The following is a 144,179-nucleotide window of genomic DNA, read 5'->3' as shown; positions in this document are numbered from 1 at the left end:
TGTAGAAGCTACCACATATTTATGATATGTATTGGCATGGAAGGCTCGTCAGCAAAATGTTGAAGCAAGCCTGGAAATAGTTGTGTGCACTTTTCATGCCCTTTTAAAACAGATCCTATATGGCAAGGGCAAAAGTAGTGAGGTATTAGTTTTTTACAGGAATATTGTTGACATTAGGCCATCAGGATTTTTACAGAAAGGAGTTAGGAATGTGCCCTGTAGCAAACCCATTATGATTATGGATCTCCTTTTTCACCAAAACCAAAATAAAAAAAAAAAAAAAAAAAAAGAAACCCACAAAACCCCCAAAAATACAACAAACCAACCAACCAAACAAAAACAACAAACAAACAAAAACACACACACAAAGAAAAACGTATATGTGAAACATGCTGAAATTTCTGCAGGTCCACATGCATCTTGAGCTATTTACCAGCTGGAGAGGATTGTATCCTTTAAATCAATTGCTATTTCTAAAGAGCTGGTCACCTAGATGAAGTGCACCAAACACTGGAACCTTTGTCCACCCAGAAGTATGGGGTACAGTTACCTGAACCAACAGCTTATTAACAGGGGTAAGAGATGCACACTGGCCCAGTCTCCCCAAAGTGTTAATGACTTTCTGACAGATGTTCAATAACATTTGCACAATTCAAAAGAGGTGTTCAACATCTCACAGGAGCAAGCAGCAGGAATCCAGTCTTGATCCTCAGAAAGTAAAATGGAAATTTCCCTCTGGTTTGAATACAATCTGAAATTGTTATAGAAAATAAGGAAGTGCTGGAACTAACCCTTCCAAAGAAAGCCAGTTAATTTAGCCCTATAAATATGAACTGAACCCAAGCTAGCTGCACCTGCATAGTCCTCACAAGAGGGAATTCAGAACAATGCTGCTCTTGCAGCTGATCAAACTTCCTGAGTCCCTATCCCGATGTGAAATATAGAGGAAATTTATTATGCCCTACAGGCCATGCTCTCAATTAAGCTAATGTCAGTTTGTAACCAGTCCCATAGTTATCAATGACCTCAGTCTGAATTTTCAAAGATGAGACTGTGAGCAGAGTGGGACTCACACCTGAGGAAGTCTTATGAACTTATTGGTTTGTGCTGTCTAATGTCAAGAATGACAGAAGAAGATTCCTGGAATTATAGGCACCTTGTTTGAAAAAGAGGAAGGTGATTAAAAAAATTGAAGTCTTTGTATGTGTCTCATTACAGCATGCATAAAGAGAATCAGCTGTACCACTACACCACACTTTTGCATCTACAAGCATCCCTAATTTTGCAACCCTAGCTCTCTTTTCCTGATTACTTACCAATAATAAAAATAAAATGTTTAGCTACATTTTTTTAACTTTCTATCAAATAGATCAATTAACTCTCTGGTTTCTGTGCTAAAGGACTACAGAAGTCTTGCAGTTGCATGATACTGAAACTCAAGCATATGGTAATTATTACAATGCAATCATGGACGAGAAACCTTACGAAAATGCCTGACCCCTAACATACCACAGTCTCTCTTTTAGCAGCTCATATTCTCACATTCACTGTACAAAACACGTGGAATCATTCTGAAGAGCAGTTTTACTCTGATGGGCCTAGAGAAAGCTTTCTCACAACAATGAAGTTTTCCTAAACAAAATAGGAAAGGAAATCAGGCCTTGTGCTGCAGCTCATAATTTCAGTATGAAAATAGAATAGAAGAGAGTTGGCTTACTTATATAAGCTTATTGCTGCAATTTTCTTAAATCTGATTAGGATCATTTAGGCTTTTTTAATTTCAACAATCTCTGAAAGCCATGTTCAATACCTATTTACCTAGGAGCTTTCCTCTCTCCTTTTTTCTCCACACGCAGTAAAAAATTATTTGTATGGCTGAAAAAGGCAGAGACATATCTCACATCTATAAGAAATGTCAGTATAAGTTTGGTTACAGAACTGTGAAGGCAATGTGCTGACAGCTTTCAGACCAGCATCCTAAATGGTATTTCAGAGAAGGCAAGACTCTCATTTATCCCAAGTCTCAGTCTCAGTGGGATCAAATGACAGTGATGCCATCAGAGCTAACCCAAGGCCTTTTGAATACTAGAGTTTCTCATGTTTTGCTCAGACTTTGCATATTGGAGCTTTATATGCTTTTGCCACAGGATAAGATGATTCTTGTTGCATTACTTTGCTTTTATAATGTGTTCCTAAAACAGCAGTTTCCTGACGTAGTTTCATTTCACCTCTGGCTTCAGGAGGATCATTCTGTTCTGTTGTCAGGACCCAGGCATGATAAAAACATGAAGCTCCCAAAATCTTTTCCTTCTTTAGGCTTACAAGTGTTAAAGATACATAAGCAGCTTGGCACAGGAAGTAGGTACATAACTTTGGTAGAGGTTTCACTGAGAAACAGTGAAATCCCATGTAAGGACAAAGATAGAATACACCTTTCCCATAAATCTGGTTATAATTAAAGGATGGCTTAGCCTTCCAGCAAGAAAGGGTCGATTCTGTGTTCTTCTTTTCTTCTCTCACCCGGGCTGGGGAATTGAATGAGAAATTCACTACTTAAGCATATGAAATATTTTTTACAAAACTGTACTATGCTACCCTATGGATCAAAAATAAAATGTGTTTTGAAAGCATGATTCAACACTCATCCCTCTCAATCAACACTGAATTGCTGTCCCAGCTTGGAACTGGTATTATTTCTGAGAAGAAGAATGTTACAGCTGGGACCATTTCTCTAGCAACTATTTAGGTCTAGGCTACTCACTGCAGTTAAAATGCTACTAAAATACAATCACAAGCTGTTCCCAGTAAATGCTTTATAAATATCAAAAAATCTGTCTGTTCAATCTTAAAAGGCATGGGGTGTTTTTGTTTTGAGTTTTGGGCTGGGGTTTTTTTGAGGTCTCTTGAGGTTTGTTGGGTTTTACAGAAAAAAAAAAAAAAGTAGAAAACACTTGGAAATTTAATAGCTATTTTGTACACATAATGTCATCCATCAGAGGCATAGTCTCTGCCACTCTTTATTGAACTGAGGTATCTGACCTAGGTCAATCAGCTGGCTGAGGTGACTGATACTGGTGGTAAGTTTGGTGATACAGGTGATTCTGTCTTATTACTTGCTCACCAAGTCACAGGGAGAAGCTGGGCATAATCACCATGATCAGTCACAGGTATGGAGTAAGATGTCAAGAAATTAAAGGACCAGGATGAGTTTGGCTCATGCTGCTTTTTCACCATGGAGTGAAAGATGTAATAGGATAAAGTCCAAGCATTGTAAATCTCCACTAGTGATGTCTGAGAGCCTGAACAGGGCAGGAGAGTGATGAAGCTCAGGTGCTTCTGTGCTTCACCACTGGGGCCAGCCAGAGAAAGCAGATTTGGGTGCACCAGGACCAGTCACGTTATTTCTTCCCCTGTATACCAGGCAGGGTTGGTTTTCCAGTCAGGATAAAAGAGGTTTTCTATTCTCTAATGACTGATACTTGCTGAGAAATCAATGGCTATGGTGTCATTTGATAAAAGAAAGCCTTTCTCTTTACAGTGCTGCAGTAAGTCAGATGCAACTCCTTTGTCATATCATAGCAGTCCCTATGTAGACACACTTCTCAGTGCACAAGGAAAGGCTGGAATCCCTGCATCTGCTGGCAGAAAGTGAGAAAACTAATAAATATACCGCCTTAACACTGCATGTCTCATGAAAGCATGGAAGGAGGTTGTATTCACAACAGAAAGTTCAGCTTATATTCCTTGTTGCTGAGAAATTTGTGACCCAGATTTCCAAGAGGTTTAGCATGAGAAATGTTTTCGTGAATTACTGTCTGTAACAGGCAGCCTCTGTGTGGCCAAGGGCTAGTGGCATAATTTGGGTAACACTTCTTTCTTCTCTGTTTTTACCATTCATGTCTAGAAATTGCTGAAAAGTCTATTTCCAGCAAAATCAGGTATCTCTTAAGTTTTATTATTATAATTATTATGGGGTATACTCATTCTTACTGAGTATCTTTTCTAATATTCAAATTTGAAGATTTATTCAGGGTTCTTTCAGTCCTATCATCACCCTCATTGCAAGCTTTTGCTTTCTGAATTTAATTTGTTTAAAACGTTAAGTTAAAATATTATTCTGTAATGAGTCATTTTACTTTCCTTGCTGCTTTCTGAAATTTAGAGGTCAGCAAGGACAAGGAATCTGTAAATACAAGTAACACCAGTATGAAAGTGAGTCAGACATTCCCTTTGTTAAAATAATCTAATGATAACAATATGTTCCTTTCTTACCACAAGGCAGAAAACTCCAAATTTATAATGAACTCCTTGGTGGCTGTGTGAACTCTGGCAGTGGATGTGCTCCTTGGCTAGGAATCAGATCTTTGCAGTGGGGTATGACCATGTATTCTCAAAGACAAAAGACTTCACAGGATAAGATATGATCCTTACACCTAGATAAGTAACACAATTTAAGCCTGCCTTTGATGTTGCAGCTTTGGCTACATCCCTTTAACCACTTCAGGAGATGATCCTGCTTCCTCTAGATTGTATTGGACAAAGGTTTTGGACCTAACATTTGGACACCAAACTTGTATATAATCTGGAAGATATTAGGCACCACTCTTTATTGCAGCACTAAAGAAAGGCTGTGTCCAAGAAAGCTTTCCTGTAAAGTTCCTGTAACAGACAATCCGTACAAGGAGTTCTGAGAGTGTTCAAATTTGTGTACAAATTCAAACTACATTTCTGTAGTACATCTCAAAGGTTCACCTTTTCTCAGAAATACCCGTCTACAGCTAGGCACACTGACTTATAAATAATCTTGTTGATGTTGATTCACCAACACCCTTATCTGTTATGAATCCTAGACTTTCTTTCCCTAGCAGAGTGAGACACAGAGATCAACACATTTAAGATGTCATATCTTCTGTCAAAAATTTCTGGACTTGGTGGCAGCCATATTAAGATTTGCTGTACTTTTTGGTTCCTGCTCCAACTGAAGTTTGGATCATCAGAGATCATGCTGGATCATATCCAGCTGAAATATATTTTCAGCTGAATTTTAGTAAATTTGATAGGAACTTCCATTTTATGAAAGCTGTAAAGAAAATAATAATTTTTTTTGATTTTCAGTTCTCAGCTTTTGGATATTTCTAGTTGTTTCCTTATAAAGTATTTCAAAGCTATCCATTTTCTCAAGTCAAATCCCAATCTAGGAAGCAGTTACAATTTGTGTATTTGTGGCTGGGTCAACTGATGAACTTCCAGTAATTTCTGTACCATTATACTGATGTGCTCCACTTGAAACACCAACACAAGTTTGGAGACTTCACAGACAAAACTACATATTAAATAGAAATAAAATAAATCCAAACCATAAAGTTTGATGTCTCCTATTGTTGCAACCTCCTTAAAATATAATGTGTTTGTACTTTGAAACTTAGCCAAAACTATCATGTAACTGTGCTCCAGCAGCCAACCTCACATCTGTACTTCTGCTGCATTCACAAGTTGTAGCTCTAGAATTTGGCTCCATCTTTCAATTTCAATGCTTCTGTGTGCTCAGGTTACATGGTGAGCAGCAGTCATATAAAAAAATCTGTGAAAATCCTGATCCATTTGACTGCAACCTCCATGTATTTTAAAGCATTTTGGGAATGATTTTTTTCTCTTTCATCCTAGTTATACATTGATGCTATTCTCTTAAATCCTGTATAATTCTTTTGGGGTCACATTAGTGTAAGTGATAGGATAAGAAGACTTTACTTAGCTGCATACCTTCCCAAAGGACAATTTTAAGTTTAAGCACGTATCCTTCTTTGTATTTTTTTTCCCTTTAATCCTTACCAAAGCTCAAAACATCTGAGAAGGATGAACAGAGAAAGTTTTTGTAATGGGTGATCTCTCATAAGATAACTTATCACCAAGACAGTGGGAGTTTTTTATTCTTTCCACCCTGTCAGTAGATATTGGCTCCAAGATACAGGAGATTAGCTGAGCTTTAATGACAAAGAAACACAAAAAATTAATTAAAAGAAAACAAGAGCAGAAAACAGGACTCTTTATCCAGATCACACTGATGATAATTTCCTAGTTTCTTCAATTTTGTTACAAAAAAATCTTTTGAAAGCCCATATTAAAGAGGCTGTTAAGTGAATCTAACCTATTATACAGTTTTGAAATCTCTTTGCAATATTTGCTACCTTTTCTTTAGCTTCTCAAAAGCCATTTAAAAACTACCTGGTTTCTTCATAGCTAAAACAAGATGTCAGAGATATGTTGCTGTTTTTCCCTTTCGTTTTTTTCAAGGTCAATACATGAGGTAGCAACTGTGGACTGCACCTAGTTGTTTATAGGTTATTTTGTAAAGTTCCTGTATGTGTTAAAATTTCCAGTTATTGCTCAGTTAATCAGGCCATCACTTTAGTATTGTAGTAAGGTAGTGCTTCTGACTAATGCATGATTTAAATAAGTGGAACATCCTAAAACAAAGCATCTAGAAATGCATCAGAGCAGATGCTTGTCTGCCTCATTAAACAGCAATTCAACAGAAAGAAGTCAGAAGGATCCTGGTAGGCAATGATGGCTCTGTATAACCACAGAACTTGAGCTCAAAACCCCTCCAGAAACATTATCAAATTAAGAGTAATAATTCACCTTAGATTTTCAATGAGTGCCTTTTTCTTTGATTGTTTCAAATATGCTACTGAATTGTTTGGAGGGAATTCTGGTGATGCCAATAATTTCTCTGTGGAAATTTCTCTGATACTTGAGCTGCTAAGCAAAACTGACTACATCAATTTAAATACCATTGTCCAATCATGGAGCAGAGACATAATGTACAACATGATCTCTTCCAAAAAAACCCCAAAAATGCTGACAAACATATATTAGATTTTAAGCATTGAAGAATCATTAGCAGCAGCTTGTAAATCACAAGACAAAGAATCATCCACAGGACTTACTGGGCAAGTATTATGAAATAATTAATAATTTTAAATACTCAAAATGCACGTGATTGGTTTAATTGTTCACTAGTCTACTTAGTATTTGATGGCTGTTGCATACACCATTCTTCCTCACAAAAAAATCCTTCCCAGTCATCACCCAGGTCAGAAAGGGCTTAGAGGCCAGATGCCCTATACAGGACCACACAGTTGAGGATAGCTGTGAAATGGCCTTTCCAGGCTGGATACTAGCTTTCCCACACTCCTCATGGAGGCAGCCTTTCCACAGCATGCATCTAGCACCCAGGGTTTTGAGACCATTTGCACAGCCCCAAGGCCAGCAGCACTCAAGTCATGAAAATATCCTTTTGTTATTAGCAGAACTGATTCCCTTTTGTATCTGGCAAAACCTACATAGTCCATTTTAGGGGTGACTAATGGAGAGGGTTAACTGCTAAACCTTGAAACAGGTAGCAGAAGGGCTTAGTGCCTGTTCCGCTCTCACCAGTGCACACCTGCGCCATTGCACCAACTATCCTTTGAGGTCATGCTCTCCCTGCAAGCCGTCTCAAGAGATTGCAAGAGTACCCATGGAGAGGCAAGGGTCTGAGCAGGGCCACTGGTGGAGCCCCAAGGCTGTAAGCTCAACACGGATAAATTGCCATCCCAAGAGAAGAAGAGACCAGCCCTGTGCGTTGGTGGGATAAATGGTGCCCTGAAGGCGCAGCTCATGGTCTCTTCTAGTGGCACCTCCCACTGAGGCCCTGTTGTGGCATTTGAAGGACACAGATCTTTGGCCTGAGGCATGGCCAAGAGTCTGGCTTATGACTGAGGCCACCAAATCTGGCCAGGAATGTTGCAACCAAACTTCTGAACCCAGGTAATGGCTACTCTGGAGCTGAGAGCTAAAATTTTCTTTACAGATGCACTGGCAGAGAAGACCCAAAATTTACTGCTGCTTTTAATATGTCTTTTGTATTAGCCAAGGGATGCCAGAAACAAAACAATGTAAAAGCATCTTCTGGACCACCTTGGAGCATACCTGAAAACGTAACAGCTTTGCTGCTAGAGCCAAGGACTGCCTCATTGTGATGGTGTGAGATCATCATCAGCCCATAGCAGGAAGGGGACCAGCATGACAGCCTAGTGTCTCACAGGGACAGCTTGGTATCACAGTTTACAGGAGCCAGCTAGCCCCTCTGAGCTGAGTTCCATAAACCACAAGCAGGAATACATTGTGACAGCCTTGAAGAACACAGGATTTCACTTTCACAAGCTCATTTAAGATTTTTTCTTCCCCCATGCCTGCTAATGCGTATCCCAGCCATCAAGGAAGCTTACAAGTCAATTTTGAGTGTAAGAAAGTACTATAATTAGATGCAAAGATCCAAACACTCAATGGATATAAACCACTGTTCATTCCAGGAACATTTTAGCAACTGTTGACTGGTAGAAAGTAAACAGATTTCAAAATGTGTCAGCTTGCCATACCACTGCATGCCATTCCAAGATGAACATTGTTCCTAAATATATTTCCTGTGAGAGAAAGAGGAAAACAAATCTGATTTTAAAGAAATAAAATCAAACCAGATGTGCACAAGAATATGTTTAGACTTTTTTTTCTTAACAAAGATTTTTCCTTACTTAGAGGTACCAAGTCAATAAATGTGACCTGAGAGTTGGTATGGCATTTGTTACGACCCTATTTAGCACTCCTGTTATCCTTTAAAGCTGCACTCATTTCCCAGTTTCTCAGAACATGTAAACGTGGGAACACAGCAAATACTAAAAACTGATGAAGGCATTTTAGATTTATCAAAACCACTTGTGATTTTATGTTTGTGAAAGGTGCGATGTCAAGCTTTGGCATATTATGAAAAATAGCTGACGGTACATGAAACTAATTAGACTATTGCCAAAAAACATTCACTAAATGATCTTTGCATTGAAGGCCCTTTGTCTATTCAGTTCACTGCTCATAGAGACTTCTGGAGGGATTTTACCTGCAATTAAAACTCCTGATTGACAGATCTTCCATTTACTAATGGTCAATGTCATTTTACATAGTAATCTACCACATCCAGTATAGAGATATGAGTGACTCTAAGACAGAAAGTAGTATTGCTAGTTGCTGACTGAAACACAAAGACTTCTTTTAGCCAGGATATAGCTTTAGCTAAATGTGAATGCTTGCTTAAATTCTTTTTTTTTTCCCCCACAGGTGTGAACAAGCATGTCAGTTCTTGAAAGTTGTCTTCTTTGTCACTACTCACTTCCTTGACACTGAAACTTTGGGGGTAGGGTACAGTGATGCCGAAGGTTCTCATCCCAAAGGAGATTTTAATTGACTTTCAAATGCCAAAAGCTGGTCAAATCAAACCACATGACATGCAGAGGGAATTTCCAGGCAATAGAATGGAAACAGGTATGTCTAGAAATGAAAGGCCACCAAAGGAAAAGGAAATCCAAAGTAATTTCCTTTATTACTTTCTCGTAAGAGTTATACAATATTTTTCTGGTTTGGATTCTGCCTTCCTTCTCACAAGACAGGTCATTGTAATTGAGACATACATCTCAATGCAGATAATGTGCACAAATACACGTGCAGGTACACACACACACACACACACACACACACAGAGTTACTGTTACCATGACCATTCACCTAGTATTTGAAATTGCCCATATAAATGACTGTTGGCACTAAAAAGCTAACTGTGAATTGTAATTTTGTACACATTTATGTAATTACCTGCAAATTTTAGAAATGCATGTTTTTGAAGTTTTGACTCTCTGTACATCTATCTAGGTTAGAGATCAGATTCTGAGAGTGGAAATCAGACTCTTTTTTAAAAACACTAAAGAATAGTAAATACATTGATATGCAAATATAGTAAATAAATAGTCTGCAATAACTAGCAACAGCTAGCAGATAAAGAAAAAAATGCTTCAGATGGTGTTATAACTATGTTCTGATTAATGTTATACCAGAAAGAGAGACAGGAAATTTGTTTCCATTATAGCACTGAAGCAGACTGAGATGGGAATGCCAGAAAAATGAACTCTGGTATCACGAGTCTTTAATTTCTTTAAAGTGAGGAAAGTACTTCCTAATAAAACACATGGCAACCATAAAGCTGCTGATACCATGTTGCTTTTGTCATTAAACAAAAGGTCAAGAATCCATTAGCAGTGACCACTGCAACAAAAGCTGTAAGACCAGTAGCTGAGTGACACAGCAGACCTAGAGAGCCCCGCAGGTGACACAGGACATCTGATAAGAATCAGGCTTTGCAAATTCTAGTCCCATATCTCATGATGGGAATACAACCTTGCTATTGATTAACGTTTCCCAGGGCTTGACTCATGTCAGGTGGCAATGGATCAAGAGCTTTCTAGCTTTTAATAAGCAGCCAAGCTCCTCATCGAGATTTGCACGTACAGCCACTAGAAATTAGTTTTTGTTCCAGTGCTCTTATGTTACTCCTTTTGATGAATATGCTACCAAGTCCTGACCTTCACTATGTCTTCAATTAGAAGTGGCAGGATACAATTCCTTTTTCTTAGACAGCCAGCATACTGCAGCTTTTTAATTATCACTTTGCCATGCCCAAGCTGTTCTCTCTAGCACACAATAAGTACCTATACTGAGCTAGAAACTCATTTCTATTTTCCCCTTTCCTCTCCTACCTACCAGCAGAATCTGCAGCTCAAAATGAGGTAGCAAGCTGGTATCCCTGCATGAACAAACAAATAAATCTTAATACCACAACTACAGATGATGGGAGGTGCTGGATCCTGGCAATTTACTTCACCGGTGTAGCAAATAAGCAACTGAAATGTCAACGCCTTTCTTAAAAGGAAAACTATACAAAGTGCTAATAAAGAGTTAAGCAAATTTGCATTACTGTACCCATGTGCAAGCCTAGTGTGACTGCAGGCTGCCCCCAAGTTGTGCTTGGGTGGTCCTCTACAAATTCGTATGCAGCAATTTATCAGTGGTATCTAACAGTGATTTATGCAGCTGTCAAGCTGCCTTCATCAGTACAAGTGAATTGTGGGCACCATCAGCTAATGTGGACTCCTTCACAGTGTCTAAAGTAAATGAGGGCCAAATTAAAAGAAAAACAGCCCAAGGTACCACCCACTCATCTTCTCAGTTCTTTAATGACAAGTTCCCTCTACAGAAAAAACATACAGCTGCTCATATGAGACCACACTTACAGAGACCCCACTGTCTAATCACAGACAGCCTGTGAAAGTCAGCTTTCAGGGCCTTGGTTAGAGCAAGGAGAACAGGCAAAGTTGGCAGGGTTCCATCAAAAACTAAAACAGTATTGATGGCAAATAAAATTGACACAGAACCAAATCAGTTAGTTTTCATAATAAATAATGATGCATTATTTTTTAAGGGACTAATATGAACCATCCAATGATGACATAACACATCTATGTAGCATATGCCTGCATCTCTGTTTTAAATAGAACCAGTGCTGTAGTGGATCTTGCTCCAGCTACATGCAATATTCTGAGCTAGTGCCTGATCCAGACCAACAAACTCTGGTGCACAAACACATTGGTGCTTTGTAAAGGGGCAGAGCAGCATCCTTGAGTCATGTGTGAGTGACAGGTCAGTTATTTTTGACTAACTAATATGCAAATAGAGTGAGAACTATTTCTTTATTAAAATACTATCACTTAACAAATGGATAAGAAAAGCAGGCATAATCACACATGTACTCTCACACTCTTTTGGAAAATATGCTTATATGTCCCTCTCATATGAGAAGCTGTTTCCAACAAGACCAGAAACTTGACCACTCTGAGGCATAATTAATCATCACTGATTTTGACATAACAGAAAATAATTTTTTCTGCATAAAATTACATAATTATACATGAACTTTCCAAGAGTTATTTGCACTTTCTTGAGCCAGTGGAAAAGGAGCTTGTGAAAAATAGGGTACACTTATTCAGCTTTACAGAGAACATATTTAATATAGCACTTTTCAAGAAGGCAGAATGAAGGAATCACTTGTGGCCATTAGCAGGGTAAAAAGCCATCCCTGAGCACAATGTGTATTAACAGCTCAATTCTGCACAAAACTATCTAAGCCTAAATCTGGCTAAAGACTAACCAGTGATTCCAGCTGGTAACACCTCCCAAACACAGTCCCTTTAGAAGAAGCCACTCACCTAGAATTCAAACAGATGCTGATCTTGCCCTCAATCTTTTTAACAATCTGCTCCAAGGTCTAGATGAGGGTTGATGTGCCATGGTGCTTTGTCGCAACCTCCTGAGGAAGTTGCCATTCAAGGACCAGCACAGGACACTGAAATCAAGAAAGTGGTGCTTCAAACAAAGTCCTGTGGTAGATGGATAGAGACAGTTGATTTTACAATCATTTTGCCAGCACTGAACTACCTGTGCTGTCAAAGGCAGGAAGAAGACTGGGCTTAAGAATTCCTAAATTAAGGATTTAAGAATTCCTTGGCTGTTTTAATAGTCATGCCATGATTACAAGAATACTGTTTCAACCACATTCAGAATCTAAGATTTGCCGCCAAGTACAAATGTATTTAAGTGTCTTTGCCCTGTGCTAATACCATGTTCTTCAGGACATTTACTTTATCTCTGTTACTGAACATGGTATGAACAACTGCAGGGGCTGTTACAGTGATTGTAGCCAAATGTCTCTTTTGTGAACTCTTCTCTTTTTTCATTACTGTTTAGTCCTGAATTAGTGAACTTTGTCCTTGCCTGAAAATTGCAAGTATTTCTCTTCTGTCCCTGACAGATCTTGATTGTAAGAGAACAAAAGAAATATGCAAGCCATCTTAATTTTAGAAGGCAGTCATTTACTGGACACTTCCCCAGTGACCAGCCACAGAAAACAAAAAAGGAGCACTTAGTGGTGTTTTGAAGCACGCAGAAGCAATGAAGGGTCCCATCATTGTGTATTTAGTTCAGTGCTAGAGAGGATAGAGGAGTGAGGAATGTGCAAACACCATTGACCAAAGCATTCCATGATTACTTGTCCTCATAACTGAAATTATGTGAAAGATAAGCAATGGCAAAGGGCATTTTTTGCCATCATATTTAAGAATCAAAAAATTTCTTCCAGACTCCTTGTTTTGTTTAACTTATCATCAGATATGTTAATTATGACACATGAACTGAAAATGGCATTCACACAATGAAGATGCCCTCAGGGTTGACCAGATGTTGACAGTTTCAACACCAACAAGGAAGTGAGGGTATCTGCGAGCTAGGTCTTACAGAATGGTAAAAGCTGTCTCTAGACTGCAATTAAATACTGTAGAGCATAACCCTTTTACTAGGTGGTGTTGGCTGGTAGTAATAGAGACTACGACTTGTCAGTTAAGATGGATTCTTATTAAAATTGGTGTCTCATACTTCTGTCCAGAAATGCAGAAGAAGTGAGACCCTGTAAGAGGGAGTCTCTCTTATAAGCAGAATATTAGAACATATTGTTATATGAAGAACAAATTAAAATAGTAACACATTCTTCCCCTTTGGCAAAAGTTGATTAACTTCATTCTTGGTGCGCCAGAGTAGAGAGTAACCAAATGTTTTTCTACCACAGCATTTGCACATTCTCCAACCATTACTGAATTTGTAAAAGATTAGTAAATCAAATTTCAAGAAGAGGAATTTTACTAAAGCCAGCCTGACTGGTGACTAACCATTGCAGAAGTCAACACAAGCAACAGTGCCCACAGGATCCTACTGTGACTTGAGGGATATATTCTGGGCAGCACCTTTCCACTGCCAGTGTTTCCAGCCATTGTAAATAAAAATAAGGTTCTCATTAACACCAACACGTGGGTCTTACTGCTGTATCCTGGTGCATCCACAAATGTTCTTTGCTGTAAGAGATGAACAAATGTAAGTTATATGGCTCCCACAGTGCCCCATATATGTCATGGAATGTAAAATTTAAGAATACACCCAACAATATGTTACACTCCATGGAACATAAAGTAATATATTAACTTCATTTTGTATTAATTGGAGAGTAATATTACTTGTCATTATTGTATTTTATTCAGGTGTTCATTAGTCTCCATTGAAAGAGAAACATTTGACTGCTGTGGATGTCACAAGTGCTATAAATTGCAATTTGGTTAATTTTAAGCATGTTCTTAGCCATCTTGCCAAGTCAGGATTTTGAAAAACATAGATTCAATTTTTAATGACAATGTAAATCTCCCTGTGAATGAAGTGTGAAATGTGTGCATCTGCATGTTTGTCTTGGTGTGACAAGGGTTCTGGGAGCTCAGGAGCATGTTCACATTGCACCGCAGAGATCAGCACAGAGGGCCCTGTGGCTCCACCAAGGGCAATACAGCCCAGACCCAGGAACAGAATAGCTGAATGGAGTCAATCTTGGGTGTCTTGGCCTTTTATAAGTCTATTTAGGGTGGATGTCCAACTGTGTTAATATGGCAGTACTGCCTGCAAAAAAAAAAAGAAAAAAAGTACAAAATAGTAACTCATTTGGAAGAGATTCAGAGGTCTGTTCTGTGACTCTGCCCTGGGGGGTGTGATGGTTTGGGCAAGGTAGATGACTCATTCAGAGCAGCGTGAATGAATGTGTCCTAACCAAGAGAGTCCATGTTAGAGCACAGAAAGAAAAGAATAATTAGTAGAGATAGACTGAAGACCTGGGATCCCTTTAAATCTCATCTGGAGCATGAAATGGTACCAATGGTGCTGAATCAGGTACAGTTAGGGATAATGCAGTTACCAAAAGTAGATGACTGTAAGCAGGAGCTACACTGCAAGGACTTTAAACAGATGGAGGTCCCCCCCAAAAAAAAAAACTTCCAAGAACTTTATTGTGCTAAATAAAGGCAAATGATTTTGAGCACAGTAGGAAACACCTTACTCTTGGAAAGAAGAAAATACTTTGGCGGCCAAAGCAGATATAATGGCTGAAATCTAATTCACCATGTTGAAAAGATCAAACTCAGAAGCAGCAAAAGGAAAGGAGAAATAAAGAGAACTGAATTCAGCATGGAGTATATTTTCAGGGGACAGAAAAAAATGCCTAATGAAAAAAGTAAGGCCAGAAAAGCTTGTCAAAGTTTCCATACCAAACAATTTGTTCAGCCAGCAGAACTGTAAATCAGAGACTATTTTATTTTTGGCACAGATATAAATGAAACCTTCTAGTCAGGAAAATATTTTTCATTGTGTGCTGTGTAACCTTCTCTTCGTAGAGACTTGTTATATCTAAAAATGTGTCTAGAATGTTCTGTAAATCAGTATAGCTTTACCCACAATCTCATTGCAGCTCTATAGGTATCTCAACTTTCACAGCTTCTCTTCTTCATGTTTCTTTTCCACAACATCATATGCAAACCAGAGAAGAAGTTCTGGCAGCTTTCCAGCAAATTATCTCAATAAAAACATATTTTGCACAATTTCAAAATGGTTTGCACTGTCTCACTACAAGAAGACACACAGCTGATTTAATCTGTCAAAGGGGCAGAAATAAAGTTGGATTTGTAAACTTACATCTGAATACAGAGCTCTTTTTTCTAAGAACTAATTGTACCTCAAAAGGCAAATAAAATGAGAAGAGACTCCTATGAAACTATTTTATGAGTGGATTCCAAAGCAGCAGCAGGATGAGAATACCAAAAATAGTCAGGACTCCAAGTACTTGTTAAGCAGCATTTTAGGTCTTCAATACATGTATTATTTACACCATACCACCCTCTCATAAAAAGAAAAAACAGACAACTCCTAATTTAAAACATTTTCTTATTGGAACAGCTACAGCAGCTCTCATCTGTGTAAATACATGCAATTATTTTTCTCCATCAGCCCTACTGACTAGAGATGCTATCCTATTTGACAAACAAATCAGATTTAGGTTCCTCTTCACATTTCTCCCTACTGTCACAATGCTACCATTACCACAATTCATCGGGGCTTAGTCCTAGACTATGGCCTGTGTATACCTGTCATCCTGAACACAAGGTAGATAGAGCCAGCCTCTGCTTCAGATTGCTTTTTGACCCAATACAGGCACTTTCAGGCAATCGCAGCACAACCCTTATCTCACAAATGCTGCCTAGCAGGAGTTCAATCCCCTAACAAGACTGTGTATATGTAGCCTCAACACCATTCTCATATGCCAAGGGTCTTAGGATCAAGCAAATGGGAAAGTTGAAATGCAGATGCTTATGGGAGTGGGTTTTCATTTCTGTTTCAGCTCCTCATTGCTCATATCAGGATACACCTCTTACCTTTCTCCCCAAAACGCAAACGTCGCATCCCTCAGGTGTTTCTGTGATGCCCTTCAGCTCTCCCACATAGCTCCAGGGGCACAGGACTATTTAGTGCCACAGACATCCCAATAACAGCCTGAAATATTACCTGCAGGCAAGCTGTATTGCTGTAACTTACCTTAAACAATCAATTTGGCATGAAAACTTGCCTCTCTGTAACTTTACTTTTTCAACAGTGCAACTACTCCCTCAGTTCTGGGCAGATACCAAAGTGCCTGAAAAAATACTGTCAATATTGGTCTAAAAATTCAACCAAAATGCAAAACCAATATGAGCACCTTTCAATAAGATAATTTTTCCCTGCTGGAAGTCAGTTTAAGCAATGAAAGAAAATATCTGCTACTACAATTGCAATGTCTGCCTTGGCACATTTGGATGTCTTACTATGCTGGAGAAGACCTGTCAGAAGACTCAGGACATAAAGGAGAAAACTGCTGAGTCTCTGGGTGAAGAAATGTATTTTGTTAAATCTGGAGCAACTCAGAAAAGTACTGACTTGATCCAAAAAGTCACTGATACCTTTTAATTTGAGGAGATTATTTCAGCCCTTCTGCTAGTTTAGAACACTTGCAAAAGTTATTTTGTCCAAAATACAACTGAGAAGACCAAGGTGCTAGGAGATATCGCAGTTAAAACAACATTTTATCTTACATGGATGTATTTATCTTTATAGAGTATATCCTCTCCATCTCCAAGCAGGAGCTATATGGTCAGCCTGAACAGTTGAAGGGACTGATTCACTCAGCCACTAACAGGCCTTCCCTAGCCCCTTGTTATGATCCAAAGAAGAAATTTTTTCAAAGTCAAACTTTTCATTTCTTCTCAGCTCTTAGACATGAAAACAGAAGTCAAAACAGTCCATATAGGAAAACAAAAATATTAATTGTGCAACAGCACCTGGCTGTGACTTAGGTTACACAAGGCAGGAGAAGGAATCATATTTACATTTGCCTGGTAGAAGGCTGGTTTTAATATTGGTAGATTATTCTATTTGTAGATTATTGGTAGATTATTCTATTGGTAGATTATTCTATTTGTCCTTTTAAAATGAATTTCATTATCAAAATCTTGAAATAGAAGTTTTCTACTAAACTTTTAGTGTGAGTAACTATAGGACTGGTGAGTGACAGTGAAATACAGTGAAATTTGAGACTGTTGGGAATCAAGAATTGCCTTTCTAGCCAGGTCTCCAGCTCCATGTTGGGTTGGTGAGATGCTCCTCTGTCCTAGCAGAGGCTAATGTCTTGGCTGAGTGCCCATGGGCAGCTCATTGCTTCCAGGTCAGTCTCACACCCCTGTGGCTAGGAGGTAAAAAGCTCCAGAACAAAGAGGCAAATTTGGAATTTGGTGGCTAAAGACATTTGGTTTGCTTTCTTGAGCTGGAGGAGAGATGACTGCACACTCACAAGCTACTATTAAAACCTGATGATCAGTCTTGACATTCTGTGGAACTTGGAAGGAGACAAGAATCAAAAAGGTATGTTAAACTCCATAACCCCATTTTGCTATGTGGAAATGGTACAGTACTGGATCATCAAAGTTTGCTTCTCTAAGATGCTATGGATAAGATGTGGATTGTTTTGTGTGAACAAAACAATATTTACTACTATCAATTTAAAACCAAGATTTTTTTTTTTATCCCACTGTACAGTCTTATTTTTCCCAGGCTGAACAGTCCCAAATCCCTCAGCTTCTCCTAGTTCTTTAACCATCTCCATTGCTCTTTACTGGACTTGCTCCAGTAGCTCCACATCTCCCTTGTGCTGAGGAGCCCAGAACTGGCCCCAGCACTCCAGGTGTGGCCTTGCCAGGTCTCAGTAGAGGGGAAGGATCTCCTCTCTTTACCTGCTGTGAACATTTCTACAGGAGCTGTTGGTTGCTGGAAGGGGACATTGCTGGTTCAATAATTAGTTTGCTATCTACCCCTTAGCTCTTCTCTGCAGAACTGCTTTCCAGGTGGTAGGCTTCTGATGTGTGTCTGGAGTTGTTCCTCTTCAGGGAAAGGACCTTGCATTTCCCTTTGCTGAATTTCATGAGATGCTTTTGAAACCATTTCTTAATCAGCCCAGGTCTCTCTGAATGGCAGCATAGGCTTCCAGTTTGTCAATCACTTCTTCCTATTGTGTTTAATTTACAAACTTGATGAGTGTACAGTCTGTACCAGTAATTTAGCAAAGGTGTTAATCAGCATTGGTTCCTTGATTGACACTTGATGTATACCACTAGGAACTGGCCTACAGCTGGACTTCATGACATCAACCAAAATATTTTTAGCTCAATGTTTAGTCAGATTTCAATCCATCTCAGCAGTCACTTACCTAAAACATATTTCAGCAACTAGTCTATTAGAATGCTATTGGAGAAAGCATCAAAAGCCTCCCTGACATCACAATAAAAAACAACCACTATTCCCACATCCATTGAGCCAGTCATTTCATCACAGAAAGCTATCTAGTTGGTCAGGAATGTCTTCCCCTTCCTACACCTATGTTAACTACTCCCAGTCATCTTTTGTTCCTAAATGGTTAGTAGTTAGATATCTGATATTAACTGAAAATTAACCAAAAACTTAAGAAATCAAGAGTGTCAAAGAACTATGTCCTAGGCCTCATAATTTTTACTACATTATATGCCAAATCAATATTATACAGCTTTTTCAATTCATTTTCTATAGCTGATCATGCATTTCATTCTTGCCTCCATTCCCTGTGCTTCTTACATATTTTCTCTTCTGGCTTATTATGTCTAATTGCTCAACTACAGTTAAAAGACTGAAGAGTATTTCTGTAGTATTTCAGCCTGCAGTGAATAAGCAAAGAAATTTGTCTTTACTAACATATTTTAAAAACCCTCAGGAAGAAAATGGTGTTTGGTTCAAAGACTTTTAACTCCTGAAAAATGATCCAGAGATGCTGTTATTTACAAGGCAATGACCACCATACAGAACTATTCTAATAGAAAATAATGTCAGCCACTCTTGTTATTCCCATTCTGGAAGGACAGGTATTTTCTGCAGATGCCTTATTTCATGTACCTTCACATGCCTTTGGTTTAATAGCATATGGGTGGTCTTTGCTGTTTAGACTGCAATTTATCTATCTCTATCATATCTAAAACATCCATGAACATTCACCAATACATGCTGATATGAGGTATGGGCATTATAACAGCATCAAGGGTAGAGGATTTCTGGGCATCTATATGTATGCTGCAGGTGGAGGAAGTTTCAGAGTCTTGGGTTTGGAAGCAGCACCTCAGTTCTAATCTAGGCAGCAGAATCCATTTGGATATATTGCCACCAGCTTGGAGACACACTGGGATGTAAATATAAACTTGAATAGGCTGTGCTTCTTCATTTCATTTACCAAAAGCCTTTTTTTTCTCCCATGCGTAATGCATCGACCAAATGACTGTTTTAAAAAAATAAAGTCACAGCACACAAAGCCTTGCTCTTGAAACAAAAGGCAATGCATGCTGCTAGAGGTCCTTCCATGTGTCTCAAAGTAACTGGCCCTGTCTCTAAATACAATATTGGTCATGTCATGTACAAGAAAGTCATTCTCTTCATGCTGCTTGTTCTCTAACTGTAACAAGGGAAGTTAATGCTCTGTTTCTTATCAGAGTGCTGGTATCTGTTCCTCCTTTCTAAGAGTTCATGCAGCTGGTTTATGGCTCTCACAGCTCAGCTAAGAGGGTGGGGGAAGGGGATTAGCCCAACAGTTACAGTACATTACACACATTCATCAACCCCTTGACTTCTATACTGAAGTTCTTGCCTTTTATGGCAGATGTAGGGAAAATGATATAATGGTATGCCATACTACATGTACATAGAGAGCTGGGGATGTATTTAATAGATCTTTCCAAGTCTTGTTTTGCAAACTTTTCTTAGGGAATTTGGAATTTACAGCCTGATAAGCAACTTCACTACAAAGGATAACTGAATCCCTATCAGCAGCTACATGATCTGTTGGAGCAAGAAAAAAAGACAGAAAATGAGAGAAAATCATATAATTATAGGAAGAATGAAGGAGGGAAGGAGGGAAGGAGGGAAGGAGGGAAGGAGGGAAGGAAGGAGGGAAGGAAGGAGGGAAGGAAGGAGGGAAGGAAGGAAGGAGGGAAGGAAGGAAGGAAGGAAGGAAGGAAGGAAGGAAGGAAGGAAGGAAGGAAGGAAGGAAGGAAGGAAGGAAGGAAGGAAGGAAGGAAGGAAGGAAGGAAGGAAGGAAGGAAGGAAGGAAGGAAGGAAGGAAGGAAGGAAGGAAGGAAGGAAGGAAGGAAGGAAGGAAGGAAGGAAGGAAGGAAGGAAGGAAGGAAGGAAGGAAGGAAGGAAGGAAGGAAGGAAGGAAGGAAGGAAGGAAGGAAGGAAGGAAGGAAGGAAGGAAGGAAGGAAGGAAGGAAGGAAGGAAGATTGCATTCATTATGTAAGAGTATATGCACAGTCCATTAAATTCTGCTTTTTATGTCAATAGCAAAATTACCCTTAAAGCTGGGATTTTAGTCTAGGTCTGTGCTAGAAAATGAATTTGCATAGCAATTGTTGTTTCATGGAGGAAAAATAAAAAACAAGTTTTGAATAAAATGATACTAGAAAGACACCATTGTCTTTATATCGAGTGGGCTATTGTGAAAGAAACGTATTAAATTAAGCACTGTTTTTGCTCAGGATTTAATCCTTCACTGTTTGTGAGGGATGGGAGATTTCTCTTGATACATTTTGAGTGCTGTTTTGTGTTATGAAATTCTGATCATCTGCCTTTCTCCATAGGACTTCAGTGGAACATGGAGTTAGCCAAATAAAGCTGCATGGAACAACAAAATGAGGATTATCACACTGTGTGGGCATTTGGGATTTCATCCAAATTAATCTAAAGACAAAGATGTAAAGTCCTGATTCTCACGTCACACATTTTTTATCATAAAGTTTTTATGTTATAAATCAGAAATTATTAATTTTCCTGCTAAATGTTTTGCATATCTACTATAAACTGAATGCAATAACCACTACCATTTAATGCATGTTATATTGAGGGAGCACTAACTTTCAGTACCACACCCTTAAAACAGTTTTTTCAGGAAAAATAGAAGTAATGCCAAGATTATCCATACACTTCGTTGTGCCCTTGATATGTGAGTAGGCTTTAACTCTATAGAGCAGTTTAAGTGGATGGAAAAGGAACATATTTAGGTTGCCTGACTGCTATCAATAAATGCAGAAGTGCCAAGCTATGTAACGTAAGACTCTTGAGAAAGTGTTAATGAGGTACAACTGGTAAGTTACCAACTGCTTTCACCATGCCAGTCATCCAAACACAGTATAAGCAGCTTTATCTTATGAAAATAATGAACAGGAATTTTTAGGTGAAATTATTAGTTCTCTAAAGTCTTTCCCACCATCATCTTCCATGACCCTTCTCCTTCAAACTACACTATTCATTACTGGATTTATCTTTATGTAAGTTGAAGCAACCCATCTATACTCATTCTGAATCTTGCCTTGGATTCACAACAGGATTTGGGTGAGAGAAAGCTATGTTTGTTCAAATCCTTACATTTCTACACTGCAAATCCTGCAAATTTTCTGATACAAAGCTGGTAAACCTGTTCTGAGTAAAAACAAGGATGTCTCACACAGCTCTGTCACACAACCTTGCTTTTTCAATGCAGTAAATAAAATTTTCTTTGTCTCTTCTGCACTCTTGTTCTGTTTCAGGGCAAATTTGGGAATGGACATGTCAAACATACTCCAGAAGGCTGCAGAGAGAATAGTTGTAAGCATCAACTCTAGAGAGCAAAAATGAAAATAAAACTATTTCATGTATGTGAATTAATCTATGTAATAAACTACAGTTACTGGATCAGCAGAAAAACAGGCCTCCTTAAAGAGTTATATCCTGCATAAATAATTTACTGTTCTTTTGGAAGAAATTACCTAACCCAGCACAGGACAGCAAGAGTGAACAAGCTGCCCACACAACTTGGCAGAAATCTCGGAATGAAAAATAGTAGAAAACACGCCCTTGGCCCTTTTTCCTTCAAAGAATCAGTTTCATCTGATTAAGGAATCCTGAAGAGTAGTGAAGAATGCTCTGTCTGGAAATCTGGAATTGTGATAGGTGGCAGCTGAAGGATTGTAGCTTCCCTGTGAAAGCTGTCCTTGGAGATGGTTGGTACTGCAGTGCAGGTTGGTATGTGCTGGTCAGACACGTCACCCTTCAGCAAGGACCAGCAACACCCTAAAGGGGCAAAAAATACACAGCACTCTGAAGGATCAAAAATGTCAGTCTTTCCAGAGAAGGCAACAGAATGGCAATCAGCAGAGCTGCACTGAACTACCTTGGACCCCAGCAGTTCTCTCCTGCCTCTTCACCCTAAGATATTTTACCTTCAGCAGCTGCTCCAGGTAGCCTTTGTGTGACCTCTGACTAGTCCAAATCATCTATCTCTCCATCCTTCCAAGCATGACGCAGAATTGACTTGAATAAAGCTAATCCTCTCCTACCAGAAAAAAAGCAGGGTTGTGAGGGGCAGCTGGGGACAACTATGGTGTCTGGTGAAAAGGAAAAAGCATCGCCAATGTCACCTTCAGGTGGTAACTAACTGCATGCAGAATTAGTTTTATCTAAATCATTCATAGGTTGCTTTGTGGATGTTTTAGTGATAAAGGACTGGTGTAGATCACCAGATAGAGCAAAATGGAAGAAAAAATTAGCGATTTGCAGAGAACTGCAAATTGGTAATGAAATCAGAGCTCTGAATCCACAACCATCTAACTTTTACTTTTTTTTTTTTTTTGTTCCATGTGTTTGTACCTAATGAATACATACATCAGTACATAGCCTTGCAGAGTATGTTCTTGTCTGTACCCTAAAAGTGCTCAGAGCGCTCTGTATGTGTATTTAGCTTCTCAGGATTAGCAGTGAGTTATGTTGAGGTGTCTTGAATTCAAGAATGTTAGAGATGGTTGGGAGCTCCTGTGAGTCAAGGATGTTAAAGCACATAGTTCATGCATGAAGCAGTTTTGTTTGAGGGCAGCAACAGGACAAATGGCTTTTCATACATGCTGAGTCGTTGGAAACACGATTACATGTGGGTAGAGTAGCCTACGTAACTGATGTTAGGGTCATATCTTGTTTCTGATGTGTTTCAGCTGGTCCTGTTCTGTAAATATAGAGCAGCTGTTTTTCTGAGCTTCATAGAATGCTGTATCGCCAATACAGATGGAATTCTAGAATAACTTTACCTAGAAGGTCCTTTAAGCATAACAATTCACCATAGATCCTCTTTAGCTATGTTACTTCCACATTCACATGGCCACCAGGAAGAGCCAGGCATCCAAATGGAGCATTACAGTCATATAGTCTTCCCTTCTATAAGCTAAGAAAACCTTGCTCAATAACTTCTACACCAAGATCTGTTTCTTTTTTCATCTGCTTGTCTCAGTCCAGCTTTCAGCCACTTGATCTCAATATGAATTTTTTCTGTTAGATCTGCCACGATTTGAAGTAGTTTTCCATGTAAACATTTCTAGTCTGGAATTAATTTGCTTCCAAATTTTATTTTGGATAAATAAAATAGACTCATTTGGTTAAGTCTTAATGTGTCAGGTATATTTTATAGACTGTTGTGCTTATAAACTTACAAACTTTTTCTGAACTTTTTCCTTTTTTTTTCTTTTTCCAATTTCTCAGTGTCTTTTTTGAAGTGAGGACACAAGGTTTCTACTTTGGTTATGCTCTTTTTCATGTTGGAGACAGAGATAATAGGCCTTTTCCTATTCTGATTGCCTATTGCTTCTGCAATAAAGGATAGCATTCACAAACTTAATTGCTATGTTGTCACAAGACCACCTGCTTCATGGGCTGCCTAATATGATTTTAATGTGTTTTTCAGTTTGATCTACAGGTAAATTTCCATAACCAGTACTGACATATTGCTCTATTTACTAACTGACTCATATGAGTACATATGTATAATGTAACCAACAAAATTATTTAGAAATCCCTCTTCTAGTATTCTTTCCTGCTTTCACTAGCACTGGTTTTGTAAGTCCTTTTTATAGTTCAAAAGTCATTGAGCATTGTTTGGTCAAAATTAGAACTCTAGCATACTGGGAACAGTCTTCTAGCATACTGGATTCACATTTTCAATTATTTTCAAACCACTTTCAATAAATGCCTATTATAATCTCTGTTTTTAATATACTCCTAAGTCTGGAATGTGTTTCTTTTATCTGCACACCAAATCAGACCCACTCAATACTCTGTTGTTTCTCTTTACTATCCATGAAACCATAAAAATAAAAATCTCATGTGGATTCTACAACATCTTAAGTGTGCTTATTGACTACAGGACACAAATGTACCAGATCCAGCTTCACAGGACTTTGGCCAGTCTGCTGGCAGCTACTGTTTTCTGCACTAAAAAATAGTAGATCTTAAACTGGCTGATATGCTACCAAACTGTTTAAATGGTTATTGCCAGTTCCCACACATTTTACTTATGGATGTCATGGTAGCTCAAAACAAACCCTAGGGCTGTTTTGGGCAATGCTGGTGAAAAATTATCATGATAATGATGATGATAAGCTAGCAGTATTCTTATCTCTCACAAAGATCAAATTTCATCAGAACAGTAAGATTAGGTCATGAGGCCTGTTATCAAAACTATCATAAATTATTTACCACAATAACCCTTCTGCAGCTTCACTCAACACCTACAACCAATTATATATCTACAGTCATTATTCAATTTTAATTTACAAATATTAGCATCAAATCAAAATTTTCAGTCCTCTGCTACTGATAAAATAAAAATTTTCAGTCCTCTGCTACTTAGAAACCAACTCTCTTCAGGATTCATTTACAAGAAAATCAGCATTAGCAGGGTAGAAAAGCTTCTTCCACCTAGAGAATGTTGTATTAATTTCTTCCATTTTGTATGTCCTATGTGATCATTTCACTGTGCGATTTTTTTAGAATTCCTCCCTTTACCCAACCATGTTTATCAGAAATGTTTTAAACCAATACTTTCAGCAAGGTTTGGTGTGTCAACTCCTGTATGTCACAGAGGCCCTGCATCAGAGAGTGGGGGCCCTGGCACAGGGCTGTGGGTGTATTGTGTCACTCACTCACTCACTCACTCACTCACTCACTCACTCACTCACTCACTCACTCACATCTCTTCCTGCAAGCTCCACTGGCATCAGATGCTCCAGTTTCTTGCCTGTCATAGTCTAAGCTCCAGGGCATCACTTGATTTGGGTAAACACCCTGTGATCCAAGTGCTTACCTAACCCAGCTCACATGAAATTGTACCCCTGCCCTGCGCTGAAGGTATAGTGGGCCACAGATCCATACACTCTCTAGCCATGTGAGAATAGATACCAAAAAGAGGTGCCAGACCTCCTGTTCCTGTGACTGGGTAGAAAATGTCAGCAGTGACAGGAGAACCTCGAAAACAAGGGAAGGCATAAGTGCAGTCCCTATGTGGCATAAATTCATTCTGTGCAAGTCACAGAATTGCTTATTTCTACATGTTTAGATTCTTCTGGTGTTTTGCTTAATCCCACTGAGAATTAAGGACAAGCTATGCATTTAAACCATAGCCTCAGTTGATTCCTATGAGCCATTGTCCTGAATAAGCTTTGAATGGAAATGCAACATACCTAATGCACAGTTCTAGTGAACCATATTGTAAAAGAGCACAATTTTATGAGTCAATATGCTGATCCTTTAGCCAGACACTGTCAAATTCCATCTAAGATGATAGATCTAAAAGATGGAGGGTTCAGCAAAGTGAAGGTTAACCACACCTCTAAAATGCTTTGATAATACATTAATTGCTTTGTTTAGTTTTTCCAAAGGAGATTATTTTACATAAACTCAATTAAAAATACACAGATACATTATTTTGAGAACAGTACAAATATTTGAGAAGTTATCAAATAGTTTTGTGTCATTAGGTTATGCATATTACACTAATAATTCAGAGCAACATTTAAGAGGTTTTTTTCAATTAGAGGCATCAGATTAATTTAAAGATGTAAAATAACAAAGACAGAGACCACTATTTCAACTCTATGGTACATTTAGTTAAAACCACATATATGGTGATCACACCTCTTCTTACACTGACAAAATTACAGTTATTGATAAGAATGCGTTATTTTTTAAGTTTTGTAAAGAATGTGAATACATCTTTTCCATCTCAAGCTAATACCCTGGGATAGTTCAGGTACAGAGTGTGAGTTCATGATAACTCTCTGAGCACATTACCCTGGGTCATGACATAAGAATCATGTTTTCCTATATGATGCATTTTGGAAGGGGAATATGCTCTGGATGATGAGTTTAACTTGCCAGATTAAAGAAAGGCTTCTTGTAAGAATCCAGGAGAATAAAGCAATATAATTGGTTGCCATTTTATTAAGCAAAACAAGCTACCTTGTTTTTAAGGCAATAACTTCCCTTTTTTTTTTTTCCCCCAAATACCAACCTGGTTGCAGGATTTTACAAACTTTGAACAGACCTAAAAATCTGAAGTTTCTCTTGGGAAAACTTACATGAAAAATTTTAGTGTGTTGAACCAGGGAGAAACAATTCATTTGGAAGCAGTTTGACAACACACTGTGGCCAGACTCTGTGGCTTTCAGAAAACTGTGTTTTAGTTATGTGACCCATCTGCTCCCACAAAATAACTGTATGGTTGTGCTACATTACCTATCACACACTGTAATCTGACTGGTCCCTCATGGCATATCACAGAGGGATATCCATTATGCATCCCACCAAAATGTACTGGCAGATGGGAGAGGATATGTGGCAGCTGAACCACAGTTTCCATGAAGCATAACAGCAATGCAGAAAGTTTTTAATGCTGGATGGAGCAAAAAGGTTATGTTTCCCATAGGGAATGTAGAAAAAATTCCTTTTGATTAAAAGTGTTTTGATACTTCCAAACTGAAAGAACTGAGCCAGACCTCATCCCAACCTCCCAGGCTCAAATTTTCACTTTTGGTACAAAATGTTTGCTGAGAGTTACTTCTTGATATATTTTGAATAACTTCATCAGCTTCTTTATTAAAAATGGTTCAATGGCTGAAAATCTTAGCTCTAGGTTAGAACTCTCCTCTCAAGGCTCAATCTACATTTTTTAAAAAATTAAATTGAAATATGTCAATATAGTTTACTGCTCAGTGTGGGCTAATGTTTTGGCCCCATTAATGCTGGCCAGTTCAGCCACTTTAAAACTGTTTTATCCTGAATTAGTGCTAAATTACAGTTTCAGTAATACAGGTTTTGGCCTAGTAAGGATATTGGTTAATAGTTTTGTGGTGATGTAAAAGCCCAAAGCTATGCTCAATATGTACACCAGTGGAATGCTAACATTAAAAATGGATAATCTATCCCTTTAATGTAAAAAAAAAAAACTATCAAAAAATGCCATTTTCCCAGTTCTCATGGAGATGTGAGAATCGTTGAAATTTTGACAAGCACCACAGTAGCCACACTAGAAGATTTTGTTGCAAGGCATCCATGTGGAGTTTTTTTAGATCTGCTGGGAAAGGAAAAAGAGTCTTCTTCTTCTGACATAGCATCTCCAGACCAGGTCTGGATCAGGGTCTGCATCAAAGGGTACTTGTCCATAGCCATGTCCATAGCCTGGTGATATGAATCTCCCCAGGGATGGAGAAGCAGCCCTTGCCTGCAGCCTGCTAAAATGTCTCTCCTTAGCCAAAGAGCCTCAGTCTAGAGATGGGACACATTCAGGCCCTGAATGACCTCCACTCACAAGGCACCTTCACTGGTCGAGAGGGCTCCTCCAATTTTTGTCAGTGTTGTTACACTGTGCATAGCGGAGATGGGGAGAGAACAACTTGAATGCTGGGTGCTTTATTTCATGTATCACTATAGCAAGCAGCTGTGTAAATTCCTACAGGGAATATATGGTAGGCTGATTTGGTCAATGCAGCTGCATTTCAGTTTGCTACGCCTGACCTGGTGTTGTTTGCTGGCTTGAAATGTAACCAGAATGATTATGCACAGAGACAGCCTGCCAGAAGCAGATACTGAAGTTGCTTTGCCAAAAAGGTAAAATATCAATTCTTTGAAGAAGCTCAGAACATTAGAGGAATACACTGCAAAATTACATCTATCAATAAAATGCGTGAGGTAGAGGGGGAAACTATCTGCTCTAGCAATCACTGAGAACTAAATACATCAGAGTCAAAGGTGCTGAATCAAGCTTGTTCCTTCTATCTCACAACTCCTCTCTAGGAGTTTTCTACATCAAGATCTCAGCTGTTTGCCTCTAGAGCCAGCAGAGAACTTCCAACTGGCTTTAACGTGAGCTGAATCAGAGCAAAGGGAGCAGCACTGTCAGAAGCCACATAAACATGATCTATATAGAAGTGCACCAACCATCAACACCCTTTCTTTTTTCTCCAAAGTAAAAATGAGAGATTTCAGAAGTTATTATCTTGCACCATGTTAATCATCCAGCAAGAGGGCATTAATACTACACTGTTAAATCTTGTTTATATTTGTTTCAACACAGTCAATCAAAACTGCTATCTATCCACTCAACCTATAGGTTCACTCAGATTATGTGAACAACCACATAATTCTGCACCAAAATTAGGCTCAAGACAGAATCATCAGTTATCCATTCATGAACTTTGTCAGTTGTCTTTTTCATTCTCTTCAGTACATATTTTTTATGCTAAATTGGATCCTCCAAATATGTAAATGGGAAATGTGAGGTATATTTAGCCTACTTTAAGATTTTTAAAACAACAAGAATTCCTTATTGACAAGAAAGGAGGCTGCAAAGGCTTATCATTTCCTTGTAAAAGGCCATTATTTTTACTCATATAAAAGCAGAAAAAAATACAGAGCAGGACTTCTCTCTGTTAAAGTAAACAGGCCTAAGTTTACAAAAAAGAAGATCAACAAGGGGTTTAATCCTCCCCCCAAACTATGTGACTTATTTTAGTGTAATTCTATAAGGCAATGAAATGCCCGCTGTGGGAGCATGGACAGTTTATGCAATACCCCATTTCTCCTCCTTGCATAGGTGCACCTTCCTTCCAAAAACCTGGGGTAAGTCTAGAGTGTTTCAGAGTGCATGTGTGTCTCTGAGCATGTGTGTGCACGTCCTGTGTCAGGCATGCATGTGTCTGTCCTAACACATGGCCCATCCTGCAGGGCATGCCACACTGTGTACTGCTGATTTCCATTCATCTCTGTCTTTGCAATAAGGAACTGACAGATAAACAAATCAATCCAACATTTCTATTTAAATGACAGTACAGTGCCAATAGGATCTATTCAATCACTCCTTCACTATTGCAAAGTGCTTTTTTGGAACAAGATGTATACAAAGGATTGATGAGAATACGAAGTATATCATGTTAAGGTAAAACACTACAAACAAAATATTCCTAAAATGACTGGTTGTTAAATTATCACTTTTAAAATATGACACTGTGATAGAAGCTGGTCTGAGGCAAAGTCCTGCATGAGAATCAAGACCATTTGAAATAGTGTTGCAAGTGTTTCATACTTAGTGATGAGTACAGAGGAAAGCAGAGAGACACCTCTCTGATAGATGGACACAAAAATCAATGTGCAAGCTCTTCTACTAATCAGAGCTGACAGGAGTGTTATGTCCTGAGCCATTTCTAGTGTAAGAACAGCAGGTATAGTAACTGCATTTTGGTGATTCCAAAATTAAGACTTTAAGTTTTGCTTCAGTTTTAGTTTTATTTAATAACACCATAATTTTTAAAAGAGGGGTTGAAAGAAGCATCTCATTCCACAAATAAACCATATATACATTTTCACCTGCCCACCTTCATGACAGTCTTTGGAATTGACAGAGAATATTTTTTCTGGTTCTACTGCTGCATGTTAGTCACAATCACAAAATGGGTAAGGCTGGGATGGACCACAGGAGATCACATAGTACAACCTCTCTGTGCAGTGAGGGTCATTCTAGAGATTGTTACTCATACTTGTGTTCAGATGGTTTTTGAATATCTGCAGTGAAGAAGTCTCCACAGCTGCTCTGGGAAATCTGTTCCAGTGCTCACTCACACTCAAAGTTCTTCTCATATTCAGACATGTTCCAGTTTCACAAATCATGCAGCAAACTTAGTGCAAGACATACATCAGTAAAAGGCATCACTAGACAAGTAGAAAGGACAATTTTTTAGAGCTTGAATGAGCAAACTGCATATTTTGAGTGAGAAAGGTGTCAGAGTGCATAATAAAGTACCATGCAAAGACACCCAGGGTTGATGCTAAGGAAGCACAAAGGGTAAGTGAAGGAGAGCTGGAGTGAGTAGAGGATGGAATATAAGAGATGACTGAGCAGTTATGACTATACTGCTCCCAGTCCCCAAACCAGTCCATTAAGAGCCAGTCTGGACACTGAGATGTGCAGAAACCCAAGTCAGACCCATGGTGACATGAGGAGAGGATCAATGGTGATTTAGAGGATGTCAGCAAAAACACTTAAAGATAGATGTTATGTGAGGAGAGTGGCAGGAAAGGAGGAGAAACATAGCATCTCCAGCAACCTGTGCCTAGGGATCTCTGCCTGTGTGGAGACAAGGAGGCAGCAGGCAGCACAGCAGGAGCCAGGGAAGGCCCTGACAACTGCTTTGGCTGAGAAGAGAATAAAGAGAAAGAGTGTGAAGGAAGATTCAGAGGCTGAGGTACTAATCCCAGGGGCTACAAGACGAAAGTAAGACTAAATACAGAACAGAAGATGGAACCAAGATATTATTCAAGTCACAAACTTCTGTGGCAAAGAAATGGTGGTGACATTATTAATGGTAGAACAGAGAGGAAAAGTAATAGCATGAGATCTCTGTGCGGATGGTATGACCCATCACTGTACCTTGTCCAGTGACAGGGAAACTACTCCACGCTAACAGTCAAAGGCCAGAGGAAACATAAACTATTGACAGTAATTGGGGCAGGAATGTGCATGCAGTCCTCTCCTAACAGCTGCCTATCAGTTAATCCTGCAATTTAGCATGGGCCCCACAAAACTGAGAAGTTATCTGGGTATAAAAAATGCTCTTTAGAGCATTTCTATGTGACAAAACCCTCATCTTAAAAATACATCCATTTCCATGCCATTTTTTTATCTAAAACAATAGTGACACTTCCAAGAGATTTAACTTCCTGTAAAAGAAAGATAAAATTATTCTTGGTATTTGCAGCCCATCACTAAGGTAGCAAGAAAAAGATACACAGCCTTACCAGAACTGTTGGGTGTCTGGCTGTCCTGGGCAGGCCCAGAAATGCATATGTAAGTGGGTAATGCTCAGACATGTGTGTTACCCCAGTAACAAGTTACACAGAATTATTATGAAGTCCTGGAGACTTGCCATGTTGAATATGTAAAAACTGAAAAGGCATATTTTCTCAAAGTTTACATTTGCGTATTTTCAAACTTAGGTAAAGTATGCCAGCTAGTATGTGTATGGGTTTGACACCATCGTCTGCAGTAAGATTGAAAGTTTGCTAGGTTGGAAAATACATGTTTCTTTGTCTTCATTCCAGCTTTTCACATCATTCTTCTTCTAATAGTCTCCTTCCACCAAAATTCTGACAGCAAATTTTCCAAATATTTCAGTCCAAAATATCTTCAGAGCAGTATTTTGCACAGCTCTAGCCAAAATGTACATTTCCCAAGAAAATTCTATATCTTTAAGTTCCTTGGTTAGTCATCTAAACACGAAGGAGTTAACTCCAGACCCATTTCTGTTTCTTAATTCCATTTCAGAGAAAATGCTAATCCTTTAATTATATAGCATGTTCAACTGACAAAATCACTTTCCTATTGTTGAAAAGTTCCCTGTTATATTGAAGGCTTTTGATAAAACTTAGCAATGGGAAAAAAATATAAATTTGCCATTGACATGATTTTTATATAAAAATTCAAAGAAACATGTAATATTTTAAGGGGATTATTATGTAGCCACAGTGGGAAACCACTGTGTATAGCTGACTTCCTCCCTACCCAGAACCTGAAAGCCTCATGGTAGGCAAGCTCTGCTATCAGATTTGGCGATTTTCAGTCATGAAATGGGGAATTTTCAATTAAATTGAAGGAATTTAGTCTTCTGTCCTTAGTCCACCTCTTTGAAAATGGTGTCCTTTATCATGATGGTAAGGCTAAAAGGACATTTCATCAGAGGAATAGGTCCTTCTGAGGATGGATTGCTGGGAAGCACATGAAAGACACCATTGGATTCAATGTGCTGAAACCACACTCTAGGGTTTCAGGAATAGTTCACAGAGGGTTTGGTTTTCTGGGAAGTTGTTTTGGTTTTGGTTTTGGTTGGGGGGTTTTGTTGTGGGTGGTTTTGTTTTTTGGTGTTTGTTTTTTGTTTCATTTGGGGGGGGGAGTGACTGGGTTTTTTTGGTTGGTTTTATTTGGTTGGGGTTTTTTTGTGGGTTTTTTGTTTTGTTTTGTTTTGTTTTTCTTTGGTTTGGTTGTTGTTAGTTCTGGGATTTTTTTGGTTGATGGATTTTGTTTGATTTTTTTAAGGCATTTTCTGGGGTTTTGTTTTGTTCATTACAAAGGGATACAGATAAGAAGAATTGGCAACATGGAACACTATCTCCAACAAAAACTAAAGTTACCTGCCCATCATTTCTTAATCCTGTATGCAGGGTAATCAGATCAAACCTCTCAGATCTCAGGACCTTACCGAGTCTTGTTCACTAATGTTGTCCAACCATTTGACACCCATTTATCCTCTTAAATTAAAGAGCTTATATCTGGGTGGAGCAGCACAAAAATGTAAGATTTATTTGCAAGTAGTGTCTTTTGTGAAAAATAATAGTGAGTTTTGTACTGTTCACAAACATGTAATCACTTTCCAGACTCCTAGCTCTTATCTTGTTTTCTAAATGGGGGAAAAATTGTTAAAAATTAGCACTGGTTTAAGCTCCTACTGTCTAATCTTATTACATAGGGCTGATTGTGTTTCACACTAATAAGCTAAGAGGTTAGGACATTAATCTACTGTAAACTAAATGCTCCAATGAAATGTGAGAGAAGGGATGGTAAAGAGCTTGCTGTGCAGCTGACTTGTATTGCATGCTGTGCTTCTTAGTGACAAACTTACAGTTCATGTTATCTGTGCTTTAAAACTGTTACTCAAACTTTTGGGGTTTTCCTTCAAAATGCGGGGACTTACCCTGAGAATACTAACAGTGTATACTAACAAAAAAATTAACCTGCAACATCTTTTTGTTATTTGCAAACTCATGACCTATCAGAGGGACATCTAGATCAATGACAGACAGACAAAAAATTAAAGGTGACAAAACAGAGAAAGTTGCATGTGGTTTGGGGGCTCGATTCTTGAAGCATGAATGTCTGATTATTGTTGAGTTATGCATCAAACCTGAAACTGCATTAGGTCTGAATTCACAAGTTGCACACTGATGTGCATTGTGGAAACACAAGCATAGCTTCCCCCTCCAACTCAAAACCAGCACCTTTTATTTTAGGCTGTTTGAGACGAATAGGTGATTGCTGCATGGGTCAAGAGTGAAGGTAAACTGAGCAGGATCATTAGCATTCTGTTCTTTGAAGACTTGAGAACAACTTAAAAACTGGGATTAGCTCATTTAGACATTGCTTGGTACAGTGCTGCCAAAACAATGCTGGGAAAAGCTCTTTGAGCTCTTTTTATTGATGATCACTGATGGTGCATAATATTACCATTGATCATTTGAAATTATTTTAATAACTACAAATCCCTATGATATCACTTTGAAGAATAATCATGGGATTTAAATTGGAAGTGCTAGGAAAACAGTAATTTTCTAGCTAAGCAGAACAAGTAGTATTTATTGTCCTTAAGTTTCTGTGATGTTTCACTCATCAAGAAGATATTTTCTTATCAATACATAACTTACCAAAGCAACCTGTGCCATCAGTAAAAAAAAAAACAATTCCTCTTTCCTTATAAATGAGCTAGACGTATGCTGGACATGATTCAAATTGAATGAGATCACAGAAAATCTTGAAATTAGAATAGTACTTCTTGTTCTTAAAAACAAAAATTCCCCATGTGGATGTTAAATATGGTCCCAAGAAATTAGCCAAAAATTAATCTCCAGATGTCACTACAGTACATTGCATAACTTGGTGCACAAAAATATCCAGAGCCAAAGTCACAGGCTTTCTGAGATCCCCTTCACCATGCTCCAGAGGGATTTAAGCTGATGGTCAAGGGACCTTTCCAGCAGAAAAATAAAGCAGATAAAGCAGAGTTCCTCGGCAGTGCATACCTTTCCATCAGCTGCTTGTCTTAAAGACAAGGAGTTGTTGGGGGACCTCAGGCTGAGACCAGATGCAGAGCAGCCAGGGAAGTGACATATCCTGGGAAAGACACTCTTCTAGTGGACGCAGAACAGACAGGACAGAAAAAGACCCTGTGAGAGCAAAGGATTTGTGTAAACTCCTGTCCAGGTGATGGGTTAGTGGGGGTATAAGCACATCCTTGCCTTCCCCTCTGGCCTTAGTTGAAGGATGAACCAGATCACGCTGGTATATACTCAGTATAGTTACTTACATACTTCAACACTCTCCAAACTACTGCTCAGGCTGTTTGAAGGACATATTGTGGTGTTTGTCAGTAACATGAACTGAGATAAGGAAAAATAAAGAATTCACAGCCAGGGGAAAGATCCGATAATAACTTAAGACTTAAAATCAAATCCACCCAAACTCATACCAACACCATTTTAGCACGCCAGTGGAGCAGGCAGAGAGATTTCAATAGCTATATGTGGTACACATCATATCTGCCTCCTACTGCCTCATTTTATTGCTTCAAAGGCATGTAAACCTCTTCTTGCTAGATAGGTAAGCAAACCTGGGATGGCATTACCCAGGGTGATGGGAAAGGAATGACTTAGTGGCTAACCTTACCACAAAACCAAAAGCCTGTGGTACAATGCAAACAAGTTCCAAAGTTAGGGCCTGTCAGTCAGATAGCTGGTGGACAAGCAACTCTTAAGATGCAATCCCTACCTCAGAATAACCCTCACCTATACCCTTTAAAGTTCATAAACTCCTGCAGCCAGCGAGCTGCAGTGAGCAATGCCCCAGTAGCAGGTGTGTGCTCCCTGCCACCTAGAGGAAACCCAGAAGGTTCCCGATGGCTGGAAAATTCGTGGTGCTGGAATTTCCTCCTCCCAAAGGGCACCTCAGTGGCCGCTTCTGCCACTGCCAGCCTCAGACTCCCAGGGGACTGCAGACTGCTGAGCAGAAGCTTTCTAGGCACAAAAGAATTTCTGTGACCTCAACACCAGTGCCAGGAAATAGACTAATCCCTGGCAATTAAGTTTACAAGAAATACACAGCCCATGGGGGGATGTTTAAGTGTGGCCAGCAAGCTTTGCATGGAGATTGGTTATTGCTCCTCCCTGCCCCAGTCCCTCAGAGATTCACAATACAAAAAGAGCTATAGACCTTCTAAACCTGGACACCAGGTTGAATGTATCTCCCATTTTTCTGTGCCCCTCAAGACTAAATTGGCTGTTCACAAAATATAAGAAAATCAGAATTGTTTTCACAAGGTACCAAGACAGGTTTCTGGGAAGGAACCCCAGCTCATGGTTCATGTTTGGCAGGAGTGATACAAAAAGCTGGGTAGGGGAGCTGGGGTGTAGATTTCCCATGAGTTAATAGGGCTATTAGCTTGAGGGCATCTGCAGTATTCTTCTGACATGCACCCAGATCTGCATGTAAATCTGCTGTGGCGGAAGACATGTCAGGGCCTCCTCCCTCCTAGTTAGATGGTGATGACAAAAGGATTTAAAACCATCTATCATTGCTTGCAGAAAGCAGAACTTCTACAGAAAGGGTGTGCTCATCTGCAATTAAAATGGCCAGCTGTAATTCATTGCTGCAAATGTTTAAAATGCCAGCTGAGACCTGGCATATGAAGTTCAGGGGTGTTTCAAATGCAAAAACCAGGTGACACCTGGCAATGATGCTGCAAGCCAGAGTGGGAGGTAAGTGGTGTTTGGCTGTGTGGGTTGTGACAGGACACAGCCACAGGCCTTGAGCAGTGAGGGAACTCAGTAAGGCATTGGGGGTCTGGAGCTAGAGCTATGCAGGCATGAAGACTGGGCACAAGGACTTAGGGAAAACAGAGTGGGGTGTGGGCTGGACCAGGAGGCTGTGGTAAGATTGCAATATAACAGAGGGCAATGGAAGAAAATTCAGGAAAATATAGCAAAACTTAACTCATGGATGAGGGGAAAGCCCTTCTCAGGGAGCCTCCCTTCCCACAACAGCTCATCCCACTAGCCACTCCAGCTCCAGATGACAGGAATTTCAGCTTCTGCTGCTGAACTTCCTTTGCTGGCAAATCTGCTGGAGAGAGGGTGAGCAGTGTGAAGCCAGGGGGAAATACACAGCTGTGAGAGGGATGGCATGTTTGCTTCAAACACCAAAATCCCCACATCTTGTCCCATCATTTCTCGTCTCTCTGCTAGGTCCATCTTACTTCAGCATGGGCTCCACACAGGGAGAAAAATCTGCAACTGCCATCAGTTCCTTCATTAGAAAAACTGGCAGTGGTTTTTAAGCACTTTGGGACATAACCTTTTTAACTAGATGTAGCTTTTCAGCTTTGATACAGAGTGCCATGTTACAATTTCCCCAAATATCTGCAAAGGTAAGCATCTGATTTCTCAACACCTGAAGTACAATTCAGGTTCTGAAGCAGAAGGTGCATCTAATTTTGAATTAGTCTTAAGTAACATAGAGGAGCTATTTCACCTAGACAAGGACTCAGGCCGCAACTAGCAACAGCTGTTACATTTAGGTTTGACACCCAGGAAAGGAACTGTAAAGAAGCAATATTTTATAAAGGGAAGGCTTCACTAAAACTCAAGGGTAGTTACAAAAGACTGATCGCTTACAGGGAGTAAAACCCCTAAAAGTAGTTTAAATGTGAAAGATGACTAATAGGACTCAGAAAATGCATGTAAAACCAACTAAGAAAGGAAACCAGACAGGAATAAGTATTCCAATTTTATGAAAGCAGTAGGGTTCTTTGAAGAGAAGATAAAGTCTTCATGATTTATAAATCTGACACAGATGAAGTCAATAAACAAGAATATAAATTAGAGGAGGAACTATGAAAGAAAATGGTTAAACTGGATTTTCCATGGCAAATAGCATTAAGCCCTAAAAGAAACACTAGCAGATCATTTAGGTGTACCTGACTCAGCAAACCCACAGAAGAAATGGGAGATGTCTGATGCCTATTGATGAGGAGACGTGCAACTTCTTGCAATAATCCTTACTGCTTCAATAATGTCAATGAAATATCTGCTAAACCAGAGGTGTCAGAATAAAAAATGGAATTAAATTTGTCATCTGAATAGTTCTGGATGACCTACATCAGAGGTTTATGACAATGATCAAGAATAAAGGTAATGAAAAAGGTAAGAGAGGTAACAAAAATAGCAGTTACAGTCCAGTAGGTTGAAGAGTATATAATGTATCTGTATTTAGGCCATAAATAATAAAATATGTTTACCCTAGCCATAACCACTTGCATTATATCACCGCTAGCACAGCTAGAAATAGTTTGCTTCTTTTTGAATGCATTTAGATACCTGTATCTGTATCTAGATTCCTTCTCGATGTAAGAATGATCTTGATTTATAAGAATGATGTGACAGCTTTACAGAGGTGAGAAGAACCTTCCTCAGGTTGAATATTCCTAGAGCCCATCATCCTCTTTGGGACACTGATGGAGACCCAACTTTTGAGGTCCCTTTTCTTCCTACTGAAAGAAAAGGCATTCTACCTTAAAATTGCGAGAAAATTTGTAAAAGAGTGTCTTATATTGATTAGGATTCCATTATTTTTGTGTTTTATCTCCTCTCACCATTCATTTTTTCTTTAAGTCCTAGTCCTTTATTACTTACTTGGTTTATTTTCAATATTTTAATTGTATTGTCTCTGCTTTCCTCTTTCTGCCTTTCTTTCTCTCCCCTAACAGCCTCTTTCCATAACTAAGAAATGCCTTTCTTTGCAAAGTCTGGTATAGTAATGAACAAATAATTGATGAAATATCCCACTCTTACTATCTGTCCCTGGACTCTTGAAGTGCTCCAGCATGACCCTCATTTGAGTAGTGATCTGTGGCATCATGCTCCACCCTTCCTTGCTCTCTGCTGCACGATGCTTCCCAGAACAACCTTCCAAGCTGAGATCTCAGACTTTTAATCCCCACATCTCACCCAGATTCCTGGCTTGCTTTCTTCTCAGCTAAACTATTACATGTCCATCTAGCATTGCAATCTCCCTGCTGTCCCCATCTCTCAGGCTAATTCTGCTGTCAGTAGGGCTCATTTGAAACAAACCCCCCTGGACGAGCACTTTGAAGTAGTTTGGAGCCAATTTTTGTTTATACTACAGCTCAGTGTAAGCCAGAAGCAGCTTGCTTTTGTGCAAGCAGTAATGCAGTTGTGCAGATACAAGCTGTGCTGATGTGCTTATCTGTGTGGGCCTCGCACATCCCATGGGAGACTCAGCTGGGCAGCAGCCAACAATGGCAGCAGAACTGGATGCAGGCAGGGATGCAGCAGTGGGAGGGGACTGATGTACTTCTCCCTCTGCATTTACTTTCGGTGCGACCAGCTAGGGGACCCTGGGCACAGTTTAATCCTTCCAGTACATATGAGGGCTTGATCTCCATTTCCCTGCCGTCATATTTCTGAGGAGTTATCCTTCTCTGGTATCAGGCATTGAAACCCACGACTTGGTTCTGCAGGCTTTAGGGGAATATGTCATCACACCCACATAAAATCCCAAAATGTCAGAGGAACAAAAGGACACAAACAGCAAGAGCATTCTCATGCCTCCATTCCAAGCATGCAGTTCTCATTCACAGCTTTGGATCTGAAAGCTCCCTGGCAAGCATCCTTTTCACATTTTGCACCCACAGATTATGGGTGTGGGCGTGTGTGTGTGTGTGTGTTATTTCAAATACCCAGAGACAGCCCATTTTTTTTGTATGAGAGAAGCCTTCTGAACTGATATTTTGGAAGCCATCATGTGCTGATAGCCAAATGCTAACATTATTCCATTTCGCCCACATACTGCTGGAAGCCAGAAAATGAGGCAGCTGCCTGCTGCTGCTGTAAGTTTGCCAGGCTGGCACTGTGTCACTCGCAGCCTGCCATCAGCTCCAACCAGCTCACAGGTAGCAACAGGCACACATAATTCACATCTGTGTCTCAAGAACAAATTGAGCTCAGCAGTTGTGAGGCTATCAGCAAAATTCCCATACGGCCTTTTGTTTATTTGCTGAACTAGAAAAACACTTGTAGAAAGAGCATCAACTTAGGATGAAAAGTGTACATATTTCAGGATGAAAGACTCTTATTAAAACTGAAATATCAGTAAGTAGGATGACCTCCCTCTTTACCAAATAAAATTTTAATATATGTTTCTTTTCTACTTTTAGTCTAGCCAGGTATGTTTTGGGCTGTCAAGATTACATGGGATTTAGTGCCCTTGAGACAGCCATATTTCCAAAATGAGCAATTTACTAGGAGCATCTAGAGATTCCAGCTATTTTTTTTTTTTATTCTTCCCTAAAAAATGTTTGAATAACAAAGAAATAAAGCCATTTCCCCACTATTGCTGATGCATGTGGCTCACCTGGTATTTAGATTTCTGACATAATTCTATTGTTGTGCCTCTTCTGGGGAGGATATTTTCAGAAATTAGACAACAGGAAGCAATCTAGTGAGGTTTCTCCCAAGAGCTCAAAGACTGGAACACAGCTTTTTAATGACTTTGAAAACAGAATTTCTAGATATCAATCATGATGACAGTTCTTTCTGCCAGAGTTTTAATAGTCCATAAGGTTCCAATTTGTCATTATTTTTTTTATCCTTCTTTAAAAAACAAACTTAGTCATTTTGGAAATAGTTGTGGGTAGTACTAAAAAATATTTCCAAGACAACATCTTACCTAAGAAAACCAACCAAAAATGTGAACAGAAGGGGAAATAACTTCAGTCTTTAGTTCCTTAATAGCACATTTTGGAAAGCAAGAAAGCATAAACTGCTATCACTACTGAAAGGAGTAAGAAACAGCTGAACAGCATATTTTGAGACAGAATTTTCTGCACACGTTTGCAACCATGGGCCAAGCTCTGAGCAGACAGAATCAACTAGAGCCTCCATTCCTATAAATCAGCCTAGTTGCAGACAAATCACCAGAACTGTCCCATGACACACAAGAAGAGGTCTGGAGCCTCAGTATCTCATAAACATGTATTTCAAGTGGGAGATTATTGTGTGCTCTGAAATCTGAAGGACAGGGATGAGTATTTTTGGGGATGACAGAAGGAAGAAATGATTGTAAAATAGAATAGTAATATCTTCCAAATTCTCAGATTCAATAGTCTTTCACTCCGGTTAGACTTCCACCTCCTGAGTCTGTCCCATGCAACTGCAGTGAAGGTTAACTGTCTGTGCTCCTTCCTTAGAAACCTTCTGGGGCCACTTGACTGCCTCTGCATGATGAATTACAGAAATAGGCTAGCTGTTCCCTACAGCGCTGTCCTGTAGTAACAGCAACATAAATCCACTGACTTACAAAAGAGCCACACAACCCTATGGTGGCAGTGAGTGAAAGATTCAACGAGTGGTTTATTTTATTTAAATTCACCCTCTTCTGTACTGAGACAGTGCTCCAGATAAGGTGTCTTCAAACATCATCAAGCCTTTCTTCATGAAGAGACGCGTAGGACATGCAGCTTGGAAGCAGGGGGGAAGCAAAAGAAGCACCCTCCAAAAGGAAATATCCTCAGACACAAGCACACAGATCTAAACCTGAGGACTGTGCTTCTCTCCTGTGCACTGCAGCCAGAAGCTGAAGGAGCACAGTGGCCTTCCAGATTTGCTCCCAGCAATTTAAAAATCAAGGTGAAACCTAGCAATTTAATTTCTTGTTGTAAGTGCCAAAAGCTTTTTCACTCTTTTCCTTTACCAAAATCGGTTCTTAAGCCGTTTTTACATTTTCATTTAGATATGGATCTATCGTATTCTCAAGACCTTGGAAAGATTTCTCTTGGCTTGACTAAGGGTTACATCATGCCTTTAATAAATGCATCAGTGAGAAAAAATTCAGGGGGAAAGAAAGTAGAGACATACAGACAGTATTTTCACATTTTGCTCAGTTTTGAATTTAAGAAAAATATATATTTTTAAGAGCAGATAGCTTTCCAGAAGATTCCCTTTTCAAAGAGGGCTTGGCACAATCTTGTAGAAGGGAGCACAGGGGGATGACAATCACAATACTCATGCCATAGGTGGTGCTGCATTTCAAGATCCCTCTCCAGATGACAGGACACCTAAGAACACTCCTGTATTCCTTGTTTGGGCAGCTATTGATAAAAACAGGGTATTGTGATTGGACAGTCATTCACTGAGTTATGGAATCACAGAACCATCTAGACTGGAAAATATCCTTAAGATCATTGAGTTCCAACTGTAAACCTAACACTGCCAAGTGCACACTAAACCATATCCCCAAGTGCCATATCTACACATGTTTTAAATACATGCAGGGATGGTGAATAAACCACTTCCTCGGTCCAATGCTCAATCACCTTTTCAGTGAAGAAATTTTACCTAATATCTGACAGAAACCTCCATTGGCGCAACTTGAAACTGTGCATATACATATATACAATTTCAATTCTCATTGACAACTAAAAACTGGTAATGATGAAGGGCTGGAAGATGGTGTTCACCTGTCTACACTATTCCTACACCACTCATGCTTAGTAGGGCACATTCTCCATTGATAACAAAATCAACAGAAGTTTGAGGAGGACTTGCTTTCTTTTTCCAGTATAGGCAAAATTTATAACTTTGTGTACCCTTAATCCCCACACCTCAAAGCAATGGGATACTCTGGAGCAAGTTAGCTGCTTAAGCTTCCCATTTTCTGGACAGTGGTGTAAAGGCATCATGGGATTTTAGATGGATGCAAATACCACGTGCAGCCTTGATAAAAGAAAACATGACAGGCAGTCATATGGACACCAGCCTCAGAGAAGCTATAGTAATTCAGAGTTTACAAAACTATTTCTATTTACAGGATTAACAAAAGGCCTGAGTGTCTTTGTGTGATTTACTGGTTAAATAACACCTGTTAAATACCTGTTTGCTAGGGTAAGTAGCCAGTGTGAGCCTCAAAAACTAAAGTGCCCTAATTATAAAACTCTGAAAAGTAGCCACATTTATACTATTTTTAGTACAAGAAATGCCATTATGTCTAAATCCACTTAACTACTAAGTAATATTCTTGGACTTGAAAATCTAATTCATTTTACACTTAAATAGGTAGATGCAGTGAAAAATTCAGACATAGAAGCAGACATGGCATTTGTAGCTAATTAAGGAAAGCTGGATTGAGCCCAGATGTGGATTATGCAAAGTGATTACTGGTGTTCTTTAGAAGTTGATAATTTTGAAAGCATTTCCTTGTGTTTGTTCACTTTTTCCAGTAAACCAAGATAAAAAAGATTCTGAAGGGAGGAAAATAGGTTTCCACAGAGTAAAACTGTCAGTGGCAATTATTTCCATCATTTCAAATTGACATCTATGGTAGTTAACGATTGGGTCACAGCCATTCCTTCAATCAAAACTTGTTGTTTAGCTGTAATACAAAGTAAGAACTGCATATAGCTTTCAAGCAGGGAGTGACATTAAATGTGGAAGTCCACACAATAATTCCCACTGGAAAGGTCTGTGAAATAGTAATATTTCTTTTGTGTTGGGAAAAAACAGGCAGGTTAGACTGTACTATGTTTAATTCCAATAAACTGCTGAAATGAGTGAAGATGTCTGTCAAGTAAGAAGCCAGCCAACCTAAGGGAAAGAGACAGAAACAGAATTCCTAAAAGAAAGAGTACCAGTGATGTGCCAGGACCTTTGATACAGCATTAAGAAATACAAAAAATGTGTTGCACTAATTAGACTAATAAGCAGCAAAATACTTGTAAATCTCCTTTTGAAAGAGAATTTATTATAATATTTTCTGATGGCTTATCAAATTGTCATCAGAATATTGGGGTGGAAACAGCAAAAGAAAAAAATTTAAGTAATTTTGGATATCAATTTATGTTTATTTTGTGGTGGGAAATTTGCCCATATTCTTTATTTTACAAAGCTGAGAAGTGGTTTGGCAGTATCCATAGTAGCTTCTGCTTTTTTTCTTTTTCTCTCTGTTTTTAAGGTCTACTGATCTTATTGTTAAATACTAGGAATTTGGCATAACTGAGCCATAGAATTGAGTAAGATAGTTTCCAAAGATAAAAACTGTCATTCTGCAATGCAATCATTACAAATTAACATTAGTTTTAAAACCTTCTGGATTTTTGCAGTCATCGGTTTAATTACTCTCCTCTATTTGTTGTAATGTTGACAAATATTGCAGCATAAGTATGAAATATATTTTGATTACAAAACAGATGGAATTTTCCATTTCCATTTTGCCATGGTGAACTAAACTGGACTCTTGTATTTTCTGTTTCTGTTCCTAAAGACATTTAAGATGATTATTGTTCTATAAACAGAAGTTTTAATGCTGCTCAAATTTCTCAGGCTACTGCCCCTGGTAGCAGAAAATAATTTGCAATTCTCATTCCCACGAGTCACCTCCACCCTGTTAACACCCCAGGACACCCTTGTAGCACTTTGCCCACATTGTATCTGAGACCCTGATAAAAGATGGCATAACCAGATATGAACCCGGTGCATGCCAAGTATAGAACCAGCCCTATGGGCCTGGGCAGCATAAAGACAAGCAAGACAGGGGAGCAGAAATCCATGAGCCAGTAGATGCTCCTTCCCACTGCAGTGGGAAAAGCAACCTCTGAGTTTGCAGCCAAGGAAAGAGGTTAGAAGCGGATGCAGACAGTTTGTGGGTGCAGTGCAGCAAAAGCTCACTAGTAGTCTCAATATCCCAGAGCTCAACTGCAGTCTGCTCCTTGGAGAAACTACAGAAAAAGATGGTTTTAAAGAAAACAAGTCTTTTTGGGGAGTGTTTCCCACAAGTTCTTTCTGAACAAGAGAAGAGCATCATGACAAAAACCACAAAGGCACTTGTTTGCCCCTTAGGGAAGTGATGAAAACCCAGTCATGTGGGGGATTTTCAGCTAGTTCTGGACATGATGAATGTAAGGGCAATTGTGTCTTGGGGAAGCAGGTTGGTGGATGGCAGTGCCTACTTTCTTTGGTATTGAGGAACATGAATTATGAAAAGTTGCACACTGTGGACATTTGTTAAGATTCAGAGCAGAACTGTAGTACACTAAAAGACTTGTTAGCAAAAGAGACTTTATCATGTTATATAAAAACAAAACACAGACATCTGGGAAAAAAAAAGACATAGTGACAGGGTAATAAATAATTATCTCACACAGGATTGACCTATGCTTAATCAAAGTGAGTGTGGATGGAAGAACTGAAGCTTTAACGAGCAATATTTCATTTGTGAGCATAACTATTGTCCTCACAGTGCTGGATTCACAGAACTGCACATATAAATTACCATTAGGGAAAACAGGAAAACTATACTCTATACTCATTAGTCTGATATAGAGCTCTTTCCTTATTCAGAGACATATGATGTTTTTCTATGTACTCATAAACCATCTGCTCTGTTCTTTGCTTAAATTTTGGCCTCAGCACAAAACAGCTTTTATTTTCACTGTTAAATATTCCCATACACAGCAATATATGCAGGAGAATGCATTGGTAGCTGTGTATGGTATCTGTTTATGAGATCAAGAAATAAACTTGTCTGTATAGATAATATTGCATTTTAATCATATTATTAAAACATTGACTATAAATTTCCTAGCCTATTTTCACTTCTTGGATGGACAGAAATTTTAAAAGTGATATCAGGAGAAAAAGTTAAAAGTAAGGTTGATTTAAAAGCCTCACAGTTTCAATAATTTACAGTAGCATTAGTATCAGATAAAGATGTTTCTAGGAATGCACAAGAAAAAATCTGCCCTTATATCTATCCTTGCAATACCAGAATTTAGCTCATAACTTTTACCTTGATAACATCTTAGAGACTGAGGCTGCAGCATCAACTAATGACGCATTCCTATACAGAGCTCTTTAAAAAGTGCATAGTTTCATCATAGGTGCCAAGTATTTCTTCACAGTCTTTCATTTGCTTAGTCAGAGAGATTTCTGTAAGTAAAATAAAGGTGTGTTTTTGATGTGGATGCAGTGATAGCCACATAAATCCTACAGAATGCAGTGTAATGATGAACACAGTCCCAAAGTATTTGGGGTCCCCTAATCTTTATCCTGGGAGCACATGAGAAGGCGCAGCAACGTGTCCTTTGAGGGGTGTGCACGATATCTCCAGGATCTCCTACCCTGGATGTAAGCCACATGACTTTTGCACAACCATTCTTGACTACATTTCTCTGCCCCAGGAGACCCATCAATGCCGTGTTTCCTCAGCCCCAAAGCCCCTGACTCACTCGCCTCACTCCCCCAGCTGAGACCTGACATCCCCCCCCCATCAACAGCAAGTTCTCCTTGAAGCATCAGTGAGATCAGGCCTCAAGACTTCTGAAAACTTGCCAAATGCCAAATTTCAGACGATTTCAACTCAAAACCAGAAATCTGACCAGATTTTCTTGAAAACAGGCCCAATTTCATTTAAAACGTGTTACAGACTTCAACAGAGTCTGGGTTTTGACTTTCTTGTGAAACTTGAAACCACATGTGTTCCGCATGGTTTAGGTTTTTGTTGTGAATATCTTACACAGCTCTATGGGAATAGCCTTTTCTTGTGGGCTTTTAGCATTTCCTATCCCAGCCAGAACCATAAAAAGCAAAGGCTGGAAAATATGAAAACTTCAATTATGTGGAAAAAAATGGGGACTTAACTTTTTAAACCTCAGACAATGTTTGTGTTCATTTAGAGTGGAGAGTGAAGTTTTGAATTAATTCATGTTTTATTTTAGCTGTTAGCCTTAATTAGGTGCATTCAGGAGAAATCACTTCCCCTCTAATATAAAATAATGGAGCCTGTGACACATGGAAATTATAAACACTTTGAGTGACTTGGGAGATGGGTGTTGGCTTTGCAGCAGCCGAAGAGCAAATATTTACAGTACATTATGCTTTGCTTCACTTCTAAATTTTTATCTTCCCCTTTGGAATAATGAATTTGCCAAAGACAGATTTCTACTAATGTTAGTGCCCTCTTCATCCCTTTTTGTTACAGACAATTATTTTTCCCACATTTATATATTGAAATTTCATGCCCTTGTTCTCTGCAGAGTCAAATGAAAACTGAGGAAATTCTTAATTTGTCATCTCTTTTCTTCCTGAACCACACCATGTCTTCTGACAAACTGTCCCACTTCTGTGAGTCTGTCTTTCTTTTTTCATAATAAAAATACAAATACTTAATTTCCCAACAGAGATAATAATTAATTCACCTCCACAATGGCATTTTAAAATAAAAAAATTATATGTAATGTTAATCAGTGGTATCATAATTACTTATTCCAAAAGCCCAAAGAAGCTGTTACTTCACACATTACTTAAATTAATGCTAAAATCTTCCCATCTTTGATCTCACAGGGTTCACTTATGGGAAGTTAAATATAAGAAAAGTAATACTATGACATAAAAGAGAAGAAATAATTACATATGCCGTTTTTATTCCCCTGATATAACTTCAGCAGAGCATGATGTGCTATTAGGCTTTGCAATAAAAGTGCAGCAAGCTGGCTTTGCGTTTACAATAGCTAAAACCATCTGCGTATGTGTAAAACCTTTGCTGGCAGGTTTCCATATGCGGTTCATGCATTCCTTTGCCTATGCAATTTGAAGCTGTCAAAAACTAATTAAATAATTATGTGGTTGTTACTGCAGCTGTGTGTATTCTTCATTACGTTATAAGGCTGCGGTTTGAGGCACTCTCCGGCTCTAGGTTTCAAAATATTAGTAATGGAAGGTGTGTTGTCACTGCATGTTCAGCTGCTGCCAGAAAAAGCAGAGAGGGAAGGGAACAGCCTTTCATGTCAGTCTATCATTACACTTCATACTGTATGTTCCCTTCATACAGCACAGAGGTGAAAATACAAATTGACTTCTTGCAGTCCGTTCTTGTTGGTCAGAATTTGGCATGGCCTGTCCTGAGCAGAAGACAGAGAAAAGCCCTTGCAGTACTTCCACAGTGGGTGGGTGCATATCTGGAGCCTGTATGCTGTTCTGTAGTGCCTCTCAGCCTGGCAAGGTGATCTGGAGGCTGACAGCAGAAGGAGAGGAGAAAGGCTGTGAAGACCACTTCATCACCTCCTTGGCTAAGGACACTGCTATCAGTCATGCCCTTGACTCGCTCTCTGACCCCAAGGAAATAATTTCCTGGGCCCAACTGCCCTAACAGTAAATCATGGATAACTTTGTACTACCTCCTCCAAGAACACATGAGCAGAGATTGTTAATGACAGGGATTCAACTTCTTCTCAGACTGAGGGTGCTACCTAGATTGTCTAACAATATTCTGTCATGTCAATAATGCTAGATTACCACATCACCACTCAATAGCACTAAATTTTTAGCTGAAGAACTAGGAACTGTCTCTGCAATAAAATAATCACCAGTCATTCTCCATACCCTTCTGTTGGAAATTATTCTTGTACACAGAAAAACATGGCTGCTGTTTACATTGAAAAGAATAGGGTGTATGAGTACTGGGAGCCAGCCCTGCATCCTGTCTCCTGCCCACAGAGAGAAAGGAGTAGCAGTCTCAGTGAAGAAGACATCTGAGATCTCTTCACAGAGGAAAACATTTCTCAAGACTGCTTAATGAGTCCACTGAGGCAGCTAAATCCTGATATGGCTGCTCTTTCCAGACCAAACCAGCCTGTATCACAGATGTTTTCTACTGCTACAAAAGATATGCCCTGTTTGTGCATGCAGTGTACAATTTACATTCGTCTTTTGGACGAACAGTGGGTTACTGCAGCAGCAAAACTGCATAATACAGAATGTCTCCAATTTATCGTATTTTTGGAACTACTTTACTTTTGATAAGCTTTTCCCCTAATTTATGGAAAGGTCTCATCATCTGCAGTTGTCTGCTTGGCTGAATTAATAATCAAAATCCTAATAAAGGAAAAAAATCCAGATGCTAATTATCTCAGTATTATACCTGCAGTATAATACATGAGTGCAGATCCCTTCCTTCTAATGTCTTCAGACAATTTATCACTATCATTCTAGATGCCACACTGCCTTCCCCAATGCATTTGGCAGCCATGACAAAGTAGTTTAAAATCACCTGTTACCTCTAGCAGCCTTTTTTCTAGAGCCTTTCTCAGACTTTCCTTCAGAAAGCTTATAGGTGAGTCATAGCAAAATTCCTGAAAGCTGAAGTTAAAAGAAAATAAGCTACTTTTCTGAAAACCCAAGCTGGAAGCTAATGACCCTTCCAGTTTCCAGGGGATACTAGGCAGCAATGCATGTATTTGGGTCCCTCTTGTGGTCTGGCAGAAACGAGCTGCCATCATCAATATACCCTTGCATGATCCCAAACCACAGACACGAGGCTCCCAGACACATGGCCAGATCCAGCAGAGACAAAGTAGGGGAAAAGTGTCAGTAATCCGCAGTCCATGTCCATTTATTATCGTTACCAAAACTATTGAAATTCCAGGGAAATACTATGTACTACAGAGCTACTCCATTTTCTTGTTGAAGCCTTCTTGATTCATAAATAATAATCATTATTTATTAAACTATTGTAGATTGCAACACAATATGCACAAGGGTATCAGGACATGACTGTTTCACATAACTTCTAGATATACATTCAAGATAGTATATTTGAGATTTTGAATAAATGTATACTTAAGATTTTGTGCATTCAAGATTTGTAAATGGTATATTTCTATATTCAAGATTTTTAATGCACTCTTCTTCTGAAGCATAGCCTTTGAGATTACTACAAAGAAAAGTCTGTTTGGGGCAATATCAATTTAGTTTTGGGAGCATCTTTTAAACTATTAAAATATGAAAAATAACCTTACCCACTCTTTCTGAGTTCAGTCTGTTGATAGGATAACAACCTCAGAACTTTAGATATCTAGGCTATAGCTTGAGATCACAAACTTGGGAAAGACAAGAGAAAGATGGAGTGAGAAAACTTTCTTTAACATGGGTGGCCCTAGCCAAAGCAGCAACCTCTTTTGGGTGGCTGTCTCCATCCAAGCACCAAGAGGCAACCAAGTACCAAGAAAGGCATATATTATCAGGTCCTGGGGACAAGGTGCTCTGGAGGAGCCTCAGTAGTGTTGGCTCCTCCCTTCACCTGCTCCTGCTATTATTGTAGATCCTCAGAAGGCATAAAAGGGTCAAGGAGATATGAAACAAGAGCTGGGCAAAGAAACTAGTGCAACATCTGAAGTCATAAAGAACAGCAGCAAGTGGGATCAAAGGAACATGTGCTAATGGAGGAGGCTCATCCCAGACAAAAGGCTGTTTGTTGCACCCCTGTTTTCTCCATCATCCAGCTGCCCGCACTGGCCATATCCCTGATCAATCTTGCTAACTAATGGGAAAAGTGACAACCTCACATCCTTTTTACTGCCCAAGTACCTGTCACTGCAGGGCCTCAGAGGTCTTCCACCCCTCCCAGATAAAAGTGTGCAGCTTTGCCCATGTTCCTAAAAAAAAAAAAAAATTATATGCCACTCATTCCTCCTTGCCTCTGAGCAGCTCACCAGAACAGCCAGAGACACCTCTGACCCCCTTCTAACTCCAACTGACTCCTCCCAGATTTCTTCACTTACCTGCACCATCAGGTCTAACACTACTACAAAGCCACACATGCCTGCCCGCAAAGAGTTATCTTGCTTTCACACACAGGGAAGCAAAATTCAATTTTGCCTGTGCTACACAGAAGCCTTAAATTACTTGGAGTTTATTTGTAATGTTGGCTCACTGTTACTTGCCACAAAGGAACTGTTAAAGGAAGAGCTGATTTTCACCAGACTAAGGGCAAATGCACTAGTACATATATCAAACATCCATCAGTGTACCATGGAACTACTTGCATCTCTGATTTTGGCAACTGAATTCCCTTCACACTTTCTTGGGAACTATAAACAGCAATATACATCAATATGTTCAGACAAAACCTCATTGTTTCTTTCCAAATCCTCTAATCCCATTGTTTCTTTCCAATGCTCTAATCCATATATCTAGTGACTCAACATTAGAAAGAAAATCTTAAAGTTTTTGGTTTAAGACTGCTCACTAACCTAGCTTTCCCATTTCAGAAATATTTACATCTTCTTATAGTCCTCATATATTCAAGGGGCTTTTTAAACTTGCCTAAATACAAATAACTTGATGCATGTGAAAAGATAATACAATATATTTCTAACAGTGGACAGTCCATAACACTGGACAATGCATATTTTGAAAGGTATTTTTAAAAAGTAGATTATTTTTTATTGTATTATTGTTGTTCTGCTTCCTTTTAGAGGAAAAGCAGACTTTTCCCATATAAAGATAACGTGCGTCCACTGCTTGGAAAACCATGCCATAACAATGCTAACAATTCCTTAAATGCCAGAATTATGTAGTTAAGGCTGACTGGAACTGAACCTGCATTTCCTTATGTCCACTGCCCTCTTAAGAATACATATGCTTGCAAGGGGAAACTAGTCCAAAAATATTACCTTGTTCTCTTTATTCTTTGACCTACTGCTTGTTAAGAGAGTGGATCTCATAAGTGAAGTGATGATTGGCAATCACCTTGACAACAGACACCACAAAGTGATTGAGTTTAAAATCCCTGTTGACAGGACAAAGAATGCCAGCAAGCCCTTAACTCTGGACACAAGGAGAGCAGACTTCAGGCTGCTCAAGCAATTAGTAATCAGGTTCCAGGGGAAAATGTTTTTGAAGTCTTGACATCCATTAGTACTGGTCACTCCTTAAACATCACCTTTTTTAAGAGCCATTCCCAACTGTCACTGGTCAAGCTGGAGAGGCAGAAAACCAGCTTGGCTGAGCAAAAATGTTCTCTTGGAAATAAGGCAAAAGAGGAAGGTGTGTGCCCAGTGGAAGCAAGGTCAAGTGACGTAGGAAGAGCAGGGATATGTTGTTTGCCACTGCAACGAGAAAATTCATGCCATTCTCTGCTGGGGTAGGAAGTCTTTGCCCAGCTTGGTGGGGAGATGGTTGTGGTTCTGGGTGCTTGACTGCTCCTGCTCAGGGACTCGGTGCTGCTGCAGAATTCTTCGTGCTGCCTGCTCATGAGCCCACTGCTTGCAGGAGCTGCTAGTTGACTGGGACTTTCCAGCACCCACCATTGCCAGGAAATGCTCACCATCAGTGTGAATGTTTCAGGGGAAGACTGGCCCCCTCCTCTCTCTATCCAGAGAGAGGGTCCCTGCCACTGGTTGACTGGAACGTCAGCGGCTGCCTTTTCTAGGATACCCACACTGTACACGTGGGAATTTCTTTTATTGCTTAGTTCTTTTTGCTTGCTCTGTCTTCTTACATACATACATACGTATTTTCTAGTAAAGAGCTGTTATTCCTTTTCCCATATTTTTACCTGGAAGCCCCATAATTTTGAAATTATGATAATAATTTGGAGGGAGGGGATAATCTTTCCATTCCAAGATGGAATTGAAAGATTCCTGCCTTCTTTGGCAGACACCTGTCATTTAAACCAAGACACAGACTAAGGGGGATCTCAGGGCCCTGAGATGGAGGACCATAACTTCAAGAATGATGAACACCCAGTAAATCCTGAAATTGTTCAGGATGTCCTGCTCCAGCTAGATCCCAAACAAATCTATAGGGCCTGTTGAAATTCATCCAAGAGTTCTCAAAGAGCTGACTGATGCAATTGCAAAACCTCTCTGGATGATTTTTGAGGGGTCTTGGGAAACCAGAGAGGTCCCAAATGACTGGAAGTTGGAGAACACTGCCCTGATTTTCAAAAAGGGCAAGGAGGACCCAGAAATGACAGGCCTGTCAGTCTCACTCCAGTGCCTGATAAAGTTATGGAGAAGTTTATTCTGGGGGTACTGAAAAATGCCTGAAAGACAGTATAGACATTGGTTACTTGGTTTCCTTTCATGACTAGGTAACCCACCCAGCTGACCAAGGGAAGCCAGTAAAGTTTTTGATAGAGTCTCTCACAGGATCCTTCTGGACCTAATGTGCAGCCCACAGCTGGATAAACACATCATGGGATGGGTGAGCAGCTGGGTCATGGGTCAGGCACAAAGGGTCACAGTGAATGGGGTGACATCAGACTGGGGACCTGTCACTGGAGGGGCTCCACAGGGCCCCATCCTCGGCCCTCTGCTCTTTAACATCCTCATAAATGACCTGGACACAGAACTGCAAGGGACACTGAGCAAGTTCACAGCTGATAAAAAACTGGGAGGAGCTGCTGCCTCCCTCCAGGGCAGGGAGAGGCCCTGCAGAGAGACCTCCACAAATCAGGGGTCTGGGCAATCACCAACCACATGAAATTCAGCAGGAGAAAGTGCTGGATCCTGCATCTGGGATGGGGCAGCCCTGGATGTCTGGACAGACTGGGAATGAGATGCTGTAAGCAGTGCCATGGAAAGGGACCTGGGGGTCCTGGCAAGTTGGACATGGATCAGCAGTGCCCTGGCAGCCAGGACAGCCAACCCTGTCCTGGGGTGCATCAGGCACAGATCAGCAGCCAGGCAAGGGAGGGGATTGTCCTGCTCTGCTCTGAGCTGGGGCGGCCTCACCTCCAGGGCTGGGGGCTGGTTTGGGCAACACAAGACAGATAGTAAACTATTAGAGAGTGTCCAAAGGAGGGCAACAAAGATAGCGGAAGGCTTTGAAAGGAAGCCAAGGCTGCTTGATCTGCTGAGCCTGGAGGAGACTGAGGACAGATCTCATTGCAGTTATAACTTCCTCTGTAAGTTTCCTTCAGGAAGGAAAGAGGAGGGGCAGGCACTGATCTCTCCTCTGTGTTGACCAGTGACAGGACCCAAAAGAGTGGCCTGAACACCTATCTTTACGTTGGATATTAGAAAACAGATTCTTCACCCATGGTTGGGCACTGGAACAGGCCCTGGGGAAGAGGTCAGAAGACCAGCCTGACAGAGTTCAAGAAGGGTTCAGAAAATATTACCAGGCACATGGTGTGACTCTTGGGGATGGTGCTGTGCAAGGCCAGGAGTTGGACCTGATGATTCTTGTGAGACCCTTACAGTTCAGCAAATTCTGTGATTCTGTGGCCTCCAAAACAGGCTTTCTTCAATTTTCTTAGCTATGTCCTCTTGCCCAACCTGAATACTTTCAGGGCAGAACTGGGGGACTTCGGATATTTACATTAGATTTTCATCTAATGCATCCAACAGCCTCAGCAGAAAGTAGTGCTTGTTCACACTGGGCACTACTGAAAACCCTCTACATTCCACTCAGGCACAAGGAGGACATCCATGCTCCAAGAGGTCTGCAGCAAAAACCCCATCTTTCCCTGTTTATCCAGACTGGCCAGAGATAGAGGCTACAGCTGTAGGGGCTGTCCCACCACAGAGACTGAGTGCTACAGGACAAAGCACAGGTCCTTCTGTGATCCCACAGTCACCACTTCCAACACAGCTCTGTTCATATACACCTGCACTGTGCACCAACACAAGATATTAAAGATACTGGCCAGAACTGAGTCATTTGCTGGGTCTTATCCTACCGTGTAATTGTTATTGTCAGTGCTTCAAAAGTGACTTTCGGAGGTAAAACATGGGAAACCTTCCCCCAGAAAGAACAATATTACAAAGCCATATTCTCTCTGAGCTGCCTATAGCTTTTCACTTTTAACAACTCATATTACAAAAGTACAACTATAACAAGTTTACCTTAAAACTTAAGCAAACATTTTCAGTGTAAATATGTAAAAATAACACTTGGGTCTGAAGATAACACATAGGCAGCCTGATTTTAGAGAAACTAAGGACCATCATTGAATCCCAGAAATACTGAATTGAAGGGAAGGTCAATATTTCTGACTACACAGAGTCCACAGCTTTGACTTTTACTGCCCAGTTGTTACAGGAGAGCAACTTGAGAAAATATAGGTGTAAAAGGGACTTTGACTTATGCTGTATGCTGAATCATGGTTGTTTTCTAGTTTTGAAGTCAATAGAAACAAATCAGTTCAAAGCACTGAGTATCTGGCTCCTCATGTTTACATATATATATTCATATATGTATACACATATATGTAAGTACACTTACATAGGCTATATTTACTGAAAGAATTTAATTCGTTTTACAAAGTAATGCTTCTTATAAACAGTAAATTATAGAAGCCAAAACTATCTATACAACAAGAAATTTGCACAATGAGCAACTTGTTACGTTCTGTACCTGTAATTTATTATAATATTCAAAAAATCCATTAACCTGGGAACTAAAAAACATGTGGATGTTGTAAAACTATCTACTTAAATAAAAGACTTACAATGTTTTTAGTGAACTGAGGAGCTGTGATTTAGGTTGATGGAAAGGATTATTGCTTAATATTTTCCATAATGTCAGCAATCTTGTCAAAATCCCCTGGTTGCTGAGAGTAGGAGACATCGTTTTACGGGGTGAGCAGACTTATCCTGGAATGTCTGTCATCAGCGAGCATCACAAACAGGCTTCATTATCTCTTCACGTGTTGAACCTGGTGTACACTTCACAGAGGCATGGAAAAATCACATAGTCTGCTTATGCCAGCAGAAGCTTTGTTGTAGACACAGTCTTACAGATTACAAAATCCCCTTGCCAGCATCCTTTAACTCATATAGTGAAAAATTGCAGGCTGTACCAGCACGTGAACCAGTTTGCCTTTTCCACTGCACCACAGGTCTGGCAAGTAACTTCCATCAGGAGGATTTGCCTGTATAGCTGTCTCTCCTTGTAGCTTGAAGGTTGTGATCAGTGGTGCAGTCCAGTTAGAGGTTATTTCCTGGCAGGTCCTATGGTTTCATACTGGAGCCACTACTGTTTGATATTGTCACAGATGACTGGGACACTGGTACAGAGGGTGCCCTCACCAAGTCTGCAGACAGTACAAAACTGTGAGGAGAGGTTGATATGCCAGAAGATCCTGGACAGCCTGGAGCAACTGGATCACAGGAACCTCATGAAGTCCAACAAAAAAAGTTCAAACTCTTAACCCTGGGGAGAAACAACATCGGGGGCAGGTACATGCTGGGTTCTAAAGTGGCTGAAAACCAGCTCTGCATAGAAGTGACTGGTGGTCTTATGCACACCAAATTGACTACAAACCAACAATCTGAAGCAAAACATGAGAGCAGCTTCTGGAAAGAACTTTATATGCAGGCTGAGGGATGTGATCCTTTCCCTCTACTCAGGTTCAGTGAGATATATCGAGGCTCAGCTCAGTTCTGGGCTCCTCAAAACAAAAAGAAGCACGAGCAGATTGAAGCCAGTCCTACAGAGGAACATAAAGATGATTAAGGGATTGCAGCATCTTTCATACAGGAAGAGGGTGAGAGAGCTGGCTTCTTCATCTGTGGAAGACTCAAGGGTATTTTATCAATGTACACAAGTACACAATGTGAAAGTGCCAGGCTCTACTCAGTGATGTCCACCAAGAGGACAAGTAAACATGAGCACAAATTAAAATACTGATTTCCATCTCAAAATACTTTTTACTGTGAAGGCAGTTAAAGTCTGACATGGATTGCCCAGAGGGGCCACAGCATCTCAATACTTTGAGATACTCAAAATTCAACTGGATGTGTTCCTCCGTAACTTGCTCCAAGTTATTCTGCTTGACAGAGATTTATAGACTAGGGAATCTCAAGATGTACCCTCCAAACTCAGCCCTTCTGCAATTCTGTGACAGTAGTTTTGACAAACCATTGGAACTACACTGAAGTTTACAGATCTATGTTCCTTGCTAGATACGTCTTGTAACTCTACCTACATGAACAGAAGGTGTTACCCTTTCAACTTATGAGATTTTTCATCAGGACTTTTATTTCTCAAATTCTTAATTTTCTAACAGATATAGGCATTTTTTCTGTCTAAGTGACTCACTTCTGAGGAAAAGATCAGTTACAGAGGTCTTCTAGAGCTTTTTAAGATCATGATAGTTAGCTAAATATTTTTCACCTGCCTCTCATACAGTCTCTGTACTTCAGAGTAAAGAAATTATTCAGGTGAAACACCATTAGAATTAGAAAGTCTTTCACAGAATGGGAAACTATTCTAATATATTCTCTTGGATTCTACTGACACAGAGCTCTTGGATGTGGCACATGCTAGCTGTAATCTAGTGATCCAGAGGAATGGCAGAAATCTCAGCCTGGGAGGGCAGACAAAGCAGAGAGCGTACAGAAATTGTGGCAAAAGATTCTACTTAATGGACTAGTGTGAAGCCTGTGCTCCCATTTCCCCCTGACCTTGTCCTTATCCAGACCAGCTAAGTTTTTAACCATGTTTCATTATTGCACTTTCATTTCACTGCAAAAGCATGTCTTTACATCATGTATTCATGGGTGGTTTTAGCTGTAGTTTTTCAGCAATGTTTTTGAATCTGCTGCCATCTAGTGAGCAGATGTCCATTTGAAATGTGTGGGTTTTGCAGACAGCAGTGGTTTTAACTTCTAGGACAGGCAGGATTTTGTTCTGCTCTCCCTCCATATTAAGGTGTATTTTGACCACCCTGATCTCCTTCTATGAAGAGATGATGCACTAAGGATGAGGGAAGAGTTGTGGCTATCTCTGGACTTTATTAAAGACTTTAACACCATTTCCCAAGGTATTCTGGCTGATGTCTTACGTAGGTGCACTGTTCACACCATTAAAAACGGGCTGGGCTCACAGGTTATTTGTGAGTAAAGTCACATCCAGCTGGCATCCTGTCACTATTGGGCTCCCCAGGGCTCAGTGTCAGGGTCAGTCCTATTTAATGTCTTAGTCAGTTATTTGGATGAAGAGATTAGGTGCACCCTCAGTCAGTTCCCAGATGATACCAAGCTGGGTGGGACAGTTGACCTGCCGAAGGGCTGGAAGGCTCTACAGAAGGATCTGGACAGGCTGGATCATGGGCTGAGGTAAACTGCATGAGGTTCAATAACACAAAGTGCCAGGTCCTGCCCTTGGGTCACAACAACCATATTCACTGCTACAGGCTTGGGGCAGAAAGGCTGGAAAGCTGCCTGGTGGAAAAGAATCTGGGGCTCCTGGTCAACAGCCGGCTAAACATGAGCGAGCCCATGCCCAGGTGGCCAAGAAGGCCAATGGCACCATGGCTTGCATCAGAAATAGTGTGGCCTGCAAGACCAAGGCAGTGATTGTCCCTCTGTACTGGCACTGGCGGTGCTGCACCTCAAGTACTGTGTTTAGTTTTGGGCCCCTCACTGCAAGAAAGACAGTGAGGTGCTGGAGCTTGTCCAGAGGAGGGCAAAGGAACTGGTGGAGGGTCCAGAGCACCAGTCCTGTGAGGACTTGAGCAGCTGAGGGAACTGGGGGTCTTTAGCCTTGAGAAAAGGAGGGTTGTGTTAGAACTTATGACTTTCTACAGCTGCCTGAAAGGAGAGTAGGACAAGAGGAAATGGCCTCACATTGCACCAGGAAAGGTTTAGATTGGACAGCAGGAAAAATTGCTTCACTGAAAGGGTAGCCATGCATTGGAATGGGCTGCCCAGGTCAGTGGTGGAGTGACCATCGCCAGAAGTATTTAAAATATATGTAGATGTGACATGATTTAGTGGTAAGCACAGTGGTATGGATTAATAATTAGGCTTGATGATCTGAAAGGTCTTTGCCAAATACAAGGATTCTATGGATTCTGAAATTCTTTTCTTTTTCAAGGGAGATGGTACCAGCGTACTCACACCACCATGCAACCCTGTAGTTCTTCCTGCATAGTAAAGAAAGAGAACATGTGGAAGTAGGACACTAAACCTACTTGGAGACTAGGGATACTGAAAGGAAAAGCAACAGCTAAAAAGCATTCACCCAGAACAATTACTGTACCTGTGTCTGTTGAGCCAAGTAGAAGGGTTGATTGTACTTTTGGTACTTTTGACCCTTATTAAGGGACTTCCATTTTGCAGTTCCAAAAATAAAGCAATAAAGACCCCAACCAGGAACAGAAGGGCCTTGCCTTCAGCCAGGCAGAGGGTAACTGGTTTTACTGAACTGTATGCATTCGATGGCCTGTAACATCAGCCCCACAGGAGTCTAAAGCTCTACTGGACACTGGTGCACAGTATACAGCAAAACCACCAGTTACAAAGAGGCACTATCTGTCTCTGCTCCTGGAGTGATGCAAGGATCCCAAGAACTGTCCATGTTGGAGGCTGAGGCAACCCTATCTTACAAGCAGCAATTGTGACCAGCCCAGAGATCAATGTGTCCTTGCCATAGAATACCTCAGGAGAGAAAAAGGACCCAAAAGGGTACCAGTGAGCTTTTGGTATACCTGCCTTGAATACAGAGAAGATTAAAGAGCTGTCTACTTTGCCTGGTAATTCAGAGGATCTTTTGTGGGGTTGCTTCAGGTTAGAGAACAGCAGGTGTTAGGACTGCTGCTACAGCTACAGTACTGAACCAATTCCGTGGTTCCCATGCATAACCCAATCCATTGACCAGAGTGTCAAGGAGTCATCAGTAAGACTCATTCACATTTTAGTAAGTTCCTTTAGGTCAGAGCAAAAATGTAACAGAAAGTAGAGGCTAACAGTGGACTGCCACGTCGTGAATGATGCCACACTGCCACTGTGTGGTGCCCTATCAGACATACTAGAGCTCCAATGGGAACTGAGCCAAAGGCAGCCAAATGGTATGCAATCACCGATACCACTAATCTCTTTTTCTTTATTATTTTGACAGCAGAGTGCAGGCCACAGTTTGTTTTCACATGGAGGGGTATCCAATGCATTTTAAATCAACTGCTTCAAGGGTAGAAACATAGAAACACAGGCCTACCAGTTGATACAGATAGATCCAGCCTGGACTTAAACAAAGTGAGGCTCCTGAAGACGTGCAATATATTAGTGACATTATTTTGTGGGGCAACACAGACAAGGAAAAGTATGAGAAGGGGGGAACAATAATGCCAATTCTCTTTAAAGTGAGTTTTGCTATGAAACAAGGTAAAGTCAAAATATTTGCACAGGAAATCCAGTTTGCAGGAGTAAAATGGCAAGATAGGCAACATTATGTCCCAATGGATGTGATCAACAACATAGCAGCTATGTTTTCATCAACTAACAAAAAAGAAATACAAGCTCTTGGGTGTTGGGGGATTCTGGAGAATGCATATTCTGGGTTACAATCTGATTACAAGCCCTCTCTGTCACATGGCCCATCAGAAAAACAACTTTGAATGGGGTCTTGAGCAACAGTAAACCTTTGAACAAATTCAGTAGGAGACAGTTCATGCATTAGCACTTGGGCCAGTCTGAAGAGGACAATATATTAAAAATGTTCTTTGTACCTCAGCCATGGTTAATGGCCATACATAGAGGCTCTGGCAGAAAGCTCTCAGAGAGACTCACAGTTGACCCCTAGGGTTTTGAAGCCAGGGATATAGAGGATGTGAAGGCCATTGCACTCCAGCTGAAAAAGAAATATTAGCAGTCTATAAAGCAATTTGAGCCACCAGTTGGTAATAAAGGACAGTACCTTCTAGTGCAATTTTGATTGCCCATGCTCTTCTGAATGTTCAAAAGGAGACTTTCCTCTACACATCATGCAACTGATGTGACATGACTAAGTGGGTCACACTGATAATCAAATGAGTTCACATGGGAAGTCTTAACCACCCAGGAAACCTGGAAGTGATCACAGAGTGCACAGAGGGCCAAAATTTTGGAGTGTCACTAGAGGTGGTTCATGCTTAAGAGACCTCACTGTATAAGTTATCAGAAAATGAACCAAGAAGCCTGTCTTGGTTTAGGGCAAATATGGGAGAAAACCTCAGGAAGGAACCCCCAGAAAGCAAACCCCCACAGCCCCTCCCCCTACTTGGTTCAGGAAGAATTTTCTCAGAGAGAAGTGGAAAAAACCTGTTTATTTAACAAGCAAAACACTCCCTAGCACCAAAACATGAAAAACACCAGATGACAAAAGCTCTTTCAGCGCTCTGAAGAGATGACAAATCCAGAAAGTCTCTCCTGGGAGTGGCTGCCCAGGTCTGGGCGCTGGGGATTGCTCTGGGCACTGGGGATGGCTGCTGCAGATCACAGAGTGCAGGCTCTCGGCGTTCCTCGGGGTTTCCAGGGTCCCAGTCCAGAGCAGGTTCGAACAGTGTTCAGGAAAGAGAAAGAAAAAACACAGTCTAGGGAAAAAAATTGGACTGCCTAGCTAAATTAACTATTAAGCAAAAGCAAAGGAAAAAGCCAAAGCAGGAGCAAGAGCAAGCAAGAAAGCCAGCAAGCCATCAAGCAAGCAAGCACTAGCACTGGCCTCTCCTAGACAGCAGACCATGGGGGGAGGTGAGCCAGCTGATAACAAGGCAAAACAAACCTTCACTTGCAGAGTCAGTTCTGAAAGCACAGAACACAATATCAAGCATAAACAGAACACACACTGGGGATACAAGCACCAGTCACCCTAGGACAAAGCCTTGTTTACAGACAGATCTTGTCATGTTATGGGAAAATATTAAAGGTGGAAAGCTGCTGTGCTATATATTAAGTTGCAGAAACTGCTGATGGACAAGGTAAACTGAGTCAGTCTGCAGAAGAGAAAACACTCCAGCTGGCTTTAGACACTGCTGAAAGAGAAAAATGACTAGTACTTTATCTCTGTGCTGACTCATTAATTGTGGCAAATGCTCCAGGGGTGGCTATAGCAATGAAAGCAATGAAAGAGCAGGTGGCAGAGTAGAATTAAACCTGTCTGGGCTGTTGAATTGCAGTGAATTATTGCTGCTCATGTGGTGAACCTGGTTCTAAAAGTACATCACATAAAGGTTCATGTAGCAAAGAATGCCACTGAAAAACATCAAAACAATGAGCAGCTAAAATGGAAGTGACTCAGATGTACCTGAACTGGGAATATAAGGGTGAACTATCACATATGTCTGATATGATATATCAAAACATGTACAAAGAGAAGAAACATACAAATGGGCCCATGATCAAGGCATGGACTTGATCACTGATGCCACTGCACGGGTTATCCATGAATGCAAAGAGTGTGAGATAATTAAACAGGCCAGGAGATAAAACCTTTTTGATATTGAAGATGATGGCTGAACTATCAATACAGGGAAGACTATCAGACTACCACGAACTTGCTATGGAAAGCATCATGTGCTTACAGTGATGAAAGTGACTATTGAATGGTTAGAAACATACCCTGTGATACATGCTACTTCCTGGATTATTGTTGTGGGCCTTAAAGAGCAACTTAGGTGATGACTGAAATAATTAAATCAGACAACAGGACTCATTCCAGAAGCAAACTTGTAGCCTGGTCAAGGGGCATGACATCAGCCAGGTGATAACATTCCCATTTATGCACCAGCCTCCAGGAAAGCTGAATGGCTATTAAAAACTACACTGAGAGTAATAGGTGCTGGGACATTGGGGTGGTATGAAAGTAAACCAGTGGGAGAAATGAAGACCACCTAATTACCTTAAGAGAGATTTCACATCAGAGTAAGAATTTAATAGAAAGATTACAATAATGCAATATTCATTAAAACTGGCTTAGACCCATAAAGTCAGACTACAACCTGGCATCCTGTTGGCCAAGGTGGTGGTCGCAGTCCTATCAAGTGGTGACTGCAGTCCTGTTGAAGTGATGGTTGCAGTCAAAAGTGTTGGTCCTCCTCTGGATCTGTCCAGGGGTAGTGGGGGTCCCAAGTCCCCAAACACCAAAATTAAACATAGTCAGATTCAGGTGGGAATGCTCAGTACCCCCACCCCAGGGCAGGCAGTTTCACAATGGAATGATGCAATACTTTGTATCATCAAAACTCTTATTCTGCTAGTGCTATTGAGTCCATTATGGCAGAGATGACCCCTTCAGGATCAAAGGGACTGTGTTGGTGTTTCCCCAGAAGGAGTAAACACTGCAGAGTCATTTGTGAAGAAAAAGAAACACTCCGCTTCTCACAAGGTTTGGCTCTTCTCCCTTATCTCATTTAACACCCAGGTTGTAGTTTGAGATGTCAGCTGGGCATCTACTGGGCATTTACTGCAAAGGACCAATTATTAACAGTTTGTCAGAAATGGTGTAGAGGGCAGTGGAATACTCAGTTTGGTAACACCCACATAGTGCTGAACTGGAATTCTTTTCCAGTAACCAGGACATACATTCAAGCATTGTGAAATACATGTAGCAGAAGCCACTTGGCTAGTTAACATTAGAGCGTCTGCACTTGACCTGCCCCTGCTGAATCAAGATCTCTGTGCACTGTGGAAGAAGAAAAGATCCAAACAGTACATAAGAGAACTGACTAAAAGAAACAGTTATTCCGTCTTCAGGAAAGGAGAGGGAGAGGGTTCTGGGAACAGTCCCCCTGAGATGTCATGGGAGGCAACCAGTGTGAGAGTTCCCGCCTCCCCCGATGTCAATCTTTTGTTATACCTTCCCCTTGTTCATGTCTATCATTATGTAAGCCATGTTCCAGAATGTTCCTTGTTCTGTGTACCCCCATTGTTTCCTTCCTAATACCCACTCCTTCCCCTTGCCCCCAGGTTTTTATCCTGTCAGTTTTCCTTTACTCCACCCTTGAACTGTTCCCTCATTGGTTGTTGTACACCCTGACCATCCTTCCCTGTTGTTGTTAAATAACTTACCCCGCCCTCAACTGGGGACTCTCAGAGCGAGCTCCCTTCCTGGGTGGTTGCTTCTCTTCACCCTCGACTTCACTTTCCTCATAATAAACCCTCAAGAAATCAAAGCTGCCTGAGTGTCCTCCCGCCATCAGTGGAAGGATCATCTTAGCTATCTGGCTCCTGCGAGACCTGACCCACTGTGGCACTCCCAGTGGTCACAGGACCCAGGTGCCACACCTATTCATGGGATGGTTTTTGCTCAGGGGCCTGGTTGGAGTTGGTAAACGCAGTAAGACAGTGCTATGTGCACCTCAAGGTGATTTAATCCTGATTGAAAATAATTCACTATTTGAGTTGTAAGGTGGCAGTGTTACTTAATACTGTATATCACTACTGCTATGGCTGCAACCTATTGAAAGTATTATAGCACAGACCTCTTGCTGCTGGTAAAGCTAGAGACAAGAGCAGGAATTCATTGTCATGTTAAAATTTACAGCCTAGTCCAAAGGAACTAGAGCTGGAGAATGTAATGGATGTACTTTAAATTGTTATAAAACGTTATTTGAGCTGGGTGTTACAGAAACCCCTACAGCAGAAACTACTTGAAGGATGACGAAGGAACAAATACTCTGAAGGATGAACATCATAAGTAGTTGACAGGGAAAGATGTGTGCTAATGTCTTTACAAACAATATGATGGCTGAGGATATGGGTGTTAATCCCTTTGAAATGGGTCTCAATGTCTCTACCAACCTCAAACAGCAGGTTTGTTACATAACCCAGACGGATTGACTCTTGAATTTTAGGGTAAAAGACAAATGGGTCCGGACCAAGTGTAGTGCAGAACCCAGAAAACCTGAAATTCGAATTTTGGAGGAAAATTACAGGTTCAGGGGAGGGAACCTGTGTTTTCATAGCTCCTCAGCCAATGGGGATAGGAAGAGGGCAACATGTGGCTGGGAATTTAGGACAAAAGAAAGCTTCATCCTCTAAAACCTCTAGAGAGAAACCTGATATGGGTATGTCCCAGTGGACTGACTCTTCCTTTTTCTACTTCTCCCATTCTGAGTGACCACCATAACAGATGGAGCACAAAGCCAAGCAACAAATAAACACAGTGAACATTTTGCAGATAATTATGGACATTTCACAAACATTTTAAGGGGAAGCAGGTATTTGATAAGGTGGGATCTTAACATGACATAAATTATATGGAATAACTAGTGGAAAATGTTCTAGTTTGGGCTGGGGTAGAGCTAGATTTCTTCATGGTAGCTGGTATGGGGACAATGTTTTGGATGCTGGAAAATGTTTTGGTAACACAGATGTCTTTTAGTTATTGCCAAGTAACACTCAGCATCAAGGCCTTTTCTGCTCCTCATACTATCCCTAGCAAGTACTCTGGAGATGCAAAAGAAAAGGGACAACATATTTGGCCAAGTTCTTTTGGGGTGTAAATGGCTATATCCACTGTCTTCCAAAAATGCTCACCATAAAATATCTAGCAGACAGGTTTTCCAATTTATCTGCAAGTGACACAGTATCTCACTGATTAAGACAAAGAGCAACATAGTCAGCACTTATAGTAGCTTAGAGTAGCTTTTCAAGCTGGAGAGTGTGCCAACAGTAAAATGCTGAGATGAAAAAGCAGGTATACAGCAAGGCTCCAAGAGCTGTCTGAGTCACAGTCAAAACAGAAGTCTACCTTTGCTTCCTACCACTTCTGTACCTGGACAATCCCACCTCCATTAGCAGAAGCATGACAAAAAGTATAATCCCAAACTGGCCCAGTTTGTCTCACAAAACCACATAAAAACACAATCCTTTATTCCTTGCTGAACAAGCTTCCATAAAGGAAAATAGTATATTTTCTACAACAGCAAAATAAAACAAAACCTATTTAAAGGATTTATAAAATGGTTGCTTAAACTCTAGAACAAAATGACTGCAGCAGATTCAAGATCAGTACTCAAAAAATTCCAGAGACTACATTTCTTAAAAAAAAAATATTTTGTGATGCCCAATTCTGTTTGTTCTTATTGAGTTGTAATCTTTTACTTTTTCTCAATTTCTCTCTCTTATTTTATTACTGATAAATTCAGAAAGGACTGCTAGTTATCTTTCTCATTTCAGTATATTTGTATTCCACATGCTAAGTTTATTTTTCTTACAAAAACTGACTAATTGCATCTTTATGCTACCTATTTAGGAAAAAATCTCAGTGGATCAAAACTTAGGCTTTCCAAGCAAGAGCATGTGTCTTCAGGACATATGACAGTTTTAGCCCATTTCCTCTTGTTTTTGTCTGACCATAGAAAATGCTAGTATTTGAGTATACAATAATCCATCTAATTGAGATTTAAACATGGATCACTGGCTTTTATAAAAACCATAGGAATTTTAGTTCCATAAAAATGACAGAAACTTTAGATAGTCTTGCATGGCTGCATTAGTGAGACTATTTCATCAGACCAAAGGTTGTTTTAGTCACCACAGCCACTACGACACAAAACCTGCTGAGCCTGCAGCCACTCAACAATTTTATGGAAGGAGGCAAGACAGGGTTCAGAAACATTTTCATGTTTGGTATCCCAGCTACACCTGCTTACAGCAATTGTTTTCGTAAGATATGCTATCCTTCCATGCCAGGCCCTCACCAGAAAGCATCTTACCAGGAAAGGGTAATAAAGGGAAAGTCAAAAGTATCTTTTGACTGTTAATGCAAAGCACTAGGCTGCAAGTTCCTGCCTTGGAAAGGTACCATAAATTATTCTGGGAAGTCTCTGCTGTTTACCTATCTTCAAAACCTATATACTTGTACATATTTTGCTAAGGCAATTTGAACTGGAATGGGAAGATGAATTCTTATGAGGACCACCTCATGAGGCTTATTAAAAGTCCCTCTTTTCCATAAATATGAATGCAAAAGCATGGTAGAAAAAGACCCTTCTCAGCAAGCCAGTAAATTAGGTACTTGTTTTCTGGGCGATAAATGCAATGTACATTATCCATCTCTTCAATGACCAAGAAGGCCAATGGCTTCCTGGCCTGCATCAGCAATAGTGTGGCCAGCAGGACCAGGGCAGGGATTGTCCCCCTGTACCCAGCACTGGTGAGGCTGCCCCTCAAATCTTGTGTTCATATTTGGGCTCCTCACTGCAAGGACATATAAGTGCTGGATGGAGCATGTCCAGAGAAGGGCAATGGAGCTGGGCAAGGGTCTGGAGCACAAGTCCAGTGAGGAGCAGCCGAGGGGGCTGGCGGTGTTTAGCCTGGAGCAGGGGCAGGGGAGATCTCTTTGTAGTCTACAACTGCCTGAAAGGAGAGCGCGGCCAGGCGGGGCTCGGCCTCTTTCACAGGCACCAGGGACAGAGGGCAGAGCCTCAAGCTGAGGCAGGGGAGGCTCAGGAGTAATTTCTTCACAGAAAGGGCGATTAGACGGGGCAAAGGCCTGCCCAGGGAGGTGGCGGAGCCACCGTGACAGGCGGCGTAAGGAAAGGCCGGCCCCAGCACGCCGCGCTCGGCCACACCCGCTCTCGGCGCTCGCTCCGCCCCGGGGCGGCTCCAGCTCCGCGCCGGCCCCGTCCCGCCCCGCGGGGCGCGGAGGGCGGGCCCGCGCTGCCGGAAGGCTCGGGCGGACCGGGCGCGCTGCGGGAGCGGCGCCGTTTCCGTCGCACCACAATGGCGAGCCCTGGGCGGCGGGCGGGCCGGCGGTAGCGGGCGGTGAGTGCCCTTCTCCTGGCGGCTGGCGGCAGGGCGAGGCCTTGCCCGGCGGCGGGCGGCGTCCCCCGGCGGCCTGTGCCCGCCGCCCGGCCCTCTGCCTGCCTCTCCCCCTCCCCTCGTGCCGGGCCCCGCCGCGGCCCCGCCGCTCGCGGGCTGTGTCCGGCTGAGGCGGCGGTTCGGGTTGTGCTGCGCCACAGTCCCTCCGTCGGAGTCGGAGGGCGGCACGAGGGGGTAGGGAGCTTCGTCAGCCCGCGGGAGGCCGAGGAGGAGCGAGCCGGGAGCGGCGGCGTGGCGGCGAGGGAGCCCTGGCCCACGCAGTGCGTTTGCTGCGCCGGCATCTTGCCGGCTGCGCCCGGTCCCGCGGCAGCTCGGCCGGCGCTGCCTGGCGCTGCCGGCTCCGCGGCGTCCTGCCCGTCTGCCCCGCTGAGCCCCGGGGCAGCCCCTGCCCGCGCCGGGCGCGCCTGGGAGCCGAACGTAAACTTGGACTTTTCTGTTTCCTTCCCGTGCAGGGAGGTGTCGTCATCCAGCCTGGCGGCAGGGTGTGGGCGTCGCTTCTGGGGATGACTCTAAAACAGGCTGGGTTTAGGTCACTCTGAAATTCGGGTTTGACAGCGTTTTTTGCCTAAAATAGGAAGCAAGTGCACTTCGTGTATTTGAAACTTTTCTTTCCGCTCTTAGCTGCATTTCCAGAGATGTACATAACTGGGTGAGAATACTGTTCTTTAGGACAGGAATCCTATTTGTTTTGTTGCTTGTGTGGGACCAAAAAACTGTCTTCATCTAAGAGGGGCATAAGCACTAAAAGCCTCAGGCCTGTAAAATGCAGACATTGAGATTCTTATAAAAAAAATTCAAAAGTGAAAAATCAGGTACCATCCTCCCATATTAACGGCAACAGAAGGGCACTTTGTGATGTTTAGGTGCTTGAAAATGCTCTTTACATCTTCTTAGAGTTTTATCTGCATCCTTGAGCATCTACGAGTATTTTGAAAGAGAAAATATTTTTTTTGTTTTGTTGTATCTGTCTGTATTTAAATCATAAAATTTTGTTGAGGCAACCACTGCCACTTAACATGTTTTACACAGTCTCTTCCTGTAATTCCCCTTTCACAGTCCACATGGCTTATTGGCAACATTGAAGTTAGAGCTCTGTGGAAATGTTTTGTGGTAAGAACATAGAGGTAACCAAAGAAAGGGAGGTGGGTGTGCAGGCCATTCAGTGGTCCAGATGTTTTAGACAACACTAAAATAATGTGAAATAGGAGTGCTTAATACTGAGTAATGTGAGACCTCACAGTGGTGCACTGCCTAAAATGTGCAGACAGCACATTGTTTCTCTGTCATTATATCCTACTTGCCTGATATCTAGATTGCAACTTAGCTTCTGCATCTCTCTGTCCTCTGATGATCATGACTTTCATTCTTAACAAGGTGAACAGTGTCTGCTGTGGGCAGAGAGGAATATTCTGCTATGTAGAATGGCCTTGGGGCCATCCTTGCCTCCTTTTTTGCCTCCTTCAGCCATTCTTTCAAAGCTTTCCTGTACTGATCTGAGACTGATGTAGACTCTTAAAATTTTCTATCTGTCCTAAAGACCGTAGGGCCTGGAAAAGCCATAGGCCATCTCTGCATTTTATAAACCACTCATAGGTGTTAAGACATACTAAGAGAAGAGACCTAGTTGAGTGTTGGACTGCTTTTTCTTGCCTTGGTTTAAGCCAGGGCTTTAATTGTTGTGAGCATACCAGTTATTATCCAGTGTTCATTCCTTTGATTTTAAAATACAGCTTTTAACTTTTTGATTTCTAGGTGGGAATTGCTAAGCTGAACAGCAATAATCATGGGAGATGCTGCAAAACCTTGCTTTGCCAAACAAAATAAGGAACAGGAAATTTTGCATCCAGAAGAATTAAAAGAAAGTCCTTCACAGATAGACTGCCAAGTCATGGATGAATATGGAATTGGCTGTAGCAATAAAATAGATACCAGCTTGCTTAAGAAAAAGGGAACTCCAGGTCATTATGGAAGCAGTCCCAGGAGAGGGCCACGAAGTGTTTTGAGTAGCCCAAATTCACTTAAAAACACAGCTTACGGTCAAGGGTCAAAGTTAATTGATATCCATAGAGACCAAATGAAGAAGTGGGTATCTGATGACCATCATGGTTCTGCTGACACCTGGAGAGAATACCGTTCTGCTGCCTGGATTCCTGGGCATGGCAGGACAAGAAAGGACTCTTTTCACGAGGTGGAAGGTGCTGGAAACAGAAGTGTAAGACAACAACTTCAGGAGGATTTAATGAGCAAAGATGTGCCAGACATGCTGAAAGGAAGTTCTGGTAATCACGTATTTCTTTGTTTTTGCATAGCTATCCAGTAAAGTAGCTTCGTACCTGTGTTACTGAAAAGTAAAATTTCAAGATTCACTATTAAAGCAAAAAAAGTGGTTTTGTTCTCTCATGTATTGCAAACCGTTGACTGCTCTGTACTTGTAGAACTTCAGACAAATTGTTATAGCAAATAATACAGAACTTGTTTTATAGATTGTGTTGTCTTTGTAGTTTAGCCTGTGAGTGATAGGAGTAAGTAGATTGCAGCATCTGTGTGGTGTCCCTGTTTGTTATTTTCCCTGTATAATTTGATGGAATCTGTCGAGGCTGGTAAGAAATCTTTCAATTAAGCTGGTAACAGAGTAAGATTTTTGGAGCTACCAATGAGGTCTTTAACAATGTATCTTAATGAAGATCGAAAGCAATGCTGTGTCAGTATTGTGAGAACTCAGTGCAGCAATAACATAAATCTAGTTCTTCATACATATTTAACTTCCCTGTGGTTAGTTGGTACTAATAATCAGAGTACAAACCCAAAGCATTGAAATGTCAGGAATGACAGCCTAAGGGAGGGTGAAGTGATCCATACAATCATATTTTCATTGAATGCAAGTAAAGCAAAAATAGGAAGCTTAAAAGAATATAGAGACTATAAACTTGTGTGTGATGCAGCTAACAGGGAATGCTAGTTGACAAGAAACCTGTCTTATTTTATTTAAGAGTGGGAGCCAAAGGCAGTAGTGATCAGACCCTTTGCTGAGAAGAGCTATTCCTGGTTGACACTAGGAAGTCCAGCAATTAAATGTCCTTTGCCTTGATACCAGCTGTCACTAAAAAGATAAACTGCAAACAGGTGCCCAGCATCTCTTGTTAGAAGTAAGCTGTGGAGAGCTCAACCTCACATGAGGAGAGAGCAAAGTGTTTCCAAAGCTTTTTCTTCAGTTAAAGTTTTCTTTAGTTTCTTTCACTAGATGTAATAAACTTTTTTATGTGAAACTTCAGGAACTTTTTGAAATAGATTTTTGGAACCACTGGCAATCATACTTGAGAACTTAAGGGAAGTGAGTTACTGACTACAGGAATGGGCAAGTGTCTCTTAAAAGAAAAATTAAAACAGTGTTCAGCTTAAATCTCAGGGGTCAGTTTTGGAACAAATATACTGTAAGTATTTAAAAAGTAACAAAAATAAGTAGTAAGTATGCATTTGTTAAGGAAAAGGTATGCTAAGCCCTAATTTATTTATTTAAAATTGATCAGTCCCCTGTGGACACGAGAAAGGTATTTGGTAGGTATTGCTTGTACTAGTGCTGTAGTACTTTGGATACTCTGTAAGTAAATTAGTGGAAAATTGTGTGGATTAAATTAATGTAAGATGCTTGCAAAGCTAATTAGGTAACTATACTCAGAAATTACTAAAGAAAGTATTTTGTCAGTTAAAGAAAGTAGTGAGTGAACATATAGTGAGTGAGGATTCTATTCCATTCAATGTTTGTTATACTACTCTAATGATGAATGGAGACAACAGACCTATTAATTTTGTGCTCTGAAAATTGAATATGCTGTGGAGCTGGTAGGAATGGAATGCAGAAAAGCAAGAAGGTCAATTAAAGTAACTTTGCACAGTTGGAGAAATGACCTACAAATAGGATGAAATATAAAGGATCTGTAAATGCCATTGTTTAAGGAGGAATATCAGCTATGCAGATGAAGGATGAAAAGTTACTGTAAAGTAGTATTTTTTCAGAGAAGGATCTGAAATGATAGTGAATCAGAGATGATAATGGGTAGTTATTATCATGGGGTTGTGAGGCTTGAAAAAACCCTCAGAGTCTGAAGTACCCCTTTTCCTGAGTAGTCCTCCATCCAGTTTTGGCACTCCATTTGTATGAAAATGGAAGCTGTGCAAAGAAAAGCAAGAAGGTTGTCAAGATATGTAGGAAACAGAAGCTATTCAAATTGTGAACAATGTCCAATATTTCTGCAAAATGAAGAGGGTAGGGAGGTAATCTTCTTCTGTATAAGAAGCTGTAAAAAGCTCCTACTTCAAAAGCTCCTGCTTAGTACTGTAAAAAGCTACTACTGATGTCATGAACTATGTTGTTTCTTTCCACTAGATAGGACATAAAACTGTGGGCCTAAAATTGAGCAAGAAAGGTTCAGGTGAGGAATAAAGGGCAAGTTTCTACAGGTAAAGCTAGGAAGGTTCTGGAGAAGTTAATGGGCAGCTTGTGGAAAAGGTACTTGAAGGCCTTTACAGGCCTTCAAGAACAGGTTAGCTGAGCATTGCTCAGATTTGACAGTTCATTTCATCCTGCTGTGAAGCACAGGCATGGCATAGCTCACCTCCTGAGCTCCCTTCAGAAATTTTGTGTCAAGTAGCAAAATTACCAAAAATGTTTCTTCTAGCATTTACTTGAAATATTTTGTGCAGTTGTCCTTCTCATTGCCTTCATATCTTCTTTATTGTAGCTCATAAGGAAGTTTACCAAATCTCTGAGACACTGTTCTTTAGTACTTTATTTAATCATTAACCTATAATTAGATTGTCACTATTGTACCTACCAAATATTAGAAGTATTTATTTAGTTCGTAAATTTTTTTAAGTTACTTATTGGCTACAGAAATAATTAAGACGTAGGTAGTTGTCACAGGCTTTTCTGTGAAAACATTAATATACTTCCAGGTTCTATCCACACTCATCAGTTAAAAGATATAGTGAAACAGATGTGGCACATCTTAGGAATTTGAGCAGAAGTGTCGATGCAAAAATGGAGGATGTGGGGAAGGTTCAGAAGCTCAGACTTCTGTTTGTGCACCCTGGAGATTCCTTTGGAGTACTGCTTCTACAACCTCTTTATTCTACAATTCTCTTTATTGCAGCTTAAACTTGTGCTGCTGCTGAAAGAAAGAAATTATATTACCATCTTTGCCCTGGTACTGTTTACACCACTAATCACGTGTGCTGCATAATGAATTGAATCAAATAACTGGTCACAAATACACAACTTGGTTGTTACCCTTTTGCCAATTATTAGAGACAAAAATTGTGATCATGGGAAAGAAATTTTGTAAATGTATTTAGAAGAGGAGTTTAATCTGGGGTTTTTATTTTGCCTTTTTTAATTACTACAGATTAAAGCCTACTACAGATTAAATATTATGATAAAAGTTTGGGAGTCTAAGGAAGTTGCATGAACTTTCTTAGAAGAAGGGAACTTTAGAAATTCCAGGCATTGGGACATCCTGTATTGCTGTACAAGTTAAAGGCGAGGTGTAGAAATCTAATATATATATTTATTCCTGAGATTATTTTTACAGGTATTGGCTTTGGGACAATAGCAGCTTCTGCTTCAAAATCATGATAAAATTCACTTTAAAGTAGAAGTGGTGTTTAGATTGATTTGTTCCAGAGCTTTTGCTGTAAACACAACAAGCTTTTTAAGCATTATTATTATGGAAATTTTACAGCTTTATTAAAGCAATGTGCACATACTTAGCAAGTCCATTCTTTAGTGTCTGTAGCCAGCAGTGGTGCGTACTTTTTCCATTTGTTTATTTAATTATTGTGAAGGTAGTATGATCCATATACTGGTTTAGCTGAAAGGCAAATTACATTATCACCAGTAATAATCCTTTGTTAATGAATTGCTTATACGTGAGTTAAACTACAACAGTGCCATATCAGAGTGCTGCTGGGTCTTACAAATCATTCAGATTGGCCTGAACTTTTTAATTCTGTCATATTTGTAGTCTGCCTTATTTGTCTACCAAAGCCTAGCCAGGCATCCCAAAATCTTTGGACATACTCTGTATTTTCTGTGTTATGACATACAGGCATATCTGTTGCATTTAGTTCTAATTTTTTTTTTCCAGTTAGCAAAGGTATCTAAATAAGGTGATTTTCTTCAGTGGAAAAAATTAATTCATTTATTTGTAGTTTGAGATAAAAGCACTATAGGTGGTGATGCTAACATACACTTATTATTATCTGACTTGCACAGGACAAGTTGTGAAACCAAACCAGGTAGGTGAATTGTGCATTCTTTGACTCTTCATGTAAGTAGAATGTTAATTAAGGAAAACAATTTTTTAAATGCTGTCTGGTGCTCTGCAGTTATTTGACATGTTTGCTCTCATAATTCTTTATAAGAAATGAAGAAGCTTAGAAAACCAAGAAGACTGAGAAGAACTGTAAAAGATGAGTGTGATCATGATGAAGTGGAAGATCCAGTCATAGATGAATCTGTGCTGTCAGCAAAAGAACTTCTGGGGCTTCAGCAAGCTGAAGAACGATTGAAGCGAGACTACATTTATAGACTGAAGAAGGTGCTGCTGTCTTTACTCATACAGATAGACCTCTCCTGTTTTTTGTGCATATAAATATATTGTACATGGTACATTTTGAGCAATATCTCTGACTGTAGCTAGAAAGTTTAGTTACAGAATTTTAGTAACCATATTGGCTGCTAATGAATTGTAAAAAGATGAGGGTTTATCTTTTGGGGTCTTTCGTTACAACATTGATAGCAGTTCAAGTTCAAAAAAATGGCTGCTCCTTTAGTTCATGGAATGACATCAGATCTTAATTAAACTGCTGGAGTAGTTGTTTTTTCAGTTAATGTATTCTTCCATGGGCATTGAGTATTTTATCCCGTAAAAGATAAGGTGTTGGATGTGATTGACATGGTGTCATTTTTCTGACATTACATTTGATGTGCAAACTTTTTGATGGCAAATAAGAAGTGAAGGAAGCTACAGTAAGTGGGTGTAGGTTTCAGAGTTAGTCCACTGAACTTAGCAAGGGTACTGAATGAAACGAAAATTATACCTTTATATATTTTAAGGGTTTTTTTTACTATCTTTATTTTAGCAACCTCGAAGCTATCCATCAGCAAAATATACCTGCAAGTTGTGTGATGTTCTCATTGAGTCAGTGGCTTTTGCTCATAAGCATATTAAAGAAAAAAGACACAAGAAAAGCTTAAAGGTGAGTTTAGCCAAGGAAAAATTATAAATTGTGGTTTAATGAAGCCTTCCTTACCTCACTAAAAATAATGAAATGGTGCTGCTTTTAAAACCACTCCTTTACTTTTTTACCATGTTTTAATCTTTTTAAAAACTGTTACTAATGAAAACAGTAAGTTTGGGACCTGAACTTTGCAATGAGGAGCAGTTGGTAGGGCAGGATTAGAAGTTATTACCTATATGGCAGAAGTAGATTTTATAACTGAAACATCAGAATGAATATTTCAGTTTAGAAATACTACAAAAATTAAGCATCTGTGAAGTATTACAGACTTGTTTATATGTAAAGGAAATAGGTTTGTTTTGAGCATAAGCATCAAAATAACTTCAAGCATGACATGAATTTTACTTTTTTTTTTAACAGCTTCTAATTTGCCTGCTTGAAGTGGACAAAAATATGTCTTATGCAGGTTTTTTGTTTCTTCCTCTTTAGCTGCTACCTTTTGACACTTCATAGGTGATGATTTTTTTTAACATGCCAAATACATGTATGTCTATATATATATATATATATATGTAATCTCTGAACATTACTGAAACCTCCTGGAGTATCAGATTCTTTATTACTTCCAATTATCTACATTACCTAGAAAATTTGTGGTGGTTCTGGTATTACTTGGGATGAGTTTATGACATTCATTTTAGCATGTAAAGCAACTCAAGAAACTCACTGAAACATTGGTGTTGTTATCTTGAAAGGAAAAGCAAGAAGAACAACGGCTGACTGCTCTTCCTCCTCCAACGCCTTCCCAAATACAAGCTATTGGTGTTGCTATTGAAAATGTTGTGCAGGAGTTTGGCTTAAATAATGAAGATCTAGAAGAAAGGCTTAACATTAAAACAATGATGGAAAACTTGCTGCGTCAAAAATTGCCAGGTATTATTTGCAATTTAAGTACTAGATATGCCCGCTTATTAAAAACAAAATAACAACAAAAACTGAACAAACAAAAAAATAACCAAACAAAAGAAATCCCCAACACCTTATGAAATGAAAACTGAATTTAAAACCTTCTCTCTAAATTCTAAAACAGCATGTTTAGTTACTAGTCTGTTGAACAACTTGATTTAGCAATATAAACCTGTTCCAGAATTAAATTACAATGGAGTTCATGACACAAACAGGCCTGTAGTAAAAAGTGAGGATGAAAAAGATGTGATGATACGTCTTCATGATAAGACTTTACCAACAACAGCATGGGAGGCAGGATTTAGTAACAGTTCTGGGCTGTTAAAGACCTTTCTTCTTTTCCTGTGCTTACCAAAACCAAGTCTAGGTTTAAGATGTATTAACAATGCTGTAGTTAGCAACAGACTCAGAGTTAGGCATAGTGTAAATGAAATATAATTCTTTTTGTTGCAGAGTGTTCATTAAGATTGTATGGCTCCTCCTATAGCAGATTTGGTTTCAAAACTTCAGACTTAAACATAGATACCCAGTTTCCTGCCAATGTAAGTAAGGCCATTTTATTAAGTATGTGTTAGTGGTTTTGAATGTTTGCATCTTCATGTAGATTATATTGTAAACATATTTTATAGTGTGGTAGTAACACTTATAAAAGCCCATTGGGTAAAACAGTGGCGGTCTGGTCTTAAAATAACATTCTTCACAGAGCTGTAGTCATCAGGCAGTGTGATAATACATCTTTATGTTTTGCTGAAACTTCTTATGAAAACACTTAAAACATGTGTACTCTAGCAGTCCTCTGAGACAGATGATTATTCATGTTCTCTAACAGCTGGAGTAAATTACACTTCTGTGGTCTTGTTTCAGTACTGATCCTGGTTTTGTATTGATATCTTCACATATGCACATTTTGACTACTAGGTTATATTTGAGCCATGAAACCTCATGGTTATTTATATGTGGAGTAATTTAAGGTCTTTATTTGTCATGTTAATTGTTTTTATGCATCTTTGTGCTTGAACATTGAAAAGGAATTAAGGACCTGATTCCATACTTAAACTTACTGCTGCTGTAGTTGATTTGGCAGTCCCATTGTTAGAATTTAACATTTCCTTTAGGAAACCAAGAGTTATCTAAGTTCATAACATGCACAGAATTTCAAAAAGCCATAATTCCAGGTTTTAATATGATGTAAGTCCACTGTGTCAGAATGCAGTCATATTTAAGCACACTGAAACAATAATTCTGTTGGTGGGGGTTTTCTTACCATAGCCAAGTCTTTGATAAAGGTAAAAATAACTCTAGGAGCAATTACTCCAGGATTATATATTTTTCCTTCAAAGCAACCAGAGCTCCTGTTCCTTTTAATACAACTTAATAATAGTGAAGTACACGTAGAGGTGGTTTTAAATCTGAGTTGTAGAAAGTCACTTTCTTGACAGATGGTTGATAAAAAACAGTTTTATTCCTTTTATTGACAGATGACTCAACCAGATGTTCTCTTACTTGTGCAAGAAAGTCTCCAGAACAGTGGTAAGAAAAAATTACTGCCTTCTCAATTTCATTAAACTGCTTAGTATCGTTGAATTTCACCTCTGATGAACAGGTACATCACATGCTATTCTTTTCTTAGAAAGATATGAGACTGAATAATACTGCAGAAAAGAATGCATTAGGAAAACTACTTTTAGTTTGACATTCATGTTACGAGGGCCGAAGTTCTCTTATTTTTGATGATGTGAGAAATTCCTAGTGTGAGGCATTCTTCTTTATTATAAGTGAAGATGTCAGTACATGTGAGGTAGACTGCTGCCCTCCCCTGCTTGCTCTATTAGCCATAGTACAGAAAGTAGCCTAAGTTCTTTAACAGAAACCCAGTAATGTATTTTCACATTGTGGTCTCTTTTCCTGTAATTACCTGCACGTGTGTGTCAGCGCAGGTGATGGCCATGTACAGATGACTGCATAGAGGCACACAGGGTTTTTTCAGATAATGAATGTAACTCTGCACATTTATACAAGGAAGTAAAGTTTATGATCCTTAAACGGCACTTCCTCAACCCAAGCATATGCAGGCAAGAAAAAAAAGAAAATACTGGGCAAGGGGGCGTGAAAACTCTACTCTTTTTAAATGCAGATTGCAAAAAGTAGCTTCACTGTTTCCTTGCCTTGCTTTATGCCCACAGCTTGGGAACTACACCATATAATTCAAAACATGTATGTTTAGTGACCTAGATTTTCTCAGTGGCACCCCCACCATCATTGTATGTGCATTTTATTGTCTGGACCATTGTGGTGTTTGAGAATGGGGTTATTTTTACGTTAGATTAGAGGAAGAAGACACAGATCTCGTAAGAAGTTAGGGTCACTATTGTATCAAAAAAGCAATAAATATTTGCATTAACATGTTGTGCAGTGTCTTCTCTATGCATGAGAAGATACAGGGATAGAGCATTAGGTGTTTGAGATACCTTAGTGGAAAAAGCAAGATAATTTTTGGTGAAATTAGGTGTCCAGTTAGCTAAATAACATCACAAAAATCTTGTTATTTCAGAATCTTTGAGTAAAGTATCTAAAATTCTTTGACAGTTTCTTCCCCTCCTGGCCCAGTGAAACCATAGGTTTCAAAAGGTATCAAAAAATAAGTTGAGTTTGGATCAATCAGCACCACTAAGAGAAGGAACTAGGGTGGCTGACAGCTGAATTATATTTGGAAAATTATATTGAGAATAAGAAGGAAAAAAAACAGAAAAATCATAGCAAAAGGACATAATGTAGGCAAGCCTGTTCTATGTTTACATAAGAGATTGTCACATAACAAGGGAAAATATTTTTTTCTGTATAGTAGTGATGTAACACTCTGTTTTTATTTTTTGCACTAATATTGTTCCATAGGTGTTGTAGGTCTCTCTGCATACCTCAGTTACGGAAGCCAGCTCTTAACCAAAATATAGCTCCTTAATTTTACCTACTGTGTATATATGAATTCTAAAAAGTTCTGGTTTTTCTCTGTATTTTCCTAACAGTTTTTATTGTATAGACCATACTCTTCCTATCAAATGTGAAACACATAAATCACATGTACTTTATTTTTCTCAATATTAGTCATTATATTAGAAGCTGAAATTCTATTTGTACTCTTCTAGTTGCATCCAGTTCAACGTATTTTTTTATTAACATCATGCTTAATGTGGCTTCTTCTTTTTCTTTTTCCCATTTAGACTCTTTTACGGAAGTTGATGCAGATTTCCATGCTAGAGTACCAGTGGTGGTGTGCAGAGAAAAGCAAAGGTCTCGGTTGTCAATTTGTGTGTTCTAATAGTGTATAGCAATATAAATTATATTACCACCTGATAAAAGACGTTTCTGTACTAAATTATTACAGTTCCATGGATCTTGAAACACAAACTAACTCTCATGGGCAAGTCATTCCTAGCCTAGAATAAGAGGGTAAGGGTTGTTCTGTCCTCAGCTGTGTATTTTCCAACCCCTTCAACCATTATGGCTTCCAGCATGTACCCTTACCCTTCCATTTGGGATTATTGCTTAAGCAGAAACGTTCCTTTCTTATAGGTAGTGTACATACCATATTAAATTATAGATTTCTGTAAGGATAAGAACAGTTTGCTTAGCTTCGTTTGTATTTTGAAAACAAGTGAAAAATATTTTATTTTGCCCATTTGATGAATATCAATTAAGATTCATGAAACATTCTATGAACAGATGCTGATAAAAATATTACCAGTTATTTTATGTTGTGTTAAAACAGCATAGAAACTGTTTGATGGTGGGTGTGGTGCGGGAAGACATTTCTGTTTCATGAAAGAAATTAATACTATAACTTTTTCAATTCAGGAAATTAATATTAGAAAAATAGTTAAATTTGAATTGTATCTTAAAATGCGTGTACAGAAAATTATAATATATATATATTCTCAACCTAACTATAAATCAAATTAGTACCGCATGCTGCTTTTCATGCAGAGATGCTGTCTTTGAGAGGCTGTCAAGTCTTTCCTTACAGCCTTCTGCTACACTGTTCTGTGAGGTGTTATCTGACCTCTGGATGTTACAAAACCTTCAAGATCTTTCTATTTCTTTTTGGATTTTAGTGGCCTTATTTGTAAAGTGAGTGCAGGGAATGAGAATGCTTGTCTAACAACAAACCATTTGGCTACACTTGGAAGGCTGGAACCCACTATCGTACCTTTAGTGATTGCCTTCAGGTACTGGGCAAAGGTGAGAGTCATTAGTATTCCCTTATCTGTGAATAAATAATGAATTAACTTTGATATTATGCCTGTAGTTATGGTTTAGAAAATGGTGGTTGAAACAGCCCTTGGAAAAAGAGCTGTAATGAGGACATATGTTCTTGTAAATTGTAAGTTTTTTAAAGTACATAATTATCATTTGTGTGTGATAACATTCCACTAAATTTCATAAATGGAATTTTAAGCATCATTCAGTGGAGTGCAGACTGTAAGCATCTTGCTGTTACTGAACTAGTATGCATAGGAGGCATGCATAGGAGATGGAATTGCTAGTTTCTCATAAACTTAATCCATCATATAAAAAAATGAAAAAACTCTTTGTCTCTATTGTAGCTGAAAACAATCTTGGGAATTAACATAATGTGTAAAATTTGTGTGTCTGCAATTAAAATATTAATTAAAAATCGAAAAATGTCTGACTTATCTATGCAGAAGGAGGTATCATTTTTTTGCAGATGTGGTCTATGCTCTCTGTGTCCTATGGCTCTTAGACTGAAAATGTTATGGTAGTATGATAGTAACTGCAATAAATATGCAGCCTTGAGAACAAATCGCATCTGGTAGGAGTTCAAAGGTATCTGAGTTTCTGTAGTATTCAATGTGACTGACTTCTGAACAGTAATTAAAAGAATATTTTTCGTAGTATCACTTGAAACTTCAATGGCTGCACAATTTGTTTTTACAGTTATGCTGTGTGGATCGTCCTGAAGAGGGAGGCTTGTCACCTTACGTATTCGCTTTAATGGTTATTTTCTTTCTGCAACAGAGGAAAGAGCCCTTTCTGCCTGTCTATTTGGGATCATGGGTATGTGTATTAATACACTGAATAGTATAAATGAGAGGACCAGTTGCTTGTGGTGGTATATAGTCTGTCAGCTTTATGCTACTCTGAGCAAGCCATAAGTGAGCCATTTCTGCAGGAATTAAGAATTTGAATTCATGTGTGAATTCATCATCATTCAATGACTACACTTAACTTCAGTATGCCTAGCTGTAAAGGTTGCATTTCATAATCCTAGTCACTGAAGTAAGTGCTCTGTTGCCCCTTCTGTGAATAAGGGGAGGTGGGCATTTACTATTTACTTCCTCGTTTTCTTCAGCCTTAACTCCAGACTGTTGAGAACTCGATCCACATAGCTACATCCCAAAACAACATCTTAGAATTTGCCATCGAATTCTCCAAAAAATAGACCATGGTTGGGGAGCACACTGGTGCACTGATACCATTAGGAGGGATCACATTATGAATTTACAGCATTTATTTCTTTGGTTTAGAAACCAAAATGCATCTTAATGTCAGGAGTTGTATTTTGGATGCCAATCCAGAATCCAGTTCTGGATTGGCATCGTAATACAATTCCAATAATTCAATTCCAATAACTGAATTCCCATTCAGTTATAGTCATTGCACCCATTTTTGTACTTACAGTCTCTTGTTATGTTTAGCACACATGTTCCAATTCCTGTAACTAATTACAAGAATTTTGTAGTTAGCAATTTTCTCTACTACGTTCCTGACTCATTCAAAAGCACATACACTTTCTAACCTGGATGAGAAAAATGTCCTGTTGAATATGGCCATATAATTATAAAAAATATATTTATGGTTGTCTAATGTGCAAGGAAAAGGTTGCATGACACAGAATTACAAAATTTTCTGGGCAGTCAGTTCCAATGTTTGGTCCCTCACACAGTACACCCACACAAGTTCTTCCTCATAATCAGGTGGAACTTCCTGCATCAGTTTCTGCCCATTGCTTCTTTTCCTATTGCTCAGCACCACCTGGATCCATCCTCTTGACACCCACCCTTCAGATACTCAGACATTGATGAGTTGCCTCAGTTGCCTCTTCTCAAGGCTGAACAAGCCCAGCTTCCTCAGCCTTTCCTCATAACTGAGGTGCTCCAGTTGTTTAATTATCTTTGTAGCCCATTGCTGGACGCACTTCAGGGGCTCCATGTCTCTCTTGTCCTGAGGAGCCCAGATGGACACAGCACTCCAGATGTACTTCACCAGGGTTGAGTAGAAGGACAGGATCACTCCCCTCTCACCCTGCTGGCAATGCTCTTCCTAATGAACCCCAGGACACCATTGGCCTTCTTGGCTACCAGGACACACTGCTGGCTTGTGGACAGCTTGCTGCCCACCAGGACCCCCAGGTCCTTCTCCACAGAGCTGCTTTCCAGAAGATCCTCCCCCCGCCTGTGCTGGTGCCTGGGGTTATTCCTCCCCAGTGGAATACAGGACCTGCTTTTGCCTTTGCTGAATTTCAGACAGCTTTTCTCTGCCCATCTCTCCATCCTGTCGTGGCTGCACTCTGGGGTATTGGCCACTGTTTCCAGCCTTGTGTCTTTATGACCTGCTGAGGGGGCCTCTGTCTCTTTGTCAGTCATTGCTGAACAAATTGAACAACACTGGGCCCAGTATTGACGCCTGTGGGACACCCATAATGACAAGCCCATGTTTAGACTTTGTGTCACTAATTACAGCCCTCTGGGATCTGCCATTCATCCGGTTTTCAGTCCACCTCACTGTCTGTTTCCTGACTGTGGACACCTGCACACCCTTCCGCACAGAGCTATTGGGAGTTTTTTGTAAAGAAGTATTGGGAGAAGAGAGAAAGAGGTTGGGGCATATTCTAGTAGTAACTTTTTTTAAACTTCAATTTACTGCAGTGTGGGGACTAAAATTTAAAGTTCACATGATGTTTAGCTCTGTGTTTCTTTTTTTATTTCCTCTAGGTTGGAGGATTCTCATTAAACAAATTAACTCATTTTCATCTGAGAGAAGTCAAGAACAATGCTGTGGTTTGGGAGCATAACCCCACTGATGATTCTGATTTGCCACAAGAAACTTCCCCTAGAAGGGGCGAGGTCTGAACTTCTAAATTTTTTCCTGTAGTATTCTAGCAGACATTGCTGTTCTCAAAAAAGAACAATGTTGTCTTTCAGTTGTGTGCTTATGTTTCAAAACCATGAGCTGAACTAAGAGATTGCACGACTGCTTGCTTCAAGGTCTGTTGTGCTCAGCTCTTGGTGCTAAGGAACTGTTCTTACAAATTACTACTGTTATAGCAACTTTGTAAGAAACAGAATCACTATGTGATTGCATGTTGTGAGAATTAACAATTCAGCCTAGACTTGGCTGAAAAATAGGTTGTATAATCCATTCTGTTCTGTGACATGAGATGTGCGTTTTTCTTTGAAATTTATGAATTACGGTATAAACACTTAAAGAACCAATTGTTATTAAACACTGATGCTACTCTTAACCATTGCTGCACTTTAATTTTGAAGCTGTATACTATATCTTTCAACTTTTTAATTGTGGTATTTACTGCAATTGCAGGAGTGATAAATTCTGCCACACATAAAGAAAGGAAGCTTAGCAGCTAAATGCCTGTGTACTAAATATTATTTAAGGTTTTCTTCTGTAATTGACAGGTTCCCTTAGTATTTGATGTTAGTCAGCAGTGTTCAGTACCTGTTGGTCAGCTCTGGCTTGAACTGCTTCGTTTCTATGCTTTGGAGTTCAATATGGCTGATTTGGTTATTAGCATACGACTCAAGGAACCAGTGTCTCGTGAGCTAAAGGACTGGCCTAAAAAGCGCATTGCTGTGGAAGGTATATAAATATCTCTCGACAAACTTCAAAGAACTGAAACTTTAATTTTTATAAGGGGCTGACTTGGCTGTTAATATTGTGTGTTACAACTTAGAAATTTTTAATATTGGACTGGTTGTAGTAGAGTATTTTTTTTAATAAATTGGTATTATTTTAAACATTTTCAGAAATAAAAAAGTGAACTAAAAAATTGTTTTCAGCACAATTTGTAGATCTTAAGTCCCTACACGATGTTTAAGAGTTACTAGCAAGTCAGACTCTGTAAGGATGTAACTATTATTTTTTTTTAAGAAATTAGCTCTTTCACTGCTGACTTGCTTCTTCTTTTTACTAGACCCATATTCAATCAAAAGGAATGTGGCAAGAACTCTGAACAGCCAGCTAGTGTATGTGTATATTCTTCACTGTCTGAGAGCAACTTACAAGTATTTTGCCTTGCCTCAAAAAAAAAAAGCAAAATGGAGCAAAATACCCTCTTCAAATGCAAGTGAGGAGAAATCCCAAATGCTGGACCATGGAAAAAATGCTATAAAGCATGAAGATTCTGACTTGAAAAACTTGGATGGTAGAACAAAAATGGCCATAGTAGAAGATACCATAATGGAGCATACACATATTCCCAAGGAACATAAAATTGGTCCTTCAAAACTATGTGATGGCTCAGAAAGTTTCACAGAAGAAGAATTGGCTGATGATATAAGTCATCTGGGAATTACCCATGAAGACTCAGACTGTATAATTGAGGAAGTTATTTCTGGAGATAATGAGGATTTTAAACCTAGTTGTGAAGAGACAGAGAGTGAAAATGAAGATGAAGAAGAAGAGGAAGAAGAAGAGCATGAACAACAAAAAAGACAATGGGATACTATTTTGGCTGCTGAGCAGACAGTCGATGAAGACAGTGACAGTGCAGAACTCCCTGTTCTGATGAATGAGCATGAATTGGAGACATGTGGGATTTCAGACTTAGAAGGTTTTCAACAAACTGCACTTACAGAGAGTGATGAATTTGGCTTGGAATGCAGTGGCATAACAGACAGTAAGATTGACGTTGATGAGTACAGTAGCACTGAAGGTACTGATGAACTGGATGAATCCCCACAGAAATTCCTATGTTCAACACAGAGTCAGATATCCCAAACTATTAACTCAGATGATGAAGATGAAGAGGAGGCACCTAGTCTTCTAAATCAGAGAGAATGCAGTGCTACCATTACAGATGGGGATAACACATATACTGGATCTGGAGATGATGATGCACTGTCAGAGGAAGATGATTTTTCCATCCCCACTAAATATGAAAACAAACAATTCAAAGAAAGTGTAGATGGACCTCTGAGGAACAATTTGAGTCAAGAATATCATACTGAGAAGGGAAGCCATTCTGAAGAGACCACACCAGTAGAACAGTGCTTAGAATCTGAACTTCTTTATGAATTCAGTAAACAAGCATTTACAAAGGGCAAGGTAAGCAAGCTGTATCAGAACATAAACATATTGCTTGTGTTCTTTTAGAAGTTGTATGAAAGTGTTGCTCCAATTTATTAAAGTACTGTAGTTTTTAAAACTAATCTTGCTTTTTGTTCATGCAGTCTCCTACAGTAGTATGTAGCTTGTGCAAACGAGAAGGTCATTTAAAGAATGATTGTCCAGAAGACTTCAAGAAAATTGAGCTTGACCCACTACCACCGCTGCCACCCAAGTTTTCAGTTATTCTAGATCAAGTTTGTGTCCAGTGTTACCGTAAGTTTTTTCCTTTGAATATTGTGCCATAGAAAAAGAATCTGAAAAAAAACCTTAATACCCACTGACTAATGGTGTTACAAGGTGACAGTTTATTTGCTACATTGCCTCCAACTCTGAGATGTGATTCTATGATTTGGTTTAATGTTAATGACTCTTATAGAGCTGCTCAGTAGCTTTTATCTAGAGAATTAGAAGGTGTTTAGATCTTTCTTCCAACTGGCTGGTTGATTACTCATCCAGGAAAATACATTTTCTGAGAATCTAATTTTGGGTGGAGTTTTTGACTGATGCTTTTGTATTTGTCTGATGTGAATTATGTTAACTGTTCCTTAACTTGTAGTTTTCATAAAAAAAGACTTCAGTATTCTAGAAAAAATTATGTCAAAATATCGTTTTGTAACATTTCTCCACTTTTGTTCTTTTCAGAGTGACCCAACTTTCCTCCTTTCTCTCTCGCCATTTCTGACCAGACAAAATGCATAATTTGTCTAATTAATGTTTTTCTTTGAGCAGGTATTTCTCTTCTACTTCATCCTTGCTTTCTTTCCTTCACATGTGAATTTTCTCTTTCTCTTTCCCTTCCCCTGCCCCACTGTAAACCCCTCTCTATTTTCACTTGAATCTTTGCTCTTTGCTCTTCCTAAAGAGTAGTTGCTTAAATTGTTGTAATTTTTTCTTCTTTTTTTAAAGATGATTTTGCTCCAAATAAAGTAGAAGATCATGCTCGAGAGTATATAAGACAAAGCTTGGAAATTTTCATTAGACAGGATTTCCCAGGTAATTAGGCCATTCTAACTTCTATTTATAATTTTGATTGTTCATACTTGAGTGTTTTCCAAGAAAATATAATTTCAGTATAATAAACACTCTAGTTTTAAATATTTAACTCATATTGTTGCTCAGCATTGTAATACTTCATTACATTAATTTTTGTTCTAATTCTTTTAAGGCTTTTTTTAAATTTGATTTTTTTTAAATTCATATATAGCACATATTAGTATGAAGGAACAATCAAAGCAGAAGTGGAATAGTTTTACATTTGTTATTTTAACTTCACTTATTAATCAAACTGCTCTTACAAATAACAATGTTTTTTTAGTACTTTCTGTGGAAACTTATTGGTCTTGGAATATTTTAAAATATAGGTACAATATCTGTCCTATTCACAGAACCTAGGCATTTGATTTTTTCCTTTGTTTGTTTCTGGAATTCTTACCTGTAACATGTGGACTTCAGTTCATGGTCTTTTAAAATTAGAAAAAGATTTTTTTTTTTTACTGGAGCCGGGTATATCCCTTACCCTGAGAATCTCTGTACAAAGCATTTTTCAGTCAGATGTCAGCTTGACCTACATGCTGATGATTTAATTACTGGAAAACCTAACTTGTTTCTGGATTTGTTAGACTGGTTATTTGAATCAATAATAGTAGAGATTCTTTTCTCATAAGCAAAGCTGATTGGAAAATTTTAATGCACTACAGAAATACAGTAATGTTTTCCTGCCTACATTAGGAGACATGCAGTGGTTTGCAGCTACATACAATTTGAGATTCTGTTATATATAATTTGATATTTTTTGTTGTTATATGGCTGTAATACAACCTATGCCTTACAGGAACCAAGCTGGATTTGTTTGGCTCCTCAAAAAATGGCTTTGGCTTCAAACAAAGTGATCTTGATATCTGTATGACAATAGATGGTCTGGAAACTGCTGAGGTAGGTCGAGAAGACTTTGGTTTTATGGTTAAATAAATGCAGAATTTTCTTATATTGTGTATCTAGCATAAGTTAATAATTTTATAAAAGCTTTTGATATTAGAAGGAAATACTAAGTTACCACTAAGGCAGATTATTTTAGTGGTGTTTACTGTTGCCCTAGGGATGAGTATAAGAATAAAGTAGCTAGTTTTGCATTTCTAACTTTATTGTGCAGATAAGTAACATTCTTCATTGATTAAACAACTGGGAATAGGAAACAATGGAGGGGCACATCAGTCTCCTTTCATACCTAATACTACCTTTTAAAAAAAAGTTTCTGTTATTATATTATCAGCTGTTGATTTTACATATGCTATTTTGAAACAATTTCTTGTATTCACATAATTCTGTACAACATGAAACATTTGATTATACAGGTTTATGCTTAATGGCACATAATAAAAGACTTGGCTAAAATACTTGGAGCAGATACATCTTTCAGCTTTTTTTCTTAATGTCTTAGGGACTTGATTGCATCAGAATCATTGAAGATTTAGCAAAAGTTCTCAAGAAACAGTCAGGTAATTTTCTGGAAAATTAAAATAAGTAATTCTAGTTTTGTTACTTCATTTGCTGTAGTGACAGTGTTCTGGGGCACTGTAGGTGAAAATCATTAAGATACAACTAACATAAAAGAGTTTATGTTAGTAAGAGAGAGATTGAGTGTTGTGAACGTTTGGATTTATTTTTGTTTGTATATATAGGTATTCAAGTTTATAATGTTATTGGACCACATCTGATCTGGACAGATAGCATGTTTATAACTTACATGCCTAAGAACAATGATTTAAGACTTGAGGCTTCAGTTTAATAATAACGTACTTTTATGTTCAATGCATTGGAAGTTGATAGTAAAAGATATTCTGATGCAAGTCTGCCATGAGAATCCTGTTTTCTTCTTCAAGAAATCATGAATTTTATAGTGCTCGTTTTGGTGTATCTCCAATGAGTTGTGATGAACTATCATTGATGTCTTAAGCTTATTTCTTTATAAATAAATTCTACAATCTTATTTAGACTGCGCTTTATTTTTTGAGGGGGCTAAACATACATTTTTATAAACTATGTTTATCGGATTGATCACGTTTGACAAATTTTTTTAAATCAGTGTTAAAACATAACTGAAATACAAAATTGGTGTCAACTAAGGTTTTATTTTGTAGCCTTTTGGCTACAGTTGGAAGTGAAGTGATAACTTGTAGGACTGTTTGTAGCCATTCAGTAATAAAACATTTCATCCTAGGTTTAAGAAATGTCTTGCCTATAACAACTGCTAAAGTCCCAATTGTCAAATTTTTCCATGTCAGAAGTGGTCTTGAAGTAGACATCAGTTTATATAATACTCTGGTAAGGTTATCTTCTTTTTTATTTTATGTTGTGTAATAAAAAACTGAGGATCTGTTTCTTGAGACTGAAGTGATTGTTTGGATGAGGTTCAAAAAACAACTGATTAACTGTTTCTGATTACCTGTTGCAGTTTTATATTTCAAATAAACCTTTTTAGTTTTATTTTACTATGAGTGGTCAGCTGCACAGTTGTGACTTCAGAGTTGTCACTTTCATAAGAAAATCTATTAGTTCTTCAGTAATAGTAAGAAACAGTGATTTAAGTATTGAAGTCTTTCTTAAATGAGAGACGAAATGAAGTAACTTCAGATTTTTAAGACTCCTCTTAGCATCATGGCTCTTGCCTAGCCTTTAGACCTGAAATAATAATTTTTAACCCAGCTTGCCTGAACTGTAACATACTAGAATGTAAATAACAAACAAACACCCGAAACAATCTATGTGTTCTTGGTCAAACATTTAAAAAGGAGATTTAGTTTATTTCAATGTCTCTAATTTTCAAAACCCTGTTCCTTGAAACAGCAAAGGAAAATTAAGTCATAGAGACAATTTTTAAGCTTTCTGAAGATTTTTTATGACTCACAGGAAGTTTTCAGGAGGAAACCTCAACCACTAAGTGTGAAAATGTTCTCCTTGAAGTTATGCATCCATATGTCTGTTGGTAGCTCTTACAGATCCAAGCTGAAATCTCTGGGTTCAAGTAGTTACCTTCTAATAAATATTTTAAAACTGTAGTAGGAGATTAGTGCTTCTTATTTTGAAGTATTGTTCTGTGAATGCTGCTTTGTACCACTTCCATACAGGCTAAGGGAGTTGATTGGCTTTTAAAAGAGGAGGTGATAACCTCATTGTTGCGTGCTTCCTTTCTCAGTATGCAAATCTTCACATATGCATTTCTTGAGGACACAACTTAAAGTTTCTCTTTTTCATGTTTTCAGCTTATTTCCTTCATGACTTCAGAGCTTCCTTATTTTCTACATGACTTTCTTATTTTTGTAGGCGTTGCATAACACCAGACTTCTGTCATCATATGCAGCTATTGATCCTAGAGTAAAATATCTGTGTTACACAATGAAAGTCTTTACAAAGGTAAGTACGTTTCAGGCTTTCTAGAAGCAGTAGTTCCTGCAGCAAGGGATGATCACCATGAAAGCCAAAAATCATGTTTCTTTTCCTAGATATGTGACATTGGAGATGCATCTCGAGGTAGCCTGTCATCTTACGCATATACTCTTATGGTGCTTTATTTCCTTCAACAGAGAAATCCACCAGTCATCCCTGTTCTTCAAGAGGTACAGTATATCGGAAAGAAATGAGTAACTGTACACGGTATTGATCAGAAGAATGTCAGTGCTGAATATGAAAGGCTTTTCTAATGCGTTTTGATATTACTCTTTCAGATCTACAAAGAGCCAAAAAAGCCTGAAATTTTGGTTGATGGCTGGAATGTATATTTCTTTGATAAGATAGAGGAGTTGGTGAGTAAATCAGACTAATTGGAAATGTTACCTGTAGCTTGGCAAATGAATAGAAATTCCTTTTAAAAACATTGTTTCCAAATATAGAGGTTGAATATTTTGGTTTAACCCCAGCTGGCAATTAAGCACCACACAGCCACTCTCTCATTCCCTCAACCCCCTCCCTGGTGGGAAGGCTAATAAAAAAAAGTCAAATTTGTGGGTTGGAATAAAAATACTATATTAATTGAAGCAAGATCAGAGAAAATAAATATAATAAAGTAATAATCCTCATATTTGTAATTGTTACAATGATGTTAATAATAATAGTAGTAGCAGTAATAGTAATAATGGTAGTAAGAGAGACAGAGAAGACTAAAACCCAAGAGAAACAAGAGATACCCAATACATTTGCCCAGCAGAGCTGACTGATGCCCAGCCCATCCCTCAGCAGCAGTAAGTACCACTTGGTCCCTTCTCCTGAGTTCATGGGCATGGTGTGGAATATCCCTTTGGCCATTTTGGGTTAGCTGTCCTGGTAGTGCTCCCTCCTGGCTTTTTGTGCACCTGCTGGCAGGCAGAGCATGGGAAACTGGAAAGTCATTGACTTCAGGGTAGGTACTACTGAGCTGCAACTAAAATATTAGTGGGTTATCAATGTTAGCAACATTATTCTTGTGCTAAATACACAACACAGGCTATACCACCTACTGAGAACAAAATTAATTCTATCCAGAACAAATACAGCAATTGAAGTGGAGTAGCTCCTGTTATGAAAATCCCATTGCTGTGTTGTAAAGGTTTTAGGATATGGTTAGCTGTAATTCATCTGTGAAAAAAATAAACTCCAAAATCTGACAAAATAGATCACAGAATTATGTTAAGATGTTATGGGTGATTAATTGTTCTTTGTCTCTCTGGATGAGAATAACTACTGCCACCTGTATATCTGGTCAATTCCCTTGAATAATTTTGTTTTATACAGACTCATAAAGTGAATTGATAAATTCTTTTCTTAAGAGGCAAAACCTAGTGCCAGAAGTTCCATTAATTATCCACTTCTGTTGTTAATAGATTAAAAAATACATTGTGTAAAACCAATATTGGATTATAAATTATGAAAGGAAGTGTTCTAGTGTAACTCCGTTGTTTTTCTTTATAAAATAAATCATGCAAATATATTATGGAAAGCATGAAAATCATGAAAATGTTTAATATATGTACTGAATGTAACTACTTTTGTCATTTTAGCCGGTTGTTTGGCCAGACTATGGGAAAAACACTGAATCTGCTGGGCAACTATGGCTGGGACTTCTCCGCTTCTACACAGAAGAATTTGATTTTAAAGAGCATGTCATCTGCATCAGGAGAAAAAATCTGCTTACAACTTTCAAGAAGCAATGGACCTCCAAATATATTGTAATTGAAGGTAAAACCAAATAACATACCAGAATATGGAGAACGTCTTTAACATGAAAATTTTGCTTTTTTCACAAGGCTTATTTATTTTACTATTACTAGATTATAAATTGTTACATTCTCATGTTTTGAAAGATCTCAAAATTGCCACTGAGTTTCAGTAGTGCTAAACATTATTCTTAAGGGTTTTTTTGGCTACTGAAAAGAAGTTGTAAAGCAAATGTCACACTTTTCATTATGAAGTAAATGGCAGAAAAATAGATCTAACAAAATCCTTTGGCAAAAAAATAGGTATAATGCAATTGAAGTGTTCTCAAAAGTACTAGGTTTATCTGAACCTCTATTTACTTAAATTATTCAACTCTGTATGATTACTGATTACTATCACTGTTTATTAGTGTGATCTCTGACAGAGAAAATGCAGTGACATATTTTAGAAATAATCTGTAACTTGTTTTCTGACCCATTTCATTTTCATGGAAAGAATTTCTACTCTTTTGGTCTGCACATTGAGGAATGCCTGTCATGTTATTTTCTACAGATCCCTTTGATTTGAACCACAATCTTGGAGCTGGATTGTCAAGAAAAAGTAAGTCTTCTGTTAACAATTTCAGTTACAAAGTGAAGATCTTGTCCTGGATATTCTTTTACATTCTAGTTTGATATTTAAATTATTATTTCAGTTTGGGGTTTTTTTTCTTCCACAGTGACAAATTTTATAATGAAGGCTTTTATCAATGGCAGAAGGGTATTTGGTACCCCTATAAAAATATTTCCTAAAGAATACCCATCAAAAATGGTAAGTTCCTTCTAAGAGGAGTATGTGTGAGCTCTTTAGCATATAACTTAGCCTTTGCAGGACTCTGGCTACACTCACTGCAAACTTTGAAATTTCCACACTTCTCTAAAAATCGTGGGAGTTACTGCTGAGTACCATTTTGATGTTACTTGCATGTAAAATATTTTGGTATGCAGAATATTAGTCAGAGTCAGAGTCATTGTACAGATTTATCTATTTTAATCCAAATCAAAACTACTTAGCATTTCTTAAAACTGCAGTTCTATAACAGTGTGCAGACCTGGTGGTGAGAAGGCTGTCAGAAGAGGTCAGTGACCAGTTAATTCATCAGGTCTTACAGGGTTCAGCTACAGACCCTAGGTTTATTCTTTTCTGTAACTCTTACTGCTGTTTTTATACTTCTGTATCTGTCTTGGTTTCCAGGTGTTTGGATTTTCATTTTAAATATATTATTTCTTCTGCAGGAGTACTTTTTTGATCCTGAGGTTCTAACGGAAGGAGAATTGGCACCAAATGATAGGTGCTGCAGAACTTGTGGTAAAATTGGCCATTTCATGAAGGATTGTCCCATGAGACAAAAGTGAGTATAGTATTGGCATTTGTGTGTAACTTTTTTCCTTAGGTTTGTTTAGGAAAGATTAGGATAGTAAAGCAAAATGTGTTGATTATTTAGCTGCAGATTATTTAGTAACCCGACCGAATTAAACTTAAAATGTATCACTTCCTCTTTTGGAAGTGGTGGATAGTGTTGCTGCAGAACTGTTAAAGTATCAATACTGACTCTCCATTTTGTTACACAGGAAAGGAGTAGTCAAAGAGAATCTAAATTTTCAGCCGAGCTGAATTACTATGTGCTGTGAAAAGTACTCACAGATACATACTATATTTTTATTTATTTAATAGCTTCTACTACCAGCATTTTGCTGCTCCTAGCAAGACATGATTTTGTCAAGTTCACAGAATCATGCAATTCCTATCAAAAGCAAGGCAAGAATGTCACAGCATTACTTTTCATAAGCACTCATGCATGAGAACACTGTCCTGTTTTACATGCAAGAAAATGTTTCCTGTCCCTGAGTAGCCACGTCCAATATTCAATGACTCTTCTGGCAACAGAGGAATGGCTAAATGGCTTTTGTCACTCTTCCTCTTATGAAATGTCTAAACTTAAAACTCATCCTTTAATTTTGATTTTAGTTAAGACAAAGCTCTTTAAAGGCTTCAAGTCTAAAAAACTGTGAAATCTTAAAAACCTTTATGCTCTCTTGTAAGGTGGATGGAAAAATCTAGCCATTGTTTAGAATCTATTTATGTTAAAAACTGTCATTAAAAATAATTTGCACTTTCCTGTAACTATGTAAAAAAAAGCTACTAAGCTACTAGAATCATGTTGGATGAAGTGTCTGTTCCACTATATGTTAGAGATTTGTGAATTTACACTGTTGATTTTGTTAATTTGGGAATTACTCAGCTTTAGCAATTGCAAGCACAGTAGCTGATGATAGTTTGAAATTAAAGAATGCTGAAGGTGATGTGAAAGCCTCCTCAACATCCACACTGCTGTCTATATCAATGGATTTTTAATCTTGCATTCTGAAGTGAAGCACCAGTTCATTGCACATATTCAGCTACATTCTATACAACATTAGAGGAAAAGTAAATGGGATTGTGCATCTAAGAACAGAAATGCCCTGTGGCATAAAACCACTGATATATTTGAATCCTCTGTGCAGCCATTTATTGCCAAAGGGAGTGCTGTCTATGAAGGGAAAACTAATTGTTTTCTGTAGTCTCTTCTCATGCATTCCCTCAGACATCAAGACATTGACCACAATGTTTGAAGTGAAACTAACCAGCCAATTCCATATCCACTGAGTGGTCCACCTATCAAATCCATGTCTTTCAAATTTATAGAAAAGGATGTTTTGTAAGACAGTGTTAAATGCTTTACAGAAGTCCAGGTTCATTATTTCAGTCACTTTCCTTACCCACCATTTCTGTAACCCTTATTTATAGAAAGCTACCAGATTTGTGAGACATGATTTGCAAAGGCATGTTGGTTGTCACCAGTTGCCTCTCTGTTTTCCACGTGCCTTAGCATAGTTTTCAGGTGGATCTGCTCCATGGTCTTACCAGGCAGAGGTGAGACTGATCAATGTATAGTTACCTAGGTCTTCCTTTTATGCATTTTTTAAAAATAAAGAAGCTCACCTTGAAGCTCATGCCATTTTTTTGCCTTTCATTCAGTTTTGTGAAGTGTTTTCAAGTTTCTAGCCATTAGCAATACATCCAACTTGCCAGAGGAGCCTGGTATCATCTTCAGATTTGGAGGTTTCACTCCTATCTCCTTCTCTAGTCATGTATAAAGTTGTTAGATGAAACAAGTCTGACAGTGATAGTGTTTCTTCACTACTAGACCTTTAAGTCACATAGAATGTTAGAAATTTCTCTCAACAGAAGAGACTTTTAGAGTGAGTATGCAGTTTCAGAAGGAAAGCGCTCAGTTCTGGTTGAGCTGTACAAATAGAAAAAAACCCAGAACTATAGCCCTATTATTTGTACTTTAACATCTTGCTTGTTTCTTTTCTTCTATTGTATGCAGCTTGAGCAGCCAGATTTTCAGTTGTTCTTGTATTTTTTGGGCTACTATTATTAGGATTTAGGACTGTATTTGTGGTAATCGCATATGCTCTTGGACAAAGAGAGACTTTTCTCTCCCACGATTTTCCTGGGAAGATGTGAGAAGCTGTGAGAAAGCTCAGAGAAAAGAATGAGATACAGTTCTTACCTTCACTTGCTGTGCCTGTTGTGCACATGTGGAATGTGTTACGGAGATTTGTTTAACCAAAGGGTGGTTTCTTTATTGGTCACTGGTGATGGTGTTTGGATTAATTGACCAGTCTGTATCAGGCTGTCAGCAAGAGCGATGAGGGTTTCTTAATAGTATAGTATAGTATGCTAAAGCGATTGATCAGACATCTGGAATCATGGAGTCAATGCTAATTATTACTCAGCAGGGACCCCTGATAACAATATGTATTATCATCTAATTGTAAAGTTAAATTATTAAATACATGTAACATCATGAGGGAGGAAGTGGAGCACTATTTGATGGAAGAGTCAAAGGAAACTTCTCAATTCACTTTATTTATCCCACTGAAGATTTATTTTCTCTAAGGGCAGCACATGCATTTTCTGTCTGGTTTTTTTATTGACTCTGTGTGTGAATGTAAGGCCTCTGAATTCTGTAGCACTTTTCTACTCCTGCAGACTCAGACGGCGTCGTGATTATGAAGGTACACAAAGGTATGGGGAAACCAAGGAGAAAAAAAGCAAAGAGGACAAAGAAATGCAGAATAAACCACCAGAAAAGGAGACCTTAATCAAGGAGGGAAAGTTGCACCTGTGTACACTGCAAAAGAGGAAACTAGCAAGGGTAATAGTGGAAACTGGAAGAGAGAAGACTCCCAGGCAATCAGAAAAATGGAAGCGCCTGGAAGACAGAGACATAAGAGAAAAACGTTGTTTTATCTGTGGAAGAGAAGGTCATATTAAAAAGGAATGCCCACAATATAAAGGATTTGCAGGTATGAAACTGATCAAGTTTAAATAGCACTTATGGGGTTTTTTTGTATTTTTAATATGATTGACTAACAGATAAGGTTTTTGCATATGTAAATGTAGATGTTTTTTTAATGTAGTCACATTTAACCATTTTCCCTTCATCCTCACCTTCCTTTCAGAAATGTGCTGTATCCTGGGAGATTTGGCATGGTTTGTCTTAGCAGATAAGATATTTGTAATAAAAAGGGTATGAGTATCAAATATGTTGAAATTGCTTCCACTGTCATCACAGTATGTGAGTTTGTCAACATTTCAAATTACTGGAAGCTTCTCTTCCAGTTCATCATAATTGCAAAAAACACTAGTGTTACAGCTCTTCACATTTACCTAAACCAGAATGATTCTATACGACTCTGTGAAGTCAATATGAAAGTGTACAGATTTGCTTAGATTGAGTTTTGTGAATAAAATAAAATGATGTTTTTGATAACTTAGCAGTTGAAGGGATACAGAAGTTCATCTTGTAGATCATGATTGATAGACCTGAATGAAATACTGCTAAGCAAAAGAATATAATCGTCTAAGTAATCTTTCAAATATAATGGTTTCTCATCATTTGTGTGGTGAAGGAATATCTTCCTAAGATAAAACTGAGACTTAAGACAGTAGGTGGTACTTGTAATTAGCTTCCAAAGGAACAAAATACCACTGTTTCCCTGTAGGTGAATCTGGGTGCAGTTAAGTTCTGGCTGGAAAAAATTTGTTTTACAAATTAGCTATGACTTGACCTCTTAAAGGAACAGATTGGAGTCTTTTATAGAAACATTTTTCAAACCAGCTTTCCTCTACTTGCAAAAATATCCTGTCTGCCTTAGATCAAGAAACTCTTCATAGTGAGATGCATTTAGTGAAAGAGAGCACGAGACTGTGTAAAAATACTGGAAGAGGAAGGGAAATGGTGCATGTATATTCAAAATTGTAATAGATTTAGAAATATATTTACCTTGATAGACTCCTAGAAGTACTGGATAGACAGAAAAGTTGATTAAAAATTGAAACCATGCTTCATTCAGCTTCTGACCTTTTGAAGGTGTATATGTCAGATCTAAATTTAACTTTTGAGTTTGTTCATCTTTGACCTTTTCTCACTAAACTTCTTTTCCAGCCATTCTGTTTGCTGTAATACTGAGTCTGCTAAGGTGGAGGGAAATATGCATTACTGTTTCATAGTCAATCATATTTAGCATTCATCACCATGAGAAATATACTTAGGCTGTACAGTATATATGTCTAAAATAGTAAGTTCTGCAATAGGTGTTTTTAATTTTGAAAATTAATATATTTCAATTTGAAAGAATTGCTGTAGGCTGGGCTTTGTCTTTTATTGCTTGCTTAGTGCCTGAAGTGTTCTCCCTAGCTGAATAATACAAACAAATGGATCAAAGAGTTTAGATTTGACTCTTTGCATTGCTGCATTTTGTGAGACTACGGACACTTCACTTACCACCTTACCTTCATTCATTCTAAGTTCCCTGTCTCCTGCTGATTCTGGAGGAGGAATCAAAGATTAATTTATTATAGGTTCCTAGTTTAAATGTATGTTACCACATTACGCAAGTTTTCCATACCATAAAATTGAGAAAAATAATAATATCCTACGTTCTACATTTTCTGATTCTAGACAGAAAATATTTTGGTGTTTTTCTGTTTTATGATAACTGAAATGGAAACTAGTTTCTAATTAGTAACTCATTTTTATTATTTTTTCAGATGGCTCAAAGGCAGAAGTGTTGTGCAGGTCCCCTTCTTTACCCACTACTGTCAAACGTGCTGGTAGATTAAATCAGGTAAACACCAAGTGCTACTTTGGTTTCATCTTTTACTTTTTATATGTTTTAAGTCCATATAAAGTAATTTAGAAAAGCTTTAGGTAAGCTTTCATGCAAAACCTTTTATGTTGTGCAATTAAATACTTCTGTTTTGTTGTTTTGTTAATATGTGTATTTTATTTTTTTATAGGGAGTGCTTATGTATGAAGAAAAGAAGAAACAAAAAGGAAAAGTATTTTTGAGTCCCCAGTCAGGTTTGTATATTTTCAGTTCAATTCAGAAACTATGTGTAAAAGCCTGGCCAACAGGGTGAGGGGAGGGGATTCTGCCCCTCTGCTCTGCTAAGACCCCACCTGGAACCCTGCAGCCAGCTCTGGGGTCCCAGCACAGGAAGGACATGGAACTCTTGGAGCCAGTCCAGAAGAGGGTCACCAAGATGATCAGAGGGATGGAGCACTTCTCTTATGGAGAGGTTGAGAGGGTTGGGGCTGTTCAGCCTAGAGAAAAGAAGGCTTCAAGGAAGACTGTTGTGGCCTTTCAGTTGTAAAAGGGGCCTTTAAGAAAGGTGGGAACAAACTTCTCAGCAGGCACTGCTGTGATAGTAAGAGGTAATGGTTTGAAACAGAAAGAGGGTCGATTTACATTAAAGAAAGTTTGGTGAAACACGGGCACAGATTGCTCAGAGAGACTTCACCCCTGAAAACATCCAAGGTCAGGTTGGATGGGCTCTGAGCAACTTGATCTGGCTGAAGATGTCTCTGCCCACAGCAGGAGGATTGGACTAAATGACCTTCAACCCAAATCATTCTATAATTGTATGATTCTTCATCAGTCCTCTAGCTAAATTGCTGAGCACAGTGGCAGCTTGAACAGGCTGAAGCCACCTATTTTTTTTTAATCTGGAGAAGTGTACAAATTCTGAGTTTTATATTGGAAGCAAAATTTGGGCATAATGATTGTGTGCCCTGTCATTGATCTGGTAGATTTATTTCGCAGCAGGGTATGGTGGAGTTGTATCAATCTCCTGTTTCAGCTTACGTGGGGTTCTCTGATACTTCAGGGACAAAACATGGAATGCTTTCTTGTGAAGGTTTCTTGCAGTAATTATCTAGAATTATACATGATAAACTAATTTAGAGATTATCAAACCACATCCTTGGTCTGAATTGCCAAAATGCAAACAAGCTAAAATTATCTTTAGAAGTAGCAGTAAGATTGTATTAAAAAGGCCTTTATGTACTCTTTCTAAATTAGAGATGTTTTGTTTTAAATGCGTTATTAACAATGTAGCTTCTTTACAGCAATTCACTAGAAAGTACAATGAAGATTTTAAGAACAGCTGCTATTGTTTTAATTACAATTTCTAGTACAACTCTGCAAACCTTTTCAGCAGCATGGGTATAATACACTAATCTCTCTGCAGTTGGAAGGCGACCTAATTAGTTTTCTGAAGTTTGTGAAGAGTTGACTGCAATCAAGTATCTCAAATTAAATTTTGCTGGGAAGACACATTGGATTTTTTTGTCTTCACTGGAAGGTTTTTTCAAATTTAAGTTTGGGGATTTTGTAACACAAAATGGTTTGTCATTAGGTGTTCAAGAAAATGCTTGTTCTCAATTTCATATCTAATTATTTCCTACTGTACTTTGGCAGGTAATGATCTTAAGTTGATCTGTGTGTCCTTTCATTGCAGTTTGACTTGACAGTAATTTTCTCCTGGTTTTTTTTGTTTCAGTTGGTTCAAGTCTTTTTTTTTTTTTGTGGGTTTTTTTGTTTCCTTTTGGTTTTGTTTGTTTTTGTTTTTTAAAAAACAATAAATGATACCTTTAAACCATTATGCTTTTTCCTCCCAATTTAGGCAGCCTTTCCAATAAATACATGACTCAGGGAAAAGCCTCACAGAAGAGGACCCAGCAAGAATCATGAGGGATATTAAGGGCTGATAAATTGCAACACAGGCCCATCATTCACTTAAAAGAAATGACTTTGGCTATAGCATCTGAATTCACAGGACAGCAGCATAGACAACCTTCAGCTTAAGTTCAATGAAAATATGGGTGTTTTCTTTTAGATTGCTAGTACAAGCAACTGTGGATTTTAATACAAACCCCTGCTCTTTTTAATAGATTGTTTGAGCATTTTAATAGAAAGCCATGATGTTTTGTATTTGTTTACTAGGTAATGAATTTAGAAAAGGGCAGGCACTAAAAATGAACTGTTTTCAGGGTTTCGTTGTTCCACCTGGCCATTTTAAACTGCACTAAAACAATGTGCTAGCCAAATAAATTATATTTTATTCAAAAATGAATCTTTTGAAGGAGCAAATTATATTTATTAATGTTGATTGTTTACTGAATCCTTGTGTAAGTGTTTGAGATGTTTGTAGACTGCTATATTCCTTTTTATTTCTCCAGAGAACTCAACACATAGACACTAGTCATCAATCTCTGGACAAGCAGTGCCACTGAGATTTTGTGCGGTTGTTTTCTGTTCTGTGATTTTATGGGAGTTTATTTGCTGCTGTGCTCATGTTCAAGAAAGTAAGACTAGGTAACAGGTCAGTCCTGTTTTGTTGCTGCTAAGAATCTTTTTCAAGGCCTTGGGGATACAGACAAAAATGCTTTAAGAAATAGAGGTATTATATTTGGCAACTAGCGAAAAATACTTGTCCGTTTTCATGGGATATGAAGAGGATCCTTGTACCAGTCCAGAATTTACATTAACTAGTAGTATGAATTTGAGATTTACTTGAAGTCCTTCCAGAGGTGGTAATGTGCCATCTTATCTTGCTCAGAAGCGAATTAGTTACGTGTTAAAATTGAAACCACTGTTAATTTATGAATCTGAAATAAATTTTAAAAAAAAGTGAAAATCAGACTTAAGTTTCTCTGGTTTTTTCTGAGGTTGTAGTTTTCAACATTCCTAACATAAATGTAGAATTAATGCTAAGTTAATATAATTATCGGGATTTATAACAGTCATGTTCAATTTTTTTTCCCCTATTGATCTATTTTTATGGAAGCTGAAAGCTAGAATTGCCAAAGGGATCTTAGAGAATTAGCATCCTAAGTCTTGTTTTGGTCTTCACCCATCTGAAGCCAGCTATCTATGAACTTCCAGATGTGTTGCTTTCACAAGTAATTTCTTCTGCATTCTTTCCTAAACACATTTTCAAGCATATTACCTTTGTGCTTTATTTAGCTTTCTGTTTGGAGTTACTTCCAATTTTGCTGGTGGGTTTGAAGTGTATGAGTCTCCTCCGAAGCAGGTGCATGCTCTCCTTCTTAATGATATGGAGGGACACACAGTTGTTTATTTATGCTATCTTTTTTATTGGAAGAAAGTGTTGTCACCATATTTTACAGGAATTTCAAATGCTTTTGATGTCTTGAGTTTCCAAAGCTGGAATATGTTTTATGATGTGAATAGTAGGTAATCTGTGCTGAGAAATGGAGAAATATTAATTTTTTTCAGGTTTGCAACACAGTTAACGGTCTTAAGCAGGTAAGTCAATGTCATGTAGCTACTAGATCACACACATCCATTTTCCCTAATGTAATTGTTCTGGTGAGGTTTGTTTCCTAGCTATATTTAAAACTGTTTCCCCATCTGTTAAAATTTTACTTAAAGCTTCCAGGGCTTGAAATAGGTGCTTATAATGGGAGTTTTCTAGCATGGAAAGTTGTTGGCTTTTTCTTCCATACTGATAACTTATCAATATTTCTTATTACTCACTTGAACTAGTTAGATTTTAAAGCTGATTTTTTCATTTATTTTCTCTGAGAGAAGGCTATTTTTTTAGCCAATGCTCAGTGTTCCATGTGGAGATTGATTCAGCAGGCAGGGGACTAAGGATTGATGATTGGAAGCATCCTGAAGAAAGTTTTGCCTGCTTGTGTGAATGGTGAAGGAGGTATGAGCTGCAGTCATAAACGATCTTCCCTCCTTCAAGTGTACTGACTTCAGCTTTCAGCCCAGTAGTGCATTAAGCCCCACTCCCCCACCCCTAAGTAGGAATAGTTTAGTTGAGATGCATATTCAAGGTGCATGAATTATGTGCGAAAGACACACTGTAGCTAAAGAAAATACAACTTTTTTTATACACCTGCTATCTTTATATTTGCGATAGTAGTACTGTGCCTCAGCAAGGGGCATAATTATGTATGTAAAAAACATGTTAACATATCTTACATGCTACAAAGCTCTTCAGAACTACTAAGCCCAGAATCAGGGAAGTGAGGTGATGAGACCCAAATGTGTTTCTTGTGCTTGGACTTAATAAACAGGGATTTAAAGTATTACCTAGCATATTTCAGAATGCTGTAATGTGGAAATGAAAAATGAGTATTTGTTTACCTTCTGGCATAGCCATCATTCAACTTACAGTAATGGCATGAGTGTCCCCGTACCAGGGGTATTGGGTTTTCTTGGAAGTCAAGTCGCTGCAGCCACCAGGAGTTGGGGAATGGCAGCTCAGTTCATCCAGCAGCTTTCACGCTCTCCTCCTACCATGCCTCTGCACCAGGCAGGGATCAAGGAGAGCTGGGCCCTGACTGCTGATGGCCATCCTCTCACTTGGCCCCAGATCAGCATGAACTGGGAGGAAAGGGTGGGATCCTGGTCAGCAGGAGGGCAGACATGGTGTGTTGTCTGTGATGGATCATAGCAGTCACTGCTTCCAGGTCCTCTGCACTTCACTCAGGGATGTGTCCAAAATGGATCGCTCTACACCTGGGTTTTGCCTGCTGAGCCAAAGCTTCTTATTGAATAGCCATACGCATTGTTATTTTAAAACGTTTGCTAATGTGATGGTCAATAAATATTCACATTCGGTGCCTGTATTTTGTAGGTGGGAAACTATGCACTCATGGGCCTCCGTTGTTCCCTGGTGTGGGAAAATTTTAGAGGGTAAAAAGATAACGGTATGGAAATTGTAGAGGAAAACAGGATTACTCTACTCCCTGAATAGAATGTGGCCAGCATACCTGACTTCCCACTCACTATACATGCTAAAGGTGGGTGGAGTAGAGTACACTAGCCAGGCTCTGGCAGAGGCTTGAGCTTGGTTGTCCTTTCTGGCTGAGAAGCTGCAGAGCAGATGAAAACGAAGGGAGATAAAGGAAGATGTCCTGTTGTTGAATCAGCAGCTGTGGTGGAATCACTCTCCTTAGGCTGACAAATTATTCATTCATTCTGAAATATCCAGTGTACCCTCACAGGGTAAGCTATATGACTGCAGCCACTAAAGCTCCATCCAAACATAAGTAAATAGTACAAAAGTGAATTCAGAAAGGTGAGAAGTTATGAAAGACTCCATTCTAACTTCTGGAATATGTTGATATGCTCAACCTGTCTTTGCCCCTGTGGGGACAGCAATGGGGTAAGAACAGTGTTCTGTGAATGGTAAATTATTGTCTCAATCTCACTTTTCTAATAGATTAGAGCTTTTTAGTACATTTCTTTGAATTAATATATTGCTTTTAAAACGTTTTTGCAGTCAGCTACTATCACCAGTCCTTGAACCTTAATATGTCAGAATTCTAGGCTGGATCCAAAGTAGCAGGACCAGGGATGGGATTCTGCCCCTCTGCCTCTTGTGAGACACCACCTGAAACACTGCATCCAGCTCTGGGGCTTCCAACTTAAGAATGATACTGAACTGTTCAAGTGTGCGGCCTCCCCTGCATTAAGTTGATAAAAGGACTGCAGCCACCTCCCTTATGAAGACAGGACCAGAAGGTTGGGACTGCACAGCTTGAAGACAAGAAAGTTATCTGGAGACCTCATGGCAACCTTCCTGTATCTGCAGGGGCCCTACAGGGAACTGTACTGATAAAACGAAGGAGAGGTTTAAATTGGGTATTAGGAAAAAATTAAATACTGTGAGGCACTGTAACGGGTTGCCTAGGGAAGTTCTGGATAAGGCTTGGACCAACCTAATGTAGTGAGAGGTGACCCTGCCCAGATGATATTTACGCTCCATTCTAACCCCCTTACATGCTAAATTAACAAAGATCGTTATTCCGTGACCCTTCCCCGGCGCTGACAGGCTAGCCAGTCATTAAATGGCTGCAGCAAATCCCTCCCCTTTGACGTGACAGCTGGGCGCTGCTGTGCCGGGCCTCCAGGGCAGCTGCAGGGCAGGGCGTGCTGCTGGCTCCGCCGCTTATCTGGGCGCGCAGCCCCGCGGCCGGCGGCGCCGCGCCCTGCCGGAGCCGCAGCGGCACCGGGACCGGGACCGGGACCAGAACCAGGACCGGGAGCGGCGCCGGGAGCGGCACCGAGACCGGGACCGGGACCAGAACCAGGACCGGGAGCGGCACCGGGAGCGGCGCCGGCACCGGGAGCGGGAGCGGCGCCGGGAGCGGGAGCGGCGCCGGGAGCGGGAGCGGCGCCCTCCGGGGGTGGAGCCGCCGCCGCCCGTCCCGCCGGCGGCGCGTGCGCGGTGGCGTCACAGCGCGCGGGCGGCGCTGCCCGCGGCCGAGGGCGCCGAGCCATGGCCTCGTCCGTGGTGCGCGCCACGGTGCGCGCCGTCAGCAAGCGCAGGATCCAGGCGACCCGCGCCGCCCTCACGCTGGTCAGTGCCGCGGGCGGGCCCGGGACCGCGGCTCCGCGGGCAGCGGGGCGGGCACAAGGACGGGGCCGGGCCGGGATCGGGCGGCGGCGGTGACCCCGGCGGGCGGGAGCGAGGGGCTCCGCTGCCTGCCCTGTGGGACGGGGCGGCTCCGCGCCGCGCCGCGCCGGGAGGCCCCGCAGAGAGCCGGGGCAGCGCCGCGGCCGCCCCCGCGAGCGCGGGGCCCTGTCGCGTAAACACCCCAAAAACAGGATTTGATTAAAATGTTTTGGAAGACGGTAATGCGTAACGTTCCGAGGCTGAGGCGTAGGTCCTTTCCAGGAAGGCTTTACGTCCTGTTGTTAATAATAACATGCGCGCATTCTAGCGGCCGTGCTGGAGAGGCCGAATCGAAAACACGGCGCTGGGTCGCAGGCTGGACTCGGTGATCTCAGTCTTCTCCAGCCTCTGACCTGAGAGCGCTGCAGAGCAAAGCGCAGCTAGTTCCCGCAGCAGCAGGCGCAGATGGAATGCACGCAGCTCAGGCGTTTGTCAGAGCAGGAGATTCCTGCTCAGCAGTGGCTCTAGAGACACACAGCCCCACAACGAGAGTGGTAGAGGTGACTAGAAAGGATTTTCTACGGCAAGTCTACTTGACGTTTGTTTTGTTAGATTTGGCTCATGGTAAGAACTTCACATCACTAACGCTTTTCTCGGTGTCTCAGAATCTTGTGGGAATTTAATGGAAATTTTGACGTTTGCATTTTGTTTTTGCATTTCTCTATCAACTAGATCTGCATGAATGCTGAATTTCATCTGCTGTTAAGTCACAGGTTCCTTTAAGGTTAATGGAGAGAGAGAAGTAGGCTATACGCCCTCTATATCTAACTGATTTTTGTCTGTAATGGGTATGTGACAAAATGTTTACAAGAACAGAGCTACTTGATTCAATTATGGTAGTGATTTTGGAGGAAAAAGCTGCAAAGAAACAACATGGATCTTGACAGGCTTGAGAGGTGGGCTGATACAAACTTAATAAAGTTCAGCAAAGTGAAATCCAAGGTGCTGCACCTGGGTCGGGGCAGTCCCAGGCACACCAACAAGTTAGGTGGAGAATGGGTTGAGAGCAGCTGTATCAAGAAGGACTTGGGTGTGATTGTTGATGAGCAGCTGGACATGACACAGCAATGAGCAGTTGTAGTCCAGAGAGCCACACGTGTCCTGGGCTGCATCCAGAGCAGGGTGGGCAGCAGGGCCAGGGAGGGGATTCTGCCCCTCTGCTCTGCCCTGCTGAGAGCCCACCTGGAACCCTGCATCAGCCCTGGGGCCTCCAACATCAGAAGGGCATGCAGGAGGCCACAAAGTTGGTTAGAGGACTGCAGCCACTTCCCTTGAGAAGACAGGTTGAGAAGGCTGGGGCCGTCCAACTTGAAGAAGAGAAGGTTGTTGGGAGACCTCATGGCAAACTTCCAGTATCTGCAGGAGGCCTCCAGGGAAACTGGAAAGGGACTCTTCATCAGGAACTGTAGTGATAAGACAAGAAGGAGACTTAAATGAGGTGTTAGGAAAAAATGAGTTACTATGAGGGATGTGTGACACTAGAATGGGTTGTCCAGGGAAGTTCTGGATGTGTTCAAGCCCAGTTTGGGCTTGAACCAACCTGGCCTATGTCCAAGGCCTTGATCAACCTGGCCTACTGTCCCTGCTATGGCAAGGGTGTTGGAACTAGATTTTCTTTGAGGTTCTCTTCCATCCCAAGCCATTCTGGTATTCTAACAGCCAAAACCCCCACTGTTAAGGGTTAAGGATTGAATTTTTGACGCATCCGTTTGCTGGCAGTGCGGGTGAGGAGAGGAGTGAAGAGGTGGTGTGCTCTGTGTCAATTAGGCTGAGGGAACATCTGTTTTACAGCAGTGTGTATCTTACAGGCATTAACTTTAATACATGCATTGCAAATACTCAAACAAACAAAAAAATCAAATTTTTATGTATTCTTTTGTCTTTCAGACCCCTTCTGCTGTCCAGAAGATAAAAGAGCTTCTGAAAGATAAACCTGACCACGTAAGTGTAGGCAGGGTCAGTCTTTAGGGTATGCTAAGATTGCATGCACAGCCCATGATTACAAAGCATTTCTGGCTGACTCAGAAGTTTGAACTGAACACTGAGGTGTTTGTTAGAGATGTTGACTTTTTTTTTTGGTGGGGAATGCATAAACTTATATCCAGCTTTGTTTTATTATAAAGTGAAATGCAGGAAACAACTGACTGTAATGACAGTTCACTGTACAGTTACTGTTAAGATTAATGAAGTTGGAAAAATTTTGAGCTTGAGATATTTTTGAGCTACATTTTAATGAAACCCTTCAGTATTGCATAGTAATGACTTCTGATAGGCTCTTCAGCTCTTATTAAGTTCTTGTAGGAATTCTCATTGTGCAGTATGCAATAATCAAGTTATATTCATATGCATTGGAGAACATCTAATTCTTAGGAAAAGTGCCAGACAATGTGTTTTTTTAAGTAACCAGTGTTTCACCCAATGTGTTTGTCATCTTTTCTTCTTGAGGGAAAGACACACAATCATTGTAAAAGCAAGCATTAGTTTATTTTTTACAGTAAGTATTGCTCTGAGAAGAATATCTCTTTTATTAATCAATGCCATTGTTTCTTTTGCTTCCTGCTTGTCTGCAACTAACCAGACTTATTTGTTCAAATGTTTTAAACCATCCTAAGGAAGCCTGGACCTACACTTTATATGGTCAGTCGTTTCCTGGCTTTAGATGGTGTTTGCATTTTCCAACCCATTATTTGTAACAGTTCCTGTAGAAAAAGGTATTTAGTCTGAAAGGATCAGATGCAGTTTGTCTTGAGCCGATTTGATGAGAAGTGTTACATTTTGATGCAATTTTATAACAACATATGGACATAGACAATAAAATTTGGCTCTTCAGTTATCAAGCACTGGCGTGTAGAAGGTGATACAGTTACTTCATAAAGACTCTTACACACAAATAGTTTTCTACTTTGTTAAAACTCTTATTTTTCCTTACACGGATGCTCTTGTCAGACTTGCTGAATGCTGTGAATGTTACAAACATTTACTAAGTTGGCTTTTAAAGCCAGTTAAAAGAGTACACATATACATACACCTGATTTAGGGAGGGGTTTGCTTCTTGGCAATAGAGGTAATGAAAAATCAAAGTATGTTTTTCAGAACTTTGGTTTAAAGTAAGTTTTCTGACGGTGTCATTACAAGAGTTCTGTGATAATCTAGTAACTGCCCTTATTTTGGTCTCACAACTTCATAATTATGTTACTGTCATACTAGCTGAATTAGCATCTGAGTAAACAGTAACTTGAAGTCACAAAATACCTGTCTTTGAAGTTTGACTGTCTTTTTGAGACCTGGTTCCTATAGGAGTGCCCGTGGTTAATTAGTTCAAAAATTTAACATACTGTAGGGCATGATCCACTCCAGCAAGGATCAGATGGGTTTCTTTTTACCTCAGCAGTCAAATTTATAAAAGAAAAAAGAAGAAGTTACCTCTTATCTATTACAGTAATTCACTTTTACATTTAGGCAGTGGAGAAGAATATGTGTCGGCACTTCATTGTTTTGCATATTTTTTAACTTGATGTTCTGAATAGGTTTTAAAAAGGAAGTTGTGCATCTGGTGGTGTTTTTGTTGTTTCTTTTTCTTTAGGTAGGTGTGAAAGTAGGTGTTCGTACAAGGGGATGCAATGGACTTTCTTACACATTAGAATATACAAAATCGAAAGGAGACTCTGATGAAGAAGTAGTTCAGGATGGTGAGTTTCTGGTGCAGCAGCACAAGCTTCTGTGGTGGGGGGAATGAAACCTCGTCATTTTGAGAGAAGAAATCTAATGTCAAAGTTGTCGAAGTTTTGTGTATCTTTTTGGATTTACAGACTTTAAGAAAGGTATGAAGTGGGCTACTGTCTGCTGTGCATGGGAATTGTGTACTCAAGCTGAGATTTGTTGCCAAGTTCTACTGCTTATTTCCATCAGCATCATTTTTTTGTCCCCTGTCAAAAAAACAGACATTCATGTGCACACATAAGTAACAGTTCCACACTTCTGCCAGACTTGTATTGGTAGAATGAAAACAGTGATTGAAGTACCCCAGATTAGGCCAGGGAAGCCAAGTTGTACTGGTAGTCCTTTTACTTAGCTTCCTTTTCTTTTATTACTGGTCAAAAGAGAATTTCAAAGTGAATAATGGTTTTGCTCTATGTAATTTCTGGTTTTCTGTTCTTTTCAAGGGGTTAGAGTGTTTATTGAAAAGAAGGCACAGCTGACACTTCTAGGAACTGAAATGGACTATGTAGAAGACAAACTGTCCAGTGAATTTGTCTTCAATAATCCAAACATCAAAGGAACGTGTGGCTGTGGAGAAAGCTTTAACATCTGAAATGTGAAGATTACTTCTTTGACTTTGAGCAGCCTAAAACACTTACTATTATGACTTTCAGAAGCAAATGAATTTTCTTCAGGTTTGTAGGCTGCATAAAGTGGGGATACTATTAAGAAAAATAAAGTTACATATTTGAAAATATAAGATGTGTGTTAAATTCAAACACTGATGTAGTTATGCTGTAGTTTGTGATGAGTTGGAATCTAAAAGGTAAGAACAGTAAGTGCTGCAGTAACATCTCTCTACTTTCACTTGCCAAGCAAATAAAATTTCACTGTTCTCCTCTGTCATGTTCTCCATTCAAAACCCATTTGAAAGAATGTATAGTGTTCTGCTTTGATTTGGGGAAAACAAACAAACAAATAAACAAAAAATGGTAACCATTTCTGTGTGAGTATTTATAAAGATTTATATATACAAGCACACAGTCCTTGCTTACTTTGTACTTTTCCAGTGCTTTCATCTTTTTACAAGTGCATTTTCCAGTGTTTTATTTTTCCTTAAATTCAGGGAAATAAAAAGGTTGTTCATGTATTAATATAGTGGTAGTGCCTGTTGTAGAAATGTTTGGAAGAGGGCTAGCCTTGTTTTCCTTTCTTTGTTGAAGGCATAGTCCCTGCTGTACTTGGTCATTTTCAAAGCATGAGTTATCTATGTACTGGAGGGCTAAAAAGTGATACGCAGGCTTTGTTTTTCACATTTTAGAGTTTTATCTTGCCTCAGTCTGAAAAGGTGATAAAACTGCTTCCACATTCTTATTCCCCATGTTCACAGAATGTGCTGTGTTTACACAAAAATCTATGAAAACTTATTGAGATAAAAATCTCAGATTTCTCATTACTTTTTTTTTCTGTAATCATGCATGCTACTAATTGTGTTAGAGTTTGAACTCTTTTTCATTACTCTCAGTAGTAGAATTTTGTGACAGCAGTTCTTTCCTTTTCCTTCAAATAATCCTGAGACTCCTTTACATAACAAACACGTTTCACATAAGCAAAGCAATCTGCTGTGTATTGCCTTCTCTAACAATATCCAAAACAGCTCCATGAGGCAAAAGAAGGACTTGTTCTGGCTTTGTCTTGTTCTAAACAGATACAAAAAACATTGCCATGAAAATTATCCCTTAGTGGCTGATAAAAATGGAACTGCACTTTATGCTCCCAAATGCTACCTTTATCTTAAGGCTCTTAAGAAGCATTTTCAGTAATAATGGCTGATTTAGATGGATTCCCAGGATGCTGGATCATTGCCAATGACATTAATGGTTTAAGGGTCCCGGAATTGATTGCTGTAATCTGCAGAAACTATTTCAGGACGTAGATTTATTGTTATTAAGCCTATAAAATGGTGTCAGGGTCAAAGCAAGTTGATGATTTGTGTTGTGATGCAAACATAGCGCAGGAGAAGATGAAATCTTTTAATAAATGTGAAATTGGTGAGAGAACAATGTTTCATATTCTTTGAAGAATCAGGGGCCAGCCAAATCAAATTGCTGCAGTAGGGAGAGTGTATTTAGGCTAAGGCTACACTGCAAAAATAATTCTTCAACACACTTACTCCATTGAGTGCTATTCCACACAGTGATTGAGATATTTTACTTCTTTTACAAATTAAAATGTGCTCGCTTCCCCTTCCTCCTTCTCTGTTTACATAATCTGATATGATATTCTTTATTTCACTAAATATTTCATATGAATCTGATATGATTTTCTTTGATATTCTTTATTTCACTAAATATGATAATCTTTATTTCATCTGAAAGTTCAATGCATCTGTCCTAGTTCAGGGCAAATTTGGAGAAAAACCTCTGGAAGGAACCTCTAGAAAACAGAACCCCCATGGCCCCTCCACACCCACCTGGTTTGGGAAGAATTTTCTTGGAGAGAACTGGAAAAGAACCTGTTTATTTAACAAACAAAGCACTCCCCAGCACCAAATTAACAAACACAAATACAAATTAACAACACCAGATGACAGCAAAACTCTTTCACCACTTTGAAGAGATTAACAACTCCAGAAAGTCTCTCCTGGGAGTGGCTGCCCAGGTCTGGGTGCTGGGGATTGCTCTGGGCACTGGGGATGGCTGCTGCAGATCACAGAGTGCAGGCTCTCGGTGTTCCTCGGGGTTTCCAGGTCCCAGTCCAGAGCAGGTTGGATGGTATTCAGGAAAAGAAAAGGAGAGGAAACAGTCTAGGGAAAGAATTGGACTGCTTAGCTAAACTAACTATTAAGCAAAGGCAAAGACAAAGAAGCAAACAAGCGAAAGCCAGGAAGCAAAGCAAAGTCAGCCAGCCTGCACTGGCCTCTCCTAGACAGCAGACCATGGGGGGAGGTGAGCCAGCTGATAACAAGGCAAAACAAACCTTCACTTTCAGAGTCAGTTCTGAAAGCACAGAACACAATATCAAACATAAACAGAACACACGACTGGGGATACCAGCATCATAAAGTCACCCCAGGACAATTGGTCTCTATTTCAGCTTCCTCAGCAACCGGAAACTAAGCATATTTTACGGAAGTTTCTATCGGCTAAGTTCTCCTATTTAACATTACATGCTGAAATAAATTAGGCCATACATTAAATCCTTCTTTTTTCAAATGGCTTTCACAATATAATTACACAGGTCCTTGACTATGAGTGATTTTAAATCTTAAACGTGTAATAATACAAAAGTGCGAACAGAAAGGAGAGGGAAGAGAAATTTATATGCAACAGACCTGTCCTGTCTTTTCCATTCAAGAGACTTTGATGTAAAATGCATTTCAGATTTTCACAGAAGCTAGATAAAGAATTCTTAGGTCCAATTTGATGGTGCAGAAAGAAACAGTCCAACTGTTTTACTAGTTACACATCAATTGGCCCATCAACTTTAGAAAAGGTTAAATAAAAGGACCTAGTGTGGAGCTACGTTTTTATATGTTTTATCATATTTTCATTCTGTAATGGTTTGTTCTTGTGTACCCCGCATTGTATTGACGTCTCCCTGAGTTTTCCCGCCTTTCCTTATGTGTCAGTCTCCCCGGAAAAAGCTGAGTCATTCCCCTGTCCCGTCCCAGGTGCCTTGTCCGTCACTCGGTGTCCATTCCCCTACCTCTGGAGACTTCCATCCAGGGCGCCGAGTGATTGAATGAGGGCCTAGGGCCCCTCCCCTGTCCATCCCTCACTGGTTCCCTTGTATGTCTATCTCCACAAGAGCCACTCCCTAATGTCTCCCCATTGGCTGATCAGTTCCCCTCCCTCTCCCTGTATAACGTGTTGCCAGCACCCCTTAGTTGCTCTTGTTGGCTGGCTTCCTTTGCATGCTGTTGGACCCTCAGGATCTCAATAAACATCGGAATCTTGCCCCCAACAAGTGCCTCTCCTCTTCTATTTGCCATTGGGATCCGCTGCGGCCTTAGGACCCACAAAGCGCTCTCCAAAGTCCATCTAGGTCCAGGGGGGAGTGCTTCCACCTGTCCTACTCACCCCACAGGAGAGCTAGCTGGGGCTCAGGATATCTGAGACAGTGGTCTGGGGTGACGACATGGCAGTTTGGCACCCAACGTGAGGCCAGGCGATCGCCTGACCCCACGGCAGAGGACCCTTGGAGTCCAAGAGACGCGTGGATTTATCCTTTCAGCCGTCAAACTACCCCGGTGGGAGCAGACCCACGTTTTAGTGGGCGGCGCTCCCGGGGACAGCACATGTGGAGGGGTGGGGAGCACAAATTTCTCAATGGACTTCTCGACACAGGGGCAGACGTGACATCATTCCCCCACGGAACGGCCCGTCAAAATGGGAACTGCAGGATGTTGCCGGACAGATTCAAGGTGTAGGGGGTTCACAATTGGCAAAACAGTCAAAGATCATCGTAAAATTCCAGGGGCCAAATGGACAATCAGCTTATTTACGTCCATTTGTTTTGGACTACATGAACCCTTGTGGGGGAGGGACCTAATGGCCCAGTGGGGGGTCACAATTGACATACCAACCCCCCAGGTTTTTCGGGTTGTGGCCACTGAGGAGCATCCTACCCGGAAGTTAAATTCGCTTACACCAATCTGGGTAGAGCAGTGGAAGCTCAACAAACAGAAATTAAAGTGCTCCAAAAGCTCATGAATGAGCAACTCACCCGGAGGAACATCCAGAAGCAGAATCTCCCAGGAATTCCCCTGTCTTTCTCCTCAGAAAACCTGGCAAAGACGAGTGGCGCCTCCTCCATGACCTTCATGCAATTAACAAAGTAATAGAAAACACGGGCCCTCTCCAACCAGGCACGCCATACCCCACGATATTACCCGAAAATTGGGAATTGGCAGTTATTGACATCAAAAATTGTTTTTTCCAAATTCTTCTACATCCTGAAGATGCGCCACCTTTTGCCTTCTCGGTTCCTTCCATCAACCGAGAAACCCCAGTGGAGAGGTACCACTGGAAAATTCTATCCCAGGGCATGAAAAACAGCCCTACTATCTGCCCGTGGTACATTTTTTCATTACCATCCCCTGTGCGCGTAGACACTGAGGGCGTGATAATACAACATTTTATGGATGACATACTCAGTCATGCCCCCAGCAGCAATTTAGTTACACACGCACTTAACCTGACAACCAATGCGTTGGCTGCTGTAGAACTCGAGTGGCGATCAGACAAAATTCAACAGATGCCACCTTGGAGGAACCTTGGTTTGGAAATAAACAAGCAGACCATTGTTCCGCAAAAACTGTCAATAAAAAACAGCATTTGAGCCCTAGCTGACGTTCAGCAGCTGCGTGGATCTTTAAACTGGGTGAGACCCTGGTTAGGTATCATCAACGAAGACCTAGTCCCCCTTTTCAATTTATTGCAGGGGGAGAGGAGCCTATTTCTCCCAGGGAACTCACCCCTGAGGCCAAGGCTGCGTAGGAGAGGGTTCAGGAGACAGTATCTTCCAGGCAGGCCCATAGCTACGATCCGGGCCTGCCCTTCAAATTTGTCATATTAGGCAGACTGCCACACCTCCGCGGTGCTATCTTTCAGTGGACAGACACCCTAGGGAAAGGCAAGGACCAAGACCGAAGGGACCCACTCTCACTCTAGAGTGGGTTTTCCTAAGTCACCATCGGTCCAAGAGAATGACACAGCCACAATAGCTGGTGGAAGATCTAATCCGCAAAGCTAGAGCACAGATTCAGGAGTTGGCGGGATGTGACTTTGAGTGCATTCACATTCCCCCCAAATTGGAATCGGGCCAATTCACAAAGGCCATGTTGGAGCACCTGTTACAAGAGAATGACTCATTACAATTTGCTCTAGACAGCTACACGGGCAAAATTTCAGTTTTGAGACCGGCCCACAAAATTTTCAATTTGGAAATTCAATTCACATTGTCAACAAAAACAAACCCTTGAAAGCTCTAACAGTTTTTACCAACGAGTCCGGAGGGTCCCACAAGTCTGTTGTGACTAGGAAAGATCCTCAAACTCAGTGATGGGAAGCAGATGTTGTTGAGGTGGAAGGCTTCCCTCAGATAGCTGAGTTGGCCACAGTCGTTAGGGCTTTTGAGCGGTTCTCTGAACCCTTTAATTTGGCCACCGATTCAGTTTTCGTAGCAGGTGCAGTGTCCAGAGTGCAGGATGCAATCCTGCAAGGTGTGGCCAACAATGCCTTGAATAGGTTGCTCTCAAAATTTATTAAATTAGTCTCCTGCTGAAAGCAACCGTTCTATGTGATGCACATCAGGTCACATACCAACCTGCCGGGGCTGTTGGCCGAGGGCAATAGGCCTGCCGATACCCTCGCTGCCACTCCCGTGCAAATGGTGCCGCTCCCTGATAAATTCCAACAAGCAAAAATAAGCCACCAGCTCTACCATCAAAATGCGCTCAGCCTGGTGAGACAGTTCCACCTCACCCAAAACCAGGCTCAGGCCATTCTGGCCACATGCCCGTCCTGTAAGTCGCACCCCCTGCCATTGGTGAGCGCAGGGGCAAACCCTAGGGGTCTGAAGTCCTGTGAGGTGTGGGATATGGATATCACTCACATCAATTCCTTCAGGAGGATGAAGTACGTCCACGTCTCTGTTGACACCTTCTCGGGGAAGTTTTTGCCTCTGTCCACACAGTGGAGAAAGCTTCAGACATCCAGAAACATCTGAAACAGGCTTTCTCTATGCTGGGCGTACCCAAATTAATCAAAACAGATAACGCCCCAGCTTACACCTCCAAGGAGTTCGCCAGCTTCCTGCAGCAATGGGGAATAGAACACAAGACTGGCATTGCCTATTCCCCATCAGGCCAGGCCGTGGTGGAGCAGACTCACCAGAGTCTTAAACAGATGTTAAAACAACAACAACTAACAATGAAGGTAGAGTCCCCCCAGGTTTGATTAGCGCAGGCCCTCTTGACCATCAACTTTCTTAACTGTTCATTTGAATGCTTAAATCCACCAATCACCAGGCATTTTAACAACTATGAGCAAAACAAGGTCAGGGAAAAGCCGCCAGTCCTCATTAAAGATCCTGAGACCTGGTGGCAGGAGGGGTCCTATGACTTGGTCACCTGGGGACGGGGATACGCTTGTGTATCCACGCTCTCAGGCCTGAGATGGGTCCCCTCCAAATTCGTCAGACCGTATGTCCTGAAAACTCAAGGAAAACCAGAGAGTACTCAGGTGAGACATGCAGCCTTTAGAAAGCGGAGAAGGTCTTCTCTTTCAGAGTCTACCTCTTCCCTTTCCAGCTCCCTTGGCTCTTTGTTCCCTTTTGAGTTAGACCTCCCCTACCCCGATTATTAATTTACGTTTCAGTTTTCTTTCAGACCTTGACCTGACTTGGATCTAAGCCATGATGTCACCCGCACTGAGCCTCATCCTTCTCACCACCGTGATCTACATAAGACCCCAGCAGGCATGGACAGTTCCTCAGCCTCAGGCCAACGTGTGGACCACACTGGCCAAGTCTTTAAATCAAGATAATTTGTGTTTGTCAACCTCCTCCACTTCAAACGCCCTCCTGTCGTGCCTTGAGGGGATCCCTTACCTCTTAAAGAATTTTCCCTTTACTTTCCCCAATAATGTCTCAGTCCCGCAAGAGAAGAACCGCTCCTCCGTTGTCCGTGTGGTGAAGCAACCAGACCCATGGAGGACGTGAGTCAAAACATTTCCAATCATGGAGACAGATCCCAAAGAATTAGAATTACTTGGTTCCTCCCTTGCCCATACCTGTATCCACTTTGTTGTTTCCTCCAACCCCTTTGCCCAGCCCCGTAAGGAAATAAAACAATCAATCCAGAGTACACAACAAAGGAATGGTGCAAAAAGGTACTTCAGATCCCTGGCTTCTCTGCCCCAGACAACAGACCTCATGCATTACCTAAAGGCAACTTCCTGATCTGTGGAAATCGGGCCTGGGCAGGCATCCCCCCTCACCTGGTCAGAGGTCCTTGTACATTCGGGAAGTTGAGCTTGTTTACCCTAAATAAAACCCAAATTGCTCATTGGAAGGAACTAAATCAGACAGGGCAATTGGCACGTCAAAAAAGAGACACTAGTCTTACAGATTGTGAGTCAAATTGCAAAGATTAAGTTGTTCATTGGTCAACCATGAAAAGCGCATCCCTCACTCTCTTTTTACTGTGGGTGGCAATTGCGCAGACTATCGGAGAATTGTCTCACCTCAAGTGTTGGGTGGCTAAAACAAGCCAATCTTACTTCATCTGCCCTAGATGACCTCCTAGCAGATGAGGAAATAACGAGGCAGGCTACCCTCCAAAACCGTCCTGCAATTGATTTTCTCTTACTTTTACACAATCACAAATGCGAGGAATTTGCTGGGTTATGTTGTATGAATTTAAGTTCTAGGGCTGAGGACGTCCGTGCCACCATAGACAAGATGCAAAACATGATAACCCACCTTAAGAGAGAAACAACAGATTGGCTAGGGTCTCTTTTCGAAGGATGGGGACTCTCTGGTTGGATCCAATCCATTATTTGAACTGGACTTTTACTTTTCTTAGCCCTTGTTGTATTTATCATTGGTTTTAGTATTATAAAGAATTTTAAAAGCAGTCAACTCCACCATCAGTGTCAACCATGTTACCCTGACCTCACCATCAGAGCAAGAACCCCTTGACCCCAATGGGCACCAGGAACAGGACATCTACTTCCAGGATGAAGAAACAGACAGTGATTGCCCCGTTTAAAATTATTTTTTACCCCCCCTCTTTCCTATCCTTTTAAACAAAGAAGGGGGAGATGTGGAGTTGTGTTTTTATATGTTTTATCATATTTTCATTCTGTAATGGTTCGTTCTTGTGTACCCCGCATTGTATTGACGTCTCCCTGAGTTTTCCCACCTTCCCTCATGTGTCAGTCTCCCCGAAAAAAGCTGAGTCATTCCCCTGTCCCGTCCCAGGTGCCTTGTCCGTCACTCGGTGTCCATTCCCCTACCTCTAGAAACTTCCATCCAGGGTGCCGAGTGATTGAATGAGGGCCTAGGGCCCCTCCCCTGTCCATCCCTCACTGGTTCCCTTGTATGTCTATCTCCACAAGAGCCACTCCCTAATGTCTCCCCATTGGCTGATCAGTTCCCCTCCCTCTCCCTATATAACGTGTTGCCAGCACCCCTCAGTTGCTCTTGTTGGCTGGCTTCCTTTGCATGCTGTTGGACCCTCAGGATCTCAATAAACATCGGAATCTTGCCCCCAACAAGTGCCTCTCCTATTTGCCATTGGGATCCGCTGCGGCCTTAGGACCCACGAAGCGCTCTCCAAAGTCCATCTAGGTCCAGGGGGGGAGTGCTTCCACCTGCCCTACTCGCCCCACAGGAGAGCTAGCTGGGGCTCAGGATATCTGAGACAGTGGTCTGGGGTGACAACATGGCAGTTTGGCGCCCAATGTAGGGCCAGGCGACCGCCTGACCCCACGGCAGAGGACCCTTGGAGTCCAGGAGACCCGTGGATTTATCCTTTCAGCCGTCAAACTACCCCGGTGGGAGCAGACCCACGTTTTAGTGGGCGGCGCTCCCGGGGACAGCACCGGCAGCTCCGGCCAGCTCCACTGGAGTCTATTCCCCCTTCGGCGTGTCTACAGCCGGCATTTTTCATTTCCGCCAGGACATGACCGGACCCTCTCCACTGGTGAGTGAGGGGGTCTTTGGGGCTTATGCTCCTGATCTTTCTAAGGGTTTTCCTTTCTCCCCAGGGTAGGGGAGGAAAGGATTCCCTTTTTGGGTGGGCTTGTCTTTCTCCCTGTGTGTAGGGGAAAGACCTCATATTCTTTTGTTATAGCTCCCTTTCCCAGGGTGCCAGGATGCAGGGAGCTTGAAGAGCAGGCAGCCTAAGCTGTTTGGGGTGGTCTTCTCTTTTTCCTCGTAATTTTCTCGGTTGTAGACCTTGTGGCACACATTTTCAGCTGTCACCATGGGTGCAAAACTGACCGTGCCACAGAGGAGGATCTATTCCCAAATTGTGGGCATCCTGGTGGGGGGGAAGAACCAAGTTTAAAAAATCAGACGTTAAGAGGTTTGTCTGGTGGTTGTCGCAGAGCTTCCCCAAAGTTTCAGCAACCAAATTATACCAAGTCCCCTTTTGGGGCCAAGTTGGAAGGGAAATCCTCAAACAAGGGGATCCTTCCCTTTCCAAATTTACTTATTTGGCTTTTCAAGTTAGAGATGGTATTAAGAAACAATTATGAAGCTCTGCCACAGCCTTCGGCTGACAAACCAAGCCCCAGTTCAAAAAATCCTACCCCTCTCTCCTCTCCCTCTCACCAAAACCCGGGGATTCTTAGACGGGCATCCCAGCTATGTCTGCAGGCAGATTCTGGCCCCTCTGACAACCCTCGGGACCCCTACCAACGCAGTGCTGGCACTGCTCTGGACTCTCCCCGTACCCCTATTTCCCCACAATGTACAGCCCCGTCCCATAGAAATTCTGTAAGTTTCAGTTTCCCCAATCCCATTCCTACTTCCCCCTCCAATGTCCCACAAAATGGCTTCCCTTCTACCCATTCCCAAAGGACACAAGATGGCGGGGACCGCAGGGCTTTTCCCACCACTTGTGCTCCTTCTTCCTATAATCCCTTTCCCTCACTTCCCAAAAAGCCTTCCTTTCAACAGCCAACCCCTTCCGCTCCCAAGACTTTCCCCGCCCGTTCTGCTCCTCCACCCACTTCAGTCACCTCCCCTTATGAATTATTTAACACCTCATCCCCCAGCTCTGCCTCTGGGGGGCGCTTTCCATCAGCCACTTCCCCTGGCCCTGACTCCGCCTCTTCCACCTCCTCCCTCAGTTCCCACAACCCAACTTCTGGTTCCCATGCTTTGGGTTCCGGGGGGGAGAGTGGGAACTGCAGCCTGCCCCATTCCCTGCCTGCCTTCTCTGCCGCACCTGCTGCCTTCACCCCGCGGCGGGGGGGCAGGCCCCTCACACAGTGGTCCCCCATCCCCCAGCAAACCATCAAAGATCTCTGCCAGGCCGTGAAAGCGAATTATTTAGAGGGATGCTAAAAGCAACACTTTCCTCCGCAGAGTACCTTCCCGCAGACATGCGGACTCTCTTCTCGTGTTTCATAACTCAGGCTGAGTTTTCAGTTTGGGAGTCTGCATGGAAGCAGGAAGTGAGAGAAGTGTTTCCGGACCTCTGGGCCGGTGCAGAGACCTCAACAGATGTGGATGGGGGAATGCTATCCATTGACCATTTGTGTGGGGTCGGCGACTGGGAATCGGGGCCAAAGCAGGCCAAAAAGATCCCCAGGGAGGCTTTACCAGTTAATGCGAAGGCGGCGGAGAAGGCCTTTTTTAAACCAAGGCCTAGCAGCCCAATTACTAATCATTTATTTATGAAGCAGGAGCCACTGGAGTCTTTTGTAAGTTTTGTAGATCGTTTATGTCGAGCCATTGAGGCACAGGTTCCGGACGAGGGCTTCAGGAGATGCATCATCACAGAAGTCACCAAACAAAATGCCAACGAGGCGTGTAAGCAAGCCATCCTGAGTCTCCCCCTCGATCCGGAGCCTACACTACAAAACATGCTTGACGTCTGCTCCAGGAAGGTGACCCATTCCACCCAGAGACTCACAGGGGACTCCCCGAGCGACATCTAGGAGTCTCCTTTGCTGAGGCCGTCACCCCTTCAACCACCCCTGCTTCTGAACGCCGCTTCCCAGGGCCACCTCCAAGAGGATTTCATTCAGACAAACCCTGTAATCTCTGTAAGCAAGGACGCCATTGGGCTCCACAATGCCCATTGAGGGACAACTTTTTAAAGTTCCGGCAGCAATAACAAGGGCGAGGTGCCCCCAGTACAGGGGGGAATAAAAAGAACTCATGAACCAGCGCATCCCTCCCTGCGCAATGAAATTAATATGGTGGGACAGTCAACATCAGAGGAGGGGAGGGACAAGGCTCCTGAGCACCCACCTGAGGACAAAGACATCACTAATGGAAGTGATACACTATCGGACTTGACTACAGCCAATGAACCAGCCTGTATAGGGGAGGATGTGAATTTCATTTCGAAAGCCTGGCTTGGTCAGGACCCCGATCATCCCAGGACCATTCTTAACACCTAATCTAATTTATCTCCCTATAGGTTGGCCCTGACCGAGCCTTTGCACCTGAAAGACACAGACTGGCATTTCATTACTGTTGACCCCGAGGAGCCTGGAACCTGGAGGAACCTCCACAGTAAATACATCGTTCTTGGGGACACAAAGATCACGCCACTCAACATAACCTTTCACCAAGACTGACATCTACTCATCCCAAACACTTGATCGTATGGCTGCACTGTGCTCACCCGCCAGACTTCCTCCCCAAGGGCCAAATTATCACCCAAGCCATTCCCGTACCTGGGCCTCCAGTTTTCCCAGAAGATCTTTGGAAACAGACACCTGACAAAATCTATCAAGCATGTCAGGCCCAGGTACCGGGGAAGGAAAGACTCAAAATTTCCTGCTACATGTGGAAGGGTGGGGAGCACAAATTTCTCAATGGACTTCTCGACACAGGGGCAGACGTGACATCATTCCCCCGCGGAACTGCCCGTCAAAATGGGAACTGCAGGATGTGGCCGGACAGATTCAAGGTGTAGGGGGTTCACAATTGGCAAAACAGTCAAAGATCATTGTAAAATTCCAGGGGCCAAATGGACAATCAGCTTATTTACGTCCATTTTTATTGGACTACATGAACCCTTGTGGGGGAGGGACCTAATGGCCCAGTGGGGGGTCACAATTGACATACCAACCCCCCAGGTTTTTCGGGTTGTGGCCACTGAGGAGCATCCCACCCGGAAGTTAAATTGGCTTACACCAATCTGGGTAGAGCAGTGGAAGCTCAACAAACAGAAATTAAAGCGCTCCAAAAGCTCATGAATGAGCAACTCACCCGGAGGAACATCCAGAAGCAGAATCTCCCAGGAATTCCCCTGTCTTTCTCCTCAGAAAACCTGGCAAAGACGAGTGGCGCCTCCTCCATGACCTTCATGCAATTAACAAAGTAATAGAAAACACGGGCCCTCTCCAACCAGGCACGCCATACCCCACGATGTTACCCGAAAATTGGGAATTGGCAGTTATTGACATCAAAAATTGTTTTTTCCAAATTCTTCTACATCCTGAAGACGCGCCACCTTTTGCCTTCTCGGTTCCTTCCATCAACCGAGAAACCCCAGTGGAGAGGTACCACTGCAAAATTCTATCCCAGGGCATGAAAAACAGCCCTACTATCTGCCCGTGGTACATTTTTTCATTACCATTCCCTGTGCGCGTAGACACTGAGGGCGTGATAATAAAACATTATATGGATGACATATCAGTCATGCCCCCAACAGCAATTTACTTACACAAGCACTTAACCTGACAACCAATACGTTGGCTGCTGTAGAACTCGAGTGGCGATCAGACAAAATTCAACAGATGCCACCTTGGAGGAACCTTGGTTTGGAAATAAACAAGCAGACCACTGTTCCGCAAAACTGTCAATAAAAAACAGCATTCGAGCCCTAGCTGACGTTCAGCAGCTGCGTGGATCTTTAAACTGGGTGAGACCCTAGTTAGGTATCACCAACGAAGACCTAGTCCCCCTTTTCAATTTATTGCAGGGGGAGAGGAGCCTATTTCTCCCAGGGAACTCACCCCTGAGGCCAAGGCTGCATTGGAGAGGGTTCAGGAGACAGTATCTCCCAGGCAGGCCCATAGGTACGATCCGGGCCTGCCCTTCAAATTTGTCATATTAGGCAGACTGCCACACCTCCGCGGTGCTATCTTTCAGTGGACAGACACCCTAGGGAAAGGCAAGGACCAAGACCGAAGGGACCCACTCTCACTCTAGAGTGGGTTTTCCTAAGTCACCATCGGTCCAAGAGAATGACACAGCCACAATAGCTGGTGGAAGATCTAATCCGCAAAGCTAGAGCACAGATTCAGGAGTTGGCGGGATGTGACTTTGAGTGCATTCACATTCCCCCCAATTCACAAAGGCCATGTTGGAGCACCTGTTACAAGAGAATGACTCATTACAATTTGCTCTAGACAGCTACACGGGCAAAATTTCAGTTTTGAGACCAGCCCACAAAATTTTCCATTTGGAAATTTAATTCACATTGTCAATAAAACAAATTCAGAGCAAAAAACCCTTGAAAGCTCTAACAGTTTTTACCAACGAGTCCGGAGGGTCCCACAAGTCTGTTGTGACTTGGAAAGATCCTCAAACTCAGTGGTGGGAGGCAGATGTTGTTGAGGTGGAAGGCTTCCCTCAGATAGCTGAGTTGGCCACAGTCGTTAGGGCTTTTGAGCGGTTCTCTGAACCCTTTAATTTGGCCACCGATTCAGTTTTTGTAGCAGGTGCAGTGTCCAGAGTGCAGGATGCAATCCTGCAAGGTGTGGCCAACAATGCCTTGAATAGGTTGCTCTCAAAATTTATTAAATTAGTCTCCTGCTGAAAGCAACCGTTCTATGTGATGCACATCAGGTCACATACCAACCTGCCGGGGCTGTTGGCCGAGGGCAATAGGCCTGCCGATACCCTCGCTGCCGCCCCCGTGGAAATGGTGCCGCTCCCTGATAAATTCCAACAAGCAAAAATAAGCCACCAGCTCTACCATCAAAATGCGCTCAGCCTGGTGAGACAGTTCCACCTCACCCAAAAATAGGCTCAGGCCATTCTGGCCACATGCCCATCCGGTAAGTCGCACCCCCTGCCATTGGTGAGCGCAGGGGAAAACCCTAGGGGTCTGAAGTCCTGTGAGGTGTGGGATATGGATATCACTCACATCAATTCCTTCAGGAGGATGAAGTACGTCCACGTCTCTGTTGACACCTTCTCGGGGAAGTTTTTGCCTCTGTCCACACAGTGGAGAAAGCTTCAGACATCCAGAAACATCTGAAGCAGTCTTTCTCTATGCTGGGCGTACCCAAATTAATCAAAACAGATAATGCCCCAGCTTACACCTCCAAGGAGTTCGCCAGCTTCCTGCAGCAATGGGAAATAGAACACAAGACTGGCATCGCCTATTCCCCATCAGGCCAGGCCGTGGTGGAGCAGACTCACCAGAGTCTTAAACAGATGTTAAAACAACAACAACTAACAATGAAGGTAGAGTCCCCCCAGGTTTGATTAGCGCAGGCCCTCTTGACCATCAACTTTCTTAACTGTTCATTTGAATGCTTAAATCCACCAATCACCAGGCATTTTAACAACTATGAGCAAAGCAAGGTCAGGGAAAAGCCGCCAGTCCTCATTAAAGATCCTGAGACCTGGTGGCAGGAGGGGTCCTATGACTTGGTCACCTGGGGACGGGGATACGCTTGTGTATCCACGCTCTCAGGCTTGAGATGGGTCCCCTCCAAATTCGTCAGACCCTATGTCCTGAAAACTCAAGGAAAACCAGAGAGTACTCAGGTGGGACACGCAGCCTTTAGAAAGCGGAGAAGGTCTTCTCTTTCAGAGTCTACCTCTTCCCTTTCCAGCTCCCTTGGCTCTTTGTTCCCTTTTGAGTTAGACCTCCCCTACCCCGATTATTAATTTACGTTTCAGTTTTCTTTCAGATCTTGACCTGACTTGGATCTAAGCCATGATGTCACCCGCACTGAGCCTCATCCTTCTCACCACCGTGATCTACATAAGACCCCAGCAGGCATGGACAGTTCCTCAGCCTCAGGCCAACGTGTGGACCACACTGGCCAAGTCTTTAAATCAAGATAATTTGTGTTTGTCAACCTCCTCCACTTCAAACGCCCTCCTGTCGTGCCTTGAGGGGATCCCTTACCTCTTAAAGAATTTTCCCTTTACTTTCCCCAATAATGTCTCAGTCCCGCAAGAGAAGAACCGCTCCTTCGTTGTCCGTGTGGTGAAGCAACCAGACCCATGGAGGACGTGAGTCAAAACATTTCCAATCATGGAGACAGATCCCAAAGAATTAGAATTACTTGGTTCCTCCCTTGCCCATACCTGTATCCACTTTGTTGTTTCCTCCAACCCCTTTGCCCAGCCCCGTAAGGAAATAAAACAATCAATCCAGAGTACACAACAAAGGAATGGTGCAAAAAGGTACTTCAGATCCCTGGCTTCTCTGCCCCAGACAACAGACCTCATGCATTACCTAAAGGCAACTTCCTGATCTGTGGAAATCGGGCCTGGGCAGGCATCCCCCCTCACCTGGTCAGAGGTCCTTGTACATTTGGGAAGTTGAGCTTGTTTACCCCAAATAAAACCCAAATTGCTCATTGGAAGGAACTAAATCAGACAGGGCAATTGGCACGTCAAAAAAGAGACACTAGTCTTACAGATTGGGAGTCAAATTGCAAAGATTAAGTTGTTCATTGGTCAACCATGAAAAGCGCATCCCTCACTCTCTTTTTACTGTGGGTGGCAATTGCGCAGACTATCGGAGAATTGTCTCACCTCAAGTGTTGGGTGGCTAAAACAAGCCAATCTTACTTCATCTGCCCTAGATGACCTCCTAGCAGATGAGGAAATAACGAGGCAGGCTACCCTCCAAAACCGTCCTGCAATTGATTTTCTCTTACTTTTACACAATCACAAATGCGAGGAATTTGCTGGGTTATGTTGTATGAATTTAAGTTCTAGGGCTGAGGACGTCCGTGCCACCATAGACAAGATGCAAAACATGATAACCCACCTTAAGAGAGAAACAACAGATTGGCTAGGGTCTCTTTTCGAAGGATGGGGACTCTCTGGTTGGATCCAATCCATTATTTGAACTGGACTTTTACTTTTCTTAGCCCTTGTTGTATTTATCGTTGCTTTTAGTATTATAAAGAATTTTAAAAGCAGTCAACTCCACCATCAGTGTCAACCATGTTACCCTGACCTCACCATCAGAGCAAGAACCCCTTGACCCCAATGGGCCCAGGAACAGGACATCTGCTTCCAGGATGAAGAAACAGACAGTGATTGCCCCGTTTAAAATTATTTTTACCCCCCCTCTTTCCTATCCTTTTAAACAAAGAAGGGGGAGATGTGGACTTGTGTTTTTATATGTTTTATCATATTTTCATTCTGTAATGGTTTGTTCTTGTGTACCCTGCATTATACTGACGTCTCCCTGAGTTTTCCCGCCTTCCCTCATGTGTCAGTCTCCCCGGAAAAAGCAGAGTCATTCCCCTGTCCCGTCCCAGGTGCCTTGTCCGTCACTCGGTGTCCATTCCCCTACCTCTAGAAACTTCCATCCAGGGTGCCGAGTGATTGAATGAGGGCCTAGGGACCCTCCCCTGTCCATCCCTCACTGGTTCCCTTGTATGTCTATCTCCACAAGAGCCACTCCCTAATGTCTCCCCATTGGCTGATCAGTTCCCCTCCCTCTCCCTATATAACGTGTTGCCAGCACCCCTCAGTTGCTCTTGTTGGCTGGCTTCCTTTGCATGCTGTTGGACCCTCAGGATCTCAATAAACATCGGAATCTTGCCCCCAACAAGTGCCTCTCCTCTTCTATTTGCCATTGGGATCCGCTCCAGCCTTAGGACCCACAAAGCGCTCTCCAAAGTCCATCTAGGTCCAGGGGGGACTGCTTCCACCTGCCCTACTCACCCCACAGGAGAGCTAGCTGGGGCTCAGGATATCTGAGACAGTGGTCTGGAGTGACGACATGGCAGTTTGGCACCCAACATGGGGCCAGGCGATCGCCTGACCCCACGGCAGAGGACCCTTGGAGTCCAGGAGACCCGTGGATTTATCCTTTCAGCCGTCAAACTACCCCGGTGGGAGCAGACCCACGTTTTAGTGGGCGGCGCTCCCGGGGACAGCACTGGCAGCTCCGGCCAGCTCCACTGGAGTCTATTCCCCCTTCGGCGTGTCTACAGCCGGCATTTTTCATTTCCGCCAGGACATGACCGGACCCTCTCCACTGGTGAGTGAGGGGGTCTTTGGGGCTTATGCTCCCGATCTTTCTAAGGGTTTTCCTTTCTCCCCAGGGTAGGGGAGGAAAGGACTCCCTTTTTGGGTGGGCTTGGCTTTCTCCCTGTGTGTAGGGGAAAGACCTCATATTCTTTTGTTATAGCTCCCTTTCCCAGGGTGCCAGGATGCAGGGAGCTTGAAGAGCAGGCAGCCTAAGCTGTTTGGGGTGGTAAAGTCCATCTAGGTCCAGGGGGGACTGCTTCCACCTGCCCTACTCACCCCACAGGAGAGCTAGCTGGGGCTCAGGATATCTGAGACAGTGGTCTGGAGTGACGACATGGCAGTTTGGCACCCAACATGGGGCCAGGCGATCGCCTGACCCCACGGCAGAGGACCCTTGGAGTCCAGGAGACCCGTGGATTTATCCTTTCAGCCGTCAAACTACCCCGGTGGGAGCAGACCCACGTTTTAGTGGGCGGCGCTCCCGGGGACAGCACTGGCAGCTCCGGCCAGCTCCACTGGAGTCTATTCCCCCTTCGGCGTGTCTACAGCCGGCATTTTTCATTTCCGCCAGGACATGACCGGACCCTCTCCACTGGTGAGTGAGGGGGTCTTTGGGGCTTATGCTCCCGATCTTTCTAAGGGTTTTCCTTTCTCCCCAGGGTAGGGGAGGAAAGGACTCCCTTTTTGGGTGGGCTTGGCTTTCTCCCTGTGTGTAGGGGAAAGACCTCATATTCTTTTGTTATAGCTCCCTTTCCCAGGGTGCCAGGATGCAGGGAGCTTGAAGAGCAGGCAGCCTAAGCTGTTTGGGGTGGTATTCTCTTTTTCCTCATAATTTTCTCGGTTGTAGACCTTGTGGCACACATTTTCAGCTGTCACCATGGGTGCAAAACTGACCGTGCCACAGAGGAGGATCTATTCCCAAATTGTGGGCATCCTGGTGGGGGGGAAGAACCAAGTTTAAAAAATCAGACGTTAAGAGGTTTGTCTGGTGGTTGTCGCAGAGCTTCCCCAAAGTTTCAGCAACCAAATTATACCAAGTCCCCTTTTGGGGCCAAGTTGGAAGGGAAATCCTCAAACAAGGGGATCCTTCCCTTTCCAAATTTACTTATTTGGCTTTTCAAGTTAGAGATGGTATTAAGAAACAATTATGAAGCTCTGCCACAGCCTTCGGCTGACAAACCAAGCCCCAGTTCAAAAAATCCTACCCCTCTCTCCTCTCCCTCTCACCAAAACCCGGGGATTCTTAGACGGGCATCCCAGCTATGTCTGCAGGCAGATTCTGGCCCCTCTGACAACCCTCGGGACCCCTACCAACGCAGTGCTGGCACTGCTCTGGACTCTCCCCGTACCCCTATTTCCCCACAATGTACAGCCCCGTCCCATAGAAATTCTGTAAGTTTCAGTTTCCCCAATCCCATTCCTACTTCCCCCTCCAATGTCCCACAAAATGGCTTCCCTTCTACCCATTCCCAAAGGACACAAGATGGCGGGGACCGCAGGGCTTTTCCCACCACTTGTGCTCCTTCTTCCTATAATCCCTTTCCCTCACTTCCCAAAAAGCCTTCCTTTCAACAGCCAACCCCTTCCGCTCCCAAGACTTTCCCCGCCCGTTCTGCTCCTCCACCCACTTCAGTCACCTCCCCTTATGAATTATTTAACACCTCATCCCCCAGCTCTGCCTCTGGGGGGCGCTTTCCATCAGCCACTTCCCCTGGCCCTGACTCCGCCTCTTCCACCTCCTCCCTCAGTTCCCACAACCCAACTTCTGGTTCCCATGCTTTGGGTTCCGGGGGGGAGAGTGGGAACTGCAGCCTGCCCCATTCCCTGCCTGCCTTCTCTGCCGCACCTGCTGCCTTCACCCCGCGGCGGGGGGGCAGGCCCCTCACACAGTGGTCCCCCATCCCCCAGCAAACCATCAAAGATCTCTGCCAGGCCGTGAAAGCGAATTATTTAGAGGGATGCTAAAAGCAACACTTTCCTCTGCAGAGTACCTTCCCGCAGACATGCGGACTCTCTTCTCGTGTTTCATAACTCAGGCTGAGTTTTCAGTTTGGGAGTCTGCATGGAAGCAGGAAGTGAGAGAAGTGTTTCCGGACCTCTGGGCCGGTGCAGAGACCTCAACAGATGTGGATGGGGGAATGCTATCCATTGACCATTTGTGTGGGGTCGGCGACTGGGAATCGGGGCCAAAGCAGGCCAAAAAGATCCCCAGGGAGGCTTTACCAGTTAATGCGAAGGCGGCGGAGAAGGCCTTTTTTAAACCAAGGCCTAGCAGCCCAATTACTAATCATTTATTTATGAAGCAGGAGCCACTGGAGTCTTTTATAAGTTTTGTAGATCGTTTATGTCGAGCCATTGAGGCACAGGTTCCGGACGAGGGCTTCAGGAGATGCATCATCACAGAGGTCACCAAACAAAATGCCAACGAGGCGTGTAAGCAAGCCATCCTGAGTCTCCCCCTCGATCCGGAGCCTACACTACAAAACATGCTTGACGTCTGCTCCAGGAAGGTGACCCATTCCACCCAGAGACTCACAGGGGACTCCCCGAGCGACATCTAGGAGTCTCCTTTGCTGAGGCCGTCACCCCTTCAACCACCCCTGCTTCTGAACGCCGCTTCCCAGGGCCACCTCCAAGAGGATTTCATTCAGACAAACCCTGTAATCTCTGTAAGCAAGGACGCCATTGGGCTCCACAATGCCCATTGAGGGACAACTTTTTAAAGTTCCGGCAGCAATAACAAGGGCGAGGTGCCCCCAGTACAGGGGGGAATAAAAAGAACTCATGAACCAGTGCATCCCTCCCTGCGCAATGAAATTAATATGGTGGGACAGTCAACATCAGAGGAGGGGAGGGACAAGGCTCCTGAGCACCCACCTGAGGACAAAGACATCACTAATGGAAGTGATACACTATCGGACTTGACTACAGCCAATGAACCAGCCTGTATAGGGGAGGATGTGAATTTCATTTCGAAAGCCTGGCTTGGTCAGGACCCCGATCATCCCAGGACCATTCTTAACACCTAATCTAATTTATCTCCCTATAGGTTGGCCCTGACCGAGCCTTTGCACCTGAAAGACACAGACTGGCATTTCATTACTGTTGACCCCGAGGAGCCTGGAACCTGGAGGAACCTCCACAGTAAATACATCGTTCTTGGGGACACAAAGGTCACGCCACTCAACATAACCATTCACCAAGACTGACATCTGCTCATCCCAAACACTTGATCGTATGGCTGCACTGTGCTCACCCGCCAGTCTTCCTCCCCAAGGGCCAAATTATCACCCAAGCCATTCCCGTACCTGGGCCTCCAGTTTTCCCAGAAGATCTTTGGAAACAGACACCTGACAAAATCTATCAATCATGTCAGGCCCAGGTACCGGGGAAGGAAAGACTCAAAATTTCCTGCTACATGTGGAAGGGTGAGGAGCACAAATTTCTCAATGGACTTCTCGACACAGGGGCAGACGTGACATCATTCCCCCGCGGAACTGCCCGTCAAAATGGGAACTGCAGGATGTTGCCAGACAGATTCAAGGTGTAGGGGGTTCACAATTGGCAAAACAGTCAAAGATCATCGTAAAATTCCAGGGGCCAAATGGACAATCAGCTTATTTACGTCCATTTGTTTTGGACTACATGAACCCTTGTGGGGGAGGGACCTAATGGCCCAGTGGGGGGGTCACAATTGACATACCAACCCCCCAGGTTTTTCGGGTTGTGGCCACTGAGGAGCATCCTACCCGGAAGTTAAATTGGCTTACACCAATCTGGGTAGAGCAGTGGAAGCTCAACAAACAGAAATTAAAGCGCTCCAAAAGCTCATGGATGAGCAACTCACCCGGAGGAACATCCAGAAGCAGAATCTCCCAGGAATTCCCCTGTCTTTCTCCTCAGAAAACCTGGCAAAGACGAGTGGCGCCTCCTCCATGACCTTCATGCAATTAACAAAGTAATAGAAAACATGGGCCCTCTCCAACCAGGCACGCCATACCCCACGATATTACCCGAAAATTGGGAATTGGCAGTTATTGACATCAAAAATTGTTTTTTCCAAATTCTTCTACATCCTGAAGACGTGCCACCTTTTGCCTTCTCGGTTCCTTCCATCAACCGAGAAACCCCAGTGGAGAGGTACCACTGGAAAATTCTATCCCAGGGCATGAAAAACAGCCCTACTATCTGCCCGTGGTACATTTTTTCATTACCATCCCCTGTGCGCGTAGACACTGAGGGCGTGATAATACAACATTATATGGATGACATACTCAGTCATGCCCCCAACAGCAATTTACTTACACACGCACTTAACCTGACAACCAATGCGTTGGCTGCTGTAGAACTCGAGTGGTGATCAGACAAAATTCAACAGATGCCACCTTGGAGGAACCTTGGTTTGGAAATAAACAAGCAGACGACTGTTCCGCAAAAACTGTCAATAAAAAACAGCATTCGAGCCCTAGCTGACGTTCAGCAGCTGCATGGATCTTTAAACTGGGTGAGACCCTAGTTAGGTATCACCAACGAAGACCTAGTCCCCCTTTTCAATTTATTGCAGGGGGAGAGGAGCCTATTTCTCCCAGGGAACTCACCCCTGAGGCCAAGGCTGCGTTGGAGAGGGTTCAGGAGAGAGTATCTCCCAGGCAGGCCCATAGGTACGATCCGGGCCTGCCCTTCAAATTTGTCATATTAGGCAGACTGCCACACCTCCGCGGTGCTATCTTTCAGTGGACAGACACCCTAGGGAAAGGCAAGGACCAAGACCGAAGGGACCCACTCTCACTCTAGAGTGGGTTTTCCTAAGTCACCATCGGTCCAAGAGAATGACACAGCCACAATAGCTGGTGGAAGATCTAATCCGCAAAGCTAGAGCACAGATTCAGGAGTTGGCGGGATGTGACTTTGAGTGCATTCACATTCCCCCCAATTCACAAAGGCCATGTTGGAGCACCTGTTACAAGAGAATGACTCATTACAATTTGCTCTAGACAGTTACACGGGCAAAATTTCAGTTTTGAGACCAGCCCACAAAATTTTCCATTTGGAAATTTAATTCACATTGTCAATAAAACAAATTCAGAGCAAAAAACCCTTGAAAACTCTAACAGTTTTTACCAACGAGTCCGGAGGGTCCCACAAGTCTGTTGTGACTTGGAAAGATCCTCAAACTCAGTGGTGGGAGGCAGATGTTGTTGAGGTGGAAGGCTTCCCTCAGATAGCTGAGTTGGCCACAGTCGTTAGGGCTTTTGAGCGGTTCTCTGAACCCTTTAATTTGGCCACCAATTCAGTTTTCGTAGCAGGTGCAGTGTCCAGAGTGCAGGATGCAATCCTGCAAGGTGTGGCCAACAATGCCTTGAATAGGTTGCTCTCAAAATTTATTAAATTAGTCTCCTGCTGAAAGCAACCGTTCTATGTGATGCACATCAGGTCACATACCAACCTGCCGGGGCTGTTGGCCGAGGGCAATAGGCCTGCCGATACCCTCGCTGACGCCCCCATGCAAATGGCGCCGCTCCCTGATAAATTCCAACAAGCAAAAATAAGCCACCAGCTCTACCATCAAAATGCGCTCAGCCTGGTGAGACAGTTCCACCTCACCCAAAAATAGGCTCAGGCCATTCTGGCCACATGCCCATCCGGTAAGTCGCACCCCCTGCCATTGGTGAGCGCAGGGGAAAACCCTAGGGGTCTGAAGTCCTGTGAGGTGTGGGATATGGATATCGCTCACATCAATTCCTTCAGGAGGATGAAGTACGTCCATGTCTCTGTTGACACCTTCTCGGGGAAGTTTTTGCCTCTGCCCACACAGTGGAGAAAGCTTCAGACATCCAGAAACATCTGAAGCAGTCTTTCTCTATGCGGGGCGTACCCAAATTAATCAAAACAGATAACGCCCCAGCTTACACCTCCAAGGAGTTCGCCAGCTTCCTGCAGCAATGGGAAATAGAACACAAGACTGGCATCGCCTATTCCCCATCAGCCCAGGCCGTGGTGGAGCAGACTCACCAGAGTCTTAAACAGATGTTAAAACAACAACAACTAACAATGAAGGTAGAGTCCCCCCAGGTTTGATTAGCGCAGGCCCTCTTGACCATCAACTTTCTTAACTGTTCATTTGAATGCTTAAATCCACCAATCACCAGGCATTTTAACAACTATGAGCAAAGCAAGGTCAGGGAAAAGCCGCCAGTCCTCATTAAAGATCCTGAGACCTGGTGGCAGGAGGGGTCCTATGACTTGGTCACCTGGGGACGGGGATACGCTTGTGTATCCACGCTCTCAGGCCTGAGATGGGTCCCCTCCAAATTCGTCAGACCCTATGTCCTGAAAACTCAAGGAAAACCAGAGAGTCCTCAGGTGGGACACCTGGCCTTTAGAACTGACATTGAAGTGCAGCTCCTCCTGGGAGAGAAATAGCAGAACCTCAGCTTCAATTGCCTGATACAGTGATGGGCAGGGCAGGAAGCAGGAATTACACACAGGCACATCGTCCTGCCACAGGGAAGGTTTTCACACAAACCCATCAGCTGCACCAGGCCACCTAGCTGGAATGGGTACAAACCAGATTGTGGGACCAACCTGAGCCAAGCTAGATTGTCCTGCACTGGGTTTTGAGAAACTGATTTTGTGACACCCTCTTGGCTACGGGAGCCAGAGCAGGAGGTCAGTGCTGGTGTCTCTGGCTCTATTGACAGACAAAAGCTTTGTCTAGGTCTAGCCTCAGTGACATTACAAACTGACATGTCTGGGACATCAACGAGCAATGTTTTAATCTTCTTTGTCACTTACACATATGTTTTATGCAACATGGCAGAGGGAGGCAGGCATGGTGTCCCATGGTGTACCTCTGGACTCCTCTACAAAGAGCATGCCATTCCAAGCATATTTTCTCCTCATTCCAGCAGACTTGCCTCTTCCCTTTCTCCTACCATTGCTGCCTGAATGCTGACTTGGAGACCCAGTACAAAAGTGCTGTACAAAGGTGACACAGCATGACACTGGAGTGGCTGTGCTAGAAATCAAGGTGGGCACAGGCTCTTCCTTCCATCAGCATGGGTATAACAGAACCACATAAGGGAAAATCTGACTCATGCAGCGTAGAAAATAATCCCACAGCTGCATGAAGACTGAAACCAAAAGGGCAGATCAGGTGCTGCTAAATTTTTCTGCTATAGTCAGTCTTTGCCACATCCCTATTTAAAAGCAACAACTGAAACAGAGTTCCATCCTTACTATTTCTGTATTTAGTTGTTTGTAAATGCTGTATTTTCTTTAAGTACCCCTTCTGATATCTGTATGAGAATGACAGGATAAAGAACAATACAACATTATAATTTAATTACAAAACCATAGCAAAAGCATTGTCCTATTAACTTCATAGCATTGATGTGTTATAAAATGCAAAGTAAAGAATAAGAGGGAGTAATTTGTTTATAAATATGTTCGGTGGAACAAATGCCATACTGTCGGATTGCAACTGATTGTAAAGCATACTTTCTAGCATGGAGCAATATGTAGTTAATAAAACTACCTTTATGATTTTTATTACAGCCTTTTAGCATAAATAGCTAATAAAAAATTTACATTCATGGTATTGGCACAAATGTAAATTTGTCTTTTTGTTTGTATTACTGAAGTGCAGTTCCATTGCCAGACAATTGTATTTGGCCATTCCATTAACTGGAGACATCTATGAAATAGATTGATATTTCTGTTCAAGGAATACTAATTCAGAAAAGAAATTGCACTGCATGCCTCCTTACTACTAGACATGCTCACAAAGAGCACATCTGCTTTTTGCACCCAAGCCTCTTCCTCCATCACATGTTGGCATAGAGACAACACCCAAGTAGATTGGTGCTGCTTCAAATCAGGTTTAGAAACCAGATTTCCAGCCCCACACGGCAACACTCAGGAGTTTCCTTGAAGCCAGGGGTCCTGCTGGGTGCAGACCCTAGGCAGGGATGCCAAGCCACTGCTCCAGCCTGGGACCCCCAGCAGCCAAGATGATGCCACCTGCCCCTCGTTTGCAGCCTCTTGGTGCTTGCCAACACCTTCATCTCCCAGATATGGCACACTCCACACAAAACTAAACTTTCTTCGCCTCAGTTTTCCCATGTTTCAGTTGGACATTGGAAGCGTTCCATATAGAAATCGTCTCCTGATACTTGGCTCTGCGCCCTAATAACACGAAACAAACCGATTCGCATTAAAGAGAGAAAAAAATAAAACCCCTCTACCACCGCCGCGCCACGAGGGGAGCGAGCCGCTGCCCTGGCAGCGCCGGCCCCGCCGCGCCTGCGCACTGCTCCCGCGCAGGCGCGGCGGCAGCTCTGCCTCGCGTATTTCCCGTTCCCGTTCCCCGTTCCCGTTCCCCGTTCCCGGTTCCCGGTTCCCGTTCCCCTCGTTCCCGCCTGGCCGCGCTGCCCGCGGGCGATGCGGCGCTCCCGGAGCAGGGCAGGCAGGCCGTGCGCAAGCTCCTCGTGAGCGCTCGCAGCCGTTCCCCGCCGGAGCTGCTCCCTCCGTGCCGCCATGGAGCAGCCGTACGGCGGGCAGGCCCTGGCCGCCGGCGGCGCGCTGGGGCCGGTGGATGTGCCCAGCGCCCGGTAACGGCGGCGGGGGGAGCGGCCGCTCTGCCGGCCCCGCTCTGCGGGCGGCCCGTCCGTCCCTTCCTCGGGGCACAGCTCCCCGCCCTGCCGGGAGCGGGCCCGGCCCGGGCCCGGGTGGCAGCGTGGCGGGTGCGAACCGGCCTCTCTCCTTCTGCAGGCTGACTCGCTACATCGTGCTGCTGTGCTTCGCCAAGGTTCTGAAAGCCGTGGGGCTCTTTGAATCCTATGATCTTCTGAAAGCGGTCCACCTCGTGCAGTTTATCTTCGTAGTGCAGCTGGGGTGAGTGTGCGGCGGGTGGAGCCCTGTCCCCCACGCGTAACACTTTGGGTGTTCTTTGACAGCGTCGAGCTTGTTATTATGTTGTTATCGTTTACTCGAAGAGAAGGCGTAATAATGAATCCAAGAAGTGCTGTGTTAATAGCAGTGGTTTTGCTTCACATTTCTGTTCACTGTAATTTCAGTGTCTTGCAATATCTCAAATTAGAAATGACCCATAAGGTCCATTGAGTCCAGCTCTCTGCTCCTCACACAACTGCCTGAAACTGAAATGTATGATCAAGAATGTTCTTCAGATACTCCTTGAGCTCTGACAGGTTTGGAGCTGTGACCCTCCTAGGGAGACAGTATGGTGACTGGCCACCTTCTTAGTGAAGAACCTTTCCATAATGCACAGTGTGAATTTACCCTGATGCAGTGGCATTCCCTCTCATGCCCTGTCACTGGTCACCATTAACATCTCTTCCTCCCCGTCCCTCCACTGAAGAAGGTGCCATGAGGTCACCCCTCAGCCTTCTCTAAGCTGAGCAAACCAAGCAACCTTAGATGCTCTTCTTGCTCTTGAGACCTTACACCATCTTGGCTGCCTCCCGCAGATGCAGTCTAACAGTTTGATGTCCTTCTGAAGCAGAGGCACCTGAAACTGCCCACAGGACCTGGCTGAGACCCCATCACTGCACTGCAGAGCAGGACAGTCATCTTTCTTGCGCAGCTGGTGATGCTGTGCTTGAATGCAAATGCACCCCAGGATACTGCTGACCCTTTTTGTTGACCCATATTCAACTTTCCATCAACCCAGACCTCCAGATTTCTTTCTGTGGGGCTGCCACCCAGCCTTTGTGCACTGGCTTTGTGCATACAAGTAGGGTTACCCCACCACAGATGGAGAATCAGCACTTGCTCACTTATCATTGACAGTTGTCCAGTTTTCTGGTGTTTTCACATGTCTCTGCAAGGCCTTTCTGCCCTCGAGAAACTTCGGTGTTTTTCCAGCTTCAAAGTTGTGTCTGTTCTGACAGTGCTGACAGTGATGTTGGTCATGGTATGACTGGTGCTCCAGCTGGCAATCCAGTTCACACAAATGTGCTCTCACCTTCCCCCACACCAGGGGACTGGGGAGGAGAATCAGGAGGAAAACAAAAGATAAAATTAATGAGTTGTGATAAGAAGAGTTGAATAATTGAAATTAATAAGCTAATAAATTGTTAGTAAGTTAGTAAGCAAAATATAGTAATAAAAGGAAGTGATGCACAATGCAACTGCTCAACACACAATTATGATACCCAGCCCATCCCCAAACCACAGTCAGACCCCATGTGGATAGCTCCCCCCGTTTATATTCTGAGTACATGGTATTTATGATATGGAACAGCCCTTTGGCCTGTTCAGGCCAGGTCTCCTGGCTGTGCTGCCTCCCAGCTTGTTGTGCACCTACGTGCTGCCAGAAACCCTGAAGTCCTTTACTTCGGATAAGCGGCACTAAGGAACTGCCAGAACTGTGTTACCAGCATTGTTCTCACACTGAACCCAAAACAGCCCTGCACTAGCAGTAGTGCTGGAGAAGAAGCTCCTGTGAAAAATTTATCTCGGTCCAAGCTGAAACCAGGACACTCAGGCATGTCCAAATTTTGTTAGCAAGGGTGTAGAAGATAAGCTTTCTTCTTTATAGTTTGTATTCCTGAAATTCTTGTGGGATTCAGCTGCTGGTTTTCCCAGATTAAGGGGTGAGGTATGAAAACTGATAGCAAATACACAGAACCAATCTTTGCAGACAAAATCCTGCTTCATATTTTCCAGATGAGATACGCAAGAGCATTTCTGTAATAAAATTGACAAAGTTGGAACATATGGAATTTCATTTTTTCCTTTTATTTCATATTCATGTACATTTATGGACTTCTCTAGAGCATAGGTATTTTTGCCCATCACTTTTGATCCCACTTGAAGAAGTTGTGTGCTGTGTCTTCTGTTCCTACAGAACTCTATATTCAGCATTCTGTATATGATTAAGCCTTTTTGTATATCTATGTTGCTAATAAAAATCAGAGTATTATTTCTCTTCAAAACTGCTGAGGTCAGTTATTTTGATTTTTGTAAATCACTAGTCGATTTATCATTAACTGTTCTCTCAAGAACTGGCATTTGAAGCTGACCAAAACTGAAGTTCACTTATCATCACTGTAGTCTGGTAACTGATGCTGGTAATGCAGCAGGGAAAATAAAACCAGTGACTGTTGTCAATGTGGCCTGTTAATGGATAAAATGTAGAGGAAACCATTTTGTAAACTGAGCCAGATATCAAAAACTTCATTGTTTAGATCTGGTTTGAATGGAAAGCTGACTGCTAATAAACTAATCTCCTTTTGACAGGTCTGCTATTTTTATGGTTTTGTTTCAAAAACCATTTTCTTCTGGCAAAGTGGTAACCAAGCGTCAGGTGAGTTGACATAAGTAGGAGTGACTCGCATCTTTGTAAATATTCTTGGCAATATGGCTCTTGCCAAAATTGAAAGGTGAACAAAGATTACTCCACTTAGAATATGTGGTTACAGGTTCTAGAGGTATACAGAGATATACAGCTAATGCAATGCCTTGTGGGCTGAAACATTCAGCATTCTTAGCTTTTGTCAGCTTCTTTTGAGAGAAGAGGCTGGTCCTTATTGCCAAGCCAGCATCTGCTATAAAGAGTGGATTTTCAAAAAGAGCTCAGTTTACTTAGCTGACCTGGGCAGTTAGGCAATTTCTGCCAGAATGTGAAAATGCTCCAGTCCTGTCACTCAGAACAGAAGAGTCCCATCTGCACGTGATAAGGGCCTAATCTAACTGCTCATCAGACCTGGTGATTTCACAGTATCCCATCACCTGCTTCGTATTCATCTTGGGTTTATGTAACTGTGTGTGCAAAAGCTTGATCTAGTGCATGCACTAAGTAGACAAGAATCTGAAGGATAGCCTCAAAGTGTTCCTTGTGTCAACTGCTTTCATGACTAGATGCATATAGCAGAATTTTAAAATTGCGAACAGGAATAAATAGCATCTTTGAGTTCAGAAAAATCTGTCCATATATGGTTTTGCTTTTGCTAAAATATTTCATATTCTGGATTTTGAAGGTGTTACGTTTTTTGTAGGTGCTTCACCTTGTTTAGCATATTTCCAGAATTAATTTCTTCTAAAACTTGTATCTAAAGTTAATAAAGTATTGACTATCGGAATTACAGCCTGCTTCCTGAAGAAAGAATATAAAACACACATAAATATTTGTAGGCGTAATGTCTTAGCCTCAATTTGTACATTTTATTTAGTTCTTTTTCTGTTTATCCAATATATACAATAGATTACAAAATAGGGAAGTGGACTTGATTTTTTTCAACCATTTTTCAGGCTTTTTCTTGAAGAGAACTCAGACAATGTTACAGAATTTACTACTGCAGTAGAAAAAAATTCTGGTTCATAGTATGTACAAACAAATCTTAGTTGCCTGGCAAAGTATCTAAGAAGATAATCTTACTTTAAATTATATTTATAGAACTTAAAAAGCACATGTTCTCCCTCAATTTTACAAGTATTGTGCTAAAACAATGCTAGTAATAGAGTGTTAATTTTGAAACTGGAGAAAATATTAATGAAATATCTTTCTTTTGTAGTGGATCAAAATTTTTAAGCATGCTGTTGTTGGATGTATCATTTCACTCTTGTGGTTTTTTGGCCTTACTCTTTGTGGACCACTGAGGTAAATATATATCTACTGTAAATACTGGTTCTCTTCTGTGATCCTTCCCTGTCTTGCTCCTTTGTTTTTTGCTTTCTGTCTATCAGACCATGCTGCTAGCCATTTGACATATATGCAAAGACTTAGGAATTTTCCTGTGAAACTGTGTGTGCTTGGGAAAAAGTACATATAATTTATGTGGAACTGGTAAATTTCTTCTACCAGATAGTGCCTAAACACTTGATAACAAGGTCACTTAGTGCATTTTATTGCTCCTTGCTTTCATTAATGTAATGCCAACTGTGTGTTTACCTGTTTGGAGTTCATGGCTTGATGGCTAATGGGAGCAGCTGGTATTCCTTTGACAGGTGACTAGAATCAGTTTCTGCACTTGTCTGGTTGACTGTGTGCTCTGTGTTGAAATTGGTAACATTAGTGCATATACAGGTAAAACCATTTGTGCTGTGTGTTAGTACTACTGACTGAGTAACTATGAAAGAGTAGCTAGTCTTCCAAAAATGAAGGTTAATGTATTGGAAAGTATGTTTTACTCTAGAGAGAAAAGTAAAGCCTTCAATTATATATTTTATGAAGGTGAATTTTTATCATCTACATAGGAGAAGGCATACCTAAGAGTAATAATACTGTGATTAATTATATTAATGTAGTTTATACTCCTGTGTCTTTCTGGATGTTGGCAATCTTCCCAATCAGAACCAGTTACATGGGTTAAACCATGTTGTATTGCTATGCAGAGGATTGCAAAAGCATTTGGTGAACTTGACAGCAATAATTGCTTTCATGTTCTGCTCAGGAAACTGTCGATATAGTGTGGTAGTTAGCCTCTGCTGTCTGAAGGATATAGCATGGAAGCTAGAATTTTTTATTTTCAGCCATTAAGAGGTTTTGAGGTGGCATAAGCTACTAGGTCATCAGCACCTCAATGAACAGGACACAGGAGTACAACACAGGACATCTTTTTTTTCTCTGGGAGCAGAAATTGGTTTAGAGGAGGTATTGTAGTGGGAATAATAATTCCATCTTGGGCAAGTTGGTATCTTGTGTTGCTAGAAGAAAATATAATTAAAACTTATCCATGTATGAATAATTTTATCTGTTACTTGAATTAGGAAGTTCCTGTTTTGTAACATGTATAGTTGTCTGCAGCTAGATCTATTGCTGGTGAAGGCAAATTGATTTGTGTTTTTTCTTTTGAATTGTTTAAACCTGCTGTTGTAAAAATAGGATGAATTTTTGTTGTGTCACTAATTTTACCTGAAATAGTTCTGAGGTAAACTCACTGTAAATTGAGTTTTTCATTGTTTTATAGGACATTATTACTGTTCGAGCACAGTGATGTGGTTGTGCTGTCATTCCTTAGTGTCTTGTTCACAAGCTCAGGTGGAGGACCAGCAAAGGTATTTAAAAATCTCTTTTACCAAATGTAAAACATACTAAATCTTATAAATTTGAGTACTTCTTTACCTGGAACAAACTGTTTCTATGAATGTGGATCCACGTTCATAGAAAATGCACTTTTTCAGTTTAATTAGTGGTAAAATTTTAAGATGTACTACTTGCAGTGGTTAAAGTCTGGGTGGTGAAAGCTCTGGGAGCTGGGATTTTGTAGGTGTCTCTGTCCTTTCCTGACAAAAGAGCTTTTGAACTGTTCTTTCTCATAGTCTTTGCATAGTTCTTTAGCCTTTAGGTTCTGTAAGACAAAATCTGCAGTTTGTACAGATCTTGTTTGTAGCTCATTGATGCTATGAAATACTAAATCATCAGGCTGAAGTAGCAGTGCATTCTGGCAGGCAGAAAGACATCATGAAGAAAGTAATTGCATTTAAAGTTCGTAAGATACTAGTATCTAGCTTGCTGCAGTGGTGATCTATCTTGAGTTATCCAATAAGTCTGTAAAGCAAAAAAAAAAAGTGAAATTATATTGTCAAGGTCACTTTCTTAAAAATAATAGGGATTTCTTTAATGGTTTTCTTACTGAAGTACATTTACATTGAACAGGAACCAGGGAAGGAGAGACCCAATCTCATGGATTTTCTTGCAGTAATCTGTTGTAGCAATTTAGAAATAGTTGGGGTTTTTTGTTGTTTGGTTGTTTAATTTTTGTTTGGGTTTATTTTACAGACAAGAGGTGCTGCATTTTTCATCATAGCTATCATCTGCTTACTACTTTTTGATAATGACGACCTCATGGCTAAAATAGCAGAACATCGTATCCTTTCTTGTTATGTGAAAGAGCAAGTGACTCTGACCACTGGAGCAGAAGAAAAAGTGAAATTGAGTGTACTGAATTAAATTATAATTAGAAGTGATTTTGAAGTTAGTTTTCAATTGATAATCTCATCATAGTGTACTGACAAAAGGTAGTACATCTGCAGATGGGTAGTAAAAACAAACAAAGTGAAAGTAAACTTTCCAAAGGAAGAATAAGAACATGGAATTATGTAAATGGTGTATTCTGGAACCTTATTGATGAATTTACTTAGTTTTCAGTGAGTAGAGTTATAAAACAGAGTAATGGAATGGCCTGGATTGGAAGGCACCTTAAGATGGTCAAGTCCAGCTGTTCACCCAGCACTGCCAAGCCCATCACAAAATCACATCCCGAAGAGCTACATCTGTATGTCTTTTAAGAGCCACCACCAGGGATGTTCATTCAGCCACTTCCTTGGGTGGCCTGTTTCAATGCCTGATAATTCTTTCTAATACTCAGTGTGCTCAATACTAATACCTGATGTGGCTTAAGGCCATTTCTTCTTGTCCTGTCAGGAAAAAACTGACCCCTACCTGGGTTCAACGTGCTGTCAGATAGTTGTAGAGTGTGATAGTTGAGAGTTGTAGATCTGCCATGAGCCTCCTTTTCTCCAGGCTAAATACCCCCAACTAAACACCCCCACGTCCATTACCTGCTCCTTGCAAGTGCTCCCCAGCTCTGCTGCCCTTCTCTGAACACACCTCAGCACCACAGTGTCTTCTTGTACTTAGGGGCCCAAAACTAAATACAGGATTTGAGGTGTGGCCTCACCAGTGTCCACTACAGGGAGACAATAATTGCTGTCCTCCTGCCGGTCACACTGGGCATTCACTGGCTCATGTTCAGCCACTCCCAAGTCCTTTTCTACTGGGCAGCTTTCCAGCCCCTCTGTCCCAGCCTGTGGAGCTGCCTGGGGTTGCTGTGACCCAAGGGCAGGACCAGCACTGGCCTTGTTGTACCTCACACCATTGGCCTCAGGCCATGATCCAGCCTGCCCAGACCCCTCTGCAGTGCCTTCCTGCCCTCCAGCAGATCAGCACTCCCACCCAGCTTGGTGTCACCTGCACACTGCCTGAGGGTCACTCCATGAGATCATTGGTGAAGATACAAACAGGACTGGCCCCAGTACTGAGCCCTGGGGAACAGCACTGGTGACTGAACACCAGCTGGATGTAACTGCTCACCACCACTCTCTGGGCCCAGCCATCCAGGCAGTTTTTTACCCAGTGAACAGTGTAACTGCCCAAGCCAGGAGCAGCTGGTTTCTCTGGGAAGATCATGTAGGAAATGGTGTCCAACACATCCATGCAGCCCTGAAGTCCATGCACCCACAGCTTTTCCTTCATTCGCTTTGCAGGTCACTTCATAGCAAATCAGGTTGGTCAGTCTTTCACAAACCCCTACTGATGGTTGGGCCTGATCTCTGGTTGTCCTGCACATGCCAACACACCATAAAGCTCAGTTTGCTTTCTGTGTTCTGCTACCTTTGCCTGTTCTTGTTCTTGGTTAAAAAAAAATCTAATTAAACTCTTCCTTAATTTTTTATTTAGCTGAGGGGCATCATGACAGTGCTCTTACTCATGTTCTGTATACAATCATTGCTTTTCTGGGTGTTGCAGATCACAAGGTAAATAACCTGTATTTTACAATCTTTAAGTTTTGAAGGTAAGAATTTAACTACATCACAGCTAATCCAAGCCTGAATCAAAACTAAAAGGTTGAACATCCCCACCCCATATTGGAACTGAGCTAGCACTGTAATTTTTGCACACTGATGCAAAATGAATATAATGCAAAATTAATATGAATATGACGCAAAATGAGTATGAAGAGCTTCAATACAGCAAGCCAAACTGTACACTATTCAATCTCTATAGCTGATAAGGACTTAGTTTATCATAATGTATGTAATGTATAGCCTAACAAGTCTCATTAGAATTACCATGAAATATTCTGTCATCAGTGTTCTGGGTGTTTATAGGGCTTTGCCTACAAACCACTACTTACTTTTGGGGCCTGTGTTTTGTTTCTGCATCTTTAGCTTTCCTTAGTCTTTCCTTTACATTATATTTGTATTTGAAGACACAGATTCTGATACTTCTCAATAAGATAGTCCCATGGTAACTGGTAATATGAATAGCTGAATGTCATAATCTGACTGTGTGGGTTTGAACTGGCTGATTGAGTTGTGTTAGCTTAGTCTTGCTAAAGTGGTTTAATTGAGGACTAAAACAGGAAAAAATATGGAGCAGCTGAAAATGTATTATTATAAAAATAAATCAAATATTAGCCTGGATAATGGTGCTAAAAACCAAGAGTGATATAAGGGAGATGAGATGCTGTGTATCTTATAATTCATTTAAAGAAAAATTTTGAAAGATTATATTGTGAAGAAATAGAATGTGTTCAAAGTGAATGAAAAGGTTACGAAGGGTCTGGAGGAGAAGATGATGTAAGTCTTTGGGGCTTTATGGATGCTTTCAACACACTTTTAGTAATGGAAGATGGGAAAACTTTGATTTTTTTCTTCTTCCTCAGATGCTGTTTGCTACAATTTTGCTGATGGTGTATGCCAATTAACACTATTGAGAATTTTAAAATTCTACTCAGGCTGTTGTGAATAGTGCTAAGGCACAACTGTGTATGCTATGTTACTGTTTGTAGCTAGAGTAAAAATTACAGGAAATATCCTAGTTTTGGCTTTTCTTTCCAGGTTAAGGAAAACACATTAATATTTTCTCCTTGTAAGTATCAATGTGTTTGGAGTGAGGCTTTTGGTACTTAAAAAATGCTAATGGAATCTAGTTATGTTTCCAGGGTGGAGTACTGCTTCTGGTACTGGCATTGTGCTGCAAGGTTGGTTTTCACATGGCATCCCGAAAACTCTCTGTAGATGTAGGTGGAGCCAAGCGTCTTCAAGCTTTGTCTCATCTTGTTTCCGTCCTTCTCTTGTGCCCATGGGTTATTGTTCTCTCTCTGACAACAGAGGTAAGATACTAAGTACAAAAATAAATCTTTTTTTAATGCTTGTGAATGGCAATTTAAATCTTTCCCTTAAAATATCTTTAAAATTACCGGTGTTGCTGTCTTTATTTTTATAGTAAGCTTTGTTTGAAATTTCCATTATGCTTTTCTTCTATAGTTGTTTTTTATCTGTGTGATACTTTAATTTCCTGTTTTATATAATAGCTGTGTTGCATCTTCTAGCTCAGATATTATATCTTGGGTTCATCTACTAACATTGCACAAGCGTTAATGACTTTATAAATACAGTGTTCTTTTATCCCTAAGAACCAGATCATTTATTGTCATTTTAAAACATACTCATTATGCCTGCATGCATAGGGAGAATAGGCCATTGCAACCATGGCATTGTATATGAAATTCCTTTTACAAACATGAAAGTATTTAAAATAAAGTGCTTCAGTACATTTTAGATATATGTCTCTTTTTATATCTGGAATGATGTGTTTATATGATAAATTGAAAATAGAACAGTATTTATGTTTTATGGATTAGTGAAAACACTTGTAATTCAAGTGAACTACATTTAATGCTATAAATATAATCACTCTTCTGGTGAGCAGTCATGTTTGAAATTTTTTTCTTTTTTTTCTTTTTGCAGAGTAAAGTAGAGTCTTGGTCTTCTCTCATCATGCCTTTCATAACTGTCATCTTCTTTGTGGTGATCCTGGATTTTTACGTAGAATCCATATGCTCTGTGAAGATGGAAGCTTCCACGTGTGCTCGATATGGATCCCTTCTTATTTTCATTAGTGCACTGCTTTTTGGAAACTTTTGGACGCATCCAATAACAGACCAGCTTCGAGCTATGAACAAGCCACCACACCATGAAAGCACAGAGCATGTCCTTTCTGGAGGGGTGGTAGTGAGTGCTGTCTTCTTTGTTTTATGTACGTATTCTTGTCTAAACTACAGTAAATCTGTGGTCTGTATGACTGGGAAGCCAAACCGAAAATTGAGGTGTGCAGAATTCTTTTGGCTGAGCTTTTATGGATTCTTTTGAATAAGGCAGCCTGTAGCTTTTTGCTC

General features: G+C 41.2%; 3 protein-coding genes across 8 annotated transcripts in view; all 3 read left to right on the top strand.

Moving 5' to 3' along the window:
• The first annotated feature begins 66,780 nt into the window (after positions 1 to 66,780).
• On the top strand, positions 66,781 to 99,824 carry TUT7 (terminal uridylyl transferase 7). 5 transcript variants are annotated; one of them, XM_021531134.3, is made up of 29 exons: positions 66,781 to 66,873; positions 68,683 to 69,209; positions 73,351 to 73,526; positions 74,071 to 74,187; positions 74,925 to 75,102; positions 75,589 to 75,677; positions 76,614 to 76,665; positions 78,354 to 78,423; positions 79,245 to 79,371; positions 80,089 to 80,208; positions 82,146 to 82,277; positions 82,848 to 83,028; positions 83,363 to 84,495; positions 84,621 to 84,771; positions 85,465 to 85,551; positions 86,390 to 86,490; positions 86,996 to 87,053; positions 87,776 to 87,879; positions 88,879 to 88,968; positions 89,058 to 89,171; positions 89,280 to 89,357; positions 90,588 to 90,765; positions 91,297 to 91,344; positions 91,463 to 91,554; positions 92,019 to 92,134; positions 94,825 to 95,141; positions 96,889 to 96,965; positions 97,138 to 97,201; positions 98,806 to 99,824. In XM_021531134.3, the coding sequence occupies exons 2-29, from the start codon at positions 68,714 to 68,716 to the stop codon at positions 98,871 to 98,873; spliced, it is 4,614 nt and encodes a 1,537-aa protein (XP_021386809.3). In that variant the 5' UTR covers positions 66,781 to 66,873; positions 68,683 to 68,713; the 3' UTR covers positions 98,874 to 99,824. The 5 variants fall into 5 exon arrangements, 4 of the variants coding, with proteins under 4 accessions (XP_021386809.3, XP_085423455.1, XP_021386810.3 ...); XM_085567329.1 differs by having other exon boundaries at positions 98,371 to 99,824; XM_021531135.3 differs by having other exon boundaries at positions 68,661 to 69,209.
• A 3,576-nt stretch (positions 99,825 to 103,400) lies between these two features.
• Positions 103,401 to 108,318, top strand: ISCA1 (iron-sulfur cluster assembly 1). Its single transcript, XM_021531133.3, has 4 exons — positions 103,401 to 103,524; positions 105,508 to 105,561; positions 107,204 to 107,309; positions 107,784 to 108,318. The coding sequence occupies exons 1-4, from the start codon at positions 103,444 to 103,446 to the stop codon at positions 107,930 to 107,932; spliced, it is 390 nt and encodes a 129-aa protein (XP_021386808.1). The 5' UTR covers positions 103,401 to 103,443; the 3' UTR covers positions 107,933 to 108,318.
• A 25,243-nt stretch (positions 108,319 to 133,561) lies between these two features.
• Positions 133,562 to 144,179, top strand: part of SLC30A5 (solute carrier family 30 member 5) — a 19,388-nt gene continuing 8,770 nt past the window's right edge. The window contains exons 1-9 of one of the 2 annotated variants that reach the window (XM_021531132.4): positions 133,562 to 133,865; positions 134,026 to 134,148; positions 136,516 to 136,582; positions 137,790 to 137,875; positions 139,185 to 139,272; positions 139,997 to 140,084; positions 141,677 to 141,753; positions 142,944 to 143,114; positions 143,752 to 144,040. In XM_021531132.4, coding sequence (XP_021386807.1) covers positions 133,792 to 133,865; positions 134,026 to 134,148; positions 136,516 to 136,582; positions 137,790 to 137,875; positions 139,185 to 139,272; positions 139,997 to 140,084; positions 141,677 to 141,753; positions 142,944 to 143,114; positions 143,752 to 144,040 — 1,063 coding nt within the window. In that variant the 5' untranslated portion in view covers positions 133,562 to 133,791. Of the gene's footprint in view, positions 133,866 to 134,025; positions 134,149 to 136,515; positions 136,583 to 137,789; positions 137,876 to 139,184; positions 139,273 to 139,996; positions 140,085 to 141,676; positions 141,754 to 142,931; positions 143,115 to 143,751; positions 144,041 to 144,179 lie in introns of both variants that reach the window. The other variant, XM_085567331.1, reaches the window with a different exon arrangement.

Source organism: Lonchura striata, chromosome Z (genome assembly GCF_050655825.1).
Source record: "Lonchura striata isolate lonStrDom1 chromosome Z, ASM5065582v1, whole genome shotgun sequence".
In the NCBI taxonomy this organism is placed as follows: Eukaryota; Metazoa; Chordata; class Aves; order Passeriformes; family Estrildidae; genus Lonchura; species Lonchura striata.
This window is presented reverse-complemented; position numbering and strand designations above follow the sequence as displayed.

Bases quoted from the DNA above. Each gene is read 5' to 3' on its own strand.
- ISCA1 (XM_021531133.3), top strand. From the start codon at position 103,444: ATGGCCTCGTCCGTGGTGCGCGCCACGGTGCGCGCCGTCAGCAAGCGC. The intron at 103,525-105,507 runs GTCAGTGCCGCG...TTTGTCTTTCAG, and splicing joins CCCGCGCCGCCCTCACGCTG to ACCCCTTCTGCTGTCCAGAA. The intron at 107,310-107,783 runs GTGAGTTTCTGG...GTTCTTTTCAAG, and splicing joins TGAAGAAGTAGTTCAGGATG to GGGTTAGAGTGTTTATTGAA.
- TUT7 (XM_021531134.3), top strand. From the start codon at position 68,714: ATGGGAGATGCTGCAAAACCTTGCTTTGCCAAACAAAATAAGGAACAG. The intron at 79,372-80,088 runs GTGAGAGTCATT...TTGTTTTTACAG, and splicing joins CCTTCAGGTACTGGGCAAAG to TTATGCTGTGTGGATCGTCC. The intron at 91,345-91,462 runs GTAAGTCTTCTG...TTTCTTCCACAG, and splicing joins AGCTGGATTGTCAAGAAAAA to TGACAAATTTTATAATGAAG.